The 144,179-nt window shown below is 39.4% G+C and overlaps 8 protein-coding genes and 1 non-coding gene across 15 annotated transcripts; 2 read left to right on the top strand and 7 right to left on the bottom strand.

Annotated features, from left to right (window-relative positions):
* Positions 1–2,375: 2,375 nt before the first annotated feature.
* atp5f1b (ATP synthase F1 subunit beta) lies at positions 2,376–5,806 on the bottom strand. The gene is made up of 10 exons (XM_017716596.2): positions 5,701–5,806; positions 4,810–4,983; positions 4,528–4,702; positions 4,317–4,438; positions 4,040–4,224; positions 3,766–3,924; positions 3,570–3,692; positions 3,235–3,447; positions 2,781–2,982; positions 2,376–2,636 (listed from the first exon to the last, which is right to left on the bottom strand). Exons 1-10 carry the CDS (start codon positions 5,804–5,806, stop codon positions 2,539–2,541), a joined length of 1,557 nt encoding a protein of 518 aa, XP_017572085.1. The 3' UTR covers positions 2,376–2,538.
* A 6,087-nt stretch (positions 5,807–11,893) lies between these two features.
* LOC119265271 (transmembrane protein 275-like) lies at positions 11,894–17,136 on the bottom strand. The gene is made up of 2 exons (XM_037545582.1): positions 17,034–17,136; positions 11,894–14,321 (listed from the first exon to the last, which is right to left on the bottom strand). Exon 2 carries the CDS (start codon positions 14,261–14,263, stop codon positions 13,691–13,693), a length of 573 nt encoding a protein of 190 aa, XP_037401479.1. The 5' UTR covers positions 14,264–14,321; positions 17,034–17,136; the 3' UTR covers positions 11,894–13,690.
* A 4,643-nt stretch (positions 17,137–21,779) lies between these two features.
* On the top strand, positions 21,780–21,943 carry LOC119265290. The gene has a single exon (XR_005131566.1). It is a non-coding gene; the product is annotated as a U1 spliceosomal RNA (small nuclear RNA).
* Positions 21,944–24,979: 3,036 nt separating this feature from the next.
* mknk1 (MAPK interacting serine/threonine kinase 1) lies at positions 24,980–36,917 on the bottom strand. 2 transcript variants are annotated; one of them, XM_017716597.1, is made up of 14 exons: positions 36,844–36,917; positions 35,891–35,935; positions 34,953–35,046; positions 34,662–34,766; positions 33,623–33,720; positions 33,430–33,509; positions 32,799–32,872; positions 32,595–32,699; positions 32,453–32,508; positions 31,494–31,589; positions 28,312–28,506; positions 27,981–28,145; positions 26,954–26,997; positions 24,980–26,542 (listed from the first exon to the last, which is right to left on the bottom strand). In XM_017716597.1, the coding sequence occupies exons 2-14, from the start codon at positions 35,924–35,926 to the stop codon at positions 26,323–26,325; spliced, it is 1,368 nt and encodes a 455-aa protein (XP_017572086.1). In that variant the 5' UTR covers positions 35,927–35,935; positions 36,844–36,917; the 3' UTR covers positions 24,980–26,322. The 2 variants fall into 2 exon arrangements, with proteins under 2 accessions (XP_017572086.1, XP_017572087.1); XM_017716598.1 differs by having other exon boundaries at positions 34,662–34,763.
* Positions 36,918–38,816: 1,899 nt separating this feature from the next.
* Positions 38,817–48,732, bottom strand: mob3c (MOB kinase activator 3C). 2 transcript variants are annotated; one of them, XM_017716599.2, is made up of 4 exons: positions 48,428–48,732; positions 42,868–43,376; positions 40,597–40,857; positions 38,817–39,985 (listed from the first exon to the last, which is right to left on the bottom strand). In XM_017716599.2, exons 2-4 carry the CDS (start codon positions 43,283–43,285, stop codon positions 39,921–39,923), a joined length of 744 nt encoding a protein of 247 aa, XP_017572088.1. In that variant the 5' UTR covers positions 43,286–43,376; positions 48,428–48,732; the 3' UTR covers positions 38,817–39,920. The 2 variants fall into 2 exon arrangements, with proteins under 2 accessions (XP_017572088.1, XP_017572090.1); XM_017716601.2 differs by having other exon boundaries at positions 40,655–40,857.
* Positions 48,733–57,898: 9,166 nt separating this feature from the next.
* On the top strand, positions 57,899–84,560 carry elovl1b (ELOVL fatty acid elongase 1b). Of its 2 annotated transcripts, XM_017716607.2 has the most exons (10): positions 57,899–57,991; positions 58,462–58,543; positions 71,640–71,749; positions 76,874–76,975; positions 78,139–78,329; positions 81,333–81,413; positions 81,545–81,601; positions 81,688–81,793; positions 81,929–82,065; positions 83,665–84,560. In XM_017716607.2, exons 4-10 carry the CDS (start codon positions 76,915–76,917, stop codon positions 84,013–84,015), a joined length of 984 nt encoding a protein of 327 aa, XP_017572096.1. In that variant the 5' UTR covers positions 57,899–57,991; positions 58,462–58,543; positions 71,640–71,749; positions 76,874–76,914; the 3' UTR covers positions 84,016–84,560. The 2 variants fall into 2 exon arrangements, with proteins under 2 accessions (XP_017572096.1, XP_017572097.1); XM_017716608.2 differs by lacking the exon at positions 71,640–71,749.
* Positions 84,222–107,282, bottom strand: zfyve9b (zinc finger, FYVE domain containing 9b). Of its 3 annotated transcripts, none has more exons than XM_017716602.2 (16): positions 107,137–107,282; positions 105,576–106,301; positions 102,558–102,657; positions 102,263–102,414; positions 101,567–101,690; positions 101,201–101,323; positions 98,120–98,275; positions 97,801–98,028; positions 96,995–97,077; positions 96,804–96,908; positions 96,093–96,243; positions 93,528–93,608; positions 89,925–90,087; positions 89,620–89,725; positions 89,354–89,530; positions 84,222–85,897 (listed from the first exon to the last, which is right to left on the bottom strand). In XM_017716602.2, exons 2-16 carry the CDS (start codon positions 106,074–106,076, stop codon positions 85,736–85,738), a joined length of 2,412 nt encoding a protein of 803 aa, XP_017572091.1. In that variant the 5' UTR covers positions 106,077–106,301; positions 107,137–107,282; the 3' UTR covers positions 84,222–85,735. The 3 variants fall into 3 exon arrangements, with proteins under 3 accessions (XP_017572091.1, XP_017572094.1, XP_017572093.1); XM_017716605.2 differs by having other exon boundaries at positions 97,801–98,025; XM_017716604.2 differs by lacking the exon at positions 107,137–107,282 and adding an exon at positions 106,841–106,997.
* A 1,760-nt stretch (positions 107,283–109,042) lies between these two features.
* btf3l4 (basic transcription factor 3-like 4) lies at positions 109,043–112,699 on the bottom strand. 2 transcript variants are annotated; one of them, XM_017716609.2, is made up of 6 exons: positions 112,614–112,699; positions 110,541–110,602; positions 110,272–110,385; positions 109,962–110,163; positions 109,483–109,542; positions 109,043–109,396 (listed from the first exon to the last, which is right to left on the bottom strand). In XM_017716609.2, exons 2-6 carry the CDS (start codon positions 110,592–110,594, stop codon positions 109,350–109,352), a joined length of 477 nt encoding a protein of 158 aa, XP_017572098.1. In that variant the 5' UTR covers positions 110,595–110,602; positions 112,614–112,699; the 3' UTR covers positions 109,043–109,349. The 2 variants fall into 2 exon arrangements, with proteins under 2 accessions (XP_017572098.1, XP_017572099.1); XM_017716610.2 differs by having other exon boundaries at positions 112,625–112,646.
* Positions 112,700–113,586: 887 nt separating this feature from the next.
* ptgfr (prostaglandin F receptor (FP)) lies at positions 113,587–123,361 on the bottom strand. The gene is made up of 5 exons (XM_017716667.2): positions 123,292–123,361; positions 123,073–123,190; positions 121,766–122,028; positions 118,709–119,519; positions 113,587–114,027 (listed from the first exon to the last, which is right to left on the bottom strand). Exons 4-5 carry the CDS (start codon positions 119,501–119,503, stop codon positions 113,710–113,712), a joined length of 1,113 nt encoding a protein of 370 aa, XP_017572156.1. The 5' UTR covers positions 119,504–119,519; positions 121,766–122,028; positions 123,073–123,190; positions 123,292–123,361; the 3' UTR covers positions 113,587–113,709.
* Positions 123,362–144,179: the final 20,818 nt, after the last annotated feature.

The following is a 144,179-nucleotide window of genomic DNA, read 5'->3' as shown; positions in this document are numbered from 1 at the left end:
TCAATTATCTTGTGTAAGAGCGCCGCCCTGTGGACAAAACGCTTTCTACTTCTTGCACACACAAACTCCAAACATGGAAAGTGAAACATCCTTGAAAAACACTATAGTGCTTCAATAAGTTGCAGGTTCATTGCACCTACCATTTCTGAAATGTACTTACGCCTCACTTAGTCTAGAGTTTTCTACAGCTCAGTGAAGCGCCGTACGTTTGAACAGGGCGCTGAAGTTTTGCCACTATAACTCATTCACGGAGATGTAAACAGTCATTCAGCGTCGTGTGACGTGAAATGATTCACTGTGGAGAAACTTGCCAAATTAGATTTCTTTACAAAGGGGGAAACTCTTTCTGGCAAGTTGTGACAGGAACCAGGGGTCATAATATACACAACGAAAAATATATTTTACTATTCATAAACATGAGCGAACTCGCACGTGGCATCTAATATTTTTCATTGTTGATGGTAACATGATGGTAACTCTGGTAAAAGCATAAAAGGTTGCTGGACTATTTGCCTCACAATGCCCTGCACGTACCCCTCCGCCGTGAAAGGCTTTTTAAAAATGTGTTTGAGACCAAATCCTTACCTCACAACTTCGTAGGAACACTGGCGCCTTGAAGTGGAACCCCACCAATTTTTCTAAATTTCTGCAGTTAAATGGCTGCGCAGCGCTGCTGTTCTAGGGAGAACATATCCATCAGTGGTGATCGGAACCAGACGTCCGAAGAGTTTAACATGATTAAAAGCTCCTTTCCAGAAAGTATTACATGAAACAGATATGAAAACGTTCCCAGCCGTCCGAGACGCTTACTGCAGTTGTGTGATAGCTTAGGTGTAAACGCGTCGAATCATTATGCATTCAGCGTGGAGGAACACATGGAGGTTCCAAGACAAAATAGTTCCCGTACTTTTCATTACACTCATTTCATTTACGCAATGGTTCTTAATATATTGAATTTTATTCTTTATTTGTACGTTTGGGAGAAAATTAGCTCCATATTCGGTCCTACGGCTGCAGGCCCTATTGTGCTGAATGCTGCGTGTGAGGTCGACGGGAAAACAGCAAGGTGGGATGAAGCAATCCGGGGAATGGAGAACGTGGTGCTGAACAATATTGACTCAAGACCTGCTAAAGTGATTGTGGGGGAACATGTACAGATGAGAGGAGACATGGCAGGATTGGGTTGTACAGATGGGAACCGGGAGAAGTGGCACACAAGCAGGTAGGAGAGAGACAATAAAGTCCAATCATAGTGGTCACCACTTCATTGGCCCTGTCGAAGCTGAATAAAGCGCGTCAGTGCCCGGGGAACGCAGACTAGTAAGGAAAAGAAAAATAATTGATGCTTCAAAGGCCAAAACAAGGGCCTTTTCTATACAGGCTGCATATGTAAGTGACCAGTACAGGTCACAATGTAGACTCTCAGACGCCTTACTGGTGTACATTTAGAAACTGCAGACCACTTCCTAAAACACAATTAGTGGTAGACATCCTGTGGCTCTTAACCCCTGGTCAGTTTCTTACCCCCCGCGCGCACATAACACTACTGCCGAAAGCATTCATTTATTCATTCACCCACCCAAATCATTGAATTCGGGTGTTCCAAATCACGTCCATGGCCACAGGTGTAAAAGCCCCTAGGCCTGCAGACTGCTTCTACAGACATTCCTGAAAGAATGGGTCGCTCTCAGGAGCTCAGTGAATTCCAGCGGGGTACCGTGATAGGAAGCCAACTGTGCAACATGCCTAGTCATGAAAAATATTCCAGTCAAGTGTCAGCGTAATAAAGTGGAAGCGATTGGTAACGACAGCAATTTTTTTTTTTAATTGAACAAGCCAATGTTGCATGTGAACAAACAGTCCACTTTTTGAATTTAGGCGAGAGGGCCTCACCCCTGAAACTCAAAAGTACTCTGGTAAATAAAATGGCTGTATTTATACTGTAGGCTTTGGAAGACCTGGTTCTAATCACTGCCACCGTAAAGCAGTCAGGCCAAGTTTCTCTGCAAATGAACCGTTTCCACACCAAAACTAGTCCAAATTACTCAGCCACTGAATTAGTGAAAACTTATTTCCCTTTAGACCACTGCATTCCTCATCGTACACAGACTAACGTCGTCACTACTCATGGACATCAATATGCAAACCAATCACATAAAAGCCACATTTAAAAAGTAACTCATCACTGTCTATACAGCACTGATGTTTTCTTTAGAAATAAACCCCTGTAACATCCGCCTGGTCAGGTAGTTTTGAATAAGACATTTACTTTAAGGAAACCCATCAATTTCAGAAAAGTCCCCCAGACAAGAGTAAATATCCATCAATTCAACGAGTTTCTCAAAACAACCTGATGCAAAAAAAAAATAAGACAGTTCATGGTAATGACATTTATTTCCATCTTAACTGGAAACATTAAATACAACTTCAGAATGACTGACAATACAGGTACAATTGTTTCTGAATGTGACTTTACAAACCAAGTGCTCCTCCCATTCCATCCTTGTCCAACCCTGCCCAGATATTTGTATGACAAATTTATGAGTGCTCCTCTGCCAGTTTCTCTGCCTTCTGGACGACCTCCTCAATGGGACCCACCATGTAGAATGCCTGCTCGGGCAGTGCATCATATTCACCTGTTTAAATGAACACAAATCGCAATGCATTGAACAACAAGGTCAAACAAGGCCTTTTAATCCAAGACCTCTATTAGTTGCCTACATATAGACTAAACTAAGACTTGAAAATACAAAAGCATAGTTATAAAGTGACTGTCAAACCTCCTAGAATGCTCTTGAAGCCTTTGATAGTATCCTTAAGGGGCACCAGCTTGCCCAAGTGCCCAGTGAAGACCTCAGCAACCTGGAAAGGCTGAGACAGGAACCTCTGGATTTTACGGGCACGAGCTACAGTCAGCCTATCCTCCTCAGATAACTCATCCATACCCAGGATAGCAATGATATCCTGTAGAGACTTGTAGTCCTGTGAAGAAAACCAGGGATCACTAATATAGAAGGCAGGTGGTCACACCCAGTAACAGCAGCTTTATAATTACTTGCACCCCATCCAACAGGCTCTCAGGAATCATTAGGGTCCTACATATCCACAGGTAACGAATTTAAAATAAGTGGCTCTGAAATCAGTACTGTACACTAAAATGTCTGAGGCTTAGAACACTGACGGTTTAAGTCAAAGTTGCATTCTGGCAACAAGTGACCTGACAATTCTTCACACCTGAAGGATCTTCTGGACACCACGGGCCACTTCATAATGCTCAGTTCCCACAATATTGGGGTCCATGATACGAGAGGTGGAATCCAGGGGATCTACAGCAGGGTAGATACCCAGTTCAGCAATGGCACGGGACAACACAGTGGTGGCATCCAAGTGGGCAAAGGTGGTGGCAGGGGCAGGATCAGTCAAGTCATCAGCAGGCACATAGATGGCCTAAAACAGAAGTCAAGTCAAACCAAATCTTCATATGAAAAACTGATCAGTAGATTGTTTGCCAAGAAAGGTGAAGGGGAAAAAAAAAACAAAAAAAAAAAAACCACACACCACACACAAACCTGTACAGATGTGATGGAGCCTTTCTTAGTGGTGGTGATTCTCTCCTGCATGGTACCCATGTCAGTGGCCAGGGTTGGCTGATAACCCACAGCAGAGGGGATACGACCCAGCAAGGCAGATACCTGAAAGAATTACACTGCAAATTTAGCTACTAAACAAGTAGATAGTAAAAAAGGAGTCTTGGGAAGTGATTACCTCTGATCCAGCCTGGGTGAAGCGGAAGATGTTGTCGATGAAGAGCAGCACATCCTGCCCCTCCTGGTCACGGAAATATTCAGCAACGGTAAGTCCAGTCAGAGCCACACGGGCACGGGCACCTGGGGGCTCATTCATCTGTCCGTACACCAGGGCGACCTATAAAAGCAGAGAATGCCTCATTAGTGCACTAAACACTAAAAATTTCTACTTGTACTCATTTTTGATTTTGTAGCAGAGCTGCCACACCCCCAAAAAAGCCATCCCAAATTACCTTGGATGTGGTGTCCTTCAGGTTGATGACACCAGACTCAATCATCTCATGGTACAGATCATTTCCCTCACGGGTCCTTTCCCCTACACCAGCAAACACTGAGTAACCACCATGGGCTTTAGCCACATTGTTGATCAGCTCCATGATCAACACAGTCTTTCCTACACCAGCACCACCAAACAGACCTGCACAAAAATGATTAAACACACCTTGTAAAGCAAACTACACTTCTGTCTGAAAATCCTGGTTAAATACAGTGGGAATTGAATGTCAGTACCAATTTTTCCACCCTTGGCATAGGGGGCCAGGAGGTCGACCACCTTGATTCCTGTGACCAGAATCTCCTGTTCCACGCTCATATCCGTGAACTCAGGGGCCTCAGCATGGATGGGAGCAGTCCTAAAGACAAAAGGCCAGGCATTACTGTGCAGCCACATCAATTTCAGGCAGCAATCACAAAAAGCTAGGGCACCAACATCTGCACTTACGCTTTTGTTGTAATTGGTCCTCTCTCATCAATGGGCTCACCAATGACATTCATGATTCTGCCCAGCGTCTCAGGTCCCACAGGGATTCTGATAGGGGCGCCAGTGTCCAAAACTTTCTGGCCACGCACCAGACCCTCCGTACCATCCATAGCAATGGTGCGGACGGTGTTCTCCCCTGAAGAACAAAAGAGTAGGCATAATCAGTTCCAGTTACACAAGGATGTCATCGAGCCTTGTTTATAATACTGATTTACTGAGCAAAAGTAAGCGTATGTAACTTACCAAGGTGCTGAGCCACCTCCAGGACTAGCCTGCTGTCGCGACCGGCCACTTCCAAGGCATTCAGAATTGGGGGCAGACCCTCGTCGAACTGGACGTCGACTACGGCACCGATGACCGCAACGATCTTTCCGCTCGCGGTGGCAGCTGCTGCGGCGGGAGCGGCATAATCCCTGCCTGCAACATGGAGGAGACCCGGACTGTCAATAACCCTCACCGTCATCCACCTTGCCCCACTTGATTCAAATATTTCAGTAACAACATAAACAGACAACAAATGCTTTGAAATACATCAGAGAAGCGCAAATGTCACTCAAAAAGTTCATGAAAACGGCTTTTCGGCGACCTCAGGTCAAAAAATTAGCCACGTTAGCTTCATAACGTTCTGCAGAAGCGTTCGGTTCCGGTTTTCCCGGCACTCCTACGGCTGACCAGATAGCCAAGTGGTCTATGGAGCCTACAAAATGACAATTTTCCTGAAAGTCGGAAAATGGCTATGTATTCTGAAATAAGACAAGCATCAAACCTAGTCCTGCCACCGCAGCCGTGTTTAAGAAGCAGCAGTAGCGCTGTAGTTAGCTAGCTAAGCTAGATAGCGCCCTAGCCGTCTCCCCATGACACATAAAGGTCATTCCGGTTTTAACTGACAACTACCACTCGCTGCTACTACTACATTGCCTTCGCTTTCAAAGCAACTGGTTTTCTTGTCAAGTTTACATGTAAGTCCTGGTTAAAATAAAAACGTATTAATAAAATCTTCGCTGTTTAAAGTTTGAGGCCTGCATTCGGTCGCAACCAGCATGCTGCCATTTGGCCGGTCACGCCATTGATTCCAACAAGCACATATAAAAACGCCATTTTTCGACAAAAACGATAAACAAGCGCATAGCTCACGAGAAAAGAGCGCTGCCGGAGCTCCGGTGAAGGCCTTCAGGGGGGTAACCCCGGGCTTCAGGGCGTGCAGAGCCCCGGTGCAGCAGCGTCCCACAGCTCCTAACATGGTTAAAATGGCTGAAGGTGGAACGGGACAGCGGCGCTCTGCGTTTTATATAGAGGCCGCTTCGGCCCTGCACTGCGCATGCGGCCAAACACGACGGCGTCTCCAACACGCATGCGCAGCGATGATTCAGTTCAACCGATTCTTTTGAATCGTTTGTTTGAATGAATTGAACGTCCGATTCATCCATTCATTTTGGTTCTTGGTAACTTTTTTCCTTCATATATACTGACGTATTTCGGCGAGTGAGATATCCGTTATTTTTACTCGCGAATGGAGTGAGATTCTGAAATGACAAAGAACGAATACTCAACAGAAACCAGAAGCCAGTCAGCTACATGATATATGAAGTTAGTATCAGAGAATCCAGAGCTCTTAATTCTGTGTGGTGTTTATCTATTCATTATATATAGATACATTGCCAAGCATTATTATTCGCCTTTTATTAGAAATAAGTATAACAGAAGTAAACATTATTCAGATGTTTAAAAATCGGTTATGTTGAATTCGTTATTTATAGAAAAGAACCGATTCACAAGAATGATTCGTTCAAGAGTCGGACGTCGGTGTTCTGAAGGACAACTCTGGCAGAGATCAGTCAGTGACATATCCGGACATACTAGCTTCAGTTTAAGTCATTTATCTCAAAATGCTCACAATACTGTGACAGGTTGTGGGATAAATTTGCTCTCAGTTCGAGCTATCAACACTGAATCAAAGGGGGAAATTCTCAGCATAAAGTTAAAGAAATGAAAATAATCTTTCTGAGCAGGGACAAACTACAAATAAACGGCGCTCCATGGTTGATTTGTTGCGTCTATAAAGGTGAGGTGCTGTGGCTGTGGTTTTCACCAATGTTATCAACAGTCGAACTGAAGCATTTTGATCTCTAGATGGAGCTGTTTTACCTTATGTGTATGTAAAAGTCCCAGAAAAACATAAACGAGGTTAAAAAAATACAGTTTAGCCCCACTAATAAGGTTAGCACACCGTATTCCTTTACTGTGTCAACAGGACTGACTTGGGTTCAGGTCTGTAATATAACTAAAACAAGGCTGAAAGTGGAGTAGACACACCCAGTCCTCCAGCTTTGCCCTTTTTAAAAAACTCAAGAGGTGTCCTGAATTGGAGTTTAAAAGGACAAATACTCCCTTCTAATCTTAATAAGCAAAATGAGAAAATATTTTAACTTCACCAAGAGACTACCTGCTGCAAAAATCATAAAAACCATTAAAAGAATTTGTTGGTTCCTGGTTATTTCTCATTAGCAAGCAAAACCATCAGCTTTCAGCCCTAATGGTTGTAATGGTCTTTTTTCAACAAGGTATACTGAATACAAAAGGTTATGAACGCTAACAGTTATTCAGGGTTCCCACATATGCTGGAAAATCAGACTACAGGCTACTTTTCCAGGGATGGTGCACAACTAGATGAATTGTATTTGGCCCTCCTTTCTTCCATCCATCCATTCATCCATCTTTTAATTCACCCATCCAGTTCTCAAGGACACTGGTCAAATGACGATAGGCCTAAAATCAGAACATAAATTATTGAATTATCTGAGAAAGAAAGTGTCTATATTTGTACTTTTTAAAGAAACGTTGACTAAATGCAGCAAATGTGTTAACCAGTGTCAACACTGTAGTTTTTATACATTTAAAACTTACATTACTCAGTGTGCTCATAGTCCTCCACTACATTTATCTCTTTCAACAATAGAGGTTCTTTATCATTCATTACACTAAAATGCTAAATGTATAAACACTTATTTATGACATAAAATTGATCATTTTTAGATCACCTGTCTGGAGAGTATTCTGTTTTAATAGAACACTGCTAGATTTTGTTGAACTTACTTGTAATGTAAAATAAGTTATTGTTGTTTTATATAATAACAATAAAATGTTAAATTAATGATAAAAAAGACTACAATGCACTTTAGAATTATTGGCATGTTTGGTTACATTGAAGAAAAAGCTTGATCTTATGCTGAAAAACAGATTTCATATCTTATGTAAGTCTATCTGCAATTCTTAGATGCCTTGTTAATTATCGCCAGGATTTCAAATGTTGCACTTTTTCACAGAGAAATACTGTATTTATTACTTTATTAAGAGAAATCTAGTCATCTAAAGACATTTTCTGTAAAAATACAGCAAATTACTGTAAGGTTAATGTTGAGATGCACCGCTTTTATATGAGTTAAAAACACATCAGCATATTATTTTTTTCTTGTGATTCAAGTTGTGTTGTTTTAAAGATCTTAAAGTGTCGCTTTACATTTTTAGGGAGTTGTTAAAATGGTGGAACATTGATGTGCTGACAAAAATGCCACTGTTTATTGGTATTACCAGCTTTTGTTATGTTTGTGCAAATTAAAGCCAAAATAAGTCAAAAGTGTAGATAAAAAGTGTTTACACATTTGTGTATGTGTGTACGGACAGATTTACAAAATAATTTTTCACATTTTAGATATTCTGTGCATATACAGTGCAAAACATAATAATGGCTAAGATGGTACATGAAATTACAGTGAAAGTAATCGACTAATTTACACCATTTTCTAGGCCTATGGTGTGCACTCCTTGTGAATGCTCATCGACTCATTTTCTGCTCGTATGTATACTTGTATGCTCCCTGCACTAACACTGATGTGCTGCCATGATAGATTTAATTGCTCCACTTAAATTCAGGAAATTCAAAATAAAATCTCAGCCTTGAATACTAACAATTCTAGTACACTTAGACAGGAATGAAGGAAGGCAGAACGGAAATGGAAAGAAGATAAGCTTAAAGTCCCCAAATTTTCAAAGAATGTCTAACTTTCAGTGTGTAGTTAAAGCTGCTGGAGCAACATACTTCACCGAGATACTCCTTCAAATATTCCCACAGTCCTAAAGTACTTTTTAATACAATTAATACAATTAATACAATACTGCATTCTGCTATTACATCGACCCCTGAGGCAACTGCTGAATTACAGTATGTGAAGATTTTGAGATTTTTCATCTGCAAAATTGACAATATAAGGCACAGGCCTACCACTTCCCACACTTTTTCTCAAAGATATGCTGCCTTGTGTTGGTCTGAGTATTTTGTCCATAATAAATAGCAGTCTCATTATTCTTGTTTTAAACATGCAGTTATTCAGCTTCTTTTTAAAAGCCAGGGATAAATCCATCAGTCCTCAACAACTTTAGACAAATTTCTAAGTTACCATTCTTGTCAAAAGTTTTGGAGAAGGCTGTCTTTTTCACCCTTCTAACATTTTTAAACACAGTACTGATTCTGCTTTTATTAAGGTATCTAATGTCTTACTTTTAGTTGTTCTGTGAAATGTGCTCTTTTCATTGTTTTAGACCTCAGTGCAGCCTTTGACACTGTCGATCACACTATCTTGTTAGTTCACCTGATGTGCGATGTTGGCTTCTTGGGAATTGCGCTGAAGTGGTTACCTTTTTACATGGTAAATAGACCTTTTTTTCTGTCAAGATTGGTCACTTTTTCTCCCTGTCCGCGTCTATTACTTGTGGGATACCTCAGGGTTCTATCTTGGGTCCTATTTTGTTCTCTTTGTACATGCTCCTTTCGGGCCCATCTTTCAGAAGTACAAAATCGCCTATCACAGATGACACACAGCTCTATCTCCTAGGTGAAAAAGGCTCCTTGTGCCTCATTTCTGATTGTTTAAGAGACATACGGGAGTCTTGGGTGCTAAGAACTATTTTAAATGAAACCAAGACAAAACAGACATTATTGACATATTGTTGAAAATCCTGATTTAGCCAGAGATATAGCTAATGTTCTGGGGCCATTATTGTCTAACATACTGTAACCATGTAAAAAATATTGGTGTTATATCAAATACATGCTGCTGTGAGGGGTACCTTCTTTCAACTTAAGTATACAAAACTTGTCTTTTAAGGACCTGGAACACTAGTTGATGCTTTTATTTCCTCTTGTATCAATTATTGCTACATGCTGTACTTGGGAATCTGTCAGTTGAGTTTGTAGCTTCTGCAGCTGGTCGAAAATGTAGCTGCAAGGCTCCTGACTGGTACTTAGAAAACAGAGAGCATTACCCCTGCACTTGCATCACTGTATGTTTGCCAGTAAAATACATAGCTGAATATTGCATGGCTTGGCTCCAAGCTACACTATATGGTCAAAAGTATGTTTGGCAGATACCAGGGATGCATAGTGCCTGCAGTAAAGTTTGGTGGAGGGGGGATAATGGTCTGAGTCTGTTTTTCAGGGTTTGGCCCTAAGTTCATGTGAAAGACAATGTTAATGCTACAACACACAAAGATATTTCAGTTAATTATATGCTTTCAACTTTGTGGCAGCAGTTTGGAGAAAGGCCTTTCCTGTTCCAGTATATTTCTGCCCTTGTGCACAAGGTGAGCTCCATAAAGACATGGTTTGACGAATTTGGCGTTGGAGGAACTCCAGTGACCTGCACAGAGCCCTGACCTCAACTCCACTGAACACCTATGTGAACTATATGTCTGATCTCACAAATGCTCTTTTGACCGAATGGGCACAAAATCCCATAGACACACTCCAAAATGTTGTGGAAAACCTGCCCAGGAGAGTTATAGACAGAAAGGGGAGGTAACTCCATATTAATACTCATGCTTTTGGAATGGGCCATCAAACAAGCTCATATAGGCGCGATGTATGGGTATCCACATACTGTTGACCATATAGTGTATATCTCTGACCTCGTCATCTTACATTCCACTCCAGCCCTACAATCTTCCATCCAGTTGCCACTTAGCCATTCCATGCTTTCAGATGAGGTTCAGATGTAACTAGACCTATTCTGTAGCTGCCCTGAGAAATTGGAAAAGTCTTCTTTTCATAAAGGAATCCTCTTCGATAGATATTTAAACATCAAGTCAAATTTTAAAAGTCCTTTTAAAGACTATGTATTCATTCAGTCATCTGTTCTGTCTTGGTTTCTCCTGTCTTGACATCAGTAGCTCTTCTACTTTGTTTTATTGTTTTTTTGTTTTTTTCATTTAAATAATTTTTAGACGACTACTGTTGTCCTTGTTTGAATTCTTGTGCAATTTTAAGTAGTCAGGTTACTTTTAGTTGATTTTATTGTGCAGCACTTTGGCCGACAATTGTGTTTTAAACGTGCTATAAAAATTCAGGGGTCTTGACTTCACTTGATCCTGTAAATTAATGTCTTCCAGTGCTGAGCATGTAATGGTTGTTTAATGGGCCAGAATGGTTCCTTGACTAAGTTCAGTGAAATCCAGCCTCTCCATCTTTTAGAGAGCATTTTCAATATAAATGCACATACAAGAAATCACACTTCAGTTCTATGAAAATTCCAAAAATTGTTGCAAAACATTTCACTTCCATTACACCACAATTTCAATATACTTTTGTAAACGCGTTCTCTGGATGTAGAAGCTCAAATTACAGTACTGTAGACTGTTTGTCCTTAGCTTTTTTTTCCTTGCTGGCCCTATCATGTTTTTTCAGCCTGTTCCCAGACCTTTCCAGTTCTGCAGCGCATTGTGGTCATTGTGATGGAGCAATGTGCACAGATGGTGCAGCTGCACTTCTGTGCAAACACAGCTACACAATTAACAACATTTACCTCAACATTAGAATGCTTGTCCTGGATGCACAGGCACCTGCATGATAAGACAACATTATAGCTTTTTGTATAACATGGATAGTAAATCATGTGTTTTACAATACGTTATGCTGATTGGGCTACATAGTTTATATGGTATTGTGAGGAGACTTTGGACAACACAAGCAATCACTGGAGCTCATTCAGCTCCCTGCTAATGATTTATTCAGTAATTCACTTATAATACTTACCATCATTAGCTTCGCAGAAGAAAGCGCATTTGCAGACAGGTCTCATTTTTCACAAAGAGAAAAAACAGACAAACTGAAGACTCTACAGAGCTGAGTGAATAAATAAGTAGAAGAGCAGTGTTTTGAGGAAAACAACCTCATTATCAGCAAACAAGAGCTGTTTTCAGTTTCCAACCCTCCAAATCTCAACAACAGATAATGTCTTTTGAGACTTTCTCTCAAATTAAACACAAACTGTATCACTTCATTTACAATTGTATTGGATAAATTAGACAGGATTTACACATCTTAAAACATTGTGTCAACAGTAGTGAATACTCCATCCAGTCAGTCCATAATGACTAAAATACTAATGACTCACTGTAACAAAAGTAAACATCTATTTCACACTTTATATATCCTTTATATAATACCCTAATTTTTAATAGCATTATACAGTACTGTGCAAATGTCAGAGACCACCGTTTCGTTGGCTAATTTCTAGTTAAAACAGACATAAAGTACAAGTTACATGTTCCAGGCCCCGAAAGAAGCAGCATACATTTAGTCTTATGCAAAAATCTAGGCACCCCTCGTAAAAGATCTAAAGATATAAAATGGGACTCCAAACAAGTCAGATAAACAGAGTACTTAAAGCTTTCTTCTTTAAGAGAGAGGAGAAAATCAAGCTCTACTCCTCAGCTCTCTCTGTCCATCCTTAACAGAGATGTCAATCCTCTCTGTCAACCCTTAACTAAATACTTTTTTCTGACGCTGAAAAGTGACTAGTGTGTATGTAATCATGGCTGTTTTGACTTTAAATTAAATAAATGAAAGGGTGGTCATAATACATTAAATAAATTAACTAAAATAAAAAACTGGATTATATCTATATGTTTTTATGTATATCCTTCTATATTTAAAGTATCTTGCACACTGAAAATTCACAGCTGTTAGTCATGAGTGACCAGAATCAAATAGCCCAAATGACCTTTATGTAGGTCAGTAATACTAATTGCTGTCTACTGGTTCTCAAACAGAGTTAGCACTATTATTGGACAAGTCCTCTAGTTTCAAATAGAATTCTTTCTGTTCAAAATATATTTGTCTCATAAACAGACTATAGGTACACAAATTTAAATGCACTCAGTGAAGGTAAAGCAAACTGACTGTAATGATCAGTGAGAGTGAAGCATGTGAAAGATGTCCTTAAATGAATGGAACACTTTTTGATTGAAAGCTTCAGCTCATAGTCTGTCACAGTGAGTCAGCAGGATGAGGTAGAAGTCTCTTCTCCTTTTTCTGTGGTCACACAGGTGTGAGATCAGGACACATGATGAGCTTTTCTCACCCCATCAGTGTCTGCAGGCTGACTGACCTGATGTGCTGAATGGAACTACAGCAAATAATTTTCAGTATTATTTTCAAAGCAAGGTCTGTCTCTGTGTGGTAGTTCTTAAAATTCATATATGTCTCTCTTGAGATGTTTCAGGTATGCTGCAGTAACAGTGTGGTGGAATAAAAGTCTGAAAACTGCAGCATCTGTGATTTAAAACCATACACTGAGTTGCCAGTTTATTAGGTAGGTGTATTAGGTAAATACACCTACTATAAATGGGTTTCAGTTCCTAAGAGTAGCCCAGTTGCTGCTACACAGTGAATCAACTTTCAACTGTCCCATCCATCAATGAAAAGGGACCACCATAGGACCACCTCTAACAAATATTATTTGGGTGGCACACCATTCTAAGCACAGCAGAGACACCAACATCACAGTGTGTGCTGGGGTTTTCAAATATCTTAATGTCGCTGCAGGGTGGAGGGTGATCTACCACCTATGAAAATCCAGTTTACAGTGGTCATTTTTAATTTAAAGCCACTTGGACATCCTGAACACTGAAAAAATTGATACTGTATTTAGTCGTTGAGACTTTGAAAAATAAACATCTTGTACTTCATGGCTGTTTTGAGTGGAAATTAAATAAATGAAAGATTGGTCAATGAGTGTAGATACAATCTAGGTGTATCTAATAAACTAGTAACTCAGTGCACAAGTGCAGGCTATGTATCTATGGCATCATGTGAGGGGCTAGGTGGACTGGTATCATCTCCTATTGAAGATGCCTCACAGGATAAATGACTTTCATCTGGTGAGTTGTTGGTCTCTGATGGGTGGAGCACAATTATGTGTGAGTGGGTGGGGCTAGAGCGGTGGGAGGAGCATGGAGAGTTTGTTGGGCTGAGCTGAATGGCGGTGGTGTCCTGCAGCGTGTGCTCACTGGCCTCCATCTCGAATGCAGCGCCAGCCACTCTCATTAACCCCCAATGATTTTGCCTGGCAGCCTTGCGGGATGAGTGGATGGTCGGCTGGCGACTGCACATGCAGCATGCCCCGAAAAATGACAGCGCCACCAGCAAGAGGAGAGGCCCAATGATGATGGGCGGGTTGTTTAATGGCAACATCTTGGCAAAGCCAAAAGCCCCTACCAGAGTGATGTTGACGCCCGCCAGCAGTATGCAAAGTCCACAAGCACAGCACAAAGCTGGGGATGGGTGGCCCTGTGCACGCAGGAATCTCTTCTGTCCAGATTTCTTCACTGGGGTCAGATGTGAGTCTTTATCAGAGCAGATCATCCTTGCAGTGGGACCTCCGTACCTTCTCAGCTTACACTTTTCAATATATCTAAGGAAACTGAGAGAGAGAGAGATAGATAGACAGCAAGTAGTATTAAGTAATGTATCATCATTATACTGGCATTGGTGTCATACAACAATGGTTGTTTTTTTTTAAGTTAGCAGTACTGATAAACAGCAGAACTTGAATTTTTGATCAGACTGCTTTGAACAGTTTAAAATCCATGAAAAATAAAAATAATGGGGTTCCTTTTTGGAAATCAGTTCCCTGATGCTTTAAATTTGTAGTTTATTGAAAAATGTAACTTATTGGAAAAGATTTTTCTTTTTTGATTAAAAGACCCTCATTAGTCCCACAATGAGATTTTAGCTCTGCAATCTAACCCATTCATGCAGTGAAACACCACATACAAACTAGCGAAAACACACACTGGGGGCAGTGAGCACAATTGCCCAGAACAGTGGGCAGCCCTTTCCGCAGTGCCTGGGGAGCAGATGGGGGTTAGGCGCCTTGCTCAGGAGCACCTCAGTCATGTACTGTCACCTCAGGGGATCGAACCTGCAACCTTCCTGTCCCAAGGCTGGTTACCTAACCTCCAACCCTTCTATTTAGCCCAGATATATTTAACAGAAAAGCCTCAACAAAATAAATATCTATTTCCCCAGTATTTAGTGTGTCCACTCTTTGCCTTTATAACAGATTTTATTCTTTTCAAGAGGCTTACTCTTAGTTTTTCAAAGAAATCCGAAGAAACATTTTTCAAAACCTCCAAAGTTCAGTCTTAGAAGTTGGTTATGCTCTCCAAGTAATCAAACACATTCAATCATGTTGAAGTCTGGACGCTGGGATGCTCAGTGCAAATTTTGTTTCCTTTTCTAAGTAGAGGCTTCTTGACAGCTATACATCCTTTCAGACCCATTGCACTGAATTACCTTCTCACAGTGGACAGAAACCTTCTGTGTCTTAAAAAGGAAAGCCCTGTGGAAAGTGCTGTTTATCTGATGGAGACAGTTTTGATGGTCTGTCAGGTCTTGCAAAGTTGTTCAGAGTCCAGTTTTATAACTTTAGATCTTTTAATGTATATGTAACTTTTAGATGCATCGAAGAAAAAAAATTGCAAGCCGACTATGGTGTGTTTGGGTAGTTGTAATTGTGTAAATGTAAGTGTCTCTTTTAAGGAGAACAGTTGGTGATGGTGACACCTTTGGCAACAGCTTTTAACAGGTGTTACACTTATTTTCACTTTAGAAAGTTAACAAAATAGTCATTTGACCATATTTTATATATTATTTATATATATTTGACCATATAAATATATTATTTATATTATTTTGTATTATTATCTTTTTCTACAATTAATGTTTCTTTTTACGATTAGCGTTTAGTGTTCTTTAGTGTCTATTTAAATTCACACTTTTCCTGTTTACCATCTATTTAATGTTATTGTTACACCATGGGGTCTGAGAATAACACAATTTCAGTACAATGTATGTCCTTTATCTATTGTAGTATTGTCAATGAAGCTTACTTGACTTGACTTGACTTATTAGGAGTCACATTTTATCTAGATACTTTAATAATTTTATGAACTCCAGTTTTGAAGTCCTGTTTTTCCCCACATATTATCCCCTTCCTTATACAGGTGGATTATCTTATATCTAAGATCCTCAGAAATATATCTTGTCATGTATATATTGGCTGTTTTAACTGGAAATGAAATAAATGAAAGGTCTCTGTTTAGCTACTGTATACTACGCATAGCTGTGGTACTGTGTATATGCTCCCTAAAAAACAAACTAAGCAAACAAACTAAATGATTATTTTCATGACTTTCCTCTTCCTCCTGCAAGTGCATCTCCTCACAGCTGCTTCCTGGAAAATAATTAACTTGTACTTAATGGCTGTTTTCACTGGAAATGAAACAAATGAGGGTGCTCGCTGAAATTTGCACAGCACTGTAGTGTCCAGACAAACTTCTGTGATACTGTCTGGAAAAACATGGTGATATTGAGCTTTATCAAAACCCCCCACTAACAGCGAGTGAAAAAAGAAAACCAGAAGAAGCAGAATTAACGAACGGAGCAAAGCTGGAACAAAATTCACTGCTGTTCTAATATCCATCCAGTTGTTTGTTGTGTCATTTTAGCAGTAGCTCAAGGGAGGGGCAATTCAATTACTGCAGCCAGGTCCATCCGCAGTGATGAGATGCTCTGGAAGGGGACAAATTTACTGTGTCATATAACTTTATTACTTTGTTTGTCTGTGGACAGATACAGATCCTGTGGACACGTTTCTGTCATTTGTGGCTGCTGTGATGAATTCACCAGGGATATGCCAGCGATTTCACTATAGACAGAAAGATATTTCACTGTCTACACAGTGATAGACAAGAAGGAAAAGGGAAATCAGTACCACCAGCTGCTAAAACGGGTTGGATGTAATAAAAATACAGAAGCAAACTGAATATTAAAGGACGGAATATAAACAATTATAGTCCATGGTTTTTAACAGTGAAATAGTCTCTTATTATTGGCTGAGCTTCATAATCAGAAAAGTGAAACAAATTGACATTGGCCTCATACACCTAGACATCTTAACACAACTCATCAATTATAAAGTTATAACATCTTCTAAACGTATCCCAAAAGTAAAGACTTCAATCTCGCGTCTAAAAACTCGTCTACCCACTAGGCTCAAAAACAATCCATACGCCACATTCACTGTCCATTACAAAAGAAGATGCATCGAGAACAGAAGATCTCCACTCACCAGACAAATTGGCTAAAATGTTTATTCTTCCAGCTTTAGAAATTCGATGAAGAAATCGCTGAGGAAACTGAGCCCACCCAGAGTGGTCGTATAAGTACAGAACGCTTCAGAGAATCACCCCATACTGTGGCTTCGTTCAACTCTATTTCTTCCACCCGTTTTCAGACAGAGCCCGCCTTCCTGGTCTAGGATTGGCTGGTACTCTCCCGCCACCTGTAATAGGATTGGCTGGTAATTCACTGGGGGCGGGGCCTTCCGCAATACAGGTGAGGAGCAAAAGCGCAGGCTGGCTACCACCAGACTGAAGCCAACACCACGACTTTTTCCCAACAGAGTGAGTTTTTAACATATTGTGGCGCTATAATCTCAGTTAAAATCGGTTAGCCGAGGAGCTTTTAACTTGGGGTCGCAATGGGGTGCCAAGGGTCGATAATTCCAGAGCCGGTTTATGAGGAGCCTGGCCACTTCCTATTACTCCCGTTATATCAAAAACAGGACAGACAAACAGCAGAGGGCGCCCGTGAGTGCATAATGAATGGGAGTAAAAGGCGCTCAACGGCTAAAAACGAAAAGTTAAAATAGTTTCTAATCACTCGCCCAGAACTTTCCTTTAATTTCAGAAAGTAAAAGGTTGTATTTCACACAAAAAAATAAATAAATAAAGAAATCTTACTTATATATTTAATTTTTTTATGCAGCAAATGTGTTTTGGGAAGTAGGAGGCGGGCTTTACCGCTAGAGCGTGATGATTGATTGACGAGCTGAGCAGCTCATTGGGTGTTCGCGCTCACTGACGTCATGAACCTACATGAGATGTCGGTTCCGATAAAAATATAACAGCAGTGAAATCATTTGGTCTCTGTCGCGTCCTGTGAAAATTAAAAATGTTTAGAACTTGATATTTTTTGTCCTTTATACATTTTGATCTGTATATAAGTGGATTCTCTGAATTACAAGGCCTCTAAAGAGTCATTGTACTAATATTGCTACTTGCAAGCTAATGTTTCAGCGCATCAGTTTGGCGTCACTAAGTCACAGGAAAGTCAGGCATGTCGAAATAACCTCTGGGTAGGTTATTTTGATAGCTTAAATCACCTTATCGAAATACTACCAGCATTAATGCTACAAAGCTGAAGTCAGCTTCACCAGCTTCATGTTCAAATTTTACCACTCCATCTAGAATGTAATCTTGTGTCTCCATTTTTCAGTTTTTCAGTTTTTGACAGTGTGTGAAACTGTTGCCCTTTATATTGTGTGTAAATTTCATAAAGAAAGGCCCTAAAGAAATATCTAAAAATTACTTGGAAAATATTTGATTCCATTGACTTACATTAAAAGCCAGGTAGGTTTTTTCCTTCTCCTGTAAAATTGTCATTTTGAAAATACAAGTTTTTCTTCCGACAACAGCGAAATGTTGCCAGCATTAAAGGAACAATTCGGATTGATAAATCATCTTATCGAGGGATAAATTATAATATTAAGTTGAGAACACAATAAAATGTTTAATATTTACTTTGCTGTAATAATTATATGCGCATGCTTGGTAGAACTGCTCTATGGTGGTTGTATCACTTCAAGGATGACCAGTAGAGTATTAAAAGAGGTGACTGCATCATTTACACTCCAGCTAAGAAGGTGGCGAACAGGAAAAGTAGCCCCTGTTCCTGTAACAGGATTATCTGGGCCCCCTTATCTTGTTAGCTGTTGGTGATTGCCAGTCTAATTACATTAATTCAGTGTGCAGCAGCATTAGCATACCTGTAGCAGTATTCATATTTCGACTCTTCAACCACGTAATTCAGAGGATTCAGTGATATTCAAGAGAAAAATGTTCAAAGGACAAAATATTCCATCATTTTGAGTATCACAGGATGTGACAGAGGCCCATCCATCCATCCATTTTCTAAACTCTATTCATTTTTCTCAGAGAAATTGCATTTAGACTTGGAGTTCCCTATATGGCGCTGACTAAAGAATAACGACACAACTTCAATGGTCTATGACTCCACCTACAGGCCATGGAAGACAGGCTAATGTCAGTTATGTATTTCAACATTAATACATTATTTTCAACATAAATACATTATGTATTTAAAGAATTGTATTGTGCATGTCAAAATGTCCTACCATATCACATTTATAGGTAGTGCTTAACGTAAGACTACAGGTTTCTATGTGGCAAAGTGCTACACAAAAAGCTGGTTCTTCAAGGGTTCTTTAGTAAAGAAAATAGTTCTATATAGAACCATGAACACTCAAAGAACCATTTGCATGATTAAAGTGGTCTTTGTGTGGTGAAATGGTTGTACGGATTGATGGAGAATGTGTTGTATATGGTTCTTCCAAGAACCTTTTTGAAATGGGTTCTTCTGTTGGTACAAGCTTGACACCATAACAGTAGAAGAACCTTTTTTGGTGCTATATAGAATACACTATATTGCCAAAAGTAGTTGGCAACCTCTGCGCACAATGTGCCTCAGTATCCGCTGACCCCGCTCTGTCATTTTACATGGTTGCTGTCATTCCCAACTGCTTCCACTTAGTTATAATACCACTGACAGTTGACAGTGGAATATTTAGTAGCGAGGAAATTTCATGACTGTACTTGTTGAACAGGTGGTGTCCTATCACGGTACCATGCTGTAATTCACTGAGCTCCTGAGAGCGACCCATTCTTTCACTGTTTGTAGAAGCAGTCTGCAGGCCTAGGTTCTTGGTTTTATAAACCTGTGGCCATGGAAGTGATTGGAACACCTGAATTCAATGATTTGGATGGGTGAATGAATACTTTTGGAAATATAATGTATATATACTGAGCTTTTTAAGTGTGTGGCTAAGAAATGCAGGCTCAGTAGATTAACTATTTATGAAGGGGCTGGAGGTGGCAAACAAGGGAATCACAAACTATTTTTAACCATTGCAAAAAAGGTGAGGAATCCCTGAATTAGCGTATCTATATATGATCAGTATTCTAGAAGGTTATTCTCAAATACAAAACCCTGTTATTATGCAGGAGATATTATGGTCAGTTTTAAAAAGACCCCAGTATCTAGGCAAAAGATGGTTAGCTATTTAGGTGGAATGGGAATGACGTAAGCCTTTAGTACAGCCCTGTCGCATTCAGTGAACTTGCTGGCCTGTGGTCCTCATTTGCATTTGCCTGCAGGGCTGGATCTAGCCTTTTGGGGGCCCTAAGCAGATTTATTTGGGGCCTCAGCATCTTGTTAGCTGATGTTTTATAGAATAGAAGGCTGACATAATAATGATGGTCACAAGCTGTCCAAATTATGTAAATGTATAACTGGTTTAATCTGTATTGCTAATGATTGGATGCTAGTTTGGGCTTTTAATAATTTACAATAATAAGTACTGATAACCTCAGCATTCTGCATCCAGGGGTCTGTATTACAAATTTTCTTATTTACTTACCCAAGTTTAAGCTTACACTGTTAAAAAAGCTGATTCTTCAAGGGTTCTATAGTAAAGACAGTGCAACCATGAACACTCAAAGAACAGTTAACATGCTTAAAGCATTCTTTGCATGGTGAAATAGTTCTTCATATCGACAGAGAATCTGTTGTATATGGTTCTACATAGAACCCTTTTGAAATGGCTGACATCGTAACAATAGCAAAGCCCTTTTGGTGCCGTATGGAAACACTAACTTTACTGAAGATCCATTGAAGTATCTTTTTTTAAAGAGTGTAGTTGATCTATCCTTGGTGGCAGTGGTGAAAGCATTGCTTCACCATTATATATGCTTGACTTTCTATATTTGTAGGTTGTGAGATTTAGTGACTCTTCATGTTTCATACAATTGCCTGTTTGTTAAACATCACCCTCTCACGTGCACACACATAAGGATTCATCAATAGCTACATTAAGTAAAGATAAAGGCCCTGTCACTGTACTGGGAGGTCTAATTCACCGGTCAGTTTTAATGAATGTGGTGGTGTTAGAGGAGGAACAATTAGCACTGAAAAATTGTGTATCCTGCAATTTCACCTCCCTTCAAAGTAACCTGCTTTTCATACTGCCATTTACACTATATCTATTTTCAGTGTCTGAGAAAGTGGTTTCATTTGTGGATAACAGGCCAGTTTAAGCACGAATATGTGTACAGTCTGCTGATAAAATAACAGACATGGGAGTGGAGCTTTATATGGAGTTAAATGGTAACACAGGGTCAACACAAGAGCAACTTGGGGCTTGTCTTTTTAGCGTCAAATTAGTTCATGTCCTTAATCTGCATGCATCATATGACTAAAATAACCAAACAGTTATTTATCAACTCTGTTACACTCTTGACCTTTAGATTCTACCACTTAAATCAATAAGTTTCAATCCAGTCCACTTGTATGATGTGTCTGCTAATGCCCAAACAGCATAGCTTTTTTTTTACAGTAAACCTCAGGATAACTGTAGGTAACTATGAAACATTGTGGATTTCTTTTTCAGTGTCTTCTTTTTTTGTCCTTACTACTTAAGAGGTTCGGTTGCAAATGAAGATATGAAATATATTTTAGGGCATATTTTCTATCAGTTGACTTGTTGATCATTCTTGATATAAGTTGATGTTCACTACTGGCATGATGGTTGCTTGTCATACTTCCCTGAATAGCTCTCTCTCCACAAGTGAGGTGTCCAGTGTTGCACCTCTCCATGGTGATCCACAGGCACTGTGAGTTTTCTAAGCACATCCTCAATGATGTGGGGAACAGGCCTATGGAAACCTGGTACCTGTGTCAACTTACCTGGCAGGGGCGATACCATGATCACGAAGGTGGTTCACCCAGGGCGAGGCTCTGCCATTGCACTTGAGTGGTGCTGACCCTTGCAAATTCCCCAAATGCGGGAATCTCGACTGCATCATTTCTGGTAGTGGGGGACTGCGTTCACACTCTCCCCTGCTGACAATTTGGGGGGCAGTCGTGGGCTGGAGGTTAGGGAGCTGGCCCTGTGACCGGAAGGTTGCCGGTTCGATCCCCAGGGGCAACAGTCCTTGACTGAGGTGTCCTTGAGCAAGACACCTAAACCCCAACTGCTCCCCGGGCGCCGTGGATAGGAAAGTGTGCTCATTGCCCCCTAGTGTGTATGTAGTGTTTCACTTCACGGATGGGTTAAATGTGGAGGTGGAATTTCCCCAGTTGTGGGATCCAAAAAAGTATCTCTTAATCTTAAAATTCCAAATTTGCCCTTGTTCCTGCTCACTTGGCTTGTTTTTCCACTATGATTTTTCAGGGAATGGTTCCAAAGGACTCTAGCTTGTTACTCTATTATAGGTACTATAATATGCAGAACCTGGCTAAGGCATAAGATAATGTTTAGACCAAGACAGAGGACTTTTAATCCTCCAGAACATTTTTCACAAGTGATCATTTGAGTGTTTGAACCGACCTTTCTGTGATCCCTTTGAAGCTGGATGGTACTAGAGTGTAGTTCATTTTATTCTAGACCATAGAGTACATCAATCCAGGGACGTCATGTGCAATACTAGAAGAAATCAGGTTAGTTTATCTTTGTAGTTCACTTGTACTTGAAAAACTGTTTAAGACTCCCTTAAAGAGACTTTCAGAAATCAAACCATTATTTTTAGACTCAGGCACCAAAGTTAATAATTTAGCAGTAAACTGTCAACCTGACAAAGTCTGCAGTGTTTTTGCCCACAAAGACTGGAGCTTAACACATGTGCTCTTACACCCTAATATACAGATGTGTGACTTTATAGTGGCCTACTTCTCGCAAAGGAAGAAACAAAGTGGTTGTGTCACCTTGCCATCTGAATTATGAGGAAAAACTTGACTGTTGGATGTTCTGGTTCCCAAAGAAAGGTCTGCTTAGTTGCTATGGGGATGAGGTATCTATGGCAACTGGGAAAAGCAATACATATTAGTGAACAATGTTTGAGCTATAATGGGGTGAGGAAATAAGCTGTCTTCAAATTAGTGTCATAACATGGCAGAAAAGAACAAGAACAGCATTGGCCAAAAAGAAATGTAGTAAATAGCATTAATATTAAACCAAGCATTGACTGATTAGTTAGCTAGGGTTAAATCAACAGGTTGAAAAACAAGCACTCACACGTGTGTGTCGTGCTCAACTGTTTTTGATGTGTTTACCCTGTCTGTTCACTTAATGGAAGAAAACCACAACAAATAATGGATATGCCATTATCCAACCTACGCATTGCTGCTAAACTCCACAGTGTCAAACAGAACCGCTCAGCGGTTGTTTTCCATAATATAAAAGTAGGAAATGCACATTAACATATAGTGTTTATCATTTTGTAGGTCCCCTAGTCCAGGGGGCACAGCTCCATTCCTGGAGGGCCAATGTCCAGTACAGTTTAGTGGCTTCCCTGCTAAACACACTCAACACATTCAACTCATTTTTAAATTACGAGGTTTAGTGTGCATGTTTGAGGTGGTACCTACCAAACAGTGCTGTGCACCCCTGCTCTACTCTTAAAGACAGCCTTACACTGCTTTGCCAAACATTTTATTAATTAAAAATGTTTAAAAGATCTGTTTTTCACATTTACAATGAAGGCATTTGCCAGACCTTTACTCTTATCCAGAGTAAAGGGATGTAGATCATGTAAATCATTTTAATATAGAATATATTTTCTTAGAAATATATTTCTTACAGCTAGAAAAATTGTTCTTTGGGGTTTTGTGTTTCTATGAGGCTTGAGACATGCTCCTTGAGAAGGATGCTGTGACATGAAACAAGGCCAATCTCCAATCCATCCTACCAGACATGGCAGCAGCCTATGACACAGAAGTTGCAACTGAGTATTTCCATCATCATAACTGGATGAATGCTGACAATTTGTGAACCTTCTAGGCCTTGGGCCTGACTGAGTGATTCACGCTGACGTCATTAAGATGCGCATGAGGGACGCTGTCTTTATGGACTGAATCTCACCAACAACACTGTGCTCAGTTTGTTTCTGAACCAATCCAAGTCTGCACTATAATACTTTTGATGTGTAATGAATGAGCAATTGTATAAGTAGACTGTCTATTTTACATATGAAACTAATTGCTTTGACCAAGTCTGTGCGACACCTAAAGCTTTTGTCCTAGTTAAGCCTTTATATGTGAGTTTGTGTGAATGTGTTGACTGGTGGAGAGGTCATTTTTTTCCATTCCTTTTTCATGTTCCTGTAATCCTGAAAAATATTTTTCTTATTCAATTTTGTAATCTATTTTGTATCTATGTGTGGTGTTTTCTTTTTAGTGTTTGGTATATATTGCATCACAAAAATTATGAATAGATGTTTTTCATGCTTTTATTTCAACCATGCTGCGGTAAATACCCGACAACTTACAATTCGATTATTTTACAGAGGTAGAGAAAGGTAGTGTTAGGTTATATACGTGCTCCTACAGACGCGCTGCAGAACTGAGCTTAAAACAGTACTTTTTCTATTATTTCAGAGCAAATGCCTAAATTAAAAATGTAAAACAACCTCTTTTACATTTTAAATCAAATTTAAACAACTCATCAACCCATCCATGTAGTTTCTCCAGAGACATTATAAATAGGAGACCAGTCACTGATTGAAATAGGGACAGCCCGTTTCGTGTCTCATGAACTGTGAACACGAGAATCAGCTGCAAGAAGACATGGTGCCCTCTAGTGACACCACTAGAAGAAGGCACGACAGTTCAGTACTTCAGAGCTTTCACTCAGCCAAATTTCAAGCATTCATTTTTAAACTGATATTATCTTCCTGTAAAATAAACACTCCTCCTGCCCGAGTGACTTATTAATGATATATGTAGACTCATTAATGAGTGTTAAGTATACACTGTGTTTATATGAAAGGAACAGAGATCCTGTTAGTTTGGAATGGGATAAAGAGCGCAGTGCTCCCATGGCAAAACCAATTCGGCAGTTAAGGTACAGTACCGTGCAAAAGAATTACACAGAGGCTTCAATTTCAAAATTTTCTGGGTCACATGTAGTGTGCCCCCCTCACCTTTACTACAGCTTCCATTCATTATAGAAGACACACTTTCAACTTTTCTACAGAAATATTTTTCCACTTCTCCAAAGTTCAGTCTTAGAAGTTGGTTGCATTTTCTAAATTTCAGGATCCAAGTAATCCCAAACACTGATGAGTTTGTTTTGTTCATGAGAATTCTCTATTGAAGACCATTACAAAAATACAGACTAAAATCAAAAACTCTATAAACAGTGAAAAAATAGACATATGCAGATCACCATACATCAAAGAAGAAAAAAATAAGAACATACAACTGTGCAACACGAACTGACCTTTACAAGTGACTGACTAATCTTTAGCTCTAAAACTAGCAGTACTGTAGACTAGACAAACAGTATTGTACAAAAAGCATGTTACTTGCTGGTAGAACAGAGACCCCTGCTTGTAGTAAAAATGTGCAAAAACAATGTACAAACTGTATTTGAGGTAAGACATAATTAATATGGATATGAAGGCCCAGTAACCATTTTTTCCCCATTGTATATTAATGCAATAAGGCAGTATGGTGTCATGCATTAAGTCTCAAATATCATTACAACACTGTTCACACTGGTTGTTAAGAATTACTGGGCAGAATCATAGTCCTAACCTGAAACATAGTTTAAACGACAAAACAAAAACACCACGAAATGGAAAAAAAGCAAACAAATGTGCAAAAAAGACAGTGCTCTATAAAATCTTCTAAAACGGCTGATATTTTAAAATGGAAAATCTAAAAAACAAAAAGGAAACTGAGAACCATTTTAGCACAGTAGCTATATTAAAATTAAGATAAGTATTTTCCCTTCTATTGAAGCAGCTCTGTAGTTGACTAAAACTTTCAGCCACAAATATTTGGTAATAAATACTTAAATATATGGAAATCAGTTTCAATCATGTATGGTACATCTCGGCTGTACATGACTTACAAAGCCAACCTGAAGAAGCATGTTATATTATTTTTTCAATGTATCCTCTACATCTACGCTAAACGGTGAATTGCAGAACTGCATTAACCCTTAGCCAGTGTGGAAAATACTGAAGTAGGTGTAGTCGGTATTTACTTTTTGGGTTAACTTAACCTCCCCTGCTGTCCGCTCACAGCTGGCACTGAGCGCATTGTGTGCAGGCTATGCAAATGTGTGTTTGTGTGTGTATTTATATGTAATCATTAGGTCCCTCAAGCCCAAATGCAGCAAGTACTCAACAATGTTGGCTTCTGAGTGGGCACTTGAGCAAAAAAAAAAAAAAAAAAACGTGTTAAGCCAACAACATGCATTTATATAGTGTATGGGCTTACTCCGGCACCTGCGCAGTGGCTAGGTACTGGCTAGTGCTGCGGAGTGCGAGGGACTGTGCTCTGCGTCGGGCCAGCCTGGAGTTGGAGGGTGGCGAGAGTCTCATGGAGCACATGATAGCCCCACTGTCATCCTGCTGTTCATCCTGCTGTGACAGCTGCCTGTTAAAGGCCATGGCCTCTGCCGCGAACTGAGTCAGGTCCTTAGTGCTCAGTTTCCTACCAATCAGATGGAAACAACCAGTTACAAATCAGAGAAATTTAAAATGAAGTGTGATGGCAACTAGGGACGGGCGATATGCGGTACTTAGATCACTTTTCGGAGAATATTGTGAATATTGTCAGTACAGAACAGAAAGTAAATAACCTATAAGGAATGTTTCATTGCAATGAGAGCAAAATTAGGCCAGTCGGATTCAATTTAGTTCTGTGCAATATATAAAACACTGAATCAAAATCATTGTGTTGATAGTTTTTGATAGTATTTTTAAAAGTACCACCACTCAATAACCTTTATATTATGAAAATGTATAATGTTGTTTTTGACATATCTCCAACCCTTAGAACTAACCTAGACAATCAGACCTACTCAATTTAACAGTAATCATTAAAAATAAATAGTATAAATACCTTTGTAAGACATGTGGAGTTGGAAGACTTCTTTCTGGAGCATTCTATAAGAAAAGAAAATGCACAAAACAACATAAATGAGCTCAAATAATATGGCAAAGAGAGGCACAATCATTATAATTATGCATGATACTTTGTGCTAAATAGTGAACTGTCTCTTATTTTCGGTATGGCACTTTATTCGACTCATAGTATACCACAGGTGACCGATTTCTTGTTTAAGAATTCAATGTATTTCGTTAATCTAGAACGGTTGCCTTTTAAGTCTTTGGCTAATACAAAGTACTGGAAATGTGATACAGTGTAGGTGTTCAATTAGTCCAAATTGAGTAAACTTCCAGTAAAAGTAGGCCATAAATTTGAATATCAGTCAATGTGGCTGTAAATAAAGCATCCTTGTCCAAAAAGTCAGATCACTAGCGAAAAATCTTCTATTTTGCATTACTGTCTAAATCAGTGGTGCCCAACTCCGATTCTAGAGGCCCGGTGTCCAGCACAGTTTGGTGATTTAGCTACCTGATTGCATTTATCTGTTAATTGGCAGGTTTAGTGGGTGTGTTTAACAAGGGAAACCTCCAAACTGTGCTGGGCCCTCCAGGACCAGATTTGTGCATCTCCTCCGGGTCTAAATAAATAAAAAGTTTTTCATTACAAAATGTCACTTTAGTGTTCATTTCAGGACCTCTTATATTTATATTATTTTTTATTATTATATTTTTCTACAATTAATATTTTTACGATTAGTGTTTTTTAGTGTCTATTTAAATTCACTTTTCCTGTTTACCGTCTATTTAATGTTATTGCTACACCATGGGGTCTGAGTGTAACGCAATTTCAATACACTTCATGTCCTGTACATATTGTAGTATTGACAATAAAGCTGACTTGACTTTATTTGACTTGAACATTGTGCTATACACACTGCTACTCTATAACAACTGCACTTTCCATCTGAGGATGAAGAAAGTTTCTTATCTTTTATTAACAGATTGATAAAGTAAACTAAGTGAAGGAGCAGCAGCCTCACCCCCTGCACCCATGGGTGCTGCAGGACTTGTGCTGCACTGAGCCTCAGCATGGCATCTCGCACCAGCAGCCGGGAGATCAGGTCTTTGGCACTGTCTGAGATATGGGCCCAGTCCCGATCACCAAATTCATACTTTCCCTCCTGGATCCGCTCAAAGAGGTTGTTCTGCACAAAGGACAAACGACTGCTTTAAACTTCACAAGGGCAAGCAGTTCCTCACTGAAGTTTGGACTGTGCAGGAACTGAGCTGAAGGCATCTTTTGTATATGCCACATATGTATATGCAGTTAAATGATTTATGCTGTGCATACGCAAAGATATGGCATCTCACCTGGCAGGCACGACAGGTTTCCCCTCGCTCCCAGCCACAGTCAGTGCCACAGTGGCCAGTAAAAGGCGGACTGCCACTAAGCAGGATGTAGAGGATGACTCCCAGGCTCCAGAGGTCACATCGTTTGTCATAGAAAGAGGCCTCGTCTGTAAAAACCTCCACCACCTCTGGAGCCATGTACTCTGCTGAACCACACTAAGGAGAGATGGCCCAGTTGTTTCAAAAGCCACAAATCACTCAGATCACTTTCACATTAAAAGTTAATTAAGGATTAAAGATTCTACCAATTAACTGGATTTAATTCTGATATAAGGCCAGCTCCTCTTATTCTTACTTTACAGGAGAAGGATCTAAACCTTTGGTGGCAACAAAACAAGATAAGCAAGACCTTTAAAAAAAATCCTAATATTTTTCTATTCTGATAAAATGATAAAAATCTATATATCTATATCTATAAAAAATATGCATGTATTTGTGTGGTTTATTAACCAAAAACAACCATAATTAAATTTTACACAACCATTTTCCAAGCTCTCTTTATCCCTTTAAGTCTGACATATGTACACTGCTCAAAAAAATAAAGGGAACACTCAAATAACACATCCTAGATCTGAATGAATGAAATATTCTCATTGAATACTTTGTTCTGTACAAAGTTGTATGTGCTGACAACAAAATTACAGAAATGGTGTATCAATGGAAATCAAATTTATTAACCAATGGAGGCCTTGATTTGGATTCACACAGAAAATTATAGTGGAAAAACACACTACAGGCTGATCCAACTTTTATGTAATGTCCTTAAAACAAGTGAAAAATGAGACTCAGTATTGTGTTCGGCCTCCACGTGCCTGAATGACCTCCCTACAATGCCTGGGCATGCTCCTGATGAGGTGGCGGATGGTCTTCTGAGGGATCTCCTCCTAGACTCACAAGGGGTCTGAGGATCTCATCTCGGTACCTAATGGCAGTCAGGCTACCTCTGGCGAGCACATGGAGGGCTGTGTGGCCCTCCCCACCCCACACCATTCCTGACCCACTGCCAAACCGGTCATGCTGAAGGATGTTGCAGGCAGCAGATTGCTCTCCACGGCGTCTCCAGACTCTGTCACGTCTGTCACATGTGCTCAGTGTGAACCTGCTTTCATCTGTGAAGAGCACAGGGCGCCAGTGGCAAATGTGCCAATCCTGGTGTTCTCTGGCAAATGCCAAGCGTCCTGCATGGTGTTGGGCTGTGAGCACAACCACCATCTGTGGACATCGGGCCCTCATACCATCCTCATGGAGTCGGTTTCTAACGTTTGTGCAGACACATGCACATTTGTGGCCTGCTGGAGGTCATTTTGCAAGGCTCTGGCAGTGCTCTTCCTGTTCCTCCTTGCACAAAGGTGGAGGTAGCGGTCTTGCTGCTGGGTTGTTGCCCTCCTACGGCCTCCTCCACGTCTCCTGGTGTACTGGCCTGTCTCCTGGTAGCGCCTCCAGGCTTTGGACACTACGCTGACAGACACAACAAACCTTCTTGCCACAGCTCGCATTGATGTGCCATCCTGGATGAGCTGCACTACCTGAGCCACTTGTGTGGGTTGTAGAGTCCATCTCATGCTACCACAAAACATCAGCCACAAAGCATAGGTACTGAGAAGTGGTCTGTGGTCCCCACCTGCAGAACCACTCCTTTATTGAGTGTGTCTTGCTAATTGCCAATAATTTCCACCTGTTGTCTATTCCATTTGCACAACAGCTGTGAAATTGATTGTCAATCAGTGCTGTTTCCTAAGTGGACAGTTTGATTTCACAGAAGTTTGATTTACTTGGAGTTACATTGTGTTGTTTAAATGTTCCTGTTATTTTTTTGAGCAGTGTATATAAGCCCTGTTCTGATTGACTGTCCTGCATTACAGCTTATTCAAAAAGTTTTCATGACATCACAAAAACAATCAATTTGAAACAGGTTGTTTTTGCAGCTTAGTTTTCACAAATGGACTGTATGGACCATACAGCACATTTAGACAATGTTTAAATTTTACATCAAACCTAATTCAAAAAAGTTATATATGGGCACTTTAAGAATGCTTTTCCTAATTATATTTCAATTTCAACAGGATCTTCTATGAGTCTGTGGTGGCGAGTGCTGTCCTCTATGCTGTTTCATGCTAGGGAAGCAGGCTGAGGGTGGCAGACACCAACAGACTCAACAAACTGATACGCAAGGCTGGTGATGTTGCGGGTGTGGAGCTGGACTCGCTGACAGCAGTGTCGGAGAGGAGGACGCTGTCTAAGCTGCAGGCCATCATGGACAATGGCTCCCACCCACTCTACGACACGGTGACTAGACACAGGAGCTCATTCAGTGCAAGACTCATTCTACCAAAATGCACCACAGAGCGCCACAGGAAGTCATTCTTACCTGTGGCCATCAAACTCTAAGTCCTCCCTCAGTGTGTGATTCACAAAGAGTGGTTCATCTGTGCAAAACTCAATACCAAACATTTCATATGTGTAATAATAATAATAATAATAATAATAATAATAATTGTGTGTGCAATAACTCAGAGGTACAATAATTTGAACTGCCTTATACTAGATGTTTAATATTTATTATCACAGTCCCCACCACTTTACTATATTCATAAGAACTAAAATCTCATGTACATATTGCAAATTTTTCTTTATCTTTGTTTAAATTATTAAAGTGTTTATTCTTTTACATAAATAGTTGCAACTGTAACAACTGCAATTTCTCTCTGGGATCCATAAAGGAGTCCGATTCTGAAAGCATAAATCAAACAAAGCTTCCTGGCAACTTCAACAAATGTGATAAAGTACACTGTAAAACACACCCATTGGAATAGAAGGTTTATATTCCGATGGTGTGTTTAAAGTGTGTGTTATTGTGTTCCTTTTGGTAATGGGTGTTCATTTCCTTCAGCTATCCTTTTAAAAAGCCAGCAATGAAAAATGCCTTTCCTATACTTTTGAATTATTATACATTAAGTTAAATATGAGTTCATTTGCCAAAATATAGTCTTATAATTATGGTTTCACACACGCTTGTCTAATCCTTGTTTTAGCCTCTCATCTATGTAACTAAAAAAATTCAACAATTTCAACACTGTGGCAGGCCTAAAATAGTTCCAGTTTCAAGTGTCAAGGTCGGCAAATGTGTGTATGTGTGTATGTACTGGTGTGGTGAGTTCCGGCGTGGTTATGGGAGTACAGGCACTGCTCAACTTCACTCCACTGCCCAGGTCAAAATCACAGATCTTCACAGGAGACACCTACACACAAACATGAGATAAGTACTGTCAGCCTGTTAATGTATTCGTAAAATTGTTCTTTTTTTCAAAGACGAAACAAAACAAAAACACACTCATGTCCAAAGTAGACTTTCGCAATGTTTCTAATACTAACAAATATTTTTTTCTCTGTGAAATTGAGCAAAAAAGTCTTGCTGACTTTCATAAAATGTTACAGACAACTTCCATTAATATCAACACTCAAAAACCTTTTGGACATGAATGTAACTGTATTGATAGAGCTGTAACAACTTGTGTTTATGACCTATCGCAGTACACAGATCTGCTGTTTGTGTGGTCATGTTTTAAACATTCAGTAAAACTGTTTAGGTAGAAAAGAAATGATATTCTCGTCTGAAGTGATTACGAGACAGACGCAGTGTGGAATGGACAGATAAGGATCACTATACTTGCATATATGAGATCATTCAGATACATGTGTTGCCTCCATAGTATACAACCCTCTTATTGCTAATTTTGTACTGAACAGTTTATTATTGTACGATGTGATATAACATGCACCGACACACAATTTCTTTTTGATGCATCTTTGTTCTTTCAGATTCAATGGCAGCATGGAAAGTGATGCAGTTTGTTGTGCTGTGAATGATTAATGCAGCTATAAATAAACCAGCTATAATTTATTCCTTTTTACATTCCATATATTAGTAAACACTGTTCTATCTAAAAGCCACTGTTGATGAAATTTATAACAGTTTTTGTGGCCTAAAAAAGACAAAGTTTCCAAATACGAATGGATATTAAGGCCAGCCCTATTGATAGCTTGATATTAAATACACATATCGTAACCCCTGTTAGACCATTTTAGTGCAACAGAACTGTACCTTGTCAGCATCTACACAGAGGATGTTCTCAGGTTTCAGATCCCGGTGAGCAATTCCTATAGGATAAAATACGTATATTTTTGATTAAACACATCCCTTATTCAACCATTCTTAAAAGATGAACAGAACATGGAAACAGTACCTTTGGTGTGCAGGAAGTCAAGAGCTTGAGCTATGTCCCTGACAACACGACTGGCTTCCCTCTCGTCAAAGTGCTTCCTCCTTTGAATGTGTGTTAGGATGGAGCCTGAGGAAGTGAGCAAGTAGAAATAAGGGAGAGAAACAGAAAGAGAAAAACTGCAGTTTACAGAAAATCTGGACTGATTAATGCTACTGAGATGTGTACCTCCATTCAGCTTCTCAAACACCAAATAAAAGCGACTGTCATCTTCGAAGAACTGAATGAGTTCCAGAATATTTCTGCAGTGAAACACAGAGAGGTTTTGCTAAGTGAGCCAGTCTGTTAAAGGGGAATTCCACTGATTTTTCATAATTATATCTGCAGAATTAAAGCAAGATATGAAGTCATTCAGAGTTTTTTTATTTGAAATTAACCATTATGAACATCTGAAATTAAACGGGCCTTTATGACTGCTGCCTGATGACTGAAATATTGTTTTGTAATATCTTAGAGACAATGTTTTTTGCTAATTTACCACTATTTCACCATTATTGACTTTACAAATAAAAAACTGATGATTCTGGACAGTAAAATGACTACATTTGCTTGCAAACATTACATATCCTCCTGTTCCTATTAGTACAACTGTAAAAATATCAAAATAGTCAGTAAGTTTCTTTAGTGCACCATTTCTCAACCAAACCACTCTGAATTCATTTGTTTACAGCTCAACAACTGGATTATGTGGCAATTTTGAAAATGTTGTGAAGTTTCCTTTCAGGCCCATCCTGGAATGTTAAATTAGTAGAGCTATTTTATAAGCAAAAGGAGAATGATGTTAGAAAAACAATCTTACTTATTTCCTTGGCACTGATATAATGTCTCCACCTCTCTAAACACCCTGCTCCGACTGTGGCCAGCAATCTTCTCAATGATCTTTTGAGCCCAAACACAGTGATACATTACTGAAAATCCTGACACTGCAAGTATTACTTGTGTACTATTTATGACATGTTAATAGATTTTATGACACTAGTGTGATGTCGCACCTTTACAGCATACTCATTGCCATTCTGTAGGCTCACACAGCACTGGACTTTAGCATAGGCCCCTTGCCCTAGCACCTCGTCAGTGAGTCTGTACAGATCTAAAATATGAGAAACAATTCAGTCACACAGTGAGGTTAAACTAACTGTTCTGAAACAGGAAATGTGATGAACTGTTGTGCAAGAGCATCCTGCCAATGGTCAGTTTTACCACAAAGATGAGAGGCACTATAATAAACACCTTTTCCTCATCCACATATGTTTGGAAAACTGTAAGTGATATGAAACTGACCACATATTACCATACAAAAGGTGTTATTACAAACCAGAACTGTGAAAAGGGTAAGAAGTTCAGAAACCAATCTCATGTTGCAGGGTCTGGCGGCACTGTTTGCAGATGAAATAATGCTTGGACCCCAATGATTGCCATTTGCTATATAAGTCATAGACAGCTGCTAAATGTTAATGTGCTCTGCATCAGGTTTCAGATGAAAACTAAATTTGAAAGCCAATTTTTTTGGATGCTAAAAACAATAATTTACACCATTCACACCATTACACCCACCATTCAAAAGCTACTAATGAAAGAAAACTGAACTTGAAAATAAGCCCAGCTTCACTGATTTGCGGCCCTTGTTTCACATTCTGGTACAGTTATCTTAGTTATGACTGGCATATTAAAACTGAACAGTATATCTGTGGTTTGGCTGAATAATGACTCTCAAAGACTACTGTGCTATATTTGGAGGAAAGAAGGGATTATCTCTCAGAACACGTGTTCACGTGAGTTTAGTGAGCTCAATTTGGAAGCTGTATAACGCATGATCCTCAATATTTAATTTGCCCAAAAACACCTGCAGAATCCAGTTGGATATTGTGAGATACCCAGACGTTTTATAATCTGTTAGAACTTTAACCGCTGTGTAGTGTACATACTAGTTAGGCACATGGACAAAACAGTATAATTTAACAACTTTTTAAAACTAATGCACAGCTTTCAGTACTGTTAAATGGCATGGAACAGAATGCTTGGGGGAAATACCACTGAATGTGTCTGTGGAGCTGTCTGCTGCTCGGGTCCTGCGCTTCTTCTTCCTGCGTATTCCTGAGTCTGTAATGTTCACTGGCTGACTGCTCTCCATCACTGCTACAAGAAGACAAAAAGAAACCCTAGTGCAGTGAAACCAAAGATTCCATGTCATCGTCATAGCAATTAGTCTGTTCTAGAGCAGGATGTTTCTGAGCCTTGACAGTCCACTATATAGCAGCATTCAATTTCAGTTCAGCTTAACGTAAGAGGATCTGTATCAAGAACTGAACTGAATTTTAATACCTGTACCGGCAGAGGTCTGGGAGGCGCAGCGGGAGGCAGGAGGGAGAGGGGGGAGGCCTGCATCTCTGTCAGAAGGACCAGAATCTCTGGTCACCTGAAGGACACATCAAATCACACATAAAACATTCCCATGTGGGAAGTCTTTTACATTCCAGAGGTTCTGTAGACTTAAAAGTAAACTAAAGCTAAGTTCTGTATAAATGCCTGTATTCTGTATAAATAAGAAAGACATGTGTAATTACAGGGTCTGATTTCTGTGAGGTTCCCTAAAGGCAGCGTGCCAGGTAGGTGAAAAGAGGCCAGCTGGTGAATGACATTTACAGGAAAGCCATACTTTGACCTGGGTTGACTGCAGTTTCCCTGTTGCCTTACTATGTCCAAAAAATAGTACGAAATCTTTGGACAGTCATGACACTTCAGAAAGTGGCACAGATATATATATATTAACTATATATAAAACTACTTAAAGTTCTAACTTTAAACATTATCTCTTATCAGATAAAAGAGGAAGTGAAAGAGTGCTGAGTCACAACATCATTCAGAGTGAGTAAGCTTAGGAGAACAGACAGCACTCTCCGGCATTAGGCTATCAGATTTCACTCTGTGATGAAGCCCCAACTATGCAAATTAACAAACAAATGGAAGGAAGAACTGGGTTTACACTGTAGGCATTTGTCAAAACCAGGGGGAAAATCCTTCATCAACTGTGTTGTCATTATTACCCTAACTATTAATATACAGGGACAGCACTGGGGCCAGTGTAATACAGCAATTAATTTTCTCAGGTAAGTTTTAGGTTGATGCCATTATTACTGTAACTATTAATATAAAGATATGGCACTAAAGTTCTTTTGACTCAAATTTGAGTTGAACTTGATTCATTTTCTACAGAGAAATGTTCTTTTTTTATGCCAGTCCAATCAACAGACAGTCCTTACCTGACGTGTGCAGTGGAGCTGGCTCTGCCTCACCATCCCTGCAAGCTGTGAAAACAGTGTTCCAAAACTTTGACAGGCAGTTTGGCCAAAGGTTTAAGGGCAAGATCGCCCATCATTCAGCATTATTTTAACTACTTGGCTTACGAACAAACATGGTACTTGACTATTGCTATCAACTGGTCAATCAACCTCTCTGTAATCTTGATAAAGGGGAAACTCCTGTCACGACATGACTGTAACCAAGTTACATGGAAAATGCTCTCCATCAATCTGAATAACCATTTCACCATCAAAGAACCATTTAAGCATGAAAAAGGTTCCATACAGCAGTCATGGTTCTAAAGTTCACGTAAAAGACTGTAAAGGCTTTAACCCAGCTAACCTAACTATGTAGCTTATGTCCAACAGCAAGTTACATGTTTAGTCCTCTGACTCGTCTTAAGGTAGGTAACCTAAACACTACCACTCAGCCAACTAGCTACCTAGAGAGCGCAAGCGGTCTGTCCTGAGCGGTTAACAGAAATCGATACTATTTAAACCGACTCTTTTTGACAGGATGACTAACCAGTCTATACAGCAGCCCTGTCAGTCAGATAACCTAGCTACAATTTCTGGGTGATTCACTACGACCCAACGTATCCTATCTATGCAGCTACACATCCAACCACATCATAGCTACAAATACTTTTCGCTAAACAAATGTCTACACGAATTATCTCGCGTCTCCTCTCTCCTCGTCACAGATACTAGTAAGCAATGGCATTTTTGCACGTAGCCTGCTAACGTTAGTGAGCTGTATCGTCAGCTAGCTAGCGTTAACGCTAATACAGCAGCATTGTACCTTTAAAGTAAATACATATATATATAACCATTTTTGCTACCGAAACAAGTAATTTACTCCCTGTCAGACAGTTGAAATTGAATATTTCGCCTGTTAAACAGAAGAATCAAACCTGTAAAGTGCGCCGCGCCCGCCTCGGCCGGTCTCTCTGTTAGCGGCGCGCAGGGAGGGAAAGTGAGGCGAAAGCATAACATGGCAAAAGTCCCGCCCACCTGCACTTCTCTCATCTCCCATTGGCTGTGCGAGAGCGCGCGAGTGTTGACGCTCCAGCTCTTACAAATTTCGCAATCACGTCTTTCGTGTCCACCGCTGCTTCAGACCCACACTTTCAGTTTAGGACCTGCCCCACTTTCAGCTCTCATTGTACATCTTCATGACTCTTATTAGGTGAGAGAATCTGCTTTTAACAGAGGGACTATTTGTTTTTAACATTTTTGTTTTCTAACGTACGTTTGGCTGGGATGCCGCTCGTTCACACAGCCAGTCTCGCCGGCTCGAGCGCCCCCCAGACTTCTTTTTCACGGTTACTTAGGCTGAATCGCAACGGCTCCCTATGCATTATGTAGTGCACTACGTAGGTCTTAAAATAGTGACTCCCGCTTTCAAACAGTGCATAATTTGTCTAACTAAGAGCTATTTGAGATTCAGCCACAATTCCATACGGGATGTATAGGGCACTATTTTTGTATACGAGTCTAAATTTCATATCGCGCATAGTGCACTACGCAGGGAATAAGGAGCCATTTGTGACTCAACCAAGAGCATCTAAACACGATACGTACCGCCTTCCGCGCCCTCATTTAGGTCCAATATCAAATGGCTCTCTACTCCCTGCATAGCCTTCTCAGTCCCGAGACTGGACACTTTAAAACAGTGTTTTGTTATGAAACATGTTTTCTGCTGTGTACCAAATGACATAATACGTGATTTTTTCTTACTTTGTTTACTTGGAAACATAATATTCGGGGCCAGTATACTGGACATTTAACGTAACCACATGAAATGAGAGTTTATCCAAAGCAAAAAAAAAATAAACATATTTATTATCACCAACATAAAAAATACAAAGCTAGTGCCAAATCTTTATGTATGTATGTACTGTGTGTACGAATGAAAAAGCTTAGGGACTACCTGGATTTTGTATGAATGACTCCTAATATATTGAATAATTTCCATCATCATTTTCATATCACAATAATAAACAAAGAGCTTTTTTATCACAAACCAAATTCACAGAACATCATCTACTGTCACTGCTACATAAACATAAGATTCTACTTTTAACAAAATAAACTAAAATCTTGAGTGATTGTTTTTTGTAATGCATGAGACTATTATACCAATCAAAGTATAATTTACTACACGTAGTCCAAGTGTCTAAAATGACTAAACTTTATGCCAAAATTTATGTATGTACAAATAAATATGACCCATTTTTTTTTTCCTTTTTAAAAGAGGGACCTTCTACAAGGACAAACATAAAAAAACCCTTCTGAAGTGACGACAGGATAAAAAAGAAACTATTGTTATTTGGTATTTAAGGTGCCCTGCTGGTGAAATACCACATATAAATAATGAGTGTCCACAACTTAGTAAAGCATGCGAACGACATAATTAACTTGTGGCCATGGCCATGACTTAGTAAAGCATGGGCCCGAGATCCCAATGCTTAGCCAAATCTTAGTAAGCCGTGGGAATGAGATAATTAAGTCATGACCACAACTTAGTAAGGCATTGGAATGAGATCCTAATGCGTGACCACGACTTAGTGAGTTGTGGGAATGAGATTATTAAGTCTTGGCCACATCTTAATAAGGCATGATATCATTCCAATGCTTTGCTAAGTTGTGGCCATGACTAAGTTATCTTGTTCCCACTCGTTAACCAGCATGGCCATGCGTTATTTGTATTTATACAAGATGTCACCAGCAGAGCTCCATAGGTTTTGGAGATGGTGAGCATCTATCTCATCAGCTGCCATGCTTGTTTTTGTTTATGACAAAATAAAAAAGGAAACATTCTATTAAATGGCCAATACAAAGACTGCGGTCACATAAAGGCCACAGGCTGCACATCTCCCTGTTGTAGATTTAAAGCACTACTTTATTGTGAAGCCATTTGTGAATTATGTAGTGCACTATGTAGGGAGTACAGAGCCATTTGAGATTCGGCTTTAGTCTCATTCATTAAGTGAATTTAATGTTGCAATTGTAAAAGCATGTATAATATATGATAAAGTGTAATGTAGCATTTCTCGTTACGAGAGGAGAGACATAAAAGGCCCTTTGATTGATTTGCACATTCCAGAAAACAGAAATAAGCAAGTAAAATATAAGTAAAATGGAAAGATCCAGATCCACATATTGGCATTCCAGCAGAAGTGCAATCGATTTCATTTTCAAACTAACCACAAAAAGGCGAGTCACGCAGTTTGTATTTTCCCAGTCTTTTGGCAGCTCAGCCGGTTTGACAGAGGGAGATGTTCTTTGGAAAATTTCATACATATTTCTCTAAAAGCATGCACAAATTAAATAGAGTGAAACCCACACAAAGCCTTTTCATAGAAGTGGAAATACAAGGTAGGGCCTTTCTGGCACTTTCACAAGACAGATGAAAACTGTTGTATTTCAAAATTGCCCTGGAGCCTCAGCTGCTTAACATGCCCCAGCAGGAGACCTTGAAAGCAGCATGCAAAAACAAGTCCTTGCTCAACCTCAAGGAAATACATCATAACACAAAACATAATAATGTCACATAACACATCAGATGTTCCGAAAAGTAAATTTGCAGCAAAAATTAAATTTTCTGTCAGTCTTTCACATAAAAAAGGTTTCGTCAGGCAACATTTTTTAACAAAAGCCATATTCCAAGTACAATTTGACGCTAAAAATGCGCCACACATAGCAACTATTACAATACTATACATGTCAAGTGCATTTTTGCCACTTGAAGACTGATGTGTAAGCACAGATCCTAAAATGAATGGAAAGAAATAGTATTTTGGCACAGATAGCATTATTGGACCCAAAAGAACCCCCATGGTCACTCTTGAAATGTCAAGTCTGCCACAGCTATTCGTCTGCTTGGCTCATTTGAGGAAAGGATAAGATCCTAAAACAAGAAGATCCTGAATACATTGTTCCTTTGGCTTAAAGACTCAAAATGCTCCACTGCTCCATCAGGAAGCACTTAGGCTTTATGAATCTCCTCACTGTCCATTTGTATCAGTTGCAGATCTTCTCTGTCATAGGTCTCTGTTGGACAGAAAACACATTTTTTGTGTTACAGAATTCAGAATACATTACATGGAAATTCCACCACACAGAATGTCTGCACATGTAAGTCTTTAAAATTTAAACAATGTGATTAAGAGTGGTTTGCTGTGAAATATTTTAGGGAAACCTACAGAGTCAGAATTGTTTGACGGTGGTGCTAGGAACCAGACATCCAAAGAGTTTAATGCATCTAAAAGTTACAACAAAGAACGCTGTTTTATGAAATGTTTACAAAAATGTTATGATGATAGCTGTGTAAGATTGTTTTATGACAGTTTTGCGATAAGCTTTTGGCCTAAAACTTATTTTTAAAAACATTCATGGCGGAAAGGTACAGGCACTGCAGATATCACACCAACCACTCTGAGTGATTTTATTTACATCGCAACCATGCAGAAATTTTGAAAAATGGGTGGAATTCCCCTTCAAAATGCTGTTGTTTTCATAAGCTCATTTTCTTAAACAAAGCATAATAAACATTTAATTCACCATAATGGGTATATAGGGGTCTTTATTCACTATTCTGTCAATATTAAAAAGCAGTTGCATATATCCTAAGCAAACAGATCCACCACCACCATCGTCCTCACCCACTGGCTGCTTTGTAAAATCATCCACATCTTCCAAGTTCAAACATGTTGTTCTCACCAGTGGCTCTAGTTCCGATTGATCGATGAGACTGAACTCAGAGATGAAGTAGTAGTAGTGCTTGTAGCAGGTATTGACGTGTGCCTCGGCTCCCATGTTGCAAACGCTGTCGAAGTGGTGGATGTACACATGCACAAATACACGGAAAAGCCGGCTTAGGATCTTTTTGCACACCTGCTGGAAGTTCTTAGGAAAAGGAACCCCTGAAACAAGAGAAGAATATCACCAAGCATATCATAATATTTCTGACCACATTTATCTCAAGTTTAAAAAGTAAGTAAACTTGATGCAATAAAATGTTTATAAAATAAAATTAGAGATCATTCAATTATAATAATAGGTTAACAGAAGAAAGATTTGTGTCTTATGTTCTGTTTACTTATTATTTGAAATTATTATTTTAAGGTAAGACAGTGTATGTGTTAATCCAAGAGTCCAGTCCTGTGGAATTTACTGCATTATCACGTTGCTGCTTGTAATCAGTTGTGTTATATCTGAATGTTTTCAGACAGAGCAGAATTTAGTTTTCTCTGTAGTTTGGCCATGCAGTGTCATTTAAGGTATAACACATTTAAAAATGGAAGTGAAAATACATTTGGCTGAATGTTAATATTCTAAAATCACAGATGCTGACTGCAAGTAATAATCACAAACCTTTTAAAATTATATAAATTTCTGGATTTTACAGTGAATGCACCCATGACACCCATATGCAGCCAACTGACAGACTTGTTTATGTAGTTGTTTATGCAACTGTACCAAAGCAGTTAAGTTTCCACTGACTTTCAGAGCAAATGAAAATAAAATGAACAGTTTCCATCAAACTGACTGTTAGTGATGACAGTGCTTAAGGGAATAATGTTTATCTCCTGTAAAAACAGTTTTATATATATGGGTTTATCCAAAAATGTTTTGTCTACATTCATAAAATATTACTGCCAATTTTCATTGCTTACATCATCACCTGCTTTTTGGATTGTGAAAACATTTTTATAAAAAATCATTTGGCTGAAAATGTGGCCAGAGTTATTTACAAAAATGGACAAAGGACTGGACTGCTGGACTGTTTTCAGCTATGCCTCAAACTGTTGTCCATTTTGAATAACAGCCATAAACTGTCTGAAACCACATAAGCAAGTCTATCTGGAATTATTTAACAGAGTCTAGTTTGGGGAAAATGACTCATGCAAGCAGTTTCACAGGGCTAGCAGGTGGCTAAAAGCTTCCATGATTTGTTGGCTATGTTAGCCTTGTAGCTCCAGTTCAATGCAAATGAAGCAAACTCTGGGCACTAGACACATTTTGGCTGCGAGCCTATTTTTGGTATAAGGAGTAATTGGCACTATGGATGAATCAGCCCTATGTTTATTATCATTCAAATATCAAGTATGAACATCTCTTGCCAACACCAATGTGCACCCTGGAATTATGGAGGTCTATTCTAGCATTGGCTGGCAGCTATCTCACTTGCCATAGCAGCGCTGATGCTAGCCTCAATGCCAACAAAATCTTTGGTTACATAACTCTTCCTTCGTCTTAGCTTGAGAAATGAGTAACAATTTACTCTTTCTACTAATCTCTTGGGAAAATGGGAAAGTTTTCAGATTTGTAAATATTGTAAATTTATATTTGCTAGACTATAAAGGGCCAACTGGGTGGAACCAATCTGCAACAGCGCCACCCAGAGGCAGGCCAGCACTGCATCACTAATTCGTTAAAAAGACTTACTTAGAAAGACAGAAGCTTGCTGTTTTGTGGGTAAAGCAGGATAAACAGTGACCTTTCTGTAAATTTCTATCTGAAAATATATATTTTTCCTTAACGCATAGCGTAATGTTGTAAGTTTATTTTCAGGGACATTCCAGACTTGACTTTTTCACATTCAAGAGGTCCAGGAGTTTAATTAGGAGGTTCTAGACCCCCAGGAGTATCTGTATTTTGCACCTTGGCCAACACTAAAATGCCTCTGTTAAATACATGTTCCTGCTTTCTTTGCATAATTCAATGCATTAGTCATGAATTTACTTGTGAAATCAACTGTTGAGATGCACTTTAGCTTCCACGTAATCTGACACCATGTCAAACCTCATACAAACTCGCCGTGATTCACTCAGTTTTCATGGTTATATAAAATTTAATTCAAGAAGCATGCGAATAAAGAACGGCCTCCAGGGCTTATTGACCTGGAGACACTGAAGACCTTGCACACACACCTACGCGTGTAGGGAAGATGTCTTCATTGTTGATGAGTGCTTCAATCCAGTCCATCAACAGGTTCATGTACTTTAGAGCTGGTAGTTTGGTGGGCTTCTTGTAATGGCCCCCATCCTGCCATCTGTACTCATAGCGAGGGCCTCCAGACATTACAGGGCAGCTCCTCTCTGTGCAGAACTCGCTGACCGTTCCATAGATCAGGTTGATGCGATTGAAGAAGTCCACGACATGCACGGCGATCCAGTCATTAATGTTCTCTCCTTCGGGCAACTGCACCACCTTCCTGAGGTCCAGGCCAGACTTCAGCGATGCTTGTGCTCTCTTATACAGCTCAAAGCGCTGGGTGCCTGGCTCGAAACGCTTTCGAGGCCTGAAGGTCTTGTCTTTGCTGAAGACCTGCCCCAGGCACAGAGCCATGTCCCTTTACACTGTGCCAGTGATTAGGATGGATGGATGAGAAGAAGTTGTAACCTTCTTGATTTGATGTTTTGATCTTGATTTGATGTTTCTAGAATGAAGGCAGAAGAAAGAGGATACTAGTCACAGTAATTTATGAACAGCAGGAATTTCCAACATTTTCTCTGACTAGCTAAGAAGCTAAGAAGCAAATGTCATTTGATGTTTGACATTTAAAAGAAGAAAATCCTTGAAGAAAAAGATGGGTAAAGACTGTGAAGGATATCTGTTGTGCTCCATATAAAATCCATTTAGAGACCACAGAAGAGCACCAAAATACCAACATAGTCTCATGCCCAAATAAAGACAAAAGGTTATTTTTGAACACAAAATTGGATCCGTGCGGAGAATCCCACTGATTATTCCAATTTTCTGCATAATTAAAAGCTTAGGATGAAAACAAAAAGTCATTCAGAGTGGGTTGATGTGACAAGTCTCATTTTACCAAGTAAGAATTGTTCACACTTCTCAGGGGTAGTGATAGGAGCCAGACATCCGAAGCATGCCATGCACTGTAAGGCAAAATAGTCCCATTAAAAACTTTTTTTTCTCAGAGTTTTACAATTATTTTACCATTAACAAGACATACATACACCGATCAGGAATCACATTACGATCACCTCCTTGTTTCTACGCTCACTGTCCATTTTATCAGCACCACTTACTATATAGGTTCACTTTGTGGTGAGTTAGTGTGTGTTGTGCTGGTATGAGTGGATTAGACACAGCAGTGCTGCTGGAGTTTTTAAAAACCCGAGTGTCACTGCTGGACTGCGAATAGTCCACCAACCAAAATATCCAGCCAACAGCGTCCTGTGGGCAGCATCCTGTGAACACTGATGAAGGACTAGAGGATGACCAACTTAAATTGTGCAGCAGCAGATGAGCTGTTATCCCTGACTTTATATCTACAAGGTGAACTGACAAGGTAGTAGTGTTTACAAACTGTGTCTGATCCACTTGTACCAGCACAACACACACCGACACACCACCGCCACATTAGTGTCACTGCAATGACATGATGATTCACCAACCAAATAGTACCTGCTCTGTGAGGGTTCATATAGTCGGTGGAGCTGACAATGAGGACAATGAGTGTAGAACCAAGAAATGATCATAATGTTATACCTGATCGGTGTATTAAAACACACACATATAAAAATAAACCTAAAAAGACAATTGTACATTCACTGCTCATTTTGTATGGTAAATAAAACGGCTGCATTTGAGATGTAGACATCATAACCCCTGGTTCTTATCATCACCATTATAAAGGGATCAGAGTTTGAGTAGAAAAAGAAGGAATGGGGTTTCTATACAATGCAATGCTTCATTTCAAACCACTCTGTGTGAAGTTGTTTATATCTTAAAGAACTGAACAAAGCAGACATTTTGAAAATGTAATAGAATTCCCCTTTATTTGGACAAATATACCATAGAATAAAATAGCACTACATAAAAATACCAAGATTAAAAAATGTACCACAGAAGAACCTCATGTTTTGGTTCTTTTTGGTCTAAATTCAATTTTGGTTCAGAGAGGATCCACATTTATCTAAATAAATGGCAGACATTAAGCTATGAGCGACAGTATGTGGGGCATTACTACCACCAGGGTTTCACATGTAAAGTCTCTAAATAACACTGGCATTTCCTCTGCAGGCAGCAAACTTGAATAGTTCAGTGTGCATATCGAAGTGGATGTTTCAATATTCTGATTAACATCAAAGTGCAATTATAAATAGGCATGGAGTTGCAGAAGTTAAACAGTGCAGATCTTAAAAACATGTTTGAATCTTACATATGAGTCAGTATCTTATAAGACCGTAGATAATTTGTTCTTGTCAATGCAGTTTAGGGCAAAACAGTTATCTTTTTCTGTCTATTTGACTGCTTTTAAAGCAATACTAAAGGGGTTTTAACCACATCTGTACCATACAGTCAATTACCTGCACCTACAAAAAAGAGACGTATTGATTCAAAATTCACTTCTAATAGAAGCCAATAGGCAGACTCTGAATTCTATCAGTAAACATTATGAGAAACACATTCTAGTACTTGCAAAACAATACTAATTTCTGTTAGCTCTCCTATGGGATCCTAGTAGTGTGTTAGTGTGCTAAGCAAACAATAATTTCCATGAACACATGAACATTTTTTGCCATGATGAATAAAACAAAGACATTTGAAACTTGTACAACACATTCCATGTGTTATGTATAGCTTGTAACAGACATATCAACATATGTACTGCATTGCAGTTCAGTAAAAAGAGTTGGCATTTAGCTGCAGGAACCATTTCTAAAAACGGACTGAAACGCATTATTCAGACCTCCAATCGTACTCCCAGGCCTGGAGTGATATTTTTCCAAAATGGGTCCCACAGGAACCAAAATATGAGTGGCTGATTCCACTGTCAGTTCCTAATTATGTAGTTAATGATTGGATCATTTTCCATTGTGCAACACTGAATGTAGCATGAGAGTAAATACAACAAGCATTATAATTATATTAAATTAAAATGAGCTAAAAAGTATACATATATAGATATACACTCACCGGCCACTTTATTTGCTAGTAAAAGGTTGGACCCACTTTTGCCTTCAGAACTCCCAGTAGATCAGCAGTTTCTGAAATACTCAGACCAGCCCGTCTGGTACCAACAACCATGCCACGTTCAAAGTCCCTTAAATCACCTTTTTTCCCCATTCTGATGCTCGTTCTGCACTTCAGCAAGTTGTCTTGACCACCTCTACATGCCTAAATGCACTGAGTTGGTTGGTGAGTGTAGTGAGTGTTGGCTGGTGAGTGTGGATAGAAGAATTTGTAATAATATGTTACCAACATGAAACTGGGGGTGGAGATTTCACAGATGTATATTTATTTTCAAATGTTTACACACAGCAACTGTCCATTGACTTTTATTATTATGAATGAGTTTTCTGTCAACAAGTTTTCAAGCTTTTTTTTAAACTACAATGAAATGCATTAAAATCACTGGATTCTGACCTTGACTCATGTTTTCTTAGTTGGGATTGACACATACAGTGTTTCACTTTACATGCTCATCCTTTTTCACCTCTTCCTATGTGCCTGTGCAGTCTGGCCGGATGAGGTGAGATAACAGTTCTTTACTATAGGGCCTCACCCTTTCAATTCACAGCTTGTTTTTCCTTCTCAACAGACTTCTGTGACTTTAAGGTCTCTCTTTGCATTCTCAAGTCATACACATCAGTATAACCTGAGCACATTGCACTTCTGAACTGGAATTAGCCTTCTAATTTGGCAGAAAACGGAATGTTTCAAATCCCTGGCAAATACCACTGACCACTCTTTGCCTTTCACTGTGAAATTATACTGTATCCAGACATCCGTGGGGAACTCATTCAAAATGGCTGGAATTGAGACTCTTGTTTTCTGTGTCTGGTTATGTCTGTCGTCCTCTGTCTTTCTCTGTTTTCTGTCTCTCTCTCTCTCTCTCTGTCTCTCTCTCTCTCTCTCTCTCTCTCTCTCTCTCGCTCTCTCTCCCCTACTAATGCGTTTGTCTCAGGCCAGAGCAGAATCAAAGAAATTACATTATTAAAAATAAAGGTGCCAAAATGCGTTCTTTGGAGTGATGGCATGGAAAAATACTTTTAATTCCTTAAGGAACCCTTCAGTGGATGAAACAACCTCTGCTCTTTAGGAAACCAAAAGTGGTTTTCATATGGCAAATGGCCTCTTTTTAAAGAATGTAATGAAGAAGCATTTTATATGTCTGTGGTTTACATTATTTTCCATAATAAATGTCAGTCCTTAAAATCTCCTTCCTTAATTCTTTGGACCAGCCCACCAGTAAAGTTAAGAGGGAATAGTCAGGCAGGACAATGTGAACATTTTTGAAATGCACTTTTAAAACTGCCATCATGCAGTGACAAGTCGTTGCTTGTCACAATGAAAGATCCTCATTGTCATGATAAGGGCTATTCTGTTGCTCTAAAAGTATTGTAATGGTCAGAGACCACCCTTCATTCATTTAAACATATATTTCTCAACAACTAAATATAATGTTATATTTTTTCAGTTTGTAGTATGTTCAGCCTTTCTCTTTATATCAGCTTCCATTCTATTCAGGAGACTTGCTTTCAGTTTTTCAATGAAATTTGCAGGTATATTTTTTCCGCACCTCCAAAGTTCAGTCTTAAAAGTTGGTTGTATTTTCTGCTTTTCATTATCCAAGTATTTCCATACACATTTAATGATGTTGAGCTCTGGGCTCTGGAGTGTCCAGTCAATCATTCTGAAAACATCAGCAACTGTTTTTTGTTGTTTTTTTCTCATGAATAGCTTTCTATTCACATTATATCAGATTCATAGCAGTGAGTTGTGCTCTCACAGTGGCAGGATGGACAGAAACACTTGTGGATTTTTTCAGATCAGGACCAAGAGTGCAGTTTGATCTTCTCCTATCTCTGTTTAGGTGATGGCGCCAGTTTAGGTGGTCTACCAGCTCTTGCACAGTTGTTAGAATTCCCACTTCTTTTTTTATCTTTTACAAATTTTTTGAACTCCAGTTTTTGAAAGCCCCATTTTTTCATATTTTCCTTTGACGTTTCCCTTGCCTTATTCAACTGGATTATCTTATATGGATTCCTTTGATGTTCTCCTTCCTTACGCAAGTGGATTATCTTATATATAATCTCCTCAAAAATATCTCCAGAAAAATGAATATGAATCTACTTAATGTCTGTTTTGACTGAAAATGAAATAAATGAAGGATGGTCTCTGAGTTTTGCATAGTTCCGTACTTCAGTAATAAAATTTGAGAATAGAAACAGACTTCATGACTTTTCATAACACTTTATGTGGGTGAGGTAAAGCACATGATCTATTTGCACAACCTCAAGTACTCACATCTAGCTCGTTTTTAGGCCTATATTTTCTTATTAAAAATATCAAGCCAAGAGAACTGCTGCTGCAAGCCAAGAGGACCACAACAACAAATAAAGTATAAGAAGAACTCTGGTAGATGCATTGAGGTGATATGAACTTGGAATCAAGGATAAGCAGGCAGAGAGAGGGAGGGAGGGAGAGAGAGAGAGAATGAATTCTTCCCTACAGTACCTGGCTGACGGCCCGCTTTGAACGCTTGGAATGCTGTGGGGATCTGTGGGAACGCTCGAGAGAATTCCTCTGCCTCCACTTATCTCCCAGAGGACATGGATCACACTGGATGTCTCCTCTGAAGAAACTTTAACTCCTCTCTTAATCATCGGCAAACCCGGCCACTTGAAATACGCCTGAGAAGAAGCAGAAGGGACCCGATTAAACAGAAAGAAAAGTTGTTTGGCTTCTCTTCCTGTGATGATGCCACGTCCTGATTTTGTCTGCTAGGCCCCACTGCCTCTGTCTCACTGTCTGTGTGTGTGTGTACTTGAAGGCAAGCTAAAAGGGGAGACTTCGCTAGCTGTGGGAGGGGCAGAGGCCTTTGTGGCACAGCCCTCATTTAGCTCCCTCCTCTTTCATCACTCCTCTTTCATACCCCTTCAGTCAGTTCAGTCAGCCTGGGTGCAGAATTACTCAATAAACTGAACAAAATGAGCATGTGTCCATCAGGAATGTTTATGGTGATATGTTATTGTCATCATGACAAACTAGGTCACAGTACATTTTCAGAGTACACTGTGCCATGTGCCACTTTGACTTGTAGCAATAGTGAAACCCTATTTGGTGCTCTATAGGATGACTGTTAAAGATTTATACTTTACACAATTATATAGAACAGATTTTCCTTCATACAAAAACCCAAAAGCACAGAATTTTTAACATTTAAAGATTCATTGAGTTTCATGGTTCTATATATAGCTGTGATCTTTAAAAGAACCCATTTTAAGGGTGTAAAGAATCATTCAAAAAGAGATCTGCAAGTGTGAAGAACCTTCTAAAGGTTCATAAACTGTTAAGGTTGAGAGGTTGAGAGATACCAGCTAGATATAGTCGGGCTCACCTGGGCTCTGGGTCCAATCTCCTTGAGAGGGGCTGGACTTTATTCTTTTCTGGAGTTGCCCATGGTGAGAGGCGGTGGGCAAGTGTGGGCATTCTTATAGCCCCTCGACTCGGCGCCTGTATGTTGGGGTTTTCTACGGTGGACGAGAGGGTAGCTTCCCTACACCTTCGGGTTGGGGAACGGGTCCTGACTGTTGTCTGTGCTTATGCACCGAACAGCAGTTCAGAGTACCCAGCCTTCCTAGAGTCCTTGGGAAGGGTGCTTGAAATTGCTCCTCCTGGAGACTCTATTGTCCTACTGGGGGACTTCAACACTCACGTGGGCAACGACAGTGAGATCTCGAGGGGTGTGATTGGGAGGAATGGCCTCTCTGATCTGAGAGGTCATGGTCAGAACTTTGACCAGATATCGGGGGAGGTGAGGGACATTGACTCAAAATGGGCCATGTTCCACTACTCCATTGTTGAAGCGGCTGACTCTAACTGTGGTCGCAAGGTAGTTGGTGCCTGTCAGGGCGGTAATCCTCGAACCCGGTGGTGAGAGATGCCGTCAAGCTGAAGAAGGAGTCCTACCGAGCATGGTTGGCCTGTAGGACACCAGTGGCAGCTGGCAGGTATCAACAGGCCAAGCAATCTGCGGCTTCAGTCGTTGCCAAGGCAAAAACCCGGGTGTGGGAAGAGTTTGGTGAGGCCTTGGAAAGTGACTAAGTCGGCTCCGAAAAGATTCTGGCAAACCGTCAGGCGACTCAGAAGGGGAAAGCAGTGTGCCACTAGCACTGTATATAGTGGAGATGGTGTGCTGTTGACTTTGACTGAAGACGTCATTGGGCGGTGGAAGGAATACTTTGAGGACCTTCTCAATCCCGACACGTTCTCCAGTGAGGAGGCAGAGTCTGGGGACACGGGAATAGGCTTGTCCATTACTGAGGCCGAAGTCGCTAAGGTAGTTAAAAAGCTCCTTGGCGGCAGGGCTCCAGGGGTGGATGAGATCCGTCCTGAGTTCCTCAAGGCTCTTGATGTCGTGGGGCTGTCTTGGCTGACATGCCTTTTCAACATTGCGTGGACATCAGGGGTGGTGCCACTGGATTGGCAGACTGGGGTGGTGGTGGCTCTTTTTAAAAAGGGGGACCGGTGGGTGTGTTCCAACTACAGGGGAATCACAGTCCTCAGCCTCCCTGGTAAGGTCTATGCAGGGGTACTGGAGAAGAGAGTCCGGCTTATTGTCGAACCTCGGATTCAGGAGGAGCAGTGCGGGTTCCGCCCTGGTCATGGAACACTGGACCAACTCTTTACCCTTTCCAGGATTCTGGAGGGTTCATGGGAGTTTGCCCAACCAGTCCACATGTGCTTTGTTGATTTGGAGGAGGCCTTCGACTGTGTTCCCCGGGGTATTCTGTGGGAGGTGCTTCGGGAGTACAGGGTACATGGCTCTTTGCTGCGAGCCATTCAGGCCCTGTACAAACAAAGCAGGAGTTTGGTTCGCATGGCCAGCAGTAAGTCAGACTCGTTCCCAGTGAGAGTTGGACTCCGTCAGAGCTGCCCTTTGTCACCGATTCTATTCATACTTTTTATGGATAGAATTTCTAGATGCAGTCAGGGGATGGAGGGTGTCCGGTTTGGTGACCTCAAGGTTGTTTGTAGATGATGTGGTCCTATTGGGGACATCAGGCAGTGAACTTCAGCTTTCGCTGTATCGGTTTGCAGCCGAGTGTGAAGCGGCCGGGATGAGGATCAGTACCTCCAAATCCGAGGCCATGGTTCTCAGGCGGGAAAGGGTGGAGAGCCCTCTCTGGGTCTGGGATGAGCCCTTGCCTCAAGTGGAGGTGTTTACGTATCTCGGGGTCTTGTTCACAAGTGATGGTACAAGGGAGCGGGAGATTGACAGGCGGATTGGTGCTGGGTCAGCAGTGAGAACGCCTCAGAATCCCCCCCAGGGAGCTAGTGGAATTGGCTGGCGAAAGGGAAGTCTGGGCCTCATTGCTTAGGATGCTGCCCCTGCGACCCGAACCCCGGAGAAGCAGAAGATGATGGATGGATGGATGGATGGATGGATGGATGGATGGATGCATGGATGGATGGATGGATGGATGGATGGTTTCCTTTTTTTTAAGGCTCGTTTTAAAAAGTTTCACTGCTGATTTGCTGGTACAATTTTTCTGTTCAGACTGATGTTGTATTCAAAGTCACATTTAAAAGATAATGTGAACAGCCAAACAAAAAATCAGATTCAGGACACTTTTACCTGCTGTGTCAATGTAGCCCAAGAGATGCTGCATGAATCTAAATACAGAGGGTTTACTTCAAGATGCAAGCAACTGGTATCACTTAAGTCCAGAGTGGCCAGACTAGACTTTGCTAAAAACATCTAAAAAATCCTGCCCAGTTCTGGAACAAGATCCTTAGAGCAGATGAAAGCAAGATTAACATGCACCATGTACAATGATAGGAAGAGTAAGAAGGGCTCCTGATCTGAAGCATACTACCTCATCTGTCAAACACGGTGGAGGCAGTATTATGGCATGGGCATGTATGGCTGCTAATTCAACTGGGTCACCTTTGTTTATTGATGATGTGACTGCTGACAGAAGTAGCAGGATGAACTGTGAAGTTTATAGAGCTAGACTTTCTGCTTAGATTCAGTCAAATGCACTAAAGGACTCTCAAGGAAGGAACATCAGCATTTGGTGATGTCCATGGGTTCCAGGGTTCTCAGTCAGTCATTATTAAAACATTAAAATATTAAAAATAATCCTCATATTCATTATTAAGTTTTTTCAATTACTTCTGAGTCTGTGAAAATGGAGAGACTACGTACAAAAGGCTATAATTTCTAAACAACTATGATTAACTTTTGTTAATTCCCTGGAATTAAAGCTGAAAATCTGTACTTCAATCAAACTCATTGTGGTGGTGTACAAAGGCAAAGTCACAAAATTTGTGTCACTGTTCAAATACTTATGGACCTGACTGTATCTTAATTTATTTTGGGCTCATGTTATCCAGCTAAACAGGGACACTCTCACTCTCACAAATAATAAACCACATACACAGGAATTAAAGACCAATGTTCTTTGTGTGCTTTTGTGAATTTTTACCCAACCACTTTCCAATTTCTTGTTGTTCCTGTCACTGTGTCTTTAAGCCTGATAAATGTTCATGAGCTCTGTTCTGATTAGCTGCTCTATTGTGCCTCATTCAAAAAGTATAGCTTCAGCATAAGTGTGTGGCATTTAGAAGTGTCAGTGGGACTGTATAGACAGGGTGGTGAACAGTATGTTTTAGAAGCTGTTCATATATCCTATTAAAAGCTTTTATTTAAAAATATGAGGGAAATGCACTTTTCAATCTGCATTCTTTTTGGACTGTTTGAACATCTAGCATCAAGCAAGTCTACAACAATGCATTCAAATAAGCATTACATGTACTTTCGCTACCCAGCTTTTCTTTCAAAGAGCTACTGTGAGAGGATGTCAAGCATTTCAGTTTCGTAATGGAAAAACAAAAACTACACATTCAAGCTCACACTCCACTACAACTCTTCACCATTTGCGAAAGAGGTCAGGCCTCTTTTATTGTGGTTCAGTGCACATTTGCAGTAACTTTAGGTTGATTTATGAAAACCATATATAATTAACATGTTGAGGTACAAACCCAAAAGCAATACAGCCATTTGATTCCGAATGACGATTCACATTCCAAACTAAAGACAGAAAAGGTCCAGAAAGGTTTCGTCTGCAAGGTATGTTGGTATTTGTGACTAGATTACTGACTCAGCTCTCTGGAATTGTGGCATTTTAAGGACAAGTGCCATTTCCTGAAGTGTTTAAAGGACAAGTGTCCTTTCTTGAAAACTGGAAAATAGTTTTATACTTACACATCTGCAAACTTCACACCATGTGCACAGTTCATCTGACTGAGGTTTCAAAATGTCTGTGGGAGATTCCAAGATTGGGATGCCATTTGTTATATATTATAACATTATATATACACCCGTATGTAAAGATGAAAGATGTTTCATAGAGAGATAAGAGAGAAGTGTCCTTTACAATCACCTATGTGAATGTGTTAGATACAACTTAAAACTTTAATAAAGTCGATTGTAATATAACCTCCGAGACACTCGAAAATCATATTTCCATGCATAATGACTGGTTATCGGGCAAAAGTGAATTTTTAAAACTTTTTTGTAATAAAATAGATTGATGCAAACACTGTTACAAGTTTCAAGACATAGTTGTCACTACCCAGTCCATATGTCAAAACAGCTCATTTTGAAATCCTTGTTTTGTGTTATGTCACAAAAACCAACGCATGAACACATCATCTGCCTATTCAGCCTACAGCAGTTAAGCCCAGCTGAATCACATTGAAGTTATAAGTAGTGTATCAGCCCATATAAGTTTTTGAATGTAGCATGACAGTGTAGCCAATCAGAACAGCAGTCATTTACATATCACTGCTGTCTGGAAAAAAAACTTTTCCCATTTTTGTCATTTTTCGGTTTTTGACATAATTTTAAAAAGCCTGTTATGCTTTATCCAAAATAACTGGCCCAAAATGACTTGGAAAATCATCTCTTTCCACTGACTTACAATAAAAGTAAAGTGTGTTTTCATTCTGCTGTTAAGTCGTCATTTTGGAGACACAAGGTTTTGTTCCGACAGCAGTGATATATTAATCTTACAGGCACAGCAACAAAGACAGCCTGTTTTTATCCTAGAGGATTGGAGAAATTGTACAAATCAATGGGTAGAAGTTTTTTTTTTTTCTTCATTCAATGCTGAAAAAAAGTCTTGTTTTTTTTTTGTTCAGGAGTGCATAACACCCCAATCACGAAATCATCTGTGTGTATAACAAAGAGGCCAAACCATTTATATCCAGCAGATGGAGACATTTCATCTGAAAACTGAAAGCAGATCCAGCCCAGAGGTTTTCGACCCGAACTTTAGTGTATCGTGTTTGTCAGCCTCACATCTGTACATATTTAGGCCTATACAAGAAAAGATAGTAAACATGAAGGTGAGGTGTTTTTTCTGACCAAATGAAACCAAAGAAAGGCAAAAGGAAAGACGAGACCTATAAAAGCAAATAAAAGGCAAAGACAAAAGATAAAAGAAAGTAAAAAGTGCAATTAAATGAAAAGAAAAAAGGAAAGAGAGTATGTTTCCTTATAACTTCACTGTAATCTGGGTTGAGAATGCTCAGTTGTGTTAGTCTGGTTCTGAATCAGTAGCGGATTATGGCATTTTTCAAAACACAGGAAGTGAAACTTGAGAAAACCACCCCCACCCTCCCGTTGCATCAAACCTTCCTGCAGACTTACGTGACCCTTGACCCACTAAGCAAAGAAAGAGGACCTTTATCACATGATGACCCCAAAGTGTGCATGGCTATAACCAGAGTCAAAAAAACTGGACAATGACAATGAAACTTCTGTAACGAGCATCTTATTTGAGCACATCAATCATCTCTTCTAGCATACATATCACGATTCGGTTAATCGACTGAAGAGTCCAACTTTTGCTTCTTTAATTTATAACTGGACAGGAGAGGCTAACACTGCTAACAAACACTACAATTCAATAATCACCCAGATGGTAAAAAAATTGTTTCTGTAAAAATAAATCACCAAATGTCTTTTAATCGGTTCAAACCACATCAAGATCATCACTGTCATTAAGGTCAAACATGTCTATGTGGTTTAAGAGAAAGTTTGAACTATAAAAATGAGCAACACTTCACTGTGTAGCTGAACACTGCAGGCAGACACTTCAGACAACAGGAACTGTATTCACAAACCACCTCAAAAGTAGATGTACTGATCCAGAATCAGTATTTATGGCCATCATTAATATGAAAAAATATCCAAGATCAGTCTTGCTTCATTAATACCAGCCCTAAAGTTGCCTTCAATAGCTGCCCATAGCAGTGAAGCTTTGTTCATTTTTGGAGCTCACAGTAAGCTTAGGGTATGTGGGGAAAATGAAATTTACAGTTTTCACCTAAACCTTCCAGCAGACTTGACCCTCGACCCACAGTGTAAGGAAAGAGGACCTCTATCACATGATCACATTAAAACGTGTCAGGCCTCAGTCCTTGTGGGCTACAAAACTGCAAACGTCAGCATGCTGCCTAATTAAAAACAGGGGGTAAACACTAATCTCCATAGCACTCCCTAGTTTAACATACCTGCAGTGTGCATGACCATGACCAGAAGAGAAAACACTGGAGTGAAAAAGAAACATTTGTCTTGACAGCTTATTCCAGCACAACATCAGTCATCTCTTCTAGCATACTTATTACGATTCCCTTAAGTCTGTGAATTTAATCAGGTGGTATAAATCTTCTAATGAACGTATTTAACTGATACCCATGTTATTGATTAACTGAATGGTTCAACAACTAAATCATATTTACACAATTTTCCACTCACCACGGATTTGATTGATCAGCTGAGGATTGTCTGGAGACCAAATTGTCTTTCTTTAGTTTAGAACTGGAGGCTAACACTACTAACAACATTAGAACTTAATAGTCACCCAAATTGCCCACATTGCTATTTTTACAGAAAAAGAGTTATTTAGGTGACTGTTGAGTTCTAGTGTTTGTTTGCAATTGTAGCCTTGTATCTTCAGTTCTAAACTAAAGGAGCAAAACCCAGTCTCCAAACATGTTTTGGCTGATTGACTACATCTTGGGTAAGTGGAAGTGGAAAATTTGTTTGAATGGAGACATAAGAAATGTCTGTAGGCATGACAGAGATTTTCGTATTCTTTGCTTGTCTGTGTGGGGAGGCATACCACACAGTTAGGGGTGGGTTACAGATGGATGACTGACAGCCCTCAAAACAAATGATTGAAAATACCAATTCTTTTTAAGTTGTCTTCAGTTGCTAAGAGCATTTTTTGTACTTGTAATGATGAGTAACCTGAACATTACGTTAAGAACTCACTTAAGAAGTTAAGAAAAAAAATCATACAGTAAGCAGCACAGTACAAAATCAAAGAGAAAAGAGAGGAGAAAGACCCTAACCCTATAATGACAAAATACACATTACATGCATTAAGACTAAAGATTAACTTTACAATTTGGTCCAAATGGACTGCGATCCCGTACCAGGCTGTGACTTCTGTCACTTTGTTAAAAAAAATTCAAAGTTCAGCTGCCATACCATTCCGACTCTTAGTCTCACACGCTTTTAGCCACTTCTTATCAGCGCTGCAGATCAATGCCTGTCATTCAGAGCTTACAACTTCAAAACACTTAAATCAATGTTAGAAAAATGCCTAACTTACTGAACATTAACAATTGATATTCTATTCTATTCTATTGATAAAGGGTCAAACCTATGTAAACTGTAAACGGTCACAAATGAGTACTCAATGAAAAGAATGAGAAAGAGTGCTGTGTAAAAGAATCATAACAGATTTTAAATTTAAGAATTAAGTATTAAGCTAAATTTTTAGATAGACTTTTATTCCATAACAGTGAATGTCTTTAATGCTGAAAGAAGCAAAAACAAAATAAATGAGTAGCACAGGAATTACTTTCCCTTCCACCCTTTTTTTCTTCTTCTTTAAAATGAACAGTCACTCAAGATTTAATTATTCAATTCCACTAAACAGCTGTGTGGCCATTTTTAATGCTAATGCAAATTATTTCAAATATAGTTTTTGATGTCCACATTTGTACTGGATTCCACTATAGAAATAACTAAGATTTCCCCTTTTTACATACACATAGTCACTTTACAAAGTATGCCCGAAAAGACTAGAGCCATCAGGATTAACACCCTGAGGGTTTTGCTTTCTAATGTGAATTGACTTAATGTTTACCATAAGACCCCACTAGTCTCCTGTTGGACAGCTTTAGATCCCGTTTGAAAACCATCAGATGCAACTGGAATCAGCCTCAGCACATCTGATAAACCATAAAATCCTTTACACTGTGACATCAACCCAATAGAAAAACACAACATGTGATAACTGGCTACTGGAAACCACTAGGAACCAACAGAAACACTAAATGCTTTCTACTTTTTTTTCCGCAGGCAACATTGATGTTAGTATTGAAATATGTGCCTTGGCATTGTTGATGGACTGAAAAGACATGCAGTGGCATGACTTAACCTACCTACTCAACCTATCTACTGCTCGGCGAAAGGACCTTACCTCAGCAATAGAAAGAAAATGTACTGTATGTCAGATACACAGATACAAGGGGAATTCCAATTTTACAAAACGTCTGAATATTTCAGTCTATGAGATGTAAACAGTCATTCAGAGTGGTTTGATGTGAAGTGGTTCATTGCATAGAAACATACAGAATTTCTTTATAGTACTGGTAATAGGAACCAGTGGTCGTCATGTCTGCAACAAAGACTATTTTATTTACTACCCAAAGCCACTAGTGAATCTTTTTTATATGTAGTGTTGATGGTGGTAAAATAAGCAGAAATCTGAAAAAAAGTTTTCTTTGAGGACTATTTGGCCTTAACACCCCCTGTATGTACACCAACGTCGTTGATTGGCGTGTGCGATGAGCCTCTGTGGCTATCTTGCCCCCACCACTCCTTCTGACCGCCCACCTTTCCTGTGGCTGAAGGGGTGGGTCAGAGCTTACAAAAGATCAAGTACAAACTTATTTCCTCTTCGGGGAGCGGTAGGAAGCACTCAGCATCGGGTAGGTCTGTTTACTCATGGCCTAAATGTAAGAAACTAACGGTTTACGGTCTCCAGGAAACGGAGGAGTCGCTATTACTCGATTTTGGTAGCATTGACTGGGCGCTGCTAACAAGCTAGCTCTCCATGTGAGGAGAAAGGGGCTTTTAGGCTAACGTACAGTCTTTAGTCATGAGGGATACCTGCGAGCCTGTGAGGAAATGTACTGCAAAGTCCTGTAACTTAGTGGTTTAGTGTAAACTATTTTCTGCTGAAGTAGGTCTGCACTGTCCAGTTTTGTCGCCTTCTTCCTTTAAGTCGCTGTTTCACATCGCATCACCGATGGTTTCTCGCGGAAATGTCAAGTTTTGAATGAAGTCCAAGGCGTCTCTGTAACCCCGCCTCCGCTGCGCTCTGATTGGCTACACCGGGTCGTCACTTGGTCTTTGATTGGTGACTTTTGACTAAGTCGCTTGCTGTCGCCGTTTGCAGGTATTCTACTGAGCAGCTCGAGGTTGTCTCGTTGTCTCGGTGTCTCCTCCATCCACAAGTGGAACAAGCAGACGACGAGCAGGTGAGTGAAGGCCTTTTATACTTCCAGAAACCGTCTCCGTCTCTTTGTGCTTTTATTCTGCATTTTCTGCTTTGCCTGTCATACGTTCTCAAAAACAGACTGAAAGGAGAAGTTTGAGGTGGGGGTGGGCAAAATGACGATATGATCTCAGCGTGATGAATTGCTTCACCGTACGGTTTTCTGAGTAAGTTCAGTGTTTTACAAATGGTGCGGCACTAAATACATTTTAACAGCCGTAGTTATGTTCGCATTGTAGTGAAACATGACGTTTTCAGTGTTCTTAAGTACTGAAAGGCGTTATTGATTATCACAATATTGATTAAATATCGTTATATTGCCACCACTATGTTATGATACTTTTGTGTGTAGTCTGTATTTCTGTATTATTAGTTCTGTTATTATAATAAACAAAGCTTTTCTGAGTGTATGGCTATCATTACTACATTTAAAACACTGAAAAACTGCATTTAGACAAAAAATGTTGAATTTTAAATGTTTTCTTCTCATTCAGTATTTTATATAAGCGGCACTGCGGCTTTGCAAGTTCATATTGTCTGTACCAGCTTCAGAAAAACAAAATATTGTGATACTGTGCCTCATGAAATCATCTACAAGTATTTTCATGTATATTTTTGGCCATATCACCCATTCTTAAGTTGGTGCTTCGGTTTGTGTTCCTTAATGCAAGTGATAATCACTTAAATTAACAACTTCATATCACTTTGATATCTGAATTCTCGTAACCTGACATAGGTTGTAGTTGTCTTATTCAGCATGAGACTACAACCTGCGTATGCATGGTTGCTGAGGACACTGTGCAGTATGGTATAGTTCATTGGAAATGTCAAGATGACTTTCCCCCATCGCATTGTTTGAAGCAGAAACATAGAACATAATGAGACGGACGTTGAATTGGTTTACCTGTCTAGGTGACTAGTGCCTTCTAGCTATTCTGTAAACTAGGTCTAGTTTATGTATACATATGTCCATGTCTTCCACCTGAGCCTAGAGTGTGACTTCCATAAGAACACATCTTCATGCTCTTCTGAATGGTTGATGAAATAAACCAACAGCACACTCATTAAACTTTGCCCTGTTCCTAAGTCAGCGTTTCTTGAGCAAGAGAGGTGGCATTCTGCCTTTTGGAGTTGTGAAATTGTGTAATTTTGGATCAGGGATGAATGACATTGCTCCAGTCCACCCACATTCAAAGTCACCACACTTACAGTAATAGTAATGTAATAACAAATAGGGAAACTTGCATTTCTCTGATAGTCAAAGTCCTTAGGATTTGCTTCAGACTTCTTCAGGCCGTGTCACTTAGTTAGCTAGTTGTAAGCTTTAACATTAGTCAGGGTCAAGATTTCAGAGTTAGATATTTCAAATATGTCAGTTCAACAGAGCTCTATTAGTTTAATGTGCACAAATAATAAACAGTACAGAAATAGACAGGAATCATCTAGATGCCTAGTTTTAATAATTGATGGTGGTTTCTATGATAGAGGGCGAATGAGAGACCCTGTATTGGTGGCACAGTTCTACATTTTGATACACTATTTTGTTCTTTTTTTCTGATTTTAGAATGTTGTAGTGAAATAGTTTCTCTCTTATCGCTCAGTCAATTCATTTCCATGAAAAGATGCGTAGATTAAGGAGAGCAGTCTGAAAATGATTGACCTCTTTCAAGGCTGGAGGATGCACCATGTGATAGTATTTTGAAAATAGCCTTCTGTTCCTTTTTTGGTGATCCCCTTCCTTTTTGACTTCCATCCAGTACAGGCGTTTGTCCAGCCAATGCGACTAAATAGAGCCACGTGATTATAAAATCCAGTGCACAAGGAAAGAAATTAGGAGACATGAAGTACATTAATGCAGGAGGAAAAAGCGGCTGTGCCCTGGTAGAGGGTGTTGCTCCACCAGATGGCCAGATTGGTTTGCTGAACTTTGACCTTGGCATTTGTAAATAAATGCGACTTCTCCTATTTCATTAAAAGGCCTGCTTAGACATCTACTTTGTCTAGCGGTCTTTAATCATAACCACTTACAGGGTTCTGTGCATGTTTCTTTGATTTGGAGTATTATGTTGGAGTATACTGTATCAGGTTTCTTAATATGGAAATCATATTTAAGCTAATTTTTTGGGGAAAGGGGGGGCTATGTCCTTTGCCCCATCTATCTGGAATACAGTGCACTTGAGTATAAATCATTAAGGGGAGTGTTGTTTTCCAAATGTGTTGTCAAATCTTCTATAATTAACAATTTAGTTGTAGCCACTGCTTCTCATACCAGAGGCTAGGCATTCCTGACTCATACATTGTCATTCCTCGAATAGTAAAATAATGACTAAGGTCTGTCTGTTCAGCTGGCTCTGTTAGTGTCATTTCACCAGGATCTCCTCTGAATTTAGTTGACTGTGTCATAATTTGACAGATAGGAGACTGCTCTTCCCCTCTAAAAAAAGATGCCATGGAGATGCCCCAACAATGTGGTTTCTTTTCAGACAATAAGCTCATTTTAATGCTGAACTTTAGCACTACAGCCGAGGGCATTTAGGACAGTAGAGGCTGGGCAAAAAAAGAAAAGGCTTTGCGTATTACGCTGGCACAAGGCGATAAATGCTTGTTTGCATATGTTCAGCGATTAACCAACTGTTTAAGATAATGCTTTCATTTGCTGAGGCTGACTGAGCATGGATTAAGAGAGTGTATTGAGTGGGTAGTCAGAAAGAATGACTTGCATGTGGTTTATTGAAATGTTGACTGCATGAGAAGTTGTGACTACTTTGTCTTCACCACAGTAATGGAGAAATACCTGTTCATGCTGACTTTACAAATGTTGTAACTTGTTGTTTAGTGTCTGTCATTACTTTCTTCTGTCTGTGCACTACTCTTCAAAGTGTGATTTCATCATGCCGTTCCTTAAAGACAAAATTAGACCATTGCCTTTTGATTTCAGTGAGCATCTCACAACAGCGGCTTTGTCGTGGACTTCATTGTTTCCTGTGGCGCGGTTTGTGAGGGACAGTGAAGGAGAGCATTTGAAATTTGAGAGCCTGTACCAAGGTCATGGCAGCTCATTGTGTGTGTGTGTGCCTTTCTGAAAACAAGAACAAAGGTAGGTACAGAAGAGGAGTGGAAACATGTTTCCAACAAATGTTTGTTGAATATGACATGTTTGTTTTTGGAATCACCTAGATGCTATTTTTCATTCTTTCCAATCAGGGGTGGACGACATTACAAAAATATATCATCACAAAACTTCACAGCCCTTTCACAATAAGTGATATACTTGTTTCCATCTGTTCCTAACAATAAAGAACCAATAGTGTTACATTTTTCAGAATCTTTCAAAAACTGTAAATACAGTGATGGTTTTATTCTGTTTTGCATACTGTACTGCACTAAATCCAATCAAGCTGGTCGAATTATGCCCTCTTTAAAGTGAAACATGCAGTTTGGTGAGTGTTTTTAAATACCATAATGTGATATAAATTTACCACGTTAATGATAAATGTCATATGAAAATATCATAACACTGCATATGACCCATGTCAGAAAATATTGTAGTAGTTCTTTGGGATTTTGTCATAGGAAGGGAATAATACAATTATTATCATTCTTCTTATTATTATTAACTGCTGCACCATTAAATGAGAGTAAATTCAGCCTCATAGTTTTAATGCTAGTAGTAATTTTTATAAGGGGTTTTGGGCTATCAAAGTATCCTACTTAAAGGTTTTATTAACAGACATACCTACACATGTACGCTCTGGGTAGGACATTTCAGCAAAGTTTCGACAACTCATCAGAACTGCGCCATAGCCTGCCTATCTTTCATGTAGGCTTAATGACTTCAAATTGAAATGCAGTAGCTTTAACTTGCATGTAGCAATATTAGTAGTATGACTATTTAACAACTTCGTAATTTGGAGGATCCAGTGATATTAGGAGAAAAAAAGTAGACGGACAAAACGTATTGGGTTCTGAGCATTTTATTTACCATAGAGTGTGATGGAGATGTACAGAAATCGAGCTTAGACTTGGAATTCCTAATATGGGCATAACGCCTATGACAGAATGACGCACAACTACATTGGAAGACGGGTTGGGTGTCACCATGTGTCTCCACTTTCTGTATCCATCATTTTAAATTAAAAGCCCCCTGAAGAGTTTTGTAATTGCAACTTCCCAACATGTCACACTAGCTGTGGTCAGTGGAGCGTTCAGTTTTCCAAACTTTTCCACTAACCATGGTGGTGGGAAAGCATTTTTTTTTTGGGCACTGAATGGTTTTACTTGAACCATGCCATTCTTGTACATCTGAACCTCAACAAAAACACACTATTAGAAACATTTATTGCATGTTAAAATAACCTTTAGGATAAAATAATGGCTAACACAGTGGCACACAGGCAGAATGGTTGTACTGCTATCACCATGGTTTACTTTAACATGGCTTCCTGCCATTGAAGGCTGTGGACTGTTGTCAGTTTATGCTAAGAGGCACAGAACATTTTTAGCGCCAACGTGTAAAACGGATTAGTCGAATTCTTTGTCAAACCAGATTGGCTTGCCATCAGTTTCCAACTGATGCTTATATGGTCATAACAAAACCTGCATATCCAAAATGATAGTTTTAGAACAACCTACAATATTTCTTGATTTTAATGTATAATAATGTAAAAACTATGTATTCTAAGCAATTTGGGGCATTTATGTGTTGGTCCTTTCGTCAAATGATGTTAAAAGAATTACACTGTATTGATGTGAAGGTGACTAGATAGATTGTGATTATATAAGTTGGGCTTGTATGGTTTCAGTTTGTCACTGTTAGTCATGGTGTATGTTCAAACGCTTACCTTGCTTCTCACGTTCAGCATTCCTTACATTAGTGCTTCAGTCTTCTCAGCTGTGGCTCCCATCCTCCTGACTCACTCTGAAATGCTCTAAATCTTTCTTTCTAATTTTTGTGCACATTTCTCCACATGGAGTTCATTAAATTCATTGTAGAACATTGCATTGCTTACCATAAATAAACAGAACATCAACTCTGCAAACCTCCAACAGCTCTTCAGTCATTCTCACAAGACGTTCTGTACAAGGCGATATATCTACTTTTTTATTTTGTACTTTTTAACATAGTCATCATGCATATCTATAGTAAATTTTAGACTGTAAACTGCTAGGTCAGCTGTTCACTTACCACAACAGCTAAACATGATCTGGAGGAATGATATGGAGGAACCTATTGGCCAGGTCTTTTTCACAAATTCAGTGTTAACAAACATAAAAGCATGGTTGCTTCTTGAGTTCGGCCCAGGAGAAGTTCTGTCACTGCTTAAACCTTTGAAGAGAATTAAGAGGAAAAGGTGCATTTCTGAACTCATGGCAGCTGCTTGACACCTCTCAGTCAAGCACGTTTTTCATCCTTCTTGCACCCAGTGGAATGTGGAAAGTGATTTCTTTTTTTAAACTTCCATCAAGCACTTATGTAATGTTTTTACAGCTTTTAAGATGAGAAGAAGGGTGAGTGCACAGATCCAGTAGGGTGATAGTGTGATAGACTGCCATGCGGCAAATTCTTATTTTGTCTGCTATAAGCTGAACTCTGCTGCTTTCAGTTTTACAGGTTCTGGATGTTATATCATGGACTTAGATCTTTTGCACTGGATGGCTGTAAACACAATCCAAAGCGTTCAGTGTTCGGGCTTAATAAACTAGTGAAATGTGTGATTGTAGCTCTGATGAGTGGAAAAATGGGAACGAATATCAATGTGATTTTGGTAATCTCATCATATTCCTTGCTAATTTACCAGCTTTCTGCACCAGTCTCATAATACGTTGTTTTTTGTTCATGCTGAGAGTGAAGACTTATTTCTGGTGTTTGTCATAATCATTTCTGAAGACAGTAGAACCATAGAAGTGGGGCCCATTTTTGACCAGCAAGGACTTTTGATTTTGTCATGCCAGAAAGTTTTCAAATTTTATAATGTGATTAAATTTATAATTGTTTTTAGTGCCAATACATGTAGTATCCTATAGTCTTTTTAAATAATTTTTAAAAATCCACATGATAGGCCTACTGGTGATGTGAAGACACAAGGAATGTGCAGCTAGCTTGCCTTTGCACTAAACAAGGCACTCCCTTTAAGGCTCAACCTCCCATAGTTTGCTTATTTTGTATATAGTTTTTTCTTTTTGGGTCAGGGCCTTCTACAAACTTTACAGTTTGACCCCTCAGGACAAAGGTCGGGCAACACTGCCATTAAAGAACTGCTCCTGATTCCCTGTGGAACCATTAGGAAAGTGTATTAGAAATTAATTTCACAGGGAATTACACATATTTCTCAATTTCTACATAATTTAGTAGTTAAGATGTGGACCAACGCCATAGTGATTGATGTTAAAATGCGGCATCTGAATGTTTCACAGTGGTGGTGATGGGAACCAACCATCTTAATAGTTTAATGCCTCTGAGTTCCCACAGAAACTTAATACCGGAATTATGTTAATTAGTATATTACCCTGATGCCTGATGTACTATTATTTGTTTATAGGTTTTGGTTATTAAATCAATTCATGTGGAGGACTACATACATGGATTACCACTAATTTACTATTGTCAGCATTTCATATAAAAACTCTAAAGACACATATAGGTTTACTGAGTCATTTTATATAATAAATAAAATGTCTTTTATATGCAATGTAGACATGGACCACTGGTTTTGACACTACCACTGTGAAGTACCTCAGAGTTGGTGAAATATTTACACTCTAAGCATCCTTTTAGATCCAATTCGAGATGCAACATGAGATCCCCAAACAACACCATGAAGGGCACTGAAAGCACAGTCTAGAAACAGCCATGTTGCCTGAACTTGAAGAAGGGATGCTTTTACGAGCAAAGATTGTTCATGTTTTGTATTTTATCTAAACTTAACGGAGGCAAAAGAGGAGAAGTGGATGTTTTCTGGTGAGGCCTGGTCTTCTGCAGCTAGAAGGTGGGCAATGAGTGAGAAAAGGGAGCAGCTCTCGCTTCCTCTCTCCCTCTCTCTGGTGCTCTCTCTCTCTCCCTCCCGCTCTCTGACTTGCTCATCCTCTGGGAGTAGAGAGACTGGTCAGACAGGCTCTGGCTGTATGAGAAACTGAACTGTTTTTATTGTACATGTGAGTTTGTCTCAGTGGAAACCATACACCTGATACCCCCTCTCTCCCTTCAGGCAGGCCCCTGCCCTTGGCAGGCTAATCCTTCACCTTGTCCTCAGATCTTTACTATAAGTCAAATAGTGCAGTCTTGACTAATTCAGGGTTTTAACTGCATAGAGAACAGAAACATTACTGTGAATTTACAACTGTAGTAAATAACCAAGCCCTAGCCCCTGTTAGTACCTTAATGATAACTAAACCACATTTGTCCACTTTCTTACTCTATGCACCAAAAACGCATGTTTCAAAATAACTTATCCCCTGACATCCTTTTTACTGGCATCAGAATTATAATAAGCAGTGTAGGTATTCAACCAAAACCCATGGTACTTGTTAAAGTAGTAGTAGTAGGATACGTCATGACACGTCTCATGCATAACATGATTGGTATTTTAATCTTGTGGTGTTATTCAGGCTTCATCCAAGATGCTTTGATAATCAGTTATGTTTGTTTACGATCTGCTGGTTTGGTGTTCTTGTGGTCAGCATAGCTGCTAACTGTCCTGAGCAGTATCGAGTTTTGAAGACTGCTTAGTGTGTTTAGAGGGCATATATATGTGTGTGGTTATATATGCTTTGTGCTTGAGGGTGTGTTTCTGTGATCCCCAGCTCCTCCAGGCGGCTGGTGCAGACAATAGGCCTTTTCATGGTAACAGTGTGGCTACTGATTTCTCGCCCTCAGCTGGTGAATAATACTATGGGTGCAGGCCGGGGGGAAAGCTGTGGGCAAGGCTGCGCTCCACAGCTCACCCCTGGGTACAAGGGCACAGTTTTGCTTTCAGAGGTTTGGTGGGGCTCTCTTTGCCATGCATTTATGGTCACCCGAATGTAACACATGAATGAAAAATTTGGCATTATGCACTGCCAGAAAAATAAATAAATAAATAAGCAAGCATTTTGGTTCCCCTGAGTTGGTTCCTCATGTTGAAAAAGATTTGTAAACATGAATAGCCTTTCTAAAATGTTTGAAGAACTTGCACATAATCCACAGGTTATTTGCCCATTTAAAGGTTTTTCCTAGAAACTGTTAGATTATGTGGAGGTTCTTCAAATTTTCAAAAAGGTTCTTCACACTCGCTCATCTCACTTCCCAACCCCCTATGGATTTTATTTAACTTGCTGTGCTTGTGACCCTATACATTTTTTTTAAACTACAGCCCTGTAAACTAAAGCCTGACTGATGAATCAGCATGCCAGTATTATCGGTCGATGTGAGCTAGCTGCAGATAAATCGCTATCAGTGTTTATAACGGCGAATAAATAACAGTTAAAAAGAAACGGAGAAATGGAAGACGGTCATTCAGCTGTGTTTGGGGGCAGGTCGTGGGCTGGAGGTTAGGGATCTGGCCCTGTGACCGAAGGTTGCTGGTTCAATCCCCTGTTTCAGTTCACGGATGGGTTAAATGCGGAATTTCCCCGGTTGTGGGGTCAAAAAATGTATCACTTTCACTTATGAGTGGTGTTGTATAGTTTGTTTATCAGAGGCTGCCATTTCCCTGTTGGCAGTACAAATCACAACAATCGGCTGGTCCAGCAGAGTAAATTTACCTCACGACAGAGCTGCTGTGCGTTCATGGTAAGCTGATAAGTGTGAAATACATTAAGGAATAATTAATATAAAAATAATAACCCGTCACTTCCGTCTTAGCCTAAATAAGTCTGACACGTTTTGGTGTCCGCCATGCTGCTTTGCCGCAGTAACGTGAAAGCCACTAATACGGCAAACATCAGTTAGCCTATGCTTAACGTTACAGTAGTCTAATGTAGCTAAGCTGTGGACGACTGATTTATTAATCAACAGTGGTTCTACTAGCGAGTGAACAAGAAAGATCCCATCTTTTCTTCCTAGCACGTCTCTTTTTCGTCATCATAAAAAATTCTCTGGCAACATCGCTCAACAGCAGCTTATAATGATGTTCATTGCTAAATTACTCACCAAGCTAGCTAGCTAATGCTATGATTGCCCATGTAAAACCGCTAACGTTAATGAGCAGTTAAACTATAACGTCTACCTAAATAACGAGCATCTTATTCGTCAAACTGCTTGTTGGAGTTTTCCGCTCCACCTTAAATGGAGCAATAGTTGCATTCTTGTACCTCAGGCTACGTTCCTCTTTGCCAAAATGGACAGACATTCCTGAATTTCCCAAAACTAGCCGAGTTTGCTCGGCCGGTGAGGAATGATGATCTTTTGCCCTTGGCATCTTCAAAAAATCAACGCAGGCTGATTTAGATCCGAGCTGTGAGGAGGTTTTAGCTCCTGAAATGAGGTGGAGAAACTCCGTTCTCCTCTGGCTTTTTCAGGGTGGAAAACATCCTCCAGTTTCACAGGTTGCACGTTTTGAGAGAAGAAAAAAGGAAGTTCTCATCGATATTCTGCCCATTTTTTTGCAGCGCGACCAATTTGGCTAAATTCCGTCCCCTGTAAATCGAGTCGTGTCCGGTATGTATAGTTATAATTTTGAATGTTCCACATTTTGTATGATTTTGCGCTCGGTGTGTGTTAAAGCTGCATGTTTATTTTTGAACTGCATCATGTCCTGTTATCTTGCTTAGGTCTCTTAAATAACTACTACTAACAAATGTTGAGGAAAATCTTTGTTTATGTATTTCTGAAGGAAAAAAGTATCAGACAGTTACACTATATTGCCAAAAGTATTCGCTTGTCTGCCTTCACACGCATATGAACTTGAGTGACATCCCATTCTTAATCCATAGGGTTTAATATGATGTGGGCCCACCCTTTGCAGCTATCAACTCTTCTAGGAAGGCAAGTGTTTATGGGAATTTTAGACCATTCTTCCAGAAGTGCATTTGTGAGGTCAGGCACTGATGTTGGATGAGAAGGCCTGGCTGTTCTATCGGGTTGAGGTCAGGACTCTGTGCAGCCCAGTCAGGTTTTTCCACACCAAACTCGTCACTCCAGAGAGCACGTCTCCGCTGCTCTAGAGTCCAGTGGCGACGCTTTACACCACAGCATTCAACGTGCCTAGGTGCTTGATTTTATACACCTGTGGCCATGAAAGTGATTGGAACATCTGAATTTAGTGATTTGGATGGGTGAGAATACTTTAGGAAATATGGTGTATATTGGGTATGGCGTATTTTTAAATTTTCATCTTAATCCTATATCTCATCTTAATCCTATATCTGTCGATTTCTAGTGTAAACCCTTTAAAAGTGATTTAGCCCCAATTATTATATCTTATGAATGTTTACATGTCTGCATTTGCAGATATGCACATATATGCTTTTTCACATGCAGTCCAGTGTTAGCCCACAATTCCCATATTGGTGCATCCCTAATTTTTAGGAGTGGGACTTTCAGATTCTTCGGGCTGATTTTACTGACTCTTCATCTTTACTTTGTTAGGATTCTGCTGGTATCTTTGTGCATTTCACAGAATTCTTTACTAGTATAAGAACGAAAGAGTATTTCCACTCTAATATCTTCCTGGTGTTTCAAACACTAGAGAGCGAGTCCAAAATGAATGGGTTAAGATGGAACATTTGAGCCAAATCATAGTTACTAGTGATTTTCTAAAGATCTAATTATATTTTGAACACTGAACAGCATAAAAACATTAACACTGCTGTTATGTTTTTAAGAGCTTTTGAACTCTAGTGACAGGAGTTTAAAATGGCGCCTCATGTACATTCATGACCTCTGTGAACACGAACAGCCAATGAGCTTCTCCACTCACCAACCAATCAGCACTCAGTGGCAGTAATGCCAGCATCCTGCTCCCCAATATTTGTCCTACCCATTACCTATTTGCTGTAGAAGAAAGGAAGTGTGTGTGTGTCTCTGTCTGTCTGTCTGTCTGTGTGTGTGTGTTGTGTGTGTGTGTGTGTGTGTGTGTGTGTGTATGTGTGTATATATATATATATATATATATATATATATATATATATATATATATATATATATATATATATACTGCTCAAAAAATAAAGGGAACACTCAAATAACACATCCTGGATCTGAATGAATGAAATATTCTGATTGTGATAATACTTTGTTCTGGACAAAGTTGAATGTGCTGACAACAAAATCACACAAAAATCTTCAATGGAAATCAAATTTATTAACCAATGGAGGCCTGGATTTGGAGTCACACACAAAATTAAAGTGGAAAAACACACTACAGGCTGATCCAACTTGATGTGATGTCCTTAAACAAGTCAAAATGAGGCTCAGTATTGTGTGTGTGGCCTCCACGTGCCTGTATGACCTCCCTACAATGCCTGGGCATGCTCCTGATGAGGTGGCGGATGGTCTCCTGAGGGATCTCCTCCCAGACCTGGACTAAAGCATCTGCCAACTCCTGGACAGTCTGTGGTGCAACGTGGCGTTGGTGGATGGAGCGAGACATGATGTCCCAGATGTGCTCAATCGGATTCAGGTCTGGGGAACGGGTGGACCAGTCCATAGCTTCAATGCCTTCATCTTGCAGGAACTGCTGACACACTCAAGCCACATGAGGTCTAGCATTGTCCTGCATTAGGAGGAACCCAGGGCCAACCACACCAGCATATGGTCTTACAAGGGGTCTGAGGATCTCATCTCGGTACCTAATGGCAGTCAGGCTACCTCTGGCGAGCACATGGAAGGCTGTGCGGCCCTACAAAGAAATGCCACCCCACACCATTACTGACCCACTGCCAAACCGGTCATGCTGAAGGATGTTGCAGGCAGCAGACTTTAGGGAGCTGGAATGAACTTGCATGGTTCTGCGTAAATGTGTTCAGGCCTTTTTGCTAAGCTAACTCTAGCTTCTAGTGTTAATGAGGACATTAAAGCAAAATGAGCTTATGCTAACTATTTATAAACCTATGCTGTGCTGTTTAAAGCATGCTACCTGCTACTAGAAGAGCTCTAGATTACATGCCATATTTGAAGGGTATTAGATATATAAAATTAACAAATCTGTAATTTATGAATGTTGTTTATTTTAGCTGGTTATTTACTGCACAGTCCGATCTCAAAGTAGTAAGCAATGTTGGCTCATGTTGTGTAGCTGAAGGCAAGTTTCCTGTCAAGACATCAGTCTTGTTAGCATATTTTAGTATATTACATCTTTATGGGTTCAGTCTCTAATTCGTCACGGACAAAACTGAGCTGCTATGTTGCTCCCCAAGAATTGCTTTTGTACTGAGAAAGCGTGTTTTTTTTTTTGTTTTTTTTTTATGGGTAAATGTGAAGTCTGTACTATAGTAACACTGTCTGATGTAAATGTTGGTCTACAGAACCAGAATGAGCCATCAAAAAGCGTTAACCATTTAAAAATTGCATTTTTGAATGCATCCATCAGTCCATCTTTTAATTATATTTCTTTACTCTGCATAACAAGAGTAGACTTTAGTGATTTCCTCACCATTCTCTTGCTAAATGGTGAAACAAAAAAGACCTCAATTTTGAAAAGTGCCTCCACCCACCCCATCCATAGTGGAAACTACGCCTGTGCCTCATCAGGACGGGATGGGACAGGAGAAAAGAGGCGGGGTGTGTTGAGGAGGGCAGGACCACCCTTTTTTCAGCCTGAGTCGTCAGCTTTTAACCAGCCACTCACATTTTTTTTCCTGTTTGACCACCATTGGTTAAAAAGAGCCTGCTTTGCTACACTCGGATTCTTCCTGTTCTTACTCTCACTCGTTTACACTTGGCGTGCGCACACACGCGCACATGCACACACACTGCTCCTTTTTCCTCTCTCCCTTCTCTCTCGTCTCGCTCTCGCTCACACTCTGTCTGTGAGCCAGTTATTCATCCACTGCATGAGTCAGGGTGGGAGGAGACTGAGGCCAGCAGTACCAGTCACCCAGATCTCTCACTCTTTCTCTCTTTTTCCTCTCTCTCTCTCTGCTTTTCCTTCTTTCTCTCACAGACTCTGTCCAGGCCTCATTTGTCATCCGTATCAGGTGAGCCGGACTTGTTTTGGCACACTGGCACTCACTAACAACCGCTGAAGGTGAAAAAGGGGAAGTTGACCTGAAGGTGAGTGGAACTTTTACTACGTTATAAATATTCACACAAGACCCCTTCAGGTGTGAAAGACCCTCTCCTCGTCTTGTTTCTAAAGTTTCCCCACCTGTAGTGTAACTTCTTCAGGGGGTGCAACTCCTTGTATTCTGAGCAGTTTAGATGGTTGCCGGGTGATAGCTTTATTCCTTCCGCTGTGTTAGTTTTAAATCAATAAGATTGTCTTTCTAGCCGTCACGCCCCATTAACAGACGCAGGTCCCTGTGTTTACCTAATAGCCTCGCTTGATTTTCTGGGATATTCTCCCCTCCCTCTGTTCATCATTAACTCTAAACCATGGGGCATTTTTTCCACTGCATGATTCATTGACAGGATGGCTTTTACTGCGGCTAGCTTGCAGCCTCACCCCTCAGTTTGGGCTTTTGCTAAAGCAATGTCACAGTTAGTAGCCTTGTTTTGAACTGAGAAGTTTTGTAGCTTGATAAGGCCTCAGTGAAATGACAGCTTGTTGAGGTCAGGCTCATGTGACTAAGATGTTAGGACATGTTTAGTGCTTTTTAGATTCTCTTTATGCTTCGCCCTGATGGACCGTAATCACATGACAAGCATGCACAGAGCAGGGTGGTTCCTCCGTCTCTGTTAGCAACCATGTCATTTCACGCCTGCTGGTGAAGTCAAACACAGTGAGTTTAAAGGGCCAAAGAACTGGTCTTGAGATGTCTGGACTGTACATTGGTCAGTATTTGTACAGCTTTTTTTTCTGGTTCATTTTCTTGTTCCAAGTTTTAGTAATCCAGCTGGCTGGAAATCATTAAACTTTCTAAAGCTGACTGGAATTGGATTACTAACTTAATGAAGAGAGAACTTCAAAGTCATTTTTATTAGGCATTAGAAGCATTAGAAACACAATGGACAAGTCCTGGCTTTATTCTGAGTTACTTTATGAACAATAGTGTGTAGCAAAGATTACATCAAGTACCCGGGGAGTTGTGTTACAGTGTGTATTAGCTCACCAGGCATCTATGCTGCAATCCTCTGCTGCTGGCCGGATCGGTCTCCACCAGAAGCAATAGATGCTGGGTGTGTGTGTGGCAGCTAGTGCTTTATACACCTTATCTTAGAATCTGTTCTAGCATACGCATGAGCCTGCAGCCGTGAAGGTCTATGGCAGTCGCCCTATCTGGTGCCAAGAAGGCCTAGAGGCTCTTTATGACTTTTGGACCTTGTGGCTTTCTGGGCAATGTTAACACCCCTTCTGTGGTCTCTTAACAGTGATGTGAAAGCAGGGATGCACAAAAGCAGAATTACTAGTCAGGTAGTCGCAAATGGTAACGCTGTTTCATTGGTTATCAGTTAAAGAAAAGGCTAATTGGTAAGTTCTATTGCACCCTAATCCATATAACAGTGAGTGTAAGACAAACAAAAACTCCTTAAGATGAGCAGTTGATTCATTTTACATACCCATGACATACATAGGTGAGCAAGTGTCTTCCAAGAACATGATATAAAAGTCATGTAACTGGACAGCTGTTTCAAGCTGTTTCATTAGAGGTGCATCGATAGGTGGGCAGGTGCCAATATGTTTTTCAGGTATGTATCTGCTGAGACAGAAACACAAACTTTTATAAACTGTAGAAATCAAGACTAGACCCACGTAGATTGACATTACTGAGGAATATTACACTTATTTGTAAAGAGGGTTACAAATGTGGTTCAATTAATAAAACGCAGACATCTTAGCACAGTTGCTAAGGTAGTTTAACAATTTGTATGGCTTTTCTTAAGTGCTACAGCTAACATATGATATTGTAAAATATAAATGTAATTTTAGCAAATTGTCTTCTTTAGTGCCACTTACAGAGGCTGTGGTGTTGTCCACTGTACAATCTGTCCACCATGAGTGACTTCATATACGTCATGTACGTACTCCACTATCAGATCAATACTTTATTTTTCTCATTGTAGGTGAATCATTTATTGCCCCCCAGTATATATTGCATGATGGGGTATTTGGAATAGTTAGCCTAGTTTAGCCTTAGTTGATCAAAACTGATTCTACTTATTTGTCAGATAGTATTCTGACTATGAATACTCCCCAGGTCTGCTCTCCTTACAGCTTCTTTTCAAAAATTCTAATCTTTGTCTTTTCAGAACATGTTATCATGATGCATTTCATTATGAATGTACTAAGGCTGTCAGATCAGCCCAGATAAGGGCAGGAGTGTGTGCGAGACGTGAGACGTGCATGGATGTTAAGATTAGAGGCACCTGCTGATTAGTTCTCAGGATGCTCTTCAGGATGTTCCGCTGTCTCCGAAAGACTTAAGGTTGCCCTTGGAGGACACATACTGCAGACAGTAAATTTCAGCTGTAAGCTATAAATCTGATAAACATTGCCCAACATTATAGCATAATAAGCACTTACACCTTGGGTTACCCTCTTGCACCTGGGCGTGGATGGTACATTTAATTTGTTTGCTATATATCAATAGATTAATCTTATCCTAGTTTTCCTAATGTTTAATTAAATATGGCCAATATGATCTCATTGCGAACTTTGTACTCAGCATGTCTTACGTTCCATTTACAAAGCTGTTTTACAGTTACAAATGAAATTGTGTTCATTGAATAAGGTTTGAAAGTGGTTCAACCTGATGGCCACATGTGAACAAATGCAGGCCAGTTGATTCATATCACCAGTAAGCTAAATGCTAGGCATTGTGATAACTTTCCAATCTTTCAATGCAAATGCGGGACCTACGCCAACCATTCCAGCAACATCTTAGATGGCACTTATGCGAAAAATCTAGGAAACTATGGCAGGCCATTATTTGCAGGAACCAGTCTGTTTTGCCGAGATGTTGAGAAGTTTGATCCACAGTATGAAGCCATTAAGCTGATGTTCTGTGCGAACCTACCATGGGCTGCCATAGCTGAAGTTTGAGGTGGGAGATATGCAGCTGTTTAAAATAGCTGTGTTATGTCAACCTCACCCTGTGGTTTAATGTCAAACAATTAAAATAATACATTGTATTTATTCATTGTAGCTATTATTCATCAGTTTATACCCTGTAAGATTTCTTTATTTACACTCAGTTCTTTTTGTTATAGCTATATGTGTGAACAAATGAACTTCATCAGAATGTAGTTATTACTTTGTCATTCAGTAAGATCATTTTCTTTATGTTCCCATGAACCTAAACTTGAATATCGTGTAAACACAGAGTGAACATAAAATCAAAAACTACCTTTACCCTAATTTCATCACCGTCAAATGAGATCATCTGATATTATCCTCTCATAGCACCGTGTTAGATCTTGTCTTGAGGGAAACTGGAGCTTTGCACTTTGTGGTTACTTTTGACAGTTTATACATAATTATTTAAAGATAATATACATAGTCCATGCATAGTTATATGTAGTTCTTTCAGTGTAGTCTGCTGAAGGCATCCTCCACTGCTAACATTACTAATTACTGACATTGTGGACATCAGCAGTATTCTGTAGTGATAAACAGATTGAACATGAGAGTAGTGGGAAATAAATTTGGTTTTATTGGTAGAGCCATTGATGGAACCTGCCCTTTAAAGATCTGTTTGAATGAGAGTGCTACAGTCATGGAGTCATAACAGTGTGCAAGCTGCTAGGCTTTAGGTTGAAAGTAATGATGATTCACAAGGTCACATTAGGAAAAATGGTATTAAACTAGTGGCGTTAATAATTTATTGTGTTGTAGAAGATTTTATTCCAAGTTATGGGGGGAAAATACAATGAAAATAACAAGATACAAGGTTTTTTCTGGCAGTTATGAAATTGTCATTGTTATGGCCTGAGGATCAGAAAATTCTATATAAATTTGAGTTTGTATTGGCCACTCTTAGCTGCAGTATGTTCCACTGTCTGGAGGCCATAGATGGTAAATACAGAACTTCCCTCTACTTGTGTTTCCAATGCAAGGTTTACTCCCTGAGCTGATAGCACACAATGTTCCAGTCCCAACTTTTCCATCTTTCCTCACTTGCTAATGAAATTGTTTCCATCCGAGGTGATAACATGTTAGATCTAGATGGAAATGGCCTAAGTAAACCTAAAATACATCATATGAAACTGTATTACTGATGACCTTATCCTCAAAGTTAGCAGTCACACACGCTAATGCTGATGTTAAGTCTTCTGTTATAGTAGAAATAGTTGTAGTTCTTGGTTGACCCATAATTGTAGAACGGGCAAACTGTGCTGTTGAACCCAGTGGAAAAGGAGATGGAAAATGGAAGCAATGGAAAGATCTGGTGACTTTAGCACAAAAGATGATCAGTTATGTGCATGGAGGCGTAAGGGTTGGCTAGAAGAGCGCCGCTGGTGATGTGGGAGGTTGTGGTATGTGACTACGCTGTAGCACGCCCCTTGTCTTTTCCTCTTGCACGACATCTGCTATGAATGTGTGTGTTTCACTGCAGGCTGGAGAGCTCAGAGAGCCAGGACAGAATTCTTTAACACTGATTACATTCCACCCTTCTCTCCATGCCGTTCCTTCCTGACGCCACACCTGCATCCCTCCCGTTTGCTTAATCCATGGCAGTGACTCAGCCATAGCGATAAGCACAAGCTTTGTTACAGTCCTAACTGTACTGTGTGTTAAAGTGTGTCAAAGAATTATTACTGCCTTCTGTAACTTATCTTAGGGCAGGTTTTTATGTGAGTATTTGTTCTACAGAGTTAAAGGTTGGAACAACACACACTCAGGCTCTGCGTTTTTTGTTGGGTTTTTTTCCCTCCCAGCTGTAGCTCCTCCCTGTCAGCATCAGGCCATGTCTGCTGAGAGGAAGAAAGGAAGGGATGTTGTTTAGAGGGAGGAGGGATATGGGAGAGAAAGAGCAGCGAGTCACTAGTTAACCTCATGTGCGTGTTTTTTGTTTTTTTTCCCCCTAGGCAGGCGTATCACATGGCTGCAGCATGCACATCATTATGAGGATCTTTCACACTGGCTCCACTCACTGATTTCTATTCTTTGTTTAAAAGCCCTAAAGTCCCCTGAGGAACTAATGTAATTAAAGTGCGGTCATTTTCACTTTGTGCAAACCTGAGCTTCCACTGCTTAAAGTGGACTGAAAGAACAACTCTTGGTTTTTATTTCCACAGGTTTTTTTCCTTAACTAGAAGTAGTCCTTAAGTTGGAGAAAATGCTAGAGATGGTCACAGAAAGAATGCTGGAAGTGTATGACAAGCTTCTAGAATGGAGAGGTATGTACTCAGTAACGTTATCATGATAACCTAAATCTAAAGTCAGGATTGCCCAAAGGAATCTTCTGTTGGGCTTCCTTTGTTCTTGTTTTGGGTTTAAATTATCTGGCTGACTGAGAAATGTTGCTTTGTGAAATACCCACTGTGCACAGATTAAACCTAGACTTAAAGTAACCTACAGTTGACCTACTATACATGACAACTGACCGATTCAACATAATGAATTTAGTTTAGATTCACCGCATAACTTTTAAGTTTACAGTCTTACATACTGTTCTACCAACACAGACTGTGTTGTAGATGAGGACAATAAATTTGGCACCATGGTAACATTTAGCTTGATTGAATGTGATTTTTTTTTATTTTTTTTTATAATGTAATCTATGCTAAAGCCCAATTTGAGCTGGATTAGTTCTCAGAGCAGGTCCAGTAATGTAATTTGTAGGGAATTTGACTGGTCGATTCCTACAGGATAAAGTAATTTCCCCAAATTATCCCAGCTAGCCCACATTGAAACATCATAGCCAAACAACAAAAACTAACTCCCAGTTAATACAAGATGGAATCATTAGGCTAGTAAAGTGGAGCAAATGCCACCTAAAAGGACAGAAATTGCACTGGCGTGTGAGAGGTACTTTCAAAATTTCGGTCTCCTTAGATAACACTAGTGCTGTTTTCAGCATACTCCATTTTAGCGGTTAGCCTTGTCTCCTGGTCACAAAAAGAAGTGGAATTGTCTGTTATTGGGTTTTGTTACTCTTCAAACATGACTACTATTACTAAAGGAGTTCCATGTTCAACGAATTATAGAAAGCAGTTTACTCTGGAATTATGACTTGACGGTCCTGTCGAATTACAGACATTGTAGATTCATCCTTAATTAAAAATGCAGATTTTGTCAGTAATCACTCAAATTATAGCACCTCCTCGAATAAAACTAATTCAGCCTCAAACAGCGTGAGCCTTCTCATACAGAAAATGAAATTTGAAATTTATAACACCAGTTGGAAACTAATGACATTTCAATTTCCATGGAATATTCTTTTTAGGACTAACCTAGGAGAGTAAATCCTCTGTCATGTTTTATTTAAATCAGGATGTTTGCTCTCACTAAAGATCACAAAATATGTCTTGTTGTTTTGTTTGGTGCGTTTCCATCTTAGACCCACGGGTGAGGGGCTACCCACTGATGGACAGTCCAGTCAACATGACTGCTATTCTGCTCGTCTACCTCTTCTTCGTACTGTATGCAGGCCCTCGGATAATGGCCACCCGTAAACCTTTCCAACTAAAAGGGCCCATGATTGTCTACAACTTCTTCTTGGTTTTTCTGTCAAGCTTCATTGTGTATGAGGTGAGACTAAAGAAAGCTGTGCACTGTTCAGTTCATATACATATATTGCTATGCTAAAGTCAGAGACCACCCTTTATGTTTTTAATTTTCAGTCAAAATATTTTACAAATTAAGTACATGTTACAAGTTTTCAGGAGATAACTCTGAGAAGATGAAGATAAGAAAGAAAATAATCCACAAGGGGAAAGGAAATTAAGGGGAAAAAAATTAAGTTCAAAAAATTCTTTAAAGGTAAAATGACAGTAAAACTGATGGGTACCGACAGGCAAAAAGGGTGGCAGCTGCAACAGTGGCAGAAGCAAAATCCAGGGCATGGGAGGAGTTTGGGGAAGCCATGGAAAAAGACTTTCGTTCAGCCTCAAGGAGGTTCGGGACAACTGTCGGGCAACTCAGGAGCGGTCGGGGTAGCTGTGCCCAAGCTGTATTCGGCAAGGGTGGAGAAACTTTGACTTCAAATGAGGATGTTGTCGCTCAGTGGAAGGAACACTTTGAGGAACTCTTTAATCCAGGAGACATGCCTCCCTTCCAGGACTTGGGGCAAGAGGCTTCTGGTGTGTCAATTTACATTTCCCTGGTGGAGGTCACTGAGGTAGTTGGCAAGCTCCTCGGTGGCAAGGCACTGGGGGTGGATGAGATTTGTCCAGAGATGCTTAAGGCTCTGGATACTGTGGGGCTGTTGTGGCTCTGCAATATTGCATGGACTCTGGGAACAGTACCCTTGGACTGGCAGACCAGGGTGGTGATGCCTCTTTTTAAAAAGGGGGACCGGAGGGTGTGTGCCAACTATCGGGGTATCACGCTGCTCAGCCTCCCTATGAAAGATTATGCCAAGGTGTTGGAAAGGAGACTTCGACCGATAGTTGAATCTCGGTTTGAGGAGGAACAATGTAGATTCCGTCCCGGCCGTGGAGCAATGGACCAGCTTTTCACCCTCTCACAGATTGTTGAGGGGACATGGGAGTCCCCTCAACAACCCAGTCTACATGTATTTTGTGGACTTGGAGAAGGCTTACGACTGTGTTCCCTGAGAAGTATGGGGTACCAGGGCTACTACTCCGGGCCATTCAGTCTCTGTGCTCCCGGAGTGAGAGCTGTGTGCGTAGTCAGACTCTTTCAGTGTTCGTGTTGGCCAGGGTTGTGCCCTGTCTCTACTCCTATTCGTGATATTCATGGACAATGTCAGGACGTAGCCAGGGTCAGGAGGCCATTATATGTGGAGGCTGGAGGGTGGCATCTCTGCTATTTGCAGATGATTATATTCTTTTGGCTGAATCACATGGATGCCTCCAGCACTCACTGGAGCGGCTGTGGATGTGGATATGTGGATCAGCACCTCCAAGTCTGAGTTCATGGTCTTAGCCTGGAAAAGGATGGCATGCCCACTCCAGGTAAGGGGAAAGGACTTGCCCCAGGTGGAGGAGTTTAAGTATCTTGGGGTCTTGTTCACGAGTGATGGGAAGAGGGATCGTGAGATCGACTGCAGGCTGGGACAGGCGGCAGCAGTAATGGAGTCACCGTACCAGACTGTAGTGGTGAAGAGGGAGCTGAGCCATAAGGTGAAGCTCTCTGTTTACCGGTTGGTCTACATCCCGACCCTCACCTATGGTCATGAGCTGTGGGTAGCTGTGTGACCAAAAGAATGAGATAGCGAATACAAGTGGTTGGTTAGTGTAGTGGTTAACACCTCTGCCTTCTACACTGTAGACTGGGGTTCAATCCCCACCTGGGTAAACACCCTATACTATACCAATAAGAGTCCTTGGGCAAGACTCCTAACACCACCTTCGCCTTCCTGTGTAAAATGATCAAATTGTAAGTCGCTCTGGATAAGAGCGTCAGCCAAATGCCATAAATGTAAATGTACAAGTGGTGGAAATTAGTTTTCTTTGCATGGTGATGGGATACACTCTATTTGATAGGGTGAGGAGCTCAGTCATTCGGGAGGAGCTCAGAGTAGAGCCACTACTCCTCCGCGTTGAGAGGAGCCAGCTGAAGTGGTTCAGGCATCTTATCGGGATGTCCTCTGGACGCCTCCCGGTAGGGGTGTACCAGGCTTGGCCTACCTGGACAAGACCCCAGGGTCGTCCTAGGACCCACTGGAGGGATTATATTTCCAAGTTGGCCTGGAAGCGACTTGAGGTCCCCGGGAATGAGCTGGAGGAAGTTGCGGGGGACAGGGTCGTCTGGGATACTCTGCTCTCTCAACTGCTACCCCCCATCTGGACTAAGCGGTTAATGGCGATGATAATGACAATAGGACTCCTTAGAACAATACCTGTTGAACACTGGTAGTCCACCGAAACTGTCACAATCAGATAAACATTACTTACTTTCATCTTTGAAAAAGTGGGAAAAAAAATCAAGCTTCATTCCTGCATCTGATCTGAAACACTCCACAGGTGTTTTGTCCATCCGTCCACTGCGAGAAGACAACTCAAGGTGTACCTGACAAGAAGCCTTCACTGATAAAAAGTAGACAAGAAGAAAAATTGCATATTAAACAAAGAAGCTGCTGATGTTCTCAGAACAATCAAATGACTCAAAGTTCAGACCTCAGCATCACTGAATGTGTTTGAGATTACTTGGATTGTGAGAAACAGAATATGCAGCCAACATCGAAGACAGGATTTTATCTGTCTTAGATGTCCATTTATCCATTTAGTTTTTGAAGATTCCATTTTATATGGTTCCATCCTATTATATGGTTTAGCCATTTCCTAATGCTAAAAAATATGTATTGTGTACTTAAAAACCATTTGACTGGAAATTAAATAATTGAAGGTTGATCTCTGAGTTTCTGCTGTGCTGACACTGGTACAGATGTTAGTGCTTTTACATCACATTTTATTATATATTTATTACAAGTACTCTGCAAGGATGCACACCAAGAGACATATTACAGTTTGATGTAGTTACATCTGTCCTCTCTCAATGCTCTATTCTCTTCTCTCCAAACTAAGCTTTTTACGCAAAGTGTAACAAACATTCTTTTTTACTTTCTAGTTCTTGATGTCAGGGTGGCTCACAGGATATACGTGGAGATGTGACCCAGTTGATTACTCAGACAGTCCACAAGGACTGAGGGTAAGATCTGATGTTTGTGTAAACAGTTGTGCATATGCAATATAACCATACCTCATGCATGAGCTGTCCTTATTAGAAAAAGAAATAGAAATACAGGGTTTGCAGTATATACAGAACTTTTTTTTTTGTAGATGGTCAGAGTGGCATGGTTGTTCCTCATCTCAAAGTTCATCGAGCTCATGGATACAGTAAGATTTGAGTTTGTCATAAATAGCATTCTGTTGGTTGTATGAGTCATTCAGACTTGAGTGTAATTAGTGTTGTGTTTGTTTAGGTGTTTTTTGTGCTACGTAAGAAACACAGTCAAATTACATTCCTACACATCTTCCACCATTCTTTCATGCCCTGGACTTGGTGGTGGGGTGTCAGCTTTGTTCCTGGTAAGTGATTTAGGGTTTAAATGTAAGAAGTTCATACATACTAGTGTACATGAAAGTCAAGAACAATTATTGTAACTAAGTGATTGCTTATAGAAGTAAACAGGAATATGTGTAACTTTGTGAATATCTCTACAGGTGGAATGGGATCATTCCATGCCATGGTCAACTCTGTTGTCCATGTGATCATGTATTTCTACTATGGCCTCTCTGCTGCAGGACCTCGATTCCAGAAGTACCTCTGGTGGAAGAAATATATGACAGCCATCCAGCTGGTAATTTTATTAATGTCTTCTTGTGGTGTTCCTGCAGAAGTGCACTAGGCCCCTAGAGCTGGCATTCATGAACGCTTAATATGGTAGGAATGAAAGAATGTAAAAAGATAAAAGAACATTGTTGGCTGCAGTTCATTCTTACAAGAAGAGAAGGAAGAAGAATGCAACCAATTAATGGCCATTCCTTCTAAGGGCCATTCCATCTGATAGTCTAATTCATATAGTTGAAACAACCTTCACTCTGTGACTTGTCCTGATGGTCTAAAACAGTGTTTTTAACTCCCGTCATAGGCACCCCCTGCCCTACACTGTTTCAAGTGAACCCTGCCCCAGCACACCTGATCTAGCTCACGAGGGACTTGCTAATAAGTTGATGAGCTGGAATAGGTCTGTTGAGGCAAGAAATATTAACAACTGTGCCAAGCAGGGTCTTAAGAACTGGGGTTGTGTATTACCTGCCTAGACCAAAAGTCACAAATTCTAGTTCATGTTCTAGGACATGTGAATTTCCCTGCCCAAGCACACCTGATTCAAATCCCCAGTGAATTAGCAGGTCCATTTGGTATGACAGATCAAGGAAATCTGCCCTCCTTGATGATTCCTGGTCAGAAATGACCTACAGCTTTGTGCAAGACTTCAGTTGATTCAGTTCAAGGTATTACATAGAATCCATCTATCTAAGTCTCAGCTATCCAGATTCTATCTGAATGCTGTCAATGATCAATGTGATAAATGTGATGCTACTCCATGTGATTTAAGTCACATGTTCTTTTTTTTTGTCCTTGTTTACCTAAATTTTGGTCTGAATATTTCAAGATTGACAAAAGTTTTAGGAACCAACATTAATAAGAACCCTTTCGTTGCAATATTTGGATTTTCCACTGATTTACCTTTGCTCAACAGAGCTCAGTCGGATATTATAGCATTTACGTCTCTATTGGCAAGACGCCACATATTGCTACTATGGAAGTCTTCAAAACCCCCTTCCATTTCAATGTGGCTCCGGGATGTCAAGCATTTCTTACTATGGAAAAGATAAGGTCCACCTTGAAAGGCAATACTGCAACATTTTATTCCAAATGGAATCCTTTTTTTTTTTTTTTTTTTTTAAATTCACTTCAGGTTGTGCCAGCAGACTGTGGGGATTGATATTTGTTTGTTTATTATTTTCTTTTAAATCTAATTGTAATATATATTTTTCTGTCATCATGATTATGCAATTTCTAGTTATAATTTGTCTTTTTTTGCGTGTGTGTGTTTTTCTGTGAGAGTACATCTTTTTATGGAAAATAATCCAAAAAATGAGGAAGCTTTTGAATGTGTGGAACTACTGGGTGTCTGTTTTGCTTTTATTCCTCAATTTTTAAAAAAAGAAATGACCTACAGCTGTTCATTTGTATTTAATTAGAGGTTGGGGGATTACTATGGGCAAGATTCCTCTAACTGTACAGTTCAATCAAATAAATTTAAATGTATCACACATGCTGAGGTTTGCTACATCTTGGGCTGATGTTCCTTTAGTCTTCCCAGTAGAAGTGGAGTTTGGTCTTCTTTCATTAACCTTCATTTGATTCTGGTTTCTGTCTTCTGCTTTTCCAGACACAGTTCGTGTTGGTGTCCCTTCATGCTACACAGTATTACTTCATGGACAGCTGTGATTATCAGATGCCTCTCATCCTCCACCTCATTTGGATGTATGGCACCTTCTTCTTCATTCTCTTCTCCAACTTCTGGTATCAGGCGTACGTGAAGGGCAAGCGGCTGCCCAAGAGCACTGAACAGCTCAGTGTGAACAGCAAGGACAATAGTGCTCTGTCCAATGGAGCTGTTGCCAATAGTGCTTCAGTAGTTTCTAATGGCAGTGGTGTGCACCATGAGAATGGGTTGACAAATGGAAAGAAGCACCACGAGAACGGATCCTCCCACAGTGGTAAGATGAAGAAAGCCTAGACAGGCAAGAGAATAACATCCAAAATGCATGACCACGAGTGCCTGCACAAAATGCCATGGATTCCAAAGAGTGTTTTGGGACTGTTTTTCTCACCATGTCCTTTTTTTTTGTTTGTTTGTTTCCCTTTATTTTGTAGTTTTAATAATGCACAAATACATGGGGAGATGAATGAGTCTGGGATCCCTGTTTGTATTTTTGTTAATAATTTTAATGGTTAATCTAAAGAAAATAAATATTGAGCACAATATATGAAGAGAAGAGCAGAGATGTTGACTGTATATAATCTTCACTGATGTTGCTCGCCTTTTCACATGCAGAATGAATGCACTCCTTACCCACCCCCCTCTCCATGCTCACTCAGACTCCCCAGTGGCAAATGGCACTGTACAGTTCTCCAAGTCAACTTGAGCTCCAACTGTAAATACTGTAGGTTTACCATCAAACTAATGGGATTGATACTGTAGGGTTCTACATTTTTGTTACTCAAGTATATTGACTTGAACTTCAAATAAATTCCATTTTAAAATGGGACCATATGAATATTTATTGGCTACTGTTTTCTTGAATTTATTAGCATATTTGCTTAACACCTCCACACGTCCTAAGTGTAACATACATCATTTTGCAATCCTTTCAACTCCATGTTGAACAATGGTTTTGCTTGCTATGTACTGCTGGTTATGGTGGTTCAATGCAGCAAGAGCTGTTACTTTTAAATCGGTTGAGCAATATCCCTTTTGTTTCTGCCAGTGTGTCCCCACTGCATGCTTTGTGTTGTCTCTGTAATCTCAGTTATGTCAAGCATGTAGGATGTAAACAAGACTTCCATTCTCCTCCTCTGGGGCAACGTAGAATCTAATACGCAGCTGGTAGTTCAGCATGCATCCTACGTTGTGTGTGCGAGTGTGAGTGAAAGCAAGACGAAACCAGAGAGTAGGGTCAATGGGTACAGACAGGCAAAGAGAAAGAAACAGTCTGTTTACGTGGATATGAAAAAATTATGATATCATTTAGTACTTCATACGTTTAGCAGCTTTTCAGCTTCTTTTTAGAACAGAAGAAAGTAGGGCAGAGGTCAGACCACACCCATCCGTTCCATTTCAAGTGGAACATTAAGAGTTAAGCCTGATGTTTATACAGCCACAGACGTCAATGGTATTTGTATAGTGGCACACAGGGAAGGTACCTGATTATGTGCAAACCAGGATCAACATAAATATATAATGAGCTCTATCCATGGAAGCAAAATAATCACTGTTAAAAAATGCTCCAGTTTTAGGTCATGCTAATTATAATTTAGTTAATTTCTGATTCTTTTGCTCATTTTTTGAAGTGGTTTGCACAACATGCATATTAATTTTATGCCAAAGTCCATTTCAAAAACTGCATTTGACACCCTAAACGTACAGATAATGCTACTTAATAGCTGAACAGTTGCTGCTGGTGACATAATTTAACATGATTCATTTTGAAATAAATCCACTGGCTTGAGTCTATGACTAGAGGATCTACAGCAGAGATATGGAGACTGTGTTTTGTATTACATGAAGGCTGCTAATGTAAATCTGCCATTGTGACTTTTTCCAGTCACCTACAAAGTGAGACAGAGGTTTAGGGTGGGGTTTGGATTATGCCTTTAGGCACAGTATGTCTTCCATTTTGTCCAGCTGCGAATGATCATACAGATGGTAGCGTGGTGAAGTTTTGTCAGGGTGTTCTCTAGGATATATCCTCCAGGATGTAGAAAATGAGCTCTAGCTGCAGGGCAGTGTGTCCTTGGCGCTGAGAGACACTCTGTACAACGGCTGTTAACGACTGGTTGAGACTGTCGTGGTAACATAGCGGCAGAGGCTGAGCATTACTGCCTGCTAGAAACTCCATCTGAAACAAACAGAACAAACAGCTCAAACTAAAACAAGTTCAGAGGCGTCTACTTACAGAGGACTTTACTTTCCACTACTGCTTTTAGTCATGCAATAATAACTTTCTCATTGAATGTCAATCCATTCTAAACTAGACACCAGAAGGCATTTTTAGATGTTTTATTTAGGTTTTAAAAGGGCCCACATCCTACAGTTTTGAAATTTCAATAATTTTTACACACTACTTCAAATACTGTTGTTTACATCTCAGTACCTTTAGTCAGGGAACATAACAGAACCTTTATTTCTAACAATGAGCATGTTTTAGAAATAGATTTTCCAAAACCTACTGTAGGTCTCAGGCAGCAACCTGTAGCCATTTTGTGCACTGACTTTCTCAGAGAGAGCTTTTAAACAGTTTGGTTGTCCAGTTCCTATAAGCACTGTTTTGAACGTTCTAACTCATTATCTGAGATGAAGTATTTCACACCAAAACATGTTTGATCGTTTTACATCTTAATTGTGTAATTATACAGAAATGTAAAAATTAAGTGGAATTCCCCTGTAATGATCTGCCTCAACATTTAATCACCACTTTTCAAACACAAGTCTGAATATTACTTTCATTATATCCTCATTCTCAGTTTTCACAATCTACAGCTCTGTACAATATACCATATATGGCTAATCGTTATTGTTGCTTGCATGTGCATTAGCCACACCCATTACTAACAGGTATAAATTCAAACTCATAGCTATGCAATCTCCTTAGACAAACACTGGCAGTAGAATGGTTGATACTGAAGGGCTTAGTTGACTTTAGATGTGGCACTGTCATAAGATGCCACAAGTGAGTCTGAAATGTCTGCTCTGCCAGCTCTGCCTCAATCATCTGTGGTATTATTGTAAAATGCAAGAGTCTAGAAGCAACAACAACTACACAAACTCTCAGGCAAGGCTGCCAAGTGCTGAAAAGCATCACTCACTACAGTTTTAAACTTTTGCTGTATATTAGAAGCTTCATAAAATGGGTTTCCATGGCCAAGCAGCTGCACATAAGATCCCTATGCAAGCATCAGATGGAGTGGTGTATAGTATGCTTCCACTGGACTCCAGAGCAGTGGGAATGTGTTCTTCGAGGTAATGAAACACTCTTCACTATCTGGCAGCCTGATGGATGAATCTGAGTTGGGTGAATGCCAGGAGAACATTACATATGGAATGCACAGTGCCAACAGTAATGTATGGAGGAAGAGGGATAATGGTCTGAGGCTGTTTTTAAGGTTTAGGCTTGGCCCCTCAGTTCCAGTGAAGTGTATATATATATATATATGTATATATATATGTATGTATATATATATATATATATATATATATATATATGTGTGTGTGTGTGTGTGTGTGTGTGTGTGTGTGTGTGTGTTGAATGGGATGCCGCACAAGCTCATACAGGTGTAATAGCCATGTGTCCACATACTTTTGGCCTTATAGTGTATGAGCTTTGCAGTGTTCTCATCTAATTTTCTAGCCACAATCTATTGTTCCCCCTAAGCTAACATACTAGCCACAATTCCATGATTTAATATGACACAATATCATATGCTGTGATTCAGTTTGATAGGATATATTGTATTGTTACATCCCTAGAGAACTGGTTCCAAGCTCTTCAGTGGTGATCCAAAACTGTTGAACAGTAGTTTATTTCAACTGAAAATGAACCGATTATAACAATTCATTTACAATAATTAAATTGGCTTGAAAAAGCCAACTTACTGTTTCTCATAATCTTCTTCTTATTATTCTATACTCAAAAAGCTAAATGCTACTTATCCTACAGTTTTGGAGCTACAGGCATGAAACTGCAGGATTGTAGTACCTGTACCCCATTAGGTTGTAGTTATTTTTTCTCAAAAGGAATGAATGGGCGGAATGTTGGCAGCATGCCACACGTGATGTCACAATGGGTACCTCTCTCACACAACACATACAAACTCATGCACGGAGCACAATGTCTCACATGCTCCCAGCCTAATGCTCAACAGTATCAGCACACATAATGATTTTGTTAAGGTGGAACTGCTTTTAAGGTGGAATTGCACTTAGATAGTACTAAATTTAAGGTGGATTTTCAATCAAATATAAAGTGGAACGGCTATTAACATATCACTAAATTGAAGGTGCAACTTCAATTAACATGGCATTACATTTAAGGTGGAACTGCTATCAGCATGTGACTAAATTCAACTTGGAACTGAAATGAAGGTAGAACTTCAGTGAACGTAGCACTAAATTTAACATGGCACAGAATTTAAGGTGGAACATCAATTAACATAGTATTAAATGTAAGGTGAAATTGCTATTAACATATCACTAAATTTAAGGTGGAACTTCAGTTGACATAGCATTAAATTTAAGGTGGAACTGCTATTAACATATCACTAAATTTAAGGTGGAGCTTCATATAGCATAGCATGGAATTTAAGGTGGTGCAATTAACATAGCACAAAATTTAAGAAGGCACAGAATTTAAGGTGGAATTCAAATTAACATAGCTTTAAATTTAAGGTGGAACTGCTATTTTCATATCACTAAGTTGGATCAGAATTTAAGGTGGAATTTTAATTAACATAGCATTCAATTTACGGAGGAACTGCTACTAACATATCACTAAATTTAAGGTGGAACAGATATTAAGGTAAATAAAAACACAACACACACTCAACACACCACACACACAAAACATTTTGACAACATTTTAACAACTATCAACAATAATTAAGGTGGATTTTTTTAAAGTAGCACTAAAATTAAGATGGCACAGAATTTAAGGTGGAACTTCAATTAACATTCCAAAAAAATTAAAATGGCACAGAATTTAAGGCGGAGCTTCTTTTAAGGTGGCACAGAATTTAAGGTGGAACTTCAATTAACATTCCAAGGTAGCACTACAATTAACATAGCACTAAATTTAAGGTGCCACAGAACTTAACGTGGAACTCTCTTTAAGGTAAAACTAAAATTAAGGTGGTATAAAATTTAAGGTGGAACTTTAATTAACTTAGCAATAAAATTAAGGTGACACAGAATGTAAGGTGGAACTTGTTTAAAGGTGGCACTGCAATTAACATGGCACTAAATTTAAGGTGGCACTACAATTAACATGGCACTAAATTTAAGGTGGCACAGAATTTAAGGTGGAACTTTATTTTAAGTTAGCCCTAAAATTAACATGGCACAGAATTTAAGGTGGAACATCATTCACAGTAGCACCTGGCAACGAATTACCATCCATCACGGATACTGCAGCTTCTCCTTAACAACATTTTGGCAACATTGGAAAATCTATCAACAGTTTTCGACCATTTTAACGTTTTAATGAAATTACCTGGCTTTTTCAAGCCAACTTAAAGTTTGCTCATGAACTTTCCCTTTGTAGTTTGATAACTGAAGTTGTGGTTCGTGGTAACATTCTCACCTTCTGCCCATCTAGCGTGACTCGCAATGCTAGTTTGGTCATGCCATCCTCCTTTAGCAGACTCAAAGACTGGCACAATGCCAGGCAGAAAGCCCGTGCCAGCCGTTCCGTCAGGCGGTTATGGTTGCCATTAGCGTTTGGCCCACCTGACTGCTCCTCTCTCTGAAGAAAGAACACCTGCAGAGGCGAAAATGGTCACTTGATAAAGTGTCTCCATAAAAGACAGATAACATCCCAGAGGCAACAGTATCTATGTGGGTGTGTACCTCCGTCCAACGTATGACCTTTCCATTCGCTCGATACTCTAACCGCTGATGTGTCTTCAGACAAGTAATTGATTCCATAGATTTCCCATCAATGGGGCTGGTTATGCTGTGAGTCAGAAGAGTCGAGACAGATGGACAAGTGCAGGATCAATAAAGGCATCACTGCACTACAATAAATGTTTAAAAGTAACACAGTAACAGATCATTAACCCCTGTACAAATAAATTATTTGATTATTTGTCATCAGGTGAACTCTAAAACACCAATCATGAGCAGTGTCCTTCATGATATACAAATAAACTCACCCCTTGTTGAAGCGAGGTTCTTCATCTTGCCACTGAATGTGCACATACTCATGTCTGTCTGATTGTTGCAGTTTGCCACAGGTGAGGGTAAAGTCTCTCATGTCACGAAGCGCTCGCCGTAGCTCGAGCATGGTTTCCATAGTTACTTGCACCATCAAGCCATCTGAAAAGAACAGACACAGTACAACTATACAGAGCACGTCCACGGGTAATTAGAAATACTTTGAAGTTCGGAATGTCAGCTTTGGACTGATATTTTTGGAATGTCAGTTGTGGGCTGGAGGTTAGTGAACCAGCCCTGTCACCGGAAGGTTGCCGGTTCGATCCCCTTGGCTGACAGTCTATGACTGAAGTGCCCTTGAGCAAGGCACCTAACCCCCAGTTGCTCCCTGGGCGCTGTGGATTGGGCTGCCCACTTCTCTGGGTAAGTGTGCTCACTGCCCCCTAGTGTGTATGTTCACTAGTGTGCATGTATGTGGGTGTTTCACTGCACGGATGGGTTAAACACAGAGGTCTAATTTCACAGTGATAAATGGTTCTCAATTCAAATTTAACTTCAGCAAATGTACAAGTATGCAAAAGATTGGGCACCCCAGATCAAACTGCATATTTTGTTGATCAAAGTAAAAATAAGTAAACATGTTCTACAGGCAACAAACTACTGAACACTTTAATGCGCAGTTACTATTTATATTCTGGATTTAACATATTGGACATATGTTGCCTGTGCAAAGGTTACAGCGCATTTTACATTTTCTGCTGTATTTTTTCCAGTATGTAAAGCAATTGTGCACTGAATGTGCAGAAAAGCTGTAGCTTATCAGTTCAAACTCTGGCTGCTGTACTGTTGTTATCCTCTTCAAGTCCTTGAGACCACTGGTGGTTGCAAAACTCACTTTGTCATGTTCTTCATAATTTTCTTATTTCATAAGCTACATTCAAAAAGTGGGTGTCATATGAGGATATAACTGTCTTCTTTCCTGATAGATGGGTGATGTAATTTTAAACCCTTATAATAGAAGAAGCTGAACTTTTTTGTCTACTGAAACGACCCATTTTTCCGCAAATCAGGGCTACAAACTATAAACAGATGGTGTCTCTTTAGTGATCTGCTCCATAAAAATAATTTTTATAAAATGATACAAAGAGCATCATAGATTTTTGGCTTTCAGCAGTAAATTGTAAGCATATAGCAATATGTGTAGATCATAAACCACATGTACTGTTAATTTGAGGGTAGCATTTTAAATTAAATAAACAGTACATAAATAAATAAAATAAAAATGTACATTTATTTTTAATGCAGTTACTGAATAATTTGCCTTACGATTTGGTCATGTAAATTAAGATGGAAAAACCAAAATATACCCTGGTCAATAAGAGGTTATTAGACGCAATGCTGCAGTTTCTGAAGCATACGCAATACATTCAGACCAGAAATCGAGTCTTTAACAGCTCATTTTAGATATCAGAAACATTCATACAATCAGAGTAACAGTAAACGGTGAATGAAAAGGGAATTTGATCATTTGAAGAAAACTGAATTTAATAAATATTGTGTAAACAAAGTAATTCAGAGTGGTTTCCTATGAAATGATCTGTTCTAGAAAAGCTTAGCAAGAACTGTTCACAGGTCTGACAAGAACCAGACATCTGAAGATTTTAATTATTCTAAAAGCTCCATCACAGAAAGTTATGTATTTGTAAATATAATTTTTTAAAGCCATGGTGGAGAAATTTATGCGGGATGCTGTAATGCAAAAGAGCACCCACACACAAGTTCAAGATTACTTATTAAAACTCAATCATTTTAGATATAAACTGGTATTTTTGGATAGTAAAACCATCTGTAATAGCAGCTCATGAATACTTCATCATATAAAATTGTGTTTAGTACTTAGTTCAAATTACTTTTTTCTTCTGCAGTCTGCGACCCACAGACATCACCAGACACTGGCTGTCTCACATGTTGATGCTGTCTGCTTGTTTCTGAGTGCTTTTGTTTTCAGTAAGTGAAATGTGTGCCCAGTGGGATTCAGGTTGGTAGTTTGACTCAGCCAGTAACAACATGCACGTAGTCCACAGTGGTATGCTTTTTATCCCTCTACATTTTCCTCATTACGTCAATCTGGTACAGGTTAATTTTTATCTTATTTGTCCATAAGACTTTGTACTTGAGCTCTACAGCTTCTTAATGTAGTTTTGGCAAACTGTAATCTGATCTTTCTTCTTGAGCCTTTCCAGTGGCTTTCATCATGTGGGAAATCCTCAGAGGTTGTGCTGCTGTATTCTTCATTTTCTGAAAGTCTTTAGATAGTATCTATGCCTGGGCAGTGTTTGCTATTGGTAAACTAGCCATTGTACTTTTTCCTTTTAAGTATGTCTTTGATGTATTTAAATCTTTCAGCCTCATAATAGCATTGATATTTCTTTTGTTCCCACATTGAGAGAACAACAAATCTAGAATCAACTGCAGACCTTTTGTTAGCTCTCCAGTGCATGAACAGCTGATGCAGCAGCACAGAGCTGGCCAAGAAATAATTGAACAGCCAAGAGGTCAATTACTTTTGGTCTCATAAGAGGTAGTGAATGTAATATGTTGGCTAAGACTAATATGTAAATTGTGGGCCAATGCCGATATACAATCTTTTTCATGTACGTATCTGCTGATGCGAATACAGTCACTTTTATAACTTCGACACTTGGATTAGCATTACAGATAAATATAATATTTATATGTAAAGTTACAAAATGAATACAAAATGAATACAAAGCAGTTGCCCAGTGCCATCTAAACATCCAGAATATAATAAAGAAGCAAGGTTATAAAGGAGGCATTCCCAAGATGGCTGCTAAATGGACAGACTTTCCTGTAAGGATTTTGAATAAGGTCATTGAATATCAGTTTGGAATAACAGTCAAATCTAATTAACAGGGCTGAATTATTGATTTCAATAAAGACATAAATACCATCATATTAGGATGCACAATTGGAAGCAGTCAATTGATCATGATCAGAATTGGCAGATTTTTCATTGAAACACACAATGGCTGATTTATTATTTTTATGATATAACAATGTGAGCAAGGTTAGTGCACTCATGCTGTATTTGAATGCTGCTACCAAAGTGGCATAACATTAGTCATGTTATTTGAATAGGAGATGATTTTTTATTTAAGGTGTAAAATGAGAGCAAAGGCCCATTAAAGAGTTGTGGCTATTGTAAAGTACTGGAGTACTAAAACAAAAATTTCATGCATTTATTTAGCCCCCCCCCCCAGAAAATCATCCATCAGACAATATGTAAATAAATTAGGATTAGAATTGGTCATAACCACTCATGATCGGCGCATACCTACCTTATATTAAAGCACTCTGCACTTTGATGTCATACTAATTTTTTCACTGTACACTGTACATATGTGCACATATCTCTACACATTTCTGGCTTTCTCCATCCTGCCTACACGCCATCAAAAAATCCATCCTCTTAATCCCCTTCAAACTGAACAGCATGCAAACCACCACCTTAAACACACCAGACAGCCAGGACACATTCAAGACACAACAAACTATTTAGACAAAACATTAAAATAGGAAACCTTCAACGATGCTGGACTTTGCCAGGTATCCTGATGAGACTTTCAGGGCTCCACTAAACACAAAAAAGCAGGAGCCTGTAACTGAAAAAAACAAACACGATTGCATTTTATACAAGCAAAAAGGCAGATGGTATTTAAAGTCATTGAGACACTTAGAACTGTAATGTTAGCGTCCCCTGGTGGTCTAAGATAAACATTACTCCTCTAATGCTGATCATGTGCTTGAACAAACGGACTGAGTGGTCTTTACTTTTGCTGAGCTTCATTCTACTTTTCAGTCTGTAGGTGTGCAATCTCCTTTGGGTTTGATAGTACATGTGTGTTTTTTTTTTAGTTTCATTGGTGTCTGGTGTAGAGTGTGGAGTAAAGTGTGTGTGTGCATGTGTGTTTGTTAAATATTTCAGGACACAAATGTCTTAACATCACAGGATAATGTGAGAACCAAACAGAACCAAAAGTTTTTTTTTGCTTTTTTGTAAAAGTAAAACATTTTCAATTTTTCTTTTAATAAAGGCATAAAAACATTTGAACTAAATAGACAGATGGAAGAAAATTTTTCATTATACACTGCTCAAAAAATAAAGGGAACACTCAAATAACACATCCTAGATCTGAATGAATGAAATATTCTCATTGAATACTTTGTTCTGTAGTTGTATGTGTATGACAACAAAGTTGTATGTGCTGACAACAAAATCTCACAAAAATCATCAATGGAAATCAAATTTATTAACCAATGCAGGCCTGGATTTGGAGTCACACACAAAAGTAAAGTGGAAAAACACTACAGGCTGATCCAACTTTGATGTGATGTCCTTAAAACAAGTCAAAATGAGGCTCAGTATTATGTGTGGCCTCCACGTGCCTCTATGACCTCCCTACAACGCCTGGGCATGCTCCTGATGAGGTGGCGGATGGTCTCCTGAGGGTTCTCCTCCCAGACCTGGACTAAAGCATCCGCGAACTCCTGGACAGTCTGTGGTGTAATGTGGCCTTGGTGGATGGAGCGAGACATGATGTCCCAGATGTGCTCAATTGGATTCAGGTCTGGGGAACGGGCGGGCCAGTCCATAGCTTCAATGCCTTCATCTTGCAGGATCTGCTGACACACTCCAGCCACTTGAGGTCTAGCATTGTCCTGCATTAGGAGAAACCCAGGGCCAACCGCACCAGCATATGGTCTCACAAGGTGTCTGAGGATCTCATCTCGGTACCTAATGGCAGTCAGGCTACCTCTGGCGAGCACATGGAAGGCTGTGTGGCCCTCCAAAGAAATGCCACCCCACACCATTACTGACCCACTGCAGGCAGCAGATCGCTCTCCACGGCGTCTCCAGACTCTGTCACGTCTGTCACATGTGCTCAGTGTGAACCTGCTTTCATCTGTGAAGAGCACAGGGCGCCAGTGGCGAATTTGCTAATCTTGGTGTTCTCTGGCAAATGCCAAGCGTCCTGCACGGTGTTGGGCTGTGAGCACAACCCCCATCTGTGGACATCGGGCCCTCATACCATCCTCATGGAGTCGGTTTCTAAACATTTGTGTAGACACATGCACATTTGTGGCCTGCTGGAGGTCATTTTGCAGGGCTCTGGCAGTGCTCCTCCTGTTCCTCCTTGCACAAAGGCGGATGTAGCGGTCCTGCTGCTGGGTTGCTGCCCTCCTACGGCCTCCTCCACGTCTCCTGGTGTACTGGCCTGTCTCCTGGTAGCGCCTCCAGCCTCTGGACACTACGCTGACAGACACAGCAAACCTTCTTGCCACAGCTCGCATTGATGTGCCATCCTGGATGAGCTGCACTACCTGAGCCACTTGTGTGGGTTGTAGAGTCCGTCTGATGCTTTCAAAAGTGACCAAAACATCAGCCACAAAGCAAAGGTATTGAGAAGTGGTCTGTGGTCCCCACCTGCAGAACCACTCCTTTATTGAGTGTGTCTTGCTAATCGCCAATAATTTCCACCGGTTGTCTATTCCATTTGCACAACAGCTGTGAAATTGATTGTCAATCAGTGTTGCTTCCTAAGTGGACAGTTTGATTTCACAAAAGTTTGATTTACTTGGAGTTATATTGTGTTGTTTAAGTGTTCCCTTTATTTTTTTGAGCAGTGTATATTTTATATATACACACAACACATTATAAATATGAACTTTTATACATATGAGACATATTATTACATATTGGTACTTCATGTGCTAATACAAATACAAACTTGTGGGCATATGTCTGTCTCTCCTATGTGTGACTGGATCTAAAATGTGTTTGTACTTCATTTGTGTGAAGATTATAAGGTTGTGATAGAAAGTTGTCACTTGATAATGTTGTTTTCACTAGAAATTACATTTTGTGGAAATTCTAAAAGAGCAGAAAAAATGCATTTTGGAAACTCAGGTTAAGGTTAGATTTAGGTGTAGATGTAGTATTACTTGGCTACAGTAATACAGAAATCAAGAGAACCTATGAAAGTCCTCACAAGGAATGTAAGACAAGATTGTGTGTGTGTGTGTGTGTTTTTGTGTGTGTGTTTGTGTGTGTGTGTATGTGTGTGTGTGTGTGTGTTTGTGTTCACCTCTGCGTGGCTGGCTGTGGATACTGATTGCCTGTGTCTGGTACTGTCCATCTGCAGTCTGCACACAGATGAGGTGGGAGTCGGCACGCTCGTTAAAACAAGCTCCCATAGCCAGCACTCTCTCGTTCGACTTATTCAGCGCCTTCAGCAGCTGAGCGAGCAACAAGAGAAGACACATAACCTGATTTAATGACTCACTATCACAGGTACTGTGTGATGCTGAAAAAGGTTCCGCAGTGTAGGACATTCCCAGGTGTTGTTGTACTGCCAGTGAATGGAGCCAGAGGATTCTGACTGTTAATTCTTATTTTGGAGCTAACAAAAACATGTAATTTGCATGATGTCAATTCACATTAATTATTTAAAAATGCATTTAAAACTCTTAATAGATTTAAAATTCTTAATAGATTTTTAATACATACAGCCAAAGTTTGGGTGCCCCAGACGAGTACACACATCCTCTACAGAGAACAAACTACTACACATTGTAAAATTACTTTTTAGTTGCTGGATTTCATACATTGGGGTAAAAAATAAAACATAAATAATGAAAGAAATGCCATAGGTAATTATTTTCTCTGTAGAGGATGTGTTAATTTGTTTTCATGTTGAAAATCAGCAAAACACACAACAGCATTTAAACTCCAGACCTCTAAGGGGTGACTTGAACTGAGTAGTATTTCTTGAGCGCTTTCAGTGATGTCTCATTACCTCTGCATGGCGAGCTTTAGGGATTGTGATGCACGTGCTCCGCGCCTCCAAGTCAACCATCAGACCCGTCACTACTGGCAACGTGTAACGGTAGAAGCGGAAGTCCTAAGAGTCACAAAAGAACAGACTTCAGAATATAATCCTCTACTACACAAAACAAGAAAGCATAGCATTAAAGAAGAGAGTCTTACCACCAGAAGTCTCATGATGCTGTTGTTAATCTGGCCAAAGAGTGGCTCTCTGAAGCGCACACTGAACAGAGGACAGGGATAGACTGCAGGAGAGTTGAGACAGCCACAAACATCAACCATTATTGTACAGTTATTACAAAACTGTTACTTGCTGTACCCTATCCACAACCTATGAAAATTTGAAGGGTCCATTTTCTTCATTTTGTATTAGTATTTTTGTTATTTATTGTTTTCATGCACCAAACCAGCTATAATTCACTTTTAGATGACGATTTTCCATACTTTCTTCATCCCTTTGCAGTAAACAAGCTGTTTTTGTTACGGTGTCTTTAAGACTGTCTTTTAATTACCTCTGTTCTAACTGACTGCTCTGTATTGTGCCTCATTCAAAATGCTGAGCTGAAATGTATAGAACAAATTGTTAAGCTTGGACTGAAATGCTCAGGGTTTCAGGATAAATAAACTTTAACAACCACTTCTGGCTGTCTGGATCTTTTAAACAATGACAACTGGCATGGCAACATACTACAAAACAGCAAAATGTTTATTAATTTTCCCCAAATCATCTTCTTCAAGAACTCAGCTACAGACAGTCTGCAGTAACTACACTGCTTATCACATCAACATTAATATCCAGGCTAAACTGCTGTGTACTAAAAGGATCATCACATGTAAATGCGCTAACGAGTGTGACATCACAACCATGACAAGTTTTTGCAGCTATGGAGAAAATTATTACACAGCCCATCAAACTGAATTAACTTCTCAATAGCATAGGATCTTTAAGCACATGTTGAGGTTCTTACATCGATACTCAGCACCCAAACGCAGCATGAGGCGTAGGGGGAAAGCTCTGGCCCAAGGACTCTCAGCCCGGAGGATCAGCAAGCCGAATACGAAGGGCTGGGGGGGCAGTGGCAGACCGTCCAGAGACTGGAACGTGGGACGCACGTAGAGAAAGCCAGCATGCTCCTTACTGCCCAGGAACCCTCTCACCGCCAGAGAGTGACTCAAGTGATTCAAGAACTTTCCTGCTGTAAAGTTTACATCAAGAAAAATATTAGTCCCACAGCCATGAATGCCAAGATGCTCAAGAACAAAAAGGAGGGAGCAACAACACATAACCTGTTTGTGCATCCCAGTAGATCTGAATGAAGTGGCTGAAGATGTCTGTTGGGAATCTCTTCTCTTCAGGCAAACACTGCAACAGTACAACCACTTCTGGCTGACCAACAGCATGCATCCCCTTAGATGTGACACACCAGCACCTCCTATTCACATCTGCAGAAGTACACACAAATACATATGAAATCATGTTTCCTCATCTTAAGAACACATTCCTATGAAGGACTGACCTCTTAAAAACGCATAACCAATAAAATCGACTGATGAGTGTTTATATTTATATTTGACAAATATGACTATCGGTTCTCAACTGCACTGAAACTCACAGTTTCAAATAATATTAATAATGAAATATTTGGGGGTTATTAAAAAACCTTTTGTGTCATAATCCTGTTATTTTCAAATGTTATGTTTGGGTACATTTTACACATTTGTATTATTCTAACTATGAGGACGTTTTGTGTTCGAATTCAATAATTCTGTATTTCTGTCATATTGAGCACTTTGCAAATGTTTGAGGCCACCATTCACTTCATTTCTAGTCAAAATAGCTATTAAGTACAAGTGACTGATTTTTCAACATCAGGGGAAAAAAACAAAAAAAATATATTTGACAGAACATTAATTGAATATTTTTCAGTCAAGTTCAGTCAAGTTCATTCAGCAACACGTTGGTTGCATTTTCTGCTTTTTTTGAAGCAAGTGATCCTAATTCATATTTTAGACTCTTCAGTTCATACAATATTACTCCTCAAGTTGTCCTGATGTCTTGGACCGGTTCAGTGCTATAGTGCAAATGATCATTTTCTCAGTCATGACTTCTTGACAGCTCCACATCCTTTCAGACCCATAACGTTATGTTGTGGAAGCAAGAGTGGAGCTTGATTTTCTCAAAGATGAAACTTTAGGTACTGTTTATCTCATAGTGACAGTTTTGGTGGTCTACCAGGTCTTGCAAGTTAAGAGTCCTATTTTCTCTACATCTTTTATTATTTTTTTGAACACCAGTTTTGGAAACTCCTGGTTTTTCCCTTGACTTTTCCCTTTCTGAGGCAAGTGAATCTAATCTCAGAAATTTTCTCTGAAAAAGAACAACTTAATGACACTTTTGACTAGAAATTAAATAAATTAAAGGTGGTCTCTGACTTTTGTACATTTCTGTAGCTGGACAGGAGGTCCCTCACACTGTTATCGCCCTTGTTATCAAGAGTTCAAAAGTTAATTATTAATCAGTTCTCAATTATCTCTAATTCCTACCTACAGTGAGGAAAATAAGTATTTATAGTATTTATACTTATTTATAGTATAAGTTCTCCCACTTAGAAATCATGGAGGGGTCTGAAATTTTCATCTTAGGTGCATGCCCACTGTGAGAGACATAATCGGAAAAAAAATCTGGAAATCACAATGTATGATTTTTTAATATTTTATTTGTGTGTTACTGCTGCAAATAAGTATTTGAACACCTGTCAATCAGCAAAAATTCTGGCCAAGACATGTTAGTCCGCCTCTAAAAAGTCCACCTCCACTTATTATTCTAAATTAGAAGCACCTGTTTGAGGTCATTAGCAGCATAAAGACACCTGTCCACCCCACACAATCAGTAAGACTCCAACTACAAACATGGCTAAGACCAAAGAGCTGTCCAAAGACACCAGAGACAAAATTGTAGACATCCACAAGGCTGGAAAGGGCTACGGGGCAATTGCCAGCTTGGTGAAAAAAGATCAACTGTTGGAGCAATTATTAGAAAATGCAAGAAGCTAAACATGACTGTCAATCTCCCTCGGACTGGGGCTCCATTCAAGATCTCAACTTGTGGCATATCAATGATCCTAAGAAAGGTGAGGAATCAGCCCAGAACTACACGGGAGGAGCTGGTCAATGACCTCTAGAGAGCTGGTGCCACTGTTTCCAAGTTTACTGTGGGCACACGTCCAGGCCCGTCTTAAGTTTGCCCATGACCATTTGGATGATCCAGAGGAGTCATGGGAGAATGTTCTGTGGTCAGATGAGACCAAAATAGAACTTTTTGGTCTTAATTCCACTCACCATGTTTAGAGGACGAAAAATGATGAGTACCATCCCAACAACACCATCCCTACTGTGAAGCATGGGGGTGGAAGCATCATGCTTTGGGGGTGTTTTTCTGCACATGGGACAGGACGACTGCACTGTATTAAGGAGAGGATGACCGGGGCCATGTATTGCGAGATTTTGGGGAGCAACCTCCTTCCCTTAGTTAGAGCATTGAAGATGGGTCGTGGCTGGGTCTTACAACATGACAATGACCCAAAGCACACAGCCAGGATAACCAAGGAGTGGCTCCGTAAGAAGCATATCAAGGTTCTGGAGTGGCCTAGCCAGTCTCCAGACCTAAGCCCTATAGAAAATCTTTGAAGGGAGCTCAAACTCCGTGTTTCTCAGCGACAGCCCAGAAACCTGGCTGATCTGGAGAAGATCTGTGTGGAGGAATGGGCCATGCAGCAGTATGTGCAAACCTCGTGAAAAACTACAGGAAACGTTTGACCTCTGTAATTGCAAACAAAGGCTAGTGTACCAAATATTAACATTGATTTTCACAGGTGTTCAAATACTTATTTGCAGCAGTATAAATAATAAATGATTAAAAAATCATACATTGTGATTTCCAGATATTTTTTTTTAGATTATGTCTCTCATAGTGGACATGCACCTAAGATGAAAATTTCAGCTTTCAATTATGCTAAACTGTGCTCATATGTAAAAAGGCCTACAGTGCAGGTTATCTGAGGTAAGCCATTCTTCAAATGAGTTACAAATACAGCCTCAGTAAAACCAATATTACATTTTCAAGAAAATAACCTCCAGTAATTAATGCTCCAGTAATTAAAATGTTGATGTTGGTGAATAAACTCAGTTATCACCCAACTCTTTTCCTACTTCTTTATTATCTACAGAAGACACAGATGTACATCAACCGGGACCACGTCCATGCCACAAGATATTAAATAAATGTCCACAGGTCCACTCCACCCAGACCACATGCCTAACCACTTCAATCAGCCTATGAGTAGTGGAGAGAGACAGTAGCACACATACAGCTGACAATCTTCACCATGGCCAGAAGGTTGGCATTGAGGACGAAGACCAGCGGTTCTGTATGACCTTGCTCCAACTCCTCCAGTAGCGAAGACTCTGTCCGTTTCTCCTCCACTGTGTAATCTTAACAACACAAATACATCGCACTGAGCCCTCTACAATGACGGTTATGCAAAAATCAGACAGCTCAGAGGATTTGCAAGTGTCAATAGTATCTTTGGAGTCTGTCTGACTAGGCAAGTTAGACACTTAAGAAGTCCCAGTGGATGCCAGGCACAACCATTTGGTAATAGTAAAACTGGGCAGTCAGACCTTCCTGTAACCTGTGCCCCACTGAGTTGTGGTTAGGTGAGAATATTTTTATACCTCCTTTAACCCCTGTAGATGTTAGGATTGGAGGAAGTCCTTTCTGTGGTAAGGGCTTAGCTGAGTTTCCTTTAGGACTGTTAACAATTTCCTCTCTTTCCAAACAAGGTGAGTTTGGCATCTCCTACAGAAAAGAAAGACATAGAAAGACATAGAAAGACAAAGTTTTACAGCTCAACACTCCACAGGCCAAAGTCTGGACATCTGAGTGAATCTGAATTTGATTTGAACGATGTTCGCAATTTGAATGATGTTTGCAAACACAAAGGTAATTTGATCTAAACAAGTAGCTTTCAGTAGCATTCAAGAGATCTGCATTTTTGGCATTTTCAGCATATTTTAGTGCACAATTTCTACTTATTTGAAGTTTAACATTTAGGAATTTAGGAATGATTCATTAAATGTAAAATTTCCCATAGCTTTTGCAAGTTTTGCGTTACAAGTTTAAATTCAACAAACAATAATTGTGGATTAAAATGTGCAGATGTGTGTTCTCTGTAGAGTATAATTGTTTTTAATTAGAAAACTAACAAAATGTTATTTGTGCAAGCTTTGCATATAAATAGTAAAACAGTTAAAAACAGTGAAAAAAATCTGTAGATTTTCTCCACATGTTATTCTGTAATTACTGTCAAGTCACAGTCATGGATCATGAAAGGAGGCGAGAATACATTTAACGCTTCTAGTGATGCTCACAGACGGGTCTGTTGACATCACTTGAGCTACTGCTGGACTGTGCGTCTGGACTGGATCACAGTGAGTTGGAGTAGTGTTGGCACTGGAAGACTCGTTTCTGGGTTGAACGCTGTCAGCAAACCAAACTTTCTTTTGTTCCTTGCGAAGGGTTCCTGTGACGTGGAAGACAGGCAGAGATACACAAAGACAAAAGGACAAGACTGCTTTAAGATAACATGAATGGATGCTCAAATGAATAAACAGCAGTATCTGCATCTGTGAAGATGAAGGTAGTGCTAGCTCTTCAAATACCTACTGTTAATGAGAGTCGAGTGACAGGTGACACAGACACGCCCCTCTTTTCCACCCAGGTGTGTTAACCTGAACCTCAAGTCACAGCACACCACACAGAACACCTGCAGATAACACAGACCATACATACTCAGACACACACAGAGACACTGCAGCGACACAGACCACCACAGCCCCCATTAGGAGCAATCTGCATAACCATAACCGCAGTTAGTGCTGGGCCATACATCATCTATATTAGAACAGATGTCACCTAACAATATTGTACTTTTAGTTCTTTTCTGTTACATTTTGTAAATTTTCATCTGGTCACCATTTCTGTTTCCCATTGTAATTCCCATGGTTCCCACATAATTTAAGGAAAAATGGAACAAAACTAAACAGCCCAACTTAAACAAGCTATACCAGGTTAGTAAGACTTTCATAGAAGTACACATAAGTTCATTTCCTTTATTAATGCAAACATAAAGGGTAACAACACTGATTTTCACATTTTTTCTGCACAATTAGATAGTTAAGCTGTAGAAAAAATCATTCAGAGTGGTTTGATGTGATATGCTCTGTTCTAGAGAAACTTAGCAAGACAGAATTGTTCCCAGCAGTTGTCATGGGAACCAGACATCTGAAGAGTTCAATGGCTACAAAGACATCCTCTTAGAAAGTTAATTAAAATGTAAAAATAACATTCCCAACAGAAATATTCAAAAGTGGTAAGTATTTCACCCACTACAGAGCATAATATCATCAAAACATTCAAAGCATCTGGAAAACTTTAGCCACATGAAAGACAAGATCGTAAACCACAAATGAATTTACAGAAAAAAGTAGGTGTTATGTTCTCTGGGCCAAAGATGTAAGCAACCATCCTGGTTTTTACCAGCATAAAATTAAAATGTCATCATCTGTCATGGTATAGGCGGGTATTAGTGGGTAAACTGCAAATCTCTGAAAGCACCACTAACCCTGAATGCATTCTGGAGCAACATATGCTGCCTTCTAGATGCCATCTTTTTATTTTAGAGACATCCATATGTTTATTTCAGCATGACAACACCCAGACACACTCTGCAAGTATTATAACAGCATGCCACATAAGAGACTGTGGGTGCTAGACTGACCTGCCTGCAGCCCAAAACGGTCTCCCATTGAAAAGTGCAACTTATTTAGCACAAAATACAACAATGAAGGTCATGTACAGTTGCACGGCAAAATATCTGTATAACATATAACCATATAATTCTGCTTTCTAAACTGGATCAGTTTGTGTTCCCAAATGATTATTAAATGTTTAAAAAAAAGTGATACACAGTGCTAAACATGCACCCATTCCAACTTTTTTGGAACATGTTGCAGGCATTACTTATTTTTTGTTTTTGGTGGTGACAGGCCAGTTTAGCACCTGGACTCTTTTATTATGCAGCCATGCTGTTGTAATATGTGCAGAATGTGGTCCCAGTGAAACCAGCACCATTTCTAGATCTTGTTTATTTATGGGTTTTTCTTTCCATAGTAGAGTTTTAACTTGCTCTTGTGAATTCAGTGATGAACTGGATTCACAGACAATGTTTTTCACAAGTGATCTCCACCACAGAATTGTGTCTGTTTTTAATTCAGTGCCACCTAAGGGCCCAAAGATCACAGTCAGCCAATATTGGTTTTTGGTCTTATCCCTTGCATACAAAGATTCCTCCAGATCTTTTAATGCTATTATATACCGTAGATTATGAAATTCCAAAGTTTTTTGCTATTTCATGTTGATTTGTTGCACAATTTGCCTGCGCAGTCTCTCACAGGGTGGTGAACCCCTGCTAATGTTTAATTCTGTAGGACTCACCCTTTCAGAGATGCTCTTTTTATACCCAATCGTGTTACTGATCTGTTCCAATTAGTTAGTTAGTTGTGATATGTTGCACCAGGTGTTTTTTAGCATTCTGCAACTTTACCAGTCCTTTGTTGCCCCCTTCCCATCTTTTTGAAACAGTTTACTGGCATCAAATTCAAACATTTGATATGATTGTTACTACTTCAAATTAAATAATAAATGCATTCTATTTTTGTTTAGGTTTTGCACAATGTCCCAACTTTTTTGGAAACAGGATTGTAAATATTTACATTAGACTACCTATTTAAGATTTCAGAATAATAAGTGATGATATATCATAACGCAGTTGGTAAAGGATCCCTTTGTTACCGGGAATGAGGTCATTATGAACAAGAGGAAGATTACATCAGAAACAGATGTCAGTGCTGTCTTTTTAGTGTTGCTGGAAGCTAATGAGTATGTTGATAAAAAAAATTAGATCTTTCTCTGGGTGTACAATCAGACAAATATCTATTTATGAAGATTTTAGGGGACAAGTCACTACAGGCCACCCCAGAGCCATACGCTCCAGTGCCAATGCAACTCTTCTTGCGCCCCAGTAATAACACCACTGCTTGAAACAGAAAAAAGGAATCAAAGATTTTCAAGAAAAGCTAATCGTCACTTCAGCAATGAAGTGTGAGTTCAGAGGAAAAATTTAAGCAATAGTTTAGTATTCTGTATTACAAATGTATTTAATTACTATATGATTAAAAACTTCCCTGTGCTATTTTATGCTAGTGTTATACATTTATTGAATCATGTGAATACCTTAAATCATTAAAACACCCACAGAAACTCAACTATTGCAACCTGAGGTTGGTCAGAATGCTCACAGCAAGGAATAACAAAACTATAATTTGTTCGAGAGCTTTTTTGCATACTGCAGTCTACCACTATACCGATACATCATTATCAAGATAACGATTAACAAATTATATATTGCATCAACCTTATCGATACTCTGAGATATTATGATATGTTTTGAAAAAGTTAAGAAGAATTCAATCAATATTGCCCAGCACTTACTGCAGCTCCAACCCCCCCCCCCCCCCCCCCCACACACACACACACACACACACACACACAAATTTTAAATTAAATTGTAATTAGTCACACTGAATTAACTCTGCATTTCATAACAGGATTTCAGGCCTGTACCTTCCCGCAGGCTCTGCAGTGGTGCCTCCTCCTCGTGAAGGAGAATCTGGAGCCACATTTCATACACGCCGGAGCCTGAGAGTCAGGGACCCACTGAGGGGCCGTGGAGCCAAGAGAGCTGCAGCGCTGCACAGGGAGGCCACCAAGAGACCCCCTCCTTACATAGGACACTCCACTCTCTGGGCCAGTCACATTCACACTGGCTCTGCGGGCTGTGGGTGACTCAGACTCGTGGGCAGAGGACAGCGTGTCCGTCTCGGGCCGGCCTGGGTCACCCTGGGTCCGGGCGTCCTCGAGAGCAGACGGTGCGCTTCCTGGCACAGCATCTGTCTGCTCCTGCTCGCTGTCGGCCAGCTCCTTCTCCTCTACCACAGAGTCCTCCTTCAGGCCAGGCATGAGCCAGCCCTCATCCAGCAGCGCCTCCCTGGAGTCCTTGAGCGTGGAGTAACCGAAGCGTCTCTCTCCCCACACAGAGAGAGTGGCGGTCACTGCCTGCCTCATCTTCTTAATGAAGTTCAGCCAGGCTTGCCAAGTCACTCAGCATGCTTTTTATCTGCGTTACGTCACCCTCAGCTTTGGGGTTTAGCTCCACAGCAACACAGTCTGGCATGGTCTGCAGGACAATGCTGCTTATCGGTCAGTCAGATGCTGCTCCCTTTGAGACTGATGGAGAACCTCATAGCTGCCCTTCTCCCTGTGAAGATGAGGGCTGAGCCGATGTGAATACTGGGGGAGGGAAGACAAGACTGCTCAACACTACTCTGCAAAGCTGGCTTTGCAAGCCGCAGCAGTTCAATACAGATTTACAGCTATGCAAAGTATCATGCAGTAGCTTTTGCCCAGGCAGTTTAGAATATGCTGACTTAGCCATCTTTGCGTTAGCTGAAAACCGTCATAACCGGACATAAGGACTTTCACAACAGAATGTAAATGTTTTCACGCTTGAGTTAAGGTGAGGATAGTTAAAATTTACTCTAAAATCTTTCACAAACATTAAGCCTGCGTCACAGCACGGCTTGCTATTTTTACTAGCATTCTGAATAGGAGAAAGAGCCGGTAGCCCCCCGGGCTAGTACTCTATTCATCTCTGTGTCACGCCATTTAGCCCCCTTTACCGGTCTGTCAGCACTTTTTCCTCTGGCTAGCTCTAGCTCATCCGTCAATATGCCTTTTATTCGCATTCATAAGTCTACACCTATGGACAAGCAAAGTGTCTGCACGAAAAGTTCGCGAAGCTACCGCGGATAGAACGCATCCATCCTTACCGGGCAGAGCCGCATCGCACGCGAACATTGGCTCAGTAGCAAAACGTCTTCTCCTCATTTATAGCGCACTTCTAAACTGATAGAAGGAAAGAATCCCGCAGGCAGGCAGGCGGCCACATGGCATCAGGTCGCCCTGAGCCAGAGACTGCAGCAATGCGACAACTAGAACAAGAGCCAGTTAGGCTAAGCCCACATTAACGTACGAAGGAGCAATAACAGCCTGTTTGCCTTGCGATAACCGTCGCTGGTCAGATTAGAATGTTAACTAATTGACGTTAATGTTGTTCAGTACTCACCTGAACCGACGCACAGTATCGCATACATCACCGATTTTCATCAGCCATCCCAGCCTTGGACTGATCCTCTTCACTCTCATCTATGCGCTCACAGCGCTCCTGCAAACTCACTGAAGGTTGCTTTGAATCATGTCTCATGAAAAAGCCAGTGACTCAGGCTCGTCCCATTACTCACACAGCCTGATCTCAGGGAGGATCTTGGCAGTGCAAACTTCAAAAATGCTCCTTTACTGTGTTCTAGTATAAGTTTTTCTGTAACACAATGCATTTTTGCAAATGTTCATATCATGCTGTAATCTACTGTATATCATAGTTATTATCATGTCTACTCAGACCTACATATGTACAGATACTCGTACACCTCTTTAGATCATTTCACCTTGGCCTCCTATTATTCTCTTCTATATATTAAATTTTTTTATTTGTCCCTTGAAATATTTGTTACTGTTCTGTTCGGTATGGTACATGCCATACATATGTGTAACATACATGGCGAGATAAAGTGACTCTGACTTTGAAGATTCAGTTCTAAAGTGTGGCTGCAGGTCCTGCCTGAAATACTGAGCCAAGGTATTCAAGTTATTTATTTAAAAGCCTATTTTGCTGATCCAGTAGCTTTGTGGTGCATTTTATTTGAAGTAGTGCCACAGATGTCAGATTATCATAAGATCATTGAACCTCGATACGCAACACTCTGCGACTTTAATACTTACATCTAACATTTGAACAAAGATTCTACATTCTGAACACAACTAGCAGAAAAAGGTTCCATGACTTATAAACATAAGGTAGCAGAACTGTGGGACTAAAAAGAAGTTTTTTTTAAAGGTACAATGTACAAGTTTTCTCATCAGAATAGAAGGTACTAAGTTGGCACTGGGGTTGGTATCCTAGACTCTTAAAAACAGTTCTTTAGTAAAGAAGATGGTCCTGTATAGAACAATGAACACTCAAGAAAGGGCTCATCAGATTGATATAGGTGGTTCTGTTCAGAACCTTTTGAAAAGGCTTCTTCTATTCTAACAAGCCTGACATCACGCCAATAGAAGAACCATTTTCCAAAAGAATCTATATAGAACCATCTACAGCACATTCTCCATGAATCTCAAGAGCCCTTTCACAATGCAAAGAACCCTTTAATCGTGGAAAAGGTTCTTTGGATGTTCATGGTTTTATAGAGAGCCATTATCTTTAGTAAAGAACCCTTGTAGAACCATCCTTTTTAAGTGTGTATAAAGTGTGTATTTAAGTGTATATTCAGCGCCTTTGATTAGGGGATATAATAGGACCATATTCCATTGTAATATTTTTAAGCTGCATATATCTTTTTTGTGACGCCAGGCTTTTTAATGTTCTTTAGCAACATTAGGTAAAGATCCAGTGTAATTGAACATGTAAAAAAAGACATTACAAAAACACTGCTGTACTTTCGAGGCTACATTTACAGTGTTTATACTTTGATTAACAAAAATGTACCTGTACAGTACATTTTTCTCTGACAGAACTTTTTAGCCATGCATAGAGCCATTTATGCATTCATAGGGTTCTTTTGACTGTTCATAATGCTATATTAAACCATTGCCCTTTAATGCAGAACCCCAAACACACCCTATTCCAAAAAAAAAAGGGTGTTCCTCTAAAACAGTGGTCATTAACGCTCCAGCTAGACATCTACTTTACTGCATGTTTCACCTCCAATCCAAAACTGACCAACCTCATTCACCTAGTCAAAGAGTTAAATTAATCAGATAAGGTGGGGTCCATTACTGTTAGAGCTAAAGTGTTCAGAAAGTAGATCTCCAGGAGCAGGACAGGTGACCACTGCCTTAAAAACACTTACTTGGTGCCAGTCTACACCAAAACCTATTTTTCCCCCCACAGCTATAGAGACCACAGCACTATATAAAAAAGGTTCATGATATTTATTGTTTCATTGACAAAAATAATAATTAAGACAGTCATTCCTTAACCACACCAATCAAGATTGACCATGTGGTATTTATTCAGAACCGTAAGTCATAGCACATAACCGCCATCTTGTTCTAAGTGCAAGAGACAGGCTGATGAGGATTATCTGGGCAGACTGCCAATTTAAAATACAAAAGTCTCTGTTTTGCTGGAATAGTGTTGAAATGATATGTCTTATCTAATTTAAAAATACTGCAACAGGGTCTCTCCTGAACTGCAGTCCCAATTAAAGATGTCTTGCATGATCAGTTTGCTTCGTTCTTCGATGCTTCGTCAAAATTCTCTACCAGATCTGAAGAAAGACAGAAATATGCGAGACATGAGCAAATCGTCTTTAAATCCTTATGCATTTGCCCACAAACAGAAGCATGAATATACCTGGGACATCATCGTCCTCTTCATCAATATCTTCTGCTTTGGGGGCTTTGTTGTCGAGAACTTTGAACAAAAGGAATAAAAAGACAAAAGATGAGTCACTAAACCTCAAACTACTTAACATCTTTCTACCGTGTGTCATCAGTGAATTGTTCCCCTATTGGGTCTGCACAATAAACTAATTGTGTTGCTAATTTTTTCCCCAGTTATTGGTCTTGAAAATGACATCACAGAAGGCCAGAATATGGAAATGAGCCCTCTAGCTAACCACATCTTTTTAATTCAGTATGTGCGTTGTTTGATCATGTAATACACCAAAGGTAAACTATTTTAGCCAAAATAATACAAGGTCTATGTTTATAAGTGACATATTACTGATTCAACAGTGTGTTTTTAACATCGGCTGGTGTATTTTAGTATGCAGCACTATAATAGCAGTACTACTATTTTGTCCACAAAAGGTAGCCCCATCCCACACCCACCTTGTCGAGGAAACTGCTCGGCGATTTTACGCAGACTTGTAAGACTGTCTGCACCAAGTTGACTGAGAATGCCAGGAAGCATCTCTGTCAGCTGCTTGGTCTCCGCATGGCCCGTGATGGCAAACGTGTTGGCAGAGAGCGAAGCCTGCACTTTGGGGTTATTGAAGTGAATCACTGTCCCATCATCCTTTATCATGTTCACCTGCAGATTGGGTGGTAAAGTTAGATGTAGCCCTTTTAAGATAAACAGCAACAAGCAGTATGGCTACTGAGAGTAATACACCAGTCAATCAAATCACTAATGCTCTACCTCCTCAATGCCAGCAATGTTATTCACAGCAAGCTTCTTTAATGAACTCTGAAGTTTTTTGTCATCAGCTGTTGCTGTTCGGTGGACGACCTTCTTCTTCCTACGTGCTGTGCCCTGAGAAGATAAAACACTGACACTGTATATATGGCATCTGGGGTTGTACATGTATGAATTAATGTAAATATTTTCTGCCATGCGGCTGTGGGTTACACAAGCATGAGATCAACCACAGAACTGGTTTATCTTTATTGTATGTTTGTCAATTTTACCTTGCCCCCTATTCGGACTTGGGCTTGAAGTTTAGCCAGTTTCTCTTGATTCATATTGTCTTCTGAAAAAGTAAACGTTATGGGGTAAAGAAGAGATTTTCATTGTATTATCACAAAAATCCAAATTAAAAGTCTCCAAAATTGTTCATCATGAACCACATTATAAAATTAGGAATATAAGGGGAAATTTTTAAAAAATGTTCAAACTAAGCCATTATTACTGCAGATGCTGTGTGGCTAGGAATACTCATCACAGTAATAGTGGTGGAATTCTACCAATTTTTCAGATATGGTTAAACTCACCATTCTAGAGAAGCTCAATGAGCCAGAATTGTTCACAATGGTGGTGAGAGGATCCAGACGTGTGAAGTGTGAAACGTGAAGAACACATTTTTAAAGTCCACTTACAGCAGAGGTACATGCAGGGCTTTGAATGAGGATTAACCACTATTTTACCATTTTCAACTCCTAAAACTCAAGCATATAAAACTCAGAAGACATGTAGGTTCCTTGGTAATTTTGGATAGTATATAAAATGTCTGCATTTTCCTCTTGGTTCCCATCACCACCACTGTAAAGAAGGTACCGTTTTATATCAAGCCACTAGGAACGACCGTTGATCTCAATGAATTTATTATGTAGTAATTTTGAATAATTGATGGAATTCCCCTTTTAAGACCTACACTTGATCTAGTTAAAAATAAACAGTACAAGAGCCCGTTTAAGTTTTAGTCTCAGAGTTCACGAAGCACTGCAAGAGTTGCTTTGGCAGCATATTAGCAAAACGTTATCGGCATCATAAACAGTTAAAATGGCGCTAGCTTACTTCGTTCGCTCCGTGTTAACAAAAACTCGGGGTGCAGAAGCAGAGCTTAAAGGGGAACTCCACCGATTTTTCAAAATCTCTGTACAATTCAGTGGTGAGATATAAACAGAATATATAAATCAGATTCCTTTGATGTGAAAGGATTCGTTTTCATAGAACTTACTCCACCTTTAAAGTAGATGTGATTGAACCACCGGACGGCACTTTATTTACTATCCAAAACCACCAGTAAACCTAAACCTGTCTGAGATGTTTACATTTTTTATGTAACGCTGATTGTAAAACAGTGGTAAATCTGAAAATGATTTGGGGACTATTTTGCCTCAAAACACGCCTCATGTATGCCTAATTAATATTAATTGACTAAAACATTTGAAACCAAACGTTTATCACAAAGGTACTTTAAAACAATGTTTCAGACATCAGGCAGTTTAATCATAAGCATTTCAGGTCATCTTTCTTGGAGGAAGCTTTTAGAGGCGTTAAACTCCCCAGACGTCTGGTTTCCATCATCATCACTGTGGACAATTCTGACTCTGTAGCGTTAAGTCTCTCTAGAGCAAAGCGGTCCATACCAACTCGCTCTGCATAATTATGCTGACATGTCAACCATTGAATCGTACAGAAATTTTGAAAAATCGGTGGACATCCCCCTTCAGCTATAAACTATATCAATCGAGCTACCCAACGCTCAGTTCAGGTTAACAACATAGGAACCGTCATCTATGAATGTAACCAAAAGTCCAGCCAGCCAGCTACAAACTCCCGACGAGATGTCTGTCTGTCCGTGAGAGACATTCCGGAGCTTAGCTAACGGGCTAGCTCGCTGCCTCATGCTACTGTCTATTTTCCGTGGTATAGCCCGCAGTATTAAAACAACGTTAGCTACAACATCACACCGCTAGATGGCTAACTTTACAATATAACCAAAAACAGACCGGTGACAAAACGGATAACGAATCACTCATAAACGCGCTTCTCCGAGTATGAGCGGTGAATAGACTAGACAGTAGCGTAGCGGCTATGGACGAGCAGGCAGAGCGCTGTTCACTTCATTCGCCTACTAACGTTACATCCACGGGATGAAAACATCCCGCAGCGTCAACACAAAATGTAATTAACAGATGAGGAATACACGAAGCAAACTACGCAGAAATAAGATGTACAGGCGTATAATTCGGCTTTCATTATTATAATAAACGTTCCTAAATAATGAAGCGTTCATAGGTTCAATAATAATTACAAACCTGTTACCCACAGCTGGTCAGCAAAGCATGCGGCGGAGGAAGAAGGAGGAAATGAGGACACGAGTTTCGTCACACTTACTTTATTTGCTCAGACGTGCAGTGGGTTTACAGTACTGCCTCTCCTGGTCAGGACAGGACAAAACACGACAACCAAGACGACCCAACGAGGGGCAAGAAACAGCATTTACAAGAGGATATTATACATGAAGTAATATGTGCACCCACAGGAGCACAGTCACGCTGAAGTAGCTAAGATAATGTTTGAATTGAAAGCTTGTTTTCCATGGACACTTTAAAGAGGAATTCCACTGATTTCTCAACATTTCTGTATAGTTCAGTGAGTGAGATAAAAAGTCAACTAGGGGTCCTGATGTACAAAACACAAAAATGCTATTTTTGTACTAGGCAAAACCACCAGCTAACTTACACGTGCTATATTTTGCTGTTGATAATGGCAACATAGCCATGAATGTTTGGTAAAACAACGTCTCGTACATCAGGCAGCACCTTTGTAACTATATGATGTAATAACAAATAACAAGAGGCATCAAAAGCTCTACGTCTGGTTCCTATCACCTCCACTGTAAAATATTCTGACTCTGGAAGTTTCTCTGGAACAAAGCATTTCAAATCAAACCACTCTGACTACTTTTATTTACATCTTAATCCTTTAATTATGCAGAAATTTTGAAAAGTCAGTGGAATTCCCCTTTAGATGTAGGCCACTCAACTCAGCAGAATAAGTATGGTATTGAAGAGTTAGGAGACTGTATGTAAAGATGTCTTAACTACAAATGTCTGTCTGAAGAAATCACTGTAAAACTCTCAGGCATCATGCTAAGTATTCATACCCCATTTGATGGAATAGCTTTCAGTCATTTCGCTTTAGTCATTAAGCCAGTTCCCATTATCAGCTCCCGTTATCAAAAATTATAACTTTATTATATATTATTATATTATTATAACTGGATGCAGGATGTCCAATAATATAACACTCAATTTTAAGATAACACAAACATTTTCAATATTTTCTACTATTTTCCTTGGGACATTGACCAGACCATATCCTTGGCTAAACTGTGTCCAGCTCTCTGGCTCAAGGGAAGTGCCCAATGGGTCTCAAGAGTGTATCTGGCAGGAATGGACCATCCAGGCAGATGAAATCTGGTCTGCTGTTCACAGAGCTGCTGGTCTCCACAGAACTCCCCAGAGTACTAAACCTCCACCCAAAGGCATGTTTTGGACGTGAGCTGTGGCACCTCTGTGCCAGCAGGAGAAGCCTCTTCAAGACAGCCTTGCGCAGAAGAATATACACCCATGGATCAAGAATCTGATTCCATGTGGCCAGACGCACAGTCAGTAGCAGGTGACCGTGCGCATCTTGCCTTTGCAAGGTTATGATAATGATGGTGACCTGAAAATTGAACCAAACAATGATATAAATAATGACAGCATTACAGATGTAAGTACTGCAATCTTGACAATAAAACCAGAAAGGTTATTTAGAATGATGGCAGAAAAAAAATTTAGGGGTATCCATAATAACTCTGCTTTGTAACTCACTCACTAATTCATTCACTCACGTTTAAAAGGCTGAAGCTTCTCCACCAGGGGGTGGAGCCTTTGTTGCTTCATAAGAGCAGTGCTTCACATCAGTGAAACCTTGTGTTCCTGTAGTAAATGTATGCAAGTCCATTCCTACTAGGTAGAGTATCTCAGAGTACAAAAAAATCACCATCTGTGTCACCATTTCAAGCTTTGTATCTTAAAATAAAATAATAACTTTTTGTCCTCAAAATATTGAATTAGCATTTTAACATAATAATGTATTTTCTCTAAAAATGTACTTACCCTTTGTCACGAATGTCAGCAGTGGAACAAACGGATCAGATCTCCCTGAAGCCTCTGGGAGATCACATGACATTGACGCTTCCTACAAACCCTAATACACACATGGACTCAATCTCCCAGAATCCCCACGGAGATCAGCTGACTTCTGGTTTCCCCATATGCTCCAATCAGTGTTCTCGATCGCCAGAATTCTAATGTACAACACCTGTAGGTCTGATCATGTGACTTACTCAGTTTCGCTTATAAGCCTGGGCTTTAGCATTAGTCAGTAGCGAGATATTGTTGCATTTATAAATTATTGAGCATTTTATCTATTTGCCTTGATTCTGTGTATAACTGTGCCTTTTGATTTGCCCTTTGGATCGTTTGCCTTGGATCTCTGTTCTTTGTGTTTTGTTAGATTTGTAATTTATTAGAATTTGGTTTTAATAACTGTTAAGAAATATTTTGAGAACATACATTATTATTCAAGTCAAGATGTTGAAAGCCTGCTGCCAAAATCCAAGAGATTAAAAACAGGTGCTTTTCTTTTCTACTTGGAGGAATGGGCTTTTATATACACTCTCAGCTCCACTTACCGTACAGGTGCACTTTGTAGTTCTGCACATACAGACTAGTCCATCTGTTTCTCTGCATACATTGTTAGTCCCCTTTCACCCTTTTCTTCAATGGTCAGGACCCCCACAAAGCAGGTATTATTTGGATAATCCTCAGCACTACAGTGACACTGATGTGACAGTGGTGTGTTAGTGTGTGTTGCACTGGTATGAGTGTACACTCACTGTACACATGTGCAGCTGTGACTGGCATGTCTTTTTTTACTCTGAATTTATACCAACTTGTTTCATTGTATAGTAAATTTGTTTTTGCTAGATTATGTTTTACAGAGACCTACAGATGCAGTATAGTAAAGGAAAACTCATTTGTGAACATGAGATTAAAGTAAGTTTTTATTAAACTTAAACTTGTAACTAGGTTGCAAATAAATCTTAAACTGAAACTTCACTTGTTTGCAAAAAGTTATTTCAGAGCCACTCAGTTCTACCTAATGGGAATTGTTTGCCTTCAGTGTCTGTGTTTACATGCAAATATTTTTGCCAATCCAATAGAATACAATCTGATTACAGATTATGACGGAGGTGTTTATATGATCACTCTATTCAATCGTCTGATGGAAAATCTCTGTTTACATGCTCACTACAAGCTAACCGATGCAAAACGACGCACGTGCATAGAGAACCATCTAGAGTAATTAACGGAATATTTAGAGGTTTACCCACCTCGTTCTATCGGACACAAATTGTATTCCGAATGGCCTCAATGGACTAGACTTTTCTGATTGAGGTGTTTACATGGTCGTGTTCAATTCCGATTGAGCTATTAGTCAGATTATTAATGGATTATTAGCCTGCATGTAAACGTGGCTAGTGGGAATGTTTGCATTCTCTGTTTTACATACACCCAAACAGAACAAAACTAATTCCATCCCCCTACTTTTTTCAGAGTAAACGATTGCCCACCTGTCTGGGCGGACACTGATGGATGACTAACTGTTGAGCCCTCCTGCTACCCGCCTTAGACCAGCTGCCCATGCCCCAGCTACCGCCACTTGCCTTGGACTAGCTGTCCACCCTACACTGAAGTTTTCATGGAGTCCTAGCTCTTAGTACTTCTAATACTACTACCATTAATATTAGTAGTATAATAACTTTGTAGATAGTTTGACCAGAGGAGGATGAGCCTTGGTTTCTCCCAAGGTTTCTTCCTCAGCTCTGAGGGAGTTTTTCCTTTGTCACTGTCACCCCTGGCTTGCTCACCTGGGGGTTTTTACATCCATGTCAAAACTTTGTCTTTAGTGGAATTCTGCGTAGCTGCTTTGGCACATCAGTTATAAAAAGCGCTATACAAATAAATTTGATTTGATGATTTGACTTTGTGCTTCTGATAATTTTAATAGACATTAGTGTCCGACTAATTAAAGAGCTAACATTCTATATTAAGACTGGTTAGCAAGTATTTTCACCTAAAAATGAGTTAATAAAGAAAGAGTATTGTTATAAAAATGCTAATAGGACATTAGACTCATAATTAATCTTTTAGTACTTTTGGTGAAGATGCAAGGAGTAGAGGTCGTAAAGGTGGATGACTTCAAATATCTTGGGTCAACCATCCAGAGCAATGGACAGTGTAGAAAATAGGTGAAGAAGAGGGTGCAGGCAGGATGGAGTGGGTGGAAACGGATGTCATGGCTGATGTGTGACAGAAGGATAGCAGCAAGAGTGAAAGGGAAGGTTTACAAGGCAGTAGTGCGTCCTGCTATGATGTATGGTTTGGAGACTGTGGATCTGTCTAAAAGACAGGAGGCTGAGCTGGAGGTGGCGGAGATGAAGATGCTGAGATTTTCGTTGGCAGTGACAAGGCTGGACAGGATTAGAAATGAGCAGATCAGAGGGACAGTGAAGGTGGAGCAGTTTGGAGATAAAGCCGGAGAGGCCAGGTTGAGATGGTTTGGACATGTGTTGAGGAGGAATAGTGGATATATTGGGCAAGGAATGTTGGAGATGGAGCTGCCATGTAGAAGGAGAAGAGATAGACCTCAGAGAAGGTTTATGGATGTAGTGAAGGTGGACATGGAGATGGTTGGTGTAAAAGTAGAGGAGGCAATGGATAGGGCAAGATGGAGGCAGATGATCCGCTGTGGTGACCCCTAAAGGGAGCAGCCAAAAGAAGAAGAAGAAGAAGATCTGAAAGCAAATACTTTTGTATTTTTACTCAAGTGGAGGTCTAAAAGCCAGACTTCTACTTTTACTGGAGTAATATTTTATCTTGGGTATCTCTACCTTAACTCACATGATTTGTGTAGTTCGTTCACTACTGTCCACCACCCAAAAAATACATGTGTTGTGGTAGTTCTGTGGGGGTCCTGACCATTGAAGAACAGTGTAAAAGGGGGCTAATAAAGTATGCAGACAAACAGACAGACAATGGTCTGTAATTTTAGAACTCCAAGGTGCAGCATTATGGGAAGTGGATCAGAAAAATGCACAATGAGTGTAGAAACAAGGAGGTGTATTTAATGAAGTGGCTGGTCAGTGTAAATAAGATGTGCAATTTTTGCATTTAGAAGTTCTATACAATTGAAAAACATTTCCTAAAACTATTTGGGAAGCTGTAATTTTAAGAATGTGGATGCCTTCACATGGTCATTTTGAAAAATAGCGATTACTTTGTCATTAGCCAAGATTCCATCATCTTGCATTTTGCAAGTGATTAGGCAAGTCTAGTTTTGCTGGACCGCTAGACTGCATGCTTTTTCCTCTGCAGCTTTTGGTAAATAACGCAATGGGGCAATGCAGCCATTTTAGAAGTGAGGACACAGTTGTCAGTACATGACACATCTCAAACCCCACACAAACACAACTGTAGGTTCAGTATTAATATTATAAACTCAGGAGCAGTATATGCATTTTTACAATCAAGTCAGTTTGAGTGTCTGGTGCAGGAATATACAAACGTACCCCACAGCGAAGTGCAATTCAGAAACATACTGTCCACAATTTCAACGCCTTTCAGAGGTTTTTAGCTAGACACATATTTGCTCCAAGAACACAAAACTATGGTCATCACTGACCAGCAGTGGGTAGTTAAAAATGTTCCATTACAAATTACTACTTCTCTCAAACTGTAATGAGATCACTTACTACTGCTAAGAGAAACTAATCTTACAGCTGCCATTACTATACATCTGTGTTACTTTCTAAACGCCAAACATATCTGTACCAATCACATCATTTTAAAGGCATTTCACTATCACATAAAATCCAGTGTGAGAAAGTGCAGGTCAGTTACCTGACCGAAAGTTCACTTAAAAGGCTGTCACATAAGTTCAGCTTTATTTAAAAAACGTTGTCTGGCTAATTCCCGTCACGGGTTTCATGTATAAATTTGAAAATTTCAGTAATTTTTAAGTACATATTTTTTTCTTTGGCTTTCCTGACTTTTGCATGAGCACAAAGTATTGTTGATGTTTGTAAAATCTTACCAATAATTGCTGTTCTCATTACCTACACGATTTAACTTTTCAAACAATGATAGCCTTTTGTTTTTTTTTCTTTTTCCAGAAATTCCTTCTGATGGAAACCTGCTATATAGAGAACAATCTACAGTGTGTTAAACACAAGATGATTTTTCATTTGCACTAATGTATACACTATATTTAACACATACAGAAGTGAAGTCCTTACCAGCAAAGGCCCCCAACACACACAGGACACAATCATGATAGCAAGGAGCTGGCAGACCATCTCAAAATGTATAGTGCTTCTGTGATGGCGGTGGTAGTCATGTTCACGGTGCAGTCTGGACCACAAAAGAGTGAATCCTGTCACAGAGTTGCACACAAACGAGACAAGAAGAGACAGCAATCCCAACACAGAGAAGATCATGGGGAGGAGAATGTCCAGCCAGTCACGTGGTCCAACCATACGGAAGAAGCACCAGCTACAGGACCCCTGAACTTGATAGGGCCTCTGCACTAGCACTGGTAGCAAGGCCACCAGCAGAGCCAGGAGCCAAGTGAGTGCCAGCAGTCTGTTTATGCGGTTAGAGGTCAAAGCCATAGAGTGAAAGAGTGGCCGAGTGACTCCCATGCAGCGCTCCACTGCCATAATGGTTCCAAGCAGTAGGGGACTCAGACCAAAGAAAGTCATGCAAACACCAAAGAACCCACAAAGAATCTGCTTGGGGTCAAAGCTCTCCCAGTCTTTGTCTGAGGCATATACATATAAAGCCAGGGAGCCATTCATAACATGTCCCAGTAGATCAGTCAGCACAAGACCACTCGCAAAGAGCAAGAAAGAAGCTTTGGACTTGAGACGGAACCGCCGGTAGGCTTTGAGAACGATGAAGAAAGCCAGGGTGTTGGAGACAATGCCCACTGTCATGTTTACAACAGTAGTGACTGATACATCTCCTTTATTACAGTTCTCATTATACATACTGCTTGAAGGTCCTGCTTTGGATGTCCTATTGTAAGACATGATTTACCAGTCTAGTCTGTAGAAAAAACAAATGAAAGCATTAGTTACAGGATTCTTACATTCAACTTCACTCATGATTTTGCTGTTTAAAATGTGACCACAGAAAATTTCATTTTCTTATTAAGAATGTCCAGAATGTTTAGTAAAGGGTTTTACTGAAAACCTTTCAAACAATTTTAAACAAAGTAATTCAGAGTGGTTTAATGTGAAATGGTTCACTGAGTCCTTTACATGCACTTTATGCTCCAGTCATTATCAGATTTTGGCAACTGATTATTCAAGTTACTCTGATTTCTTTCATTTTTCTCACCCTACACATTTTACAAAAAACACAGTCCTAGTAATAGCACACAACGTTTCATATAGCAACCACAGGACGGCAACAAAACCCTTTTGGAACGATGCTAAAACCAGCTACATGCTTGATGGAATGAAAGATTTAAATATTCTCCATCTTCTAGATTATGTTTAATCATATTTTCTGCTGACTTTGTTTTTTTTTTAAGTGGCATGACTTGTAAGTTTTACATTTTGTTTATGTTGTATCTTATTCTGTGAATTTACTTGAGGGTGACAAAGTAGAAATTCATTTAGTGCCTGACTAATATAAACCTGGAGTTTCCCATTATCTGATTACCCAAGTACATGTAAACACACATAACAAATTATTGACAAAATCTGATTTTCTGCAGTTATCAGATTATGAAGTGCATGTAAATTCATTCAGTGTAAAAGAACTTGATTCATATTTTTTTACAGTGGTGCTGATAGGGTAACTAGATGTCCCTGTTTTCCAGGGACAGTCCCTGTTTTTGGTGGTCTGTCCCGGCTGAAGCTTTCCCTAATTTTAACTGTGAATTAAAAGCACATCAGAAATTCCAAAGAAAACTTGCCAGCAGAGCAGACGGGCATTGTGCTCGTTTTGGCCAACACTTCTACCACTCGTGTGCCTAGTTTTGGAGAATAATGCACGTCCACAACATCACCACGGGTCTTTTTAAGACACAAAGTAATCCAGGAATTAAAATTAGGGGGTGGGGTTACAGGACTTGATTCATACTACTAGGTGATCAGATGTGTATAGGCTTACATGTAGGCTACCATGTGCATATAGCGAGGAAACAGCAATAAATACAAATAGCACAACTTTTTTTTTTTACTGTGTCACTTTTTCAGCCATCCACATATAACATGACATATGGTATATGTTGGTAGCAGCCGTCTTTGTGACAAGACTAAACTTTTCAGACTCCTAATTCTTATCACCACCACTGTGAAGAGTTCTGACACGATACGTTTCTCTGTAACAGAGCGTTTCACATCAGACCACTCTGAATGACTTATATTTTCTTAATGAATCAATTCTACAGAAAGTTTGAAAAACTAGAGGAATTCCCCCTTAACCATTAATGAGTTTTGCAAAACACCTCAGCACAAAGTTTGTTAAATGGTACAGGGAGCATCACATTAAACACTGACTTTACCAAGATGGTTTTTACATTAAGATGCATTTGGAAAACTGGGCCCAGGATGGTAAAAATTTAGCTGACTTTTCTCTAAAAAATCATGCAAACGTATTGCCTCGAAAAAATGAGTAGTTACTTTAAGGGTTCAAGCTCGTGTAAGCATATATTTGAGTTATAGTTCATAATTTTCAATGATCCTCACTTTTATAGCAAGCAAAGCTGACTTTAACAGAGTAATCATTTAAAATTACTTTTAATATGTCGACAACACTCCACTCTCTAAAGCTCCATCCACAATGAACTGGGCTCACTATCATCAATATAACTCCACCAATCTCACATTAAACAGCACTTCACCTCATGACCGTTCGAACTCATTTTCTTTAACCTCAACAGAAAAAAACATCATGGTAAGAACAACAAAAAACGCATTGAATGCATCCAAAGTTTACATGTAGGCTGAGAATGTGCTTTAACACAGCATTAGACGAACCTTACATGATTATGTAAGAGAACAAATGAAAATTTTGAAAAATAAGTGTTAATTAAATGAAAACCGCTAGGGATGCTGGGAAGCTTTTTGGGCAAAAGCCTCTTCAGACTGTACAACTTTTCCAAATGACTAGATTTTTACTGGCTTTAACCAAACTTAACTTTAAGTAACTGCGTTATACAATAAATAGGAAGGGTAGATTTGCATTAGTACGTTTAATAAATGAGTAAAGTCAGCCAAAATATATAAAAATTACTTGAACAAGACGGAAACTCGGACTCCTGCTTAAGAAATCAGACTTACAGTCAGGTCCTGGCTTCCAGTGGTGAGTCGACCTGAGAAGAGGAGGAGGTCGTGATTCGCAGTGGGAGATTAAAGCTAAAAACTTTTAAAACGAACATTTCTGTCCTGCCGAACTCAGCAGACATAGTCTGACATAGAAGCTGAAGTAACGTGCTGCGGTCATCTGGTCTTCCATGGCAATGTTGAGCTCTCTCTTCACATCCATCCTAAACAATGTGCCGCTCTACCTGCGCGCGTGCACTGTGGTCTCGGGGCGGAGCGCGCTCACGTTGCAAAAAAAAAACGACAGAGAAGAGAAGTAAAGTTTCTTTTCATCGTGAAAGTACAAAAATTCTGCTTCATTTTCTTTTTGTCTGATAAAGACCTGCACAATATTAGCCAAAGGAAGCGTTTAGCTAAAGGGGAACTTTTTCAAAAATTTAAGCATTATTCGATTTTTGGGATGTAAAAAAAGCCACTTAGAGCGATTTCTTTATGAAATGCTGTGTTCTAGATAAACTGACCCGTTGAAATGTCTTTACAGTTGGTGGTGGCATCCAGGGCTCACGGAATCACATTATAACACAAATATAGCCTTTTTTCACTCTTCAGAACCACCTGTGGACCTACAGGTGCCTTATTTGTTTTCTAAATAAATAATTTTATTTATTTTAGCAGTTGTAATCTGATAAACAAAGGATGCCGTTATGTACAAAAGCGAACTGTGAGATTTCTGTAAACATTAGTGTTTTGTTAAACGTGTTAAAGATTTCGGTATTAAACTTTTTTCTCAATTAACAATAAAAAAAAGAATAAAAAATGATGCCACTGAAAATAGTTGCTCTCTAACATGAGAACAAATATAATTAGAGGATTTCTACTCATATTTTACCAATGACGTGTCAGCTCTCACCCAATGACACTTTTTCCACCATGAGGGGCAGCACAAGATTTAGAGAAAAAGTGAACAATAAATAAATAAATAAATAAGCAAGCACCTACTGAGTCCTTGTGAAACATGGCCAGTCGGAAAATGACAGACAGAATAGTAAAAAAAAACTGATGGAAATCTGCCCTGTAAGATGAGGTTTTTTTTATTGTAAATTGTGATGGCCTCCACAGGCAGCCTATTTCTGCAGAAGTCCTTACCAAAGTCAGGTCACATTAACTTACAATGTAGTGTAGAGAAGCATTAAGGATCTATTCTATTACAGCAGTACTTCTTCACAGCAGAAAAGATATTACCTTTTATATGTGTGTGTGTGTGTGTGTGTGTGAGGTCTCTAGAAGCTGAACAAGCTCTTTATCCAAGCGGGTGTTACACTTACTTTTCCATGCTATCTCTCTTTTCTGTGCCGTGCTCCGAACATTATGTGTCCTGTGTTCCTCTTTCTCAGTCATTCAGACCACCCTCTGTGAAAAGCTCCCCTTCGTGGAATGACTTGGCTGAAAGAACAGGTGCAGAGAGAAGGTTTTTCAATTTGCACCTGAGTTAACATTATTATTACAAGAAAAGGCAGAAAAAGCAAGCTGGAAACATAAAGTACAGGAAAATAGTAAAATGGTAGCCTTTTGCCCTGCGAACAGTCGAGTTGCCTCTACTTAGCCACACCAAATCATTTCAAAGTAATAACGGTAATAGGAATGATATCAGGCAGTGGTGTTTTAACTGTGATAAAGTTTGAAAGCCATAATCCTCTGTAAACCTGAGGTATGGCCTACATCCAGGATGGTAGCAATGTACAACAAAGGCTCCACCTCGTTGTTAGGTCACACAATATGTGAAGGCCTGATAAGACCATGTTTATAGTAGCATTAAATATTAATATATTACAGCTCTATGCAAGGCCCACCCTTTAATTACATAATCTCCAGTGAAAATGGCTATTAGGTTGTTAGTAATTGATCAAATTAGCAATAAACTCTAATCTAATTGTGTGAGGAATGGGAAAGTCAAACAAAGTAACTGATTTTTTAATTCATATTTTATCTGATGTCCACTTAAAACTTTTGTTTGTTTTTTAATGTACCCACAATGGTCATAATCAGTGTGCGAAATGCCCCCTGGTATTCAGGGGGTCCATGTTGGATTGTTAATCCATCTTTGGCTGGCTGCTCACTCAGCAGTGCTGATGCTTGCTTCTGTGGCAACAAAATGTTTGGTTTAATAATTCTTCTTTTGGAAATGCCTCTTTCTAATTTTCTAATGTAGTTTTACACACATTAATAGAGATCTTATACATCTCCTCTTCTGTCTTCAGTTTGAGAAATTCACTCTTTCCACTAGTCTTCTGGCAAACTTGGGTGAGTTTTGAGATTTACAAATACCACTGGGCTACGAAGGACTAATTTGATGAACCAGTTGGTTACAGTGCCATCCTGAGGCAGACCAGTGCAGCATTCCTAGTTAGTCAAGAACACTAAAGACAGAAGCTTGTTGACTGTGGATGAAGTAGCTAAACAATGACAGCATAATGTCATATTACAATTATTTTCACAATGTCTTCAAAGAGGGTAATCAGGCGCTCCTGAACCCCCCAGGACCACCTGTATGTCACACCTTTATCATAATTCATTTTCACATTCCAGCCTCTTTTTATTCTTAGAATTAAACAGGCTGTTTTTGTTTCTGTGCTTTTAAGCACTCAAAGCAAAAATACGTCTTATAACTTCAGTGTGAATGGATGGAGCTAAACTGCTGTAGGCTGAATAGTTGCATATGTGTAATTGAGTTGGTTCTTGTGATATCACAGAAACAAAGAATTCAAAACAGTCTGTCTTCCAGCTTTATTTCCAGACACACTATATGGACAAAAGTATTGGGACACCTATACAGTACGCCTACAGGAGTTTTTTGACATTCTATTCTAAACCCAAAGACATTAATATGGGGTTAGTCTCCTCTTTGCAGCTCTAATATTTTGGGGTGTGTCTGTGGGAATTTTTGTCCATTCGTCCAGAAGGGCATTTGTGAGGTCAGACAATGTTGTTGGATAAGAGAGCCTGGCTTGCAGTCTCCGTTCTAGTTCATTCCCAAGGTGTTCCATGGGGTTGAGGTCAGAGCTCTGTGAGGGCCACACCACACTCACCCAGCCATGCCTTTATTGACCTTGCTTTACCGTGACCGTGCACTAGAGCTCAGTCATGCTGGAACAGAAAAGGTCCTTCCCCAAACTGTTCCCACAAAGTTGGAAACATACAGTTGTCCAAAATGTCTTAAAATTGCTTAGCATTAAGATTTCCCTTCACTGGAATTAAGAGGCCTAGGCCAACCCCTGATAAACAACACGCAAGTATTATCCCTCCTCCACCAAACTTTACAGTTGGCACAATGCAGTCAGGCAGGTAAGGTTGGCTTTCATCTGCACTGTAATTATTCATTATTTTCCGAATAATCAAGAATTACACTCTTACTCCTAAACATTCCTAGATGGTTTTTGGAAAAACTTTTAAATGGTGTAGAACTTGTGGATGTTTTTACATTTGAAAAAGATTTTTAAAACATTGCACTTGATTTGAAACCTGCCTACCATCGTTATGTGTCAGTATTTGAGTACCTAAACTTGAGACTAGAAGGTTTATAAAGTGTTGCTTGGATTTATGGTGGGCTTTTAATTCAGCAAGTATGTATATACATATGCATATGCTACAGTTATTTTTAATCCCGTTATTAGCTCCTGTGACATTCCGTTTGAACTAAATAAACCTGTAAAAATCGCAATCCATGAAAGACAGTAAATAAGAGGCTCTCAGAGGGTTTGAATTGGCATACTTTCATTTTTATTGATTTTTCGATACTGTTTTAAGATCATTATACCATCACAATATGAATCTTATTCACTTATGTGCAGTTCTGGACAGCACACACTGCATTCATTTAAGATTCAAGTTTTATTGTCATGTGCACAGCAGAACAGGCAGTTACACTGTACAATGAAATTCTTACTTTGCTGTTCCTCCATTCACCAAATATAATCTTGGAAGAAAATAGAAAATATAAGAATAAAACAATAAAAAAACACTAAAAAAAATAAAAGGTTAAAGATTAAATTCATGGAGGTTTATGTTCAACTTTAACCTCTATGAATGTGGACATAACATAATGAACTCTTGCACACCTGCCCAGGATAAAATAAAATTACAAATGATTCAGCCAGATCAGTTTTGAAGTATTGTAATACATTGTAATTATATAATTTCAAGTATGCATTATTTTTTGGCTAAAAGAAAATTCACTGGCAATATTTAAATGTAAATCTGCTATATAAAGTACGGTGTGTTGTTTTTGTTGTCTGTATTTCACCACTTTGTAAATAGTTTCTCACTTGTCACATTTGTATGGCAAATCAAAGGCACTATAAATCATTCTAGTCCTACCAGAAAAATAAGAAATAAATGAGAACCAGGCCTTTGCAAATTTTGCAGTCCAGAGTAAACTTTATTTTGTACAACCATATTTGCAAAAAAACTGGGTTGCTGTGCATTTAATATATATATATATATATATATATATATATATATATATATATATATATATATATATATATATATATATGTGTGTATATATATATATGTATGTGTATATATATGTATATATATATATATATATATATATATATATATATATATATATATGCCCATTTTGAATTTAATGCCTCTACAGACTCTACAGCAGAGATCACTAATTACTAATTGGTGGACCACAGTCTGCATCCTAACTCAGATGGTGTCCTATGCAAACCTAGACCTACAACCAACAAATATCGAGAATTATTTGATTTTGACAGGTGGTCCTATTTTAATCCGTGTACCTTTTATAGCCTTTTTGTTGCCACTTTAGCAGCCCTGGAGACACACAGACCAATTGCATGCATTGCAAATATCACATGTGACACTACTCAGTTAACCAGATCTGTGCATTATGATGAGCACTGAGACTCAAGCGAGTGATGCACACACAGGAGGACGAGGTGAGAAACAGCAATCAGAGAAGTTGAAATATAGATATACCTGATCAGTGCCCTTCAGATCTGTATACCCAATCAATTCCATTCAGCACTCCCTCCTTGGGCACACTCTTCACTTACCTCAGGTCATCCAGGAGAAACCTGAACCCTTCAGCTTGTAGCAAACAGGTATTGGTGGATGATGATGCATAAGGACATTCATGCTTTTGTTAGCTCTTGTTCTACTTGTGATTAGTGTAAAACCCCTAAGACATTACCTGCAGGAAAAATTGTCCCATTGTCTGTCCCTAACCGACCCTGGTTTCACATAGTAGTTGATTTTATCACAGATTTGCCAGTCACAGGCCAATACCACCATAATGAAAGTAATAGACTGATTCTCAAGAGGGGTTAGATTTATTCCCTTTCCTTCCTTGCCCACTGCATTTCAGACAGTGGCTGCGTTTTTCCACCATGTATTTAGATTGTTTGGAATACCTGAATGCCCATTTTGAATTTAATGCCTCTACAGACTCTACAGCAGAGATCACTAATTACTAATTGGTGGACCACAGTCTGCATCCTAACTCAGATGGTGTCCTATGCAAACCTAGACCTACAACCAACAAATATCGAGAATTATTTGATTTTGACAGGTGGTCCTATTTTAATCCGTGTACCTTTTATAGCCTTTACGGTGCCACTTTAGCAGCCCTGGAGACACACAGACCAATTGCATGCATTGCAAATATCACATGTGACACTACTCAGTTAACCAGATCTGTGCATTATGATGAGCACTGAGACTCAAGCGAGTGATGCACACACAGGAGGACGAGGTGAGAAACAACAATCAGAGAAGTGAGCCAGAGGGAAGTTATTTCACAAGGCATGCTCTAAAAAGAGATAACTGACAATAAATGATGTTGAAATATGCCTGAGTTGTACTTTATCTGATTCGACATTCAGTTATTAACTACATAAAATGTTGATCTACCTACTAGTCTACTTCAGTAAACAGTATATGGCACTGAATCATGATGAAAATGAGACATTATGATGTTCCGTGTCATGTATATCTCAACAGAAGTGGAGGAAACGGACTCGATCTCCCAGAATCCCCTGGGAGACCACAAGACTGTGACGCTTCCTACTACTCATAACACACATACGGACTACATCACCCAGAATACAATGGGTGTTCAGCTGACTTCAGGTCCTCACACATGTTCCTATCAGCATTCTCAATCATCAGAATTCTGATGTGTTTCACCTGCTTGTTTTGATCATGTGATTATCTCAGTTAGAATATAAGCCCGGGCTTTAGCGTTAGACAAAATGCAAGGTATTGTTTATTGATGGCAACTACTGAGCGTTCTTTCTATTGTCTTTCTGTGTATGACTTGTGTATTGGTTCCTTTCGACTCTTATAAAAATGTGAGTTCCATTTACAAACAGTGTCCTACTTAGGCTATGTCATTAGCTCCCAATGTGTACTCATGGACAATCAAAAAGTTGAAGCGGTAGTCCAATGGCCCACACCTACCTTGGTAAAAGATCTTCAAAGGTTCTTAGGCTTCGCCAATTTCTATTGCAGATTTATACAAAACTTCAGCAGTATTGCAGCTCCTCTCACCTTTTTAATAAAAGGAGGTGCAAAGAAACTAAAATGGACAGATCAGGCAGATGAGGCTTTTAGGAATCTTAAGGAAGCTTTTACTACAGCCCCTAACATTGAAACATCCAGATCCATCTGAGCCATTCGTTGTAGAAGTAGATGCTTCAGAGACCGCGGTAGGAGCAGTTTTCTCCCAACAGTTAGGAACCCCTCCAAAATTGCATCCCGTTGCCTTCTATTCTCACAAAATGTCACCTGCAGAACGTAATTGTGGGATAGGAGATACAGAGTTCCTGGCAGTCAAGCTAGCTCTAGAAGAATGGACACATTGACTCAAAGGAGTCATTCACTCCTTTGTAGTCCTAACCAATCACAAGAACCTAGAATATTTAGGTTTGAACATTTGAACGCACGTTAAGCTAGATGGTCTTTGTTTTTCTCTTGATTCCAGTTCAGCATCACATATTGTCCTGGATCTAGAAACACGAAAGCAGATGTTTTGTCGAGAATTTACCATATCAACCCCAGTACTGATGTAGCCGAAAAGGGAGAACGTATACTCCCACCTGAGATTTCTATCAGTACCATTCGATGGCAGATAGATGAAGACATAACAAAAGCATTAAGCAATATAGATATACCTGATCAGTGCCCTTCAGATCTGTATACCCAATCAATTCCATTCAGCACTCCCTCCTTGGGCACACTCTTCACTTACCTCAGGTCATCCAGGAGAAACCTGAACCCTTCAGCTTGTAACAAACAGGTATTGGTGGATGATGATGCATAAGGACATTCATGCTTTTGTTGGCTCTTGTTCTACTTGTGATTAGTGTAAAACCCCTAAGACATTACCTGCAGGAAAAATTGTCCCATTGTCTGTGCCTAACCGACCCTGGTTTCACATAGTAGTTGATTTTATCACAGATTTGCCAGTCACAGGCCAATACCACCATAATGAAAGTAATAGACTGATTCTCAAGAGGGGTTAGATTTATTCCCTTTCCTTCCTTGCCCACTGCATTTCAGACAGTGGCTGCGTTTTTCCACCATGTATTTAGATTGTTTGGAATACCTGAGGATATAGTGTCGGATAGGGGCCCCAATTTACTTCCCAAGTATAGATGGCCTTTTTCGAAAGTTTGGGAGTTTCAGTCAGTCTCACATCAGGTTATCACTCCCAATCAAATGGACAGTACAAAGCCAATCAGGCAAGTTTCTTAGATTATTTTGTCATAACAATCCAAATAACTGCTCTCGGTTTCTGCCTTGGGCAGAGAGAGCTCAAAATTCGCTCACCAGCTCAGCCACAGGGATGACACCATTCCAATGTATATTGGGATGTCAACCATCTTTAGCGCCTTGGACAGGTCAATCGACAGACATGCCCGCTGTGAATGAATGGATGCAAAAGAGTGAACAGGTATGTGAAGAAACACATCAACAAATTGAGGAGATATTGAGAAGGAACAAGTAGCAAGTGGACAGACGTTGGAGTGAGAATCCGTTTTTTCAGCCTGGGGACCGTGTGTGGCTTTCTACAAAGGATTTTCGCCAATTTGGGGAAAGGAGGAAGTTTCAGCCCAAATACATTGGACCATTCAAGATTATGAAAAGAATCAATGACATAACGTATAGACTAGACTTGCCCCCCCCACCATATTGCATTTCACATTCTTTTCATGTGTCTCTTCTTAAACCTGTTGTTGCAGGGCTCCTGGACGAGGCTACACCTGGCGTCACGCCATCTCTACCTGAGGAGATAGACGGGGCACCTGTCTATGCTGTCCGAAGGCTTCTGGACTCCAGGAGGCACCTAGGACAACTGCAATATCTGTTCGACTGGGAGGGATACGGGCGGAGGAGCAGAGCTGGGTTGCAGCTAGAGATGTCACGTATGTCTTGAGAGAAGTGGAGGAAATGGACTCAATCTTGGGAGATCACAAAACTGACGCTTCCTACTACTCACACACACGGACTACATCGCCCAGAATACAATGGGTCTTGTTTTGATCATGTGATTATCTCAGTTAGAATATAAGCCTGGGCTTTAGCATTAGACAAACTGCGAGGTATTGTTTATTGATGGCAACTACTGAGCGTTCTTTCTATTGGTTCTATTGGTATTGGTTCCTTTTGACTCTGTTTTTGATTTGCCCCTTTGATTTGACTGCCCTGGATTTTTGATATATGTGTTCTGACCTTCTTGCCTGTATATTGACGATGACATTGGATTTGCCCTTTGGTTTGATTGCTCTGGATCTTCGCTATCTGTGTTTTGACCTTTTTGCCTGTTTTTTTACTATGACTTAGTATGCTGACCTCCACAATAAATCTTGTTTATCTTTCATTGTCTGCGAGCGTCTGAATTCTAGAAAACCGTTACATTCTGGACCTTTGCTTGTAGAAATTTTCTCTAACTGGACCTTAGTGAATATCAACAAAAGACCCCAGTTCTACAAATGTAAATTAAAAAAAAATTGAAAATTCAACTGAGACATATCTTTAAACCATCTTGCTTGGGAAGGGGGTTTCAGATTTTTCCAATTACACAGGATAAGATGATGAGCTAGCAAACAGGTAAATGTCCTTGTCTGGCATTGTGGACATATGTGGGCCAACCGGTATTGTTATTGTTACTGGCATTGCTATCAGAGGGTCAGGTTCAATTAACATATTTCAAGCCTCGCTCAGGCATTTAAACATTGATGCACATAAGCCATGTAAACATGGGCACCAATTAATCAGTTTCAGGCATACAAGATAAATCAACATTATATCATGTTTAATACCACTTTTCTTAGAAATATATCTGTTTTGGTAATGACCTAAACTCGTTCTGTGATAAAGGAACTTATAATGCACATGTTTGACAAGCAGTAAGAACAGATACCTGAGAAAATGTCAAAAATAGAATATTTTTGACTTTTGACTTACCCCCACAAACAAACACACTGTGCTTTTACATTCAGTGGAACACTAATTGGTAACACAAATGGTACATCCAGAGGAGCAATGAATGGCTGTAAAGACACCCAGAACCACTAGAGGGCAAAACCTGTCTGTACAATTTTAATCAAAATATAAATCTGCAGTGTTCATTTCATATTCCTCACAAATGATTATTTCACTAGTCTTGTGCATTTACATCACATAACCCATAGCAATAATGTTCCAATATAGTACATCCAGAGGTTCATATTAGTGAGGAAATGAATCAATGTACTCAGCTACATTTTAGTCATTAACATTTAGTTACTAATTTTGTGTTTATTTTAATTATACTGGTGATAGCATCTGTTGTGATTTGTGATTGGTCACACCACTGACCGTTGGGGATTATCATTTTACTTTTTAGACTAAAATTATGCAAAAAAGAGATGATTAACATGCAACAGTCCCAGATAGATGCTGGATGTGTTAAGAAGGTCAACAATAGTTGTATGTTACTCAGTACTTTAGTAGTTTTACTCAATTACATTATAGTCATTAAATTTTAGCTCCTACATCATTTTTGTTATTTTTTCATCATTATGTTACACAACTGACACCATATGTACTGTTTTGCTACTGGTCAGACCACTGACTGTGGGAGTTTATCAATATATTTTAGACCAAAATGATCCAAAAAAATAAAAATTCAGTTTCAGATGCTGGATGTGTCAAAAGGGTCCATTACATTTCTGAGTTATTTATAACTTAAGTAGTTTGTTGATCTGTTACTTTTCTATTCAACTAAAGTTGTTTATTTGGAGAACTACTTTTACTTTTAAGTGACAACACTATTACTTCACCAGCACTCTTTGAAAAATGGTTCTTCAAGGGTTTGTTAATAAAGACAATGGTTCTATATTGAACAATGAACACTCAAAGAGCCATTTGCTTAAGGGGTTCTTTACATGGTAAAATAGTTCTTCAGATTGATGGAGAATGCATTGTATATGGTACTATGTAGAACTTTCTTTGAAAATGTTTCTATATAGGACTGAAAAAAGTTCTTTAATTGTTACAATGTTTCTAAGCTTGACCAATAGAAGAACCTTTTTGGTGCTATATAAGCATGCAGATTGTTCATCGTTCTATATGTCTTTACTAGAACTTTTGAAGAACCATTTTTAAAAGAGTGATATCACTTTTATCAGTCTGTTAACTTAATGTTATTGCTGATATTAATTAAAAGGATAAAAGGAAGAACTATAACTTTAAATAATTGTAGCTTTAGAACCAAAAGATGTCCGCATAATTAAATCCTTACAATGTAAACAAAGTCATTCAAAGTGGTTTGGTGTGAAATGCTATGTTCTGGAGAAAGTCTAAATTGTTCAGAGTAATGTTAAAAAGAACGAGACATATGAAGCACTTAATGCTTCTACAAAATGGTTACAAAATACGGCAGTTTTACAAGATTCTGGACTAAAATCATATTTTAAAAAGCTTTAGAGCAGAGAAGTATATTCTGAGGGTTATAAGGCAAAATAGCATCCAATAAATTTTATTTTAAATCCTTCTAGTTTTCAGGTTTCCACTAGTTTATCATTATCAACATTACACATAAAAACTGATCATTTTAGTGAACAAAAATGCGGCATTTGGGATATTACAATCTCGGTTACCTATTCCCACCACTGTCACCACTGAAACCAGTAGTGTCTCTGCAGTGAACCACTTCACATTAAACCATGTTGAATGACTTTGTTTACATCTCAATAACTGAATTATGCAGAATTTAAATAGGTGTAATTCCCCTTTATATGCATAGTAATACAACAAAGCACATTACAATTCTGCTAAATCTTTATTATCTTTTACTGTTTTAATATACTGTGATTATAACAACCCAAGATTAAATGTAGCAAGCCATATCGACATGAGAATGAAAAGATAAATTAATCAATATTTGGTATGACACCACTGCAAGAAAAATTTGAACCTCAGTTATTATGACATTACAAAAATCAATGAGGTTCAATCAGTGATGTATTAAGGCCTATTTTCAGTGCATATGTTGTTTTAAGACTTCAGTTTGCTTATTTTGTCTGTGCTTCACTGGAATCATTTGCTATTCATTTAAATGGGACACTTTCTATGGTGGGTGCTGTTGAGATTCATTCATAGGTATTTTTTTCTTTCTTATTAGGACGGGAGGGATAAGCACAGACCTCAGAGAGATATTCTCAGCGTACTGTCAAAGCAGCAAGGGCAAAGTCGCCATGCTGTCTCTTTTATTAGCACTGGTAGAAGACACACACAGTGCTCCTCAAAAAGAGTCATCTGATCTTCCTCCTTACAGACCAGACATCATCCAAATGAGCCATCTCTCTCTCCCTCTCTCTCTCTCTCTCTCTCTCTCTCCCCATATTTCCAGTCTCTTGCCCTCTCTACCTCTTTGGGCTTCTTTCCTTCTCTCTCTCCCTCTCTTTCTCATCCTCTCTGATGGGTGTCCTTTCAGGGTCACTGCACCGCTATTGGATGTTGTTACATGAGAGACGTGATATTTGCTGACTACCGTCTGGCTGGATATTGGAGTCGCTGACCCTTCTAAGTCACCAAAGGTCATCAGGGAAACCCTGTGCTTTCTCCATCTATTCACTCGTTGCAATAATTAACACCACTTGTATTTCAATTATCCTTTTTTTTGGAGTTAATCGGATTGCAGGGCTTGTCAGGCAGGTAAACATAGTGTGGAAAATGGGTCTGGGTAAATATAGTTCTTTACGTTTTTTAATGATTTTTTTCATGGCATAAATACATAGATTGGCAACTGGGCTTCGATAACTCAAAGAAGTACACAGAGTTTATTTTATCACAGAGGCTTTTTTAATAAATTTTTTCCACATGCATTGTTTTTTATTGTTTTATGCCATTGAACATTACCAGCTGCACAGCTTTACACTGTAGGAACATTTCAAGATGAATAAACCAACAGAAACAGTCTAAACAGACAATATTTCAAACAAAATAAATTAACGATACAACATAATCTAATGATGTTTTCAGAACATCTTTAAGTAACACCTACAGTGTTACAGAAATTGGTTTGGTTACCACATTAATTAATAGCATCATAATCTACTGCACAGCATTCTAGGTGTCCAATATTATGACCATATTAAAACTTATCAAGCCAGTAACTAACTTGCCAAGCCAATATTTGCTAATTAACAGGTTGCTTATTGGTATATTGTTAAGCAGCAGTGGTGAACTGTGAGTATTTGAGCTCGGCCTTCAGTTTGCTAAAATTAATTTCTTCAAGCTCTCCTATGGGCTTCTAGTAGCATGTTAGCATTACGGTAATGGTGATTCACTTGAACCTTTTTGCCGTTCTAGATTAAACATGGAATTAGAAACTTGTAAAAGACATTCCATGTTCTATTTGAGGCTTGTAACGGTCCTTAATATGTACTTTAACTGGTAGTAATTTTACAATGATCCCCTTAGTAATGAGTTCTGGCTTTGAGCTTCTGCTATTTTCAGTTCCAAACATCAGACTGTAATGCATTGTTTAGGCTACCATTTGTATTTAAATTGTGATGTATCTAGAACTTCCAGAAGGACTAAAGTGGCATTTGTACTCACAAAATTGCTGAGTGGTTGATTCCACTGTCAGTTCCTAAAAGTGTAAGTGGTTAATCTGGTTAGGCTATCAGTTCAGCTCCTGAAGTTCTAACCAGTGGCATAACTCACTTGGCTGTATCCACCTAGAAAAAACAGAGACCACAGAGGGAAAAAAATAAAATTTTCTGTTGGTAATTAAATTGAATTATTTTGGATTAATGTTATTCTGATTTTAGAGAGAATGTTGTTTTTTTCTGAACAAATAAATACTGACTGCCCATATTAATAGCTTGACAACTGTAATTTTCCCAGGTTTATCTAAGACAGATTTATTGGTAGTATTAGGCAGTATTATAACAAGTGACTGCTTCTTAGACTGTGTCTAAGCTTAAACATGATGTCTAAAAGCAGAATGTAACTAGGAGATGGTGTTTAAATAAAATTTTATTTTAACCAAACAATAGGGATACACAAAGTTGAAATGCCAATAAATGATTAAAAACATTCTATGCTTTCATTTGTGAGCCATTGACTGGATTTGTGGCAAAATAATTGTTGAGCATCATAATTGTCGGCAGGCCTTAAATGATTCCTGTTGAGCTCAACTATGATGAGTTGAACTTCCCTGGGAAAATTTTGGAGTCACAATTTTATGTGAGCATGTGCACAAACAAATAATGCTTAAATCATGTCTTACTGCAATTATCACTTCTCTGTTTTCACATTAGCACTCCCTGTAGCTCACTCATGTATCACCACATGTGTGTTTTGGGGGTCTCAGCCATTCTGTTCATTAAAATCACAGCAGGTGATGAAACAGTGATGTCTGACAGCAGTAATGAGAAGAGAGAGAAAAAGAGAGAAGAGCAGATGAGAGTACCGTGTCTAAAAGAAAAAAATAGTAGAGATGGACAACTTGGAAATCATTATAACTGTATTAGTGTCACACAAGTAACCTTTAAATTGATGACAGTTAATTTAAAAAGCTTAACCCAGCCACATTTGATGCAATACCTGCCATATCAGGAGAGGGTGAATGATTTATCAGTTGAATTTCGACAGCAGTTTGACTCTAAAATACAGAGGAGTGCAAATGGATGGAACAAAACTGATGCAACTCGCTCATCCTACATTTATTAATAATAAGAAAGCTATGACAGAGCTTGAATAAGTGCTCACAATTTGCCCTGTGTCTGTTAAACTCTCTCCATCAGTCACAAAACTAAACTATCCCAGCACTTTGAGTTTGTTGGGTAACTGTTCAGATTGTCCAAGAATAAGGTAGTGATTTTATAAAAGCCCACTGCTAATACACAGGGGTGCAAAACAGGTCAGACAGGTGGATTTAGTGCATGACGGAATGGGGTCTCCTGGATGCAAATTGTTCAAATTAGTTGAGGCTCTAGGCTCCTGAGTGGTGAAACCATCTCCACTGCAAAAATAATATCTTTTTAAATAATCTTAAATGTATTCAATATATCTAATATTTCTCATTTCGAGATTGTTGTAAGAATGTTATAAAAAACTTTCACTTCTTTTTAGACATTGTTACTAAAGCCACCATTAAATGAAATGATCTCACTACTTTGGCAGATTCTTCTGCTTTTCTTTTCAAGAAATAATGCTTGAAACAGGCAAAATGATCTGCCAATAGAGAATATTTGGTACAGGGTACACAGAAGTAAAGTGATGAGTAGTAAGATCAGAGGCATATGACATTGCATTAATTTTATTTTATTTTAATAGTATTTTATTCATGGAAATGATGGACCAATTTAGTTTTGTACAGAGAAAAAAAAACAATGCGTGTCTTTTTAGTCTTTTTAGTCCATTTTACGGTCATACAGCTATGTTATTTAGTTTTTTTCTAGCCGTGTGCCACCCCAACAAAATCTCTTGGTCTATTCTGGCCACCCCATTCTGAAAGTTCTAGCTATGTCACTGAGTTACTTTTCCTAGAATGTAATAAGTAACATAACCCCTGTGCAGTTAGAGAGAAGTAATTAGTAACTTGAGAATTCTGTTCTGAAAAAATGAAGTTCACTTCAAGAGAGTAGCAACAGACCTTTGGCTTTCCTCCCTATTCTTGCATTTCTCTGCTGCACTTGGATGACTTAATTTTACCTCTCAACACTCAGAAAACCATTGATCATAAACAGATAGGCAGAAAAAAAGAAGCAATCTATTTTGGCTTTAACTTGAGTTTTAAAAAGCATGAGAATAACTCACAACTAAATAATGATGAATAAGCAATTTAGCAGTTAGGCTTGCTACTTGCTTAAGCACTGCTGCATACTGCGAAAGACGTCTTCAAGTCAAAATTTAGTGGGCATGGCACTAGCTTGCACAACATTACATCATTAGTATGGGATATTTGTCATTAACATGTGCTGTCACTGTCAATATTAAAAGACATTATCAAATTTTAATCAGTAATAAATTTTTTGACAACCATCTCGCAGCCCACAAAATAATTTAATAATAAATATTTTCACAAACAGGGAGAGAGACTGACCCCCTGAATATGCACCAGTGCTAATATGGCCATACTGACTGTGTCAACTAAGACACACAGTTAGCAGTCATTCTCTGGATTTAAGGATGTCTTGGTGTGTTATTGGGTTACTAGCCCAGTAACTACATGAGCAATGTACCTCTAGTTTTCTGTTGACCCTCCTGGCATTGCGCATCTAGCTGCTCTTGCAATGTTTAGAGCAAAACAAATGAATACATTGATGTCTACAGTTCACCTTGCCTCAGGGGGTGAAGGCCAGTGAAAGTGTATTGATGAATCTTTGAGATCAAGCATAGCCTGGTGTCAATGTTGTGCTTTATTGATCAAGCTATATAAAAATATCATGTTGTTCTTTGAAAAAAAAACCTGGGTTATTTTACTTACTGGAATACTTGGCCATGCCTCAAAGCAGGCCCTTGCACTCATATTTTGGAGGGCTGGGGTTCAAAGGCAACAAAGGGACAACATGCACATTGATATATTTTATGAAATGAGACGAGATTATCAACATTTTATTTATTTAGCAATAACTCTCATCAGGAGCTTCCCTAGGCCAGTTTTAGGGGGACTTCAGCTCCCCCCATGTTATTTTGCCCTCTCTTCCCAAATAAATGTACAAGTTCAAATCATCTGTACTTTATTCTCATTCATTCTTCATTATTAAACTGTGCCATCACATCTCCGAATTCACAGTATACTGTGATAGCAGTACTGGAGATGATGCTGCTGCTGGGGATGGTGCTGCTGCTGTTGCTCTAATGCAGTGTTGCCTCTGCTGTGTTACCAGAAATCTACTAACATAAATAAAAAGTGGAACCCCTGGCTCAGCCAATCATATGAGACCTCTTATGTTGTAAGTCAATCATATCAGACTTGGAGGAAGGGCCCTGGTTTTATTCTCTCTGCAAAGTGACCAATTTGTAACTGCTGACATTTGACAGGATTCACTTGAATAAACATTAGACTTTGTTCAGAATCTATAATATACAGAGTGAAACAGCAGGTAGTTATAGATTGTTGATATTGAGCTACAATTGGATTTGTGACAGTCCAAATGACTGACTTATGGTCAGTGTCACTGCTGGACTGAGAATAGCCCACCAACCAAAAATATCCAGCCAACAGTGTCCTGTGACCGCTGATGAAGGACTAGAGGATGACCAACGCAAACTGTGCAGCAGCAGATGAGCTATCGTCTCTGACTTTACATCTACAGGGTGGACTGACAAGGTAGAAGTGTCTAATTGAATGGACACTGAGTGGACACAGTGTTTAAAAACGCCAACAGCACTGCTCCGTCTGATCCACTCTGACCAGCATGACACACACTAACACACCACCACCACGTCAGTGTTACTACACTGCTGAGAATGATCCACCAACCAAATAGTACCTGCTCTGTGAGGGTCACTGAGGGTCCTGACCACAGAAGAACACCCTGTGTTCTAAGGGGGCTAACAAAGTATCAGACAATCAGATGGGCAACAGTCTGTAACTGTAGAACTACAAAGTGCACCTATAGAGTAAGTGGAGCTGAAATGGACAAAGAGCATAGAAACTAGGAGGTGGTTATAATGTTATGCCTGATCAGTGTACGTATATTAAGTCCTTACAGCTTAGAGGAGGTAGCATTGCTTGACTTCAGTACCTTTGCTTGATCTGTGTCTGTTGTAAGTGGATAGATGTAGCGTTTAAGTCATACTGGCTCTGTGCTTAATACAAGCAGATAATGGGGAAGAACATTCTAGAACAGTGTGAATTGATGGTGGGCGTTCTAGAACATTTTCAATGGGAATAACATTCTACAAAAGTGTGGATGGTAGAGAGCATTTAAGGACAATGTAACTGAAGGAGAGCATTCCAGAACAGTACAAACAAGGGAGAGCATTCAAATTTAGAACAGCATTAAAGGGAGAACTTTCTAGAACAATATGAATAAGGGAGAATATTCTAGAGACTCCCAACAATCACATACAGGTATGCTTTAAAAATACAGCTCAGCCCTTTAAATCTGAAGTTTTCTACAAAGGCTGAGGCTTATTTTTCAGTAAGTACTATTCTGAAATTATAGATTTAAATTATAAATCTGTGATACATCACAACAGTAAAGAACTTACTTCAGTGTGGGAAAACCAGAAAGAATTCAGTGGTCTTATGATGATATATCAAAAACTCCTTTCCCCTACCTTTGTAGATCATTTTCCACTTGCTGGAGAGATAGCTGAAACATCATAACCATTCATATGGTGTTTTGGACATTTTATTTGGCTAATTAGCCAACTTGCTTGCTAGTTTAATTTATTGGCTGATATGAAACGATATATTACAAACACACAGGCCTGCATGTGCAGAATTGACAAAGCTTCTTTGATGGTTCACTGGCTTAAAATTTGGCTTATAGCTAATAGTATTAGCATGCACTAGTTTTTTTACATTATAGTACACTCTTTACAGAGTAATAATTCTAAAATATCAATCAACTATTTACATAGCATCCTATATGCTGGTGCTTTTATCTCTGATGTAATAATTTGTTATAATAATAATTTGTAATAATTTGACTTTACCTTACTGAAAAGTGAAAGATTTTCTAAATTGTCTTCAGCTTCAGCTAAACTCTCACTGAGATTAATAATACTTAGGAGCTCTGTCTGCATTTGTTAGCTGGAAAACAGGAATGAGCTGGTTGGATCACTTTTGACTTGGAAAGAAAGCAGGACAGTATAATTATCTAGCAGCGTTTCTAATGCTGGAGCGTCACAGTCTTATCGCTGTTGTTTTTCTCCAAGGCTTTGTGTTTCTTTCTTTGTGTGACTAGCACCAATCATCAGGCAGGATGGATATATGATAATGAACAAAAATATTAATTTTACTAAAATGTTTTTAACTTTTATACTGCTACAATGAAACATTTCAACATGAAAATAAGAAACTTGATCAGTAAAGTAATAAAAAATAATAAACTCTGTTATGTACTATGGTACTTCTGACATTGTAGCCTCAAACACGTCGAGATCTTACCATTATTGGCAATATTTTGTTTCTTCTCTTTGAGCTGCTATAGTGTAGACAGTCTGTTTATATATTGATTTGGTCTATAGAAAAGTGTAAAAAAAAGTTTTGAAAGTGGCAATGGGTCCTACACTCTAAAAAATGCTTCTTCAAGGGATCTTTAGTAAAGAAAATGGATCTGTATAGAACCATGAACACTCAAATAACCATTTTTATGCTTAAAGGTTTCTTTGCATGGTGAAATGGTTCTTCAGATTGATGGAGAATGTGTTGTCTATGGATCTATATGGTATTTCCTTTTGAAAGTGGTTCAATATGGCACCAGCTAAAAGCTTCTTTTATTGTTACAAGTTTTTACTGTTACAAGCTATCATAACAATAGCACTCCCTTTTTTGGTTCTATATAGAACCACTGTCTTTACTAAAGAACCCTTAAAGAACCACCTTTTTTCACGAGTTTAGTAAATTAAGTAACTTGGCTGCCTTTAAAAACTGAGTACATTGGACTTCAAGTAGTACGGAGCGAGCTTCTATGGGTGCTGAAACAAAGATCTTCTTAAGTATATTTAGGACCATTTGTTCTGCTTTAGAACAGCCTCATTTAGTTATTTTGTTATTGATATACACTGCTATGTGTTATTTGTAGCTCAATAAAATAAAAATTTCAAGAGCTATGGCATGCCAAGGCAACATTTGGGATTGCTGGTGTTTCTTAGAGCTGTGTCGGTGTGCTCTGGGTCTTAGCTGTATTTGGATCTGTTGTGTGAAATTATAGATGCACTGTGGGAGATATTTCAGTGCAAGCTGTCAGTATGCTCGTGTCAAAGGTCATCCTGAGCAGATGTGCTCTTGTTGATGATGTCTGTCATTCAATGGATTAGATGCATGCCTACTGTATCTAACCCAGCAGGCTCCCAGTCATCAGCCTTGAGGACAGTACCCTCACACCTGAGGTTCACTGCAACATGGCACAAACATCAATTACCCCTGCCCACAACAACAAGTCTGCTTCATAAGAGTTCCACTAATCTCCTTTCTGTTGCAGCTTTCTTGCTTGTAGACCAATTAAATGTAGTCATGTCAGCCTGTTGAAAGAGCATGGCACCTCCAAACAACAAGCAATGCCAATAACAAGTGCCCACCTTCAATTAGCTCTGGCTCAGTAAGTGGATGTCTTCACATAGCGATTAATCTTTAAAGCAAGAAGGACTGTCCATCTGTACACAGCCTATAATTTTAACACAATAAATTCTACCACATAATACAGTGTCTCTGTCTATTAAACATCCAGATTGAATGTTCACTCACAGATATATAACTCACGCTAATGCCGGATCTGTATTAATATTGATCAAAGTCGTTGAAGCAAGTATATTCCATTAAACTAAAGGAGCAATGATATTCGATGTGTGGAATGTCAAGTTTAATCAGTGTGATATTGATCTTGGACACCAGGTTTGGAAGGGAAGCAAGAGAGAAAGCTTGGTGCTGGCCAGCCATTTTTTACAGAAGCATAATGAAAGTCTGGAAATTGAGATTCAAGGTTGCATTCATTTGCTTAGAGGACAGCGATCTTTGGTCATTTGCAAATGGCATCTGATGGGACAAATTATGCAAGGCCTGTTCATATATTGCACCGTCCACTGAGAACAACAAGCTAACGGAAGATGTTTGTCAGCCATGAAAGAAAGAAATAACAGCTTGCTACAGTGACATAGGGAAATACACTATATGTCCAAATGTTTGTAGATATCTGTTCATCAATTGTTTATTCTGAAAATGAGAGTGTTAAGAATAGACTAGAGTTAGTCCCTCTTTACTGCAGTAAGTCTGCTCTTATGTGAAAGCTTTAGACATTGAAACATTGTTGTAAGGGTTTGATTGATTCTACCATGAAAGCATTAGGGAGGTCAGGTACTGACTGGATGACTAGTGCCAATCCAACTCACATTAATGACATTCCAGAGAACACAGGTCCACTATTCCATAGTCCAATGCTGGAGGGTTTCATACTCCTCTTCTTGATGCTTGGCACTGGGCAAAATAATGCAATGTATGGCTGCTTCAGAGTGCCCAGTTGTGTTGGTACTGCTTTTGTGTGTTGATTATAAAAGCACTCTGTGTCAACAATGCACACTTTTAAACATACAGTGCTGTGCAAAAGTCAGAGGCCAATCTGTTTACGTAGTTTCCAGCCAACAGCTTCCTGTGAGCAGTGTCCTGCGGGTAGTATCCTGTGACCGCTGATGAAGGACTAGATGATGACTAACGCAAACTGTGCAGCAACAGATGAGCTATTGACTCTGATTTCACATCTACAAGATGGACCAAGAAGGTAGGAGTGTCTAATAGAGTAGACAGTGAGTGAACACAGTGTTTAAAAACTCACTCATACCATTTTTTGGAACATTTTTCCACAGCTCCAAAGTTCAGCCTTAGAAGTTGGTAGCATTTTCTGCTTCTCACCGTCCAAGTAATCCCAAACATATTGATGAGGGTGAGGTGTGGGCTCTAGGATGGTCAGGTCATTGTTTTCACAACACCAGCAGCTTAGTTGCTTTTCTCAGTAGCAGCTTGAGTGGTCTTCTTGCAGTGGAAGGATGGACAGAAACACCTACAGATTTTTTCAGATCTGAAGCAAGAGTGGAACTTGATTTTCTCACCAAGATTAAGTACTGTTTATCTGATTGTAACAGTTTTGCTGGTCTACCCTTGCACTCTTGCTACTCTCCACTACTTGCACAGTTGTAAGGAATAATTTCCTCATTAAAAACTTTTGTTTTTTCTCACTTTTTTGACATTTGCCTTGGTTATTCCAAATGAAAATCCTATATTGAATCTGTTCAAAAATATATCCAGGAAAATGAGTTAATTCTTCTTAATAGCCATTTTGATAGGAAAATCAAGACTGGTCTCTCACTTTTGCACAGTACTAAACAGTGCACTTCAATAGAATATTGAAATTTTAATCTCCTCTTGGATACATAGCAGATTTATTTAAACAGATTTAAACCCTGTTTTTTTTTTTATGGGGACAATTTTCTGTTCTTCCATGCTAACCAGCAGTACATATCTAGGCAGCTGGCTAATCAATTTCCTGGATCAGCTCAGGCTGGAGGCAGGTGTGGACATAGCTGGCAAAAGCACAGGAAAAATATTTTCTTGATTCCAGTTTAACATGCTCAGCTCAGCTTTAGACGTCCAAGAATTAAAAGGTATGTATGGTGCAACTTCGGTTTGAACAGTATGTTGTTTTTTAAGTTAAGTTCAGAAAGTTATGAAGCCATTAGTTCTTGTGTCTAGGTACAAGGCGGTTTTAATATGCGTTGTAATGCATGGCGTGAATGAAGAACGAGAACATCATCTACTCATTGCGAGCTTTTCACTAGTTTTCACCTGTCTCTTTCTAGTGATATGATATGCAATGTAAAAGCAAAGTACTGTAGCCACAGGGTGGAAGAGTAGTGGCATGCCAGAGAACTGGGCGTGTAATTAGCAGGCAGAGAGCATCCTGTGTCTCTCTTGGCCCTTGATCAAGTCTGCACGCTCAGATCACTTTCAGAGACATCTGAAATGATTTTTAACCAGACCACTCACCTGCTTTGTCATACTGCTCCCAAGGTCACTCCATCCGGAATATCCATCCGGAATTATCGCAAGCATGTATTATTTTTAAATAAGAGCCTTGAACCTATGTATTTGTATGTGGTTTGCAGATACTGAACTTCAGGTGACTCCCCCAGTCGCTTTCTTCACACTGTTTTCTCGCGCACACACATACAATGTTGT

The sequence above is a fragment of the Pygocentrus nattereri genome, chromosome 15, assembly GCF_015220715.1.
Source record: "Pygocentrus nattereri isolate fPygNat1 chromosome 15, fPygNat1.pri, whole genome shotgun sequence".
Classification (NCBI taxonomy): Eukaryota; Metazoa; Chordata; class Actinopteri; order Characiformes; family Serrasalmidae; genus Pygocentrus; species Pygocentrus nattereri.
The sequence above is the reverse complement of the archived record's forward strand: the minus strand, read 5'-3'. Positions and strand labels throughout refer to the sequence as shown.

Coding starts and splice junctions, on each gene's coding strand:
- atp5f1b (XM_017716596.2), bottom strand. CDS start 5,806: ATGTTAGGAGCTGTGGGACGCTGCTGCACCGGGGCTCTGCACGCCCTG. Junction 4,439..4,527: donor GGACCAATTACAACAAAAGC/GTAAGTGCAGAT, acceptor TTTTGTCTTTAG/GACTGCTCCCATCCATGCTG. Junction 3,925..4,039: donor TGAAGGACACCACATCCAAG/GTAATTTGGGAT, acceptor CTGCTTTTATAG/GTCGCCCTGGTGTACGGACA.
- LOC119265271 (XM_037545582.1), bottom strand. CDS start 14,263: ATGATCTGCTCTGATAAAGACTCACATCTGACCCCAGTGAAGAAATCT.
- mknk1 (XM_017716597.1), bottom strand. CDS start 35,926: ATGGTGAGGCAGAGCCAGCTCCACTGCACACGTCAG. Junction 32,509..32,594: donor TGACTTCCTGCACACCAAAG/GTACTGTTTCCA, acceptor TTTATCCTATAG/GAATTGCTCACCGGGATCTG. Junction 28,507..31,493: donor CGCCGGAACTCACCACACCA/GTACATACACAC, acceptor ATCTCTCCTTAG/TGTGGTTCAGCAGAGTACAT.
- mob3c (XM_017716599.2), bottom strand. CDS start 43,285: ATGGCTCTGTGCCTGGGGCAGGTCTTCAGCAAAGACAAGACCTTCAGG. Junction 40,858..42,867: donor CATCTTCCCTACACGCGTAG/GTGTGTGTGCAA, acceptor CTCTTGTTTCAG/GGGTTCCTTTTCCTAAGAAC. Junction 39,986..40,596: donor TTTTACAAAGCAGCCAGTGG/GTGAGGACGATG, acceptor TCTGTCCAACAG/AGACCTATGACAGAGAAGAT.
- elovl1b (XM_017716608.2), top strand. CDS start 76,915: ATGCTAGAGATGGTCACAGAAAGAATGCTGGAAGTGTATGACAAGCTT. Junction 81,794..81,928: donor GGGTGTCAGCTTTGTTCCTG/GTAAGTGATTTA, acceptor ATATCTCTACAG/GTGGAATGGGATCATTCCAT. Junction 82,066..83,664: donor ATATGACAGCCATCCAGCTG/GTAATTTTATTA, acceptor CTGCTTTTCCAG/ACACAGTTCGTGTTGGTGTC.
- zfyve9b (XM_017716602.2), bottom strand. CDS start 106,076: ATGAGGCAGGCAGTGACCGCCACTCTCTCTGTGTGGGGAGAGAGACGC. Junction 102,415..102,557: donor TCACTCGACTCTCATTAACA/GTAGGTATTTGA, acceptor TCCACGTCACAG/GAACCCTTCGCAAGGAACAA. Junction 90,088..93,527: donor AAAGTCCAGCATCGTTGAAG/GTTTCCTATTTT, acceptor TGTTCTTTTCAG/ATGGCTTGATGGTGCAAGTA.
- btf3l4 (XM_017716609.2), bottom strand. CDS start 110,594: ATGAATCAAGAGAAACTGGCTAAACTTCAAGCCCAAGTCCGAATAGGG. Junction 110,164..110,271: donor ACATTGCTGGCATTGAGGAG/GTAGAGCATTAG, acceptor CCCAATCTGCAG/GTGAACATGATAAAGGATGA. Junction 109,543..109,961: donor CGAGCAGTTTCCTCGACAAG/GTGGGTGTGGGA, acceptor TTTTGTTCAAAG/TTCTCGACAACAAAGCCCCC.
- ptgfr (XM_017716667.2), bottom strand. CDS start 119,503: ATGTCTTACAATAGGACATCCAAAGCAGGACCTTCAAGCAGTATGTAT. Junction 114,028..118,708: donor TGTGTTGGGGGCCTTTGCTG/GTAAGGACTTCA, acceptor TTCAATTTTCAG/GTCACCATCATTATCATAAC.